The 144,179-nt window shown below is 43.0% G+C and overlaps 2 protein-coding genes across 3 annotated transcripts; one reads left to right on the top strand and one right to left on the bottom strand.

Annotated features, from left to right (window-relative positions):
* The first annotated feature begins 6,982 nt into the window (after positions 1–6,982).
* On the top strand, positions 6,983–24,919 carry LOC128052678 (nmrA-like family domain-containing protein 1). Its single transcript, XM_052645250.1, has 5 exons — positions 6,983–7,022; positions 11,326–11,564; positions 13,536–13,785; positions 20,021–20,211; positions 24,740–24,919. Exons 1-5 carry the CDS (start codon positions 6,983–6,985, stop codon positions 24,917–24,919), a joined length of 900 nt encoding a protein of 299 aa, XP_052501210.1.
* Positions 24,920–82,425: 57,506 nt separating this feature from the next.
* On the bottom strand, positions 82,426–141,244 carry ETV5 (ETS variant transcription factor 5). Of its 2 annotated transcripts, XM_052658289.1 has the most exons (13): positions 141,130–141,244; positions 137,906–138,023; positions 137,699–137,786; positions 137,518–137,565; positions 137,374–137,424; positions 113,426–113,555; positions 112,233–112,523; positions 100,116–100,375; positions 97,787–97,843; positions 92,902–92,970; positions 92,578–92,747; positions 87,877–87,978; positions 82,426–84,844 (listed from the first exon to the last, which is right to left on the bottom strand). In XM_052658289.1, exons 2-13 carry the CDS (start codon positions 137,948–137,950, stop codon positions 84,623–84,625), a joined length of 1,533 nt encoding a protein of 510 aa, XP_052514249.1. In that variant the 5' UTR covers positions 137,951–138,023; positions 141,130–141,244; the 3' UTR covers positions 82,426–84,622. The 2 variants fall into 2 exon arrangements, with proteins under 2 accessions (XP_052514249.1, XP_052514321.1); XM_052658361.1 differs by lacking the exon at positions 92,902–92,970.
* Between the last annotated feature and the right edge of the window lie 2,935 nt (positions 141,245–144,179).

Genomic DNA, 144,179 nt, shown 5'->3' with positions numbered 1-144,179 from the left:
TGTTACCACTGACAGAAGGTGTGGTTCTCCTTACCTGCAGTCTTCTCTCTGCCCTCATTATCCCTTTCACCTGGTTTGTGATTAGTGGCTCAGTCATGTCAAACTCTTTGTGACCCCATGTACTGTAGCCTGCCAGGCCCCTCCGTCCATATGATTTTTCAGCGAGAATACTGAAGTGGGTTGCCATTTCCTCTTCCAGGGGATCTTCGCAACCCAGGGCTCTGATCCCATCTACTCTGTCTCCTGCATTGCAGGCAGATTCTTTACCCACTGAGGCATTGGGGAAGTCCCAATGGTTTATTTGACCCAATGCTTCACCTTTCATCTCCAGTGACACTCCTTCCATCCTCACTGCACTCCTCCCTACTTCTCAGTTCAGTTCAGTCGCTCAGTCGTGTCCGACTCTTTGCGACCCCATGAATCGCAGCACGCAAGGCCTCCCTGTCCATCACCAACTCCCAGAGTTCACTCAGACTCACGTGCATCGAGTCTGTGATGCCACCCAGCCATCTCATCCTTGGTCGTCCCCTTCTCCTCCTGGCCCCAATCCCTCGCAGTATCAGAGTCTTTTCCAATGAGTCAACTCTTCGCATGAGGTGGCCAAAGTACTGGAGTTTCAGCTTTAGCATGATTCCTTCCAAAGAAATCCCAGGGCTGATCTCCTTCAGAATGGACTGGTTGGATCTCCTTGCAGTCCAAGGGACTCTCAAGAGTCTTCTCCAACACCACAGTTCAAAAGCATCAATTCTTCAGTGCTCAGCCGTCTTCACAGTCCAACTCTCACATCCATACATGACCACAGGAAAAACCATAGCCTTGACTAGACGGACCTTAGTCAGCAAAGTAATGTCTCTGCTTTTGAATATGCTATCTAGGTTGGTCATAACTTTTCTTCCAAGGAGTAAGCGTCTTTTAACTTCATGGCTGCAGTCACCATCTGCTATGATTTTGGAGCCCCAAAAAATAAAGTCTGACACTGTTTCCCCATCCATTTCCCATGAAGTGATGGGACCGGATGCCATGATCTTCGTTTTCTGAATGTTGAGCTTTAAGCCAACTTTTTCACTCTCCACTTTCACTTTCATCAAGAGGCTTTTTAGCTCCTCTTCACTTTCTGCCATATGGGTGGTGTCATCTGCATATCTGAGTTTATTGATATTTCTCCTGGCAATCTTGATTCCAGCTTGTGTTTCTTCCAGCCCAGCATTTCTCATGATGTACTCTGCATATAAGTTAAATAAGCAGGGTGACAATATACAGCCTTGATGTCCTCCTTTTCCTATTTGGAACCAGTCTGTTGTTCCATGTCCAGTTTTAACTGCTGCTTCCTGACCTGCATACAGATTTCTCAAGAGACAGGTCAGATGGTCTGGTATTCCCATCTCTTTCAGAATTTTCCACAGTTGATTGTGATCCACACAGTCAAAGGCTTTGGCATAGCCAAAAAAGCAGAAATAGATGTTTTTCTGGAACTCTCTTGCTTTTTCGATGATCCAGAGGATGTTGGCAATTCAGGAATCCCTCAGAAGAAATGGAGTAGCCATCATGGACAACAAAAGAGTCCGAAATGCAGTACTTGGATCCAATCTCAAAAATGACAGAATGATCTCTGTTCATTTCCAAGGCAAACCATTCAATATCACAGTAATCCAAGTCTATGCCCCAACCAGTAACACTGAAGAAGCTGAAGTTGAATGGTTCTATGAAGACCTACAAGACCTTTTAGAACTAACACCCAAAAAAAGATGTCCTTTTCATTATAAGGGACTGGAATGCAAAAGTAGGAAGTCAAGAAACACCTGGAGTAACAGGCAAATTTGGCCTTGGAATATGGAATGAAGCAGGGCAAAGACTAAGAGAGTTTTGCCAAGAACATGCACTGGTCATAGCAAACACTCTCTTCCAACAACACAGGAGAAGACTCTACACATGGACATCACCAGATGGTCAACACCAAAATCAGATTGATTATATTCTTTGCAGCCAAAGATGGAGAAGCTCTATACAGTCAACAAAAACAAGACCAGGAGCTGACTGTGGCTCAGATCATGAACTTCTTATTACCAAATTCAGACTTAAATTGAAGAAAGTAGGGAAAACTGCTAGACCATTCAGGTATGACCTAAATCAATCCCTTATGATTATACAGTGGAAGTGAGAAATAGATTTAAGGGCCTAGATCTGATAGATAGAGCGCCTGGTGAACTATGGAATGAGGTTCGTGACATTGTACAGGAGACAGGGATCAAGACCATCCCCATGGAAAAGCAAAAAAGCAAAATGGCTGTCTGGAGAGGCCTTACAAATTTCTGTCTATAATTATGTATTTATTAGCATAAGTGGTTGATTAATCCTTATTTCTCCCTAAATCCAAAGCTTCAAGAAAATACCAGAATATTTTGTTCATCATTGAATCCTCACTCCAGAAACAGTTATGGAATGAATTAATAGACGAAAAAATGAATAGGAAGTGGGAAGAGAGAGACACTATAATTGGCTAGCCTAGGTTACATGCCTCTGCTGGGAGGCAGGTCTATTACCGAGAAAAGAAGCAGTGGCACAGAAATGGTCAATGGGAAATTAGTATGAGCTGGGCAGCTATCCCAGTTTGTATCGACCACAAGACATTCTAAATTTTCATGTAGACAGAGCTGCAGATTTTCTTTGTTAGGAATTTCTTTATCACATATAGACTGAAAAAGTCCTCATCCTGAGTGAAATTAATGTATCTTTACATTTTCCTCTAGGTGTTTTCTTTTTATTGTTTCCTTTAAACATTTGCTAGTAGTTGGACAGGTGTCATTGTGAAAATGTAGAAGAAGACACAGAAAACAAAGTGTGGCATACAGGAAGACATCTTCTGAACTGGACAGATGTGAAAGAAAGGAAAACTTTGTCTTCTGATACACATCACATCAGACTTTCTTTGGGGGATGCTGTGTGTCTCAGGAGAAAGTTGGTTCCCTAAATAAGGGTTAGAACCAGAGCCCTCTGCTTGGAAGCACAGAGTCCTAACCACTGGACCACCAGAGAATTTTCTGATATGATTTTCTTTTGCTGGTTTGGTAGGGTAAAATGGAATATCTTAATGTTAATATTGTCCTCATCAGAATATTCATAGGGCCAGCATCATTAAAAGAAGACTCAAAGAGTCGGACACGACTAAGCAACTAACACACACACACACACACACACACACACACACAGAGTGGACTGAGTTTTCTGATATGGATCGAAAGACACCTGTAGATTACATTGGGTAGTATGGCCATTTTAACTTTATTAATTCTTCCAGTTTGAGAGCATGGACTATCTTTCCATTTGTTTGAGTCATCTTCAGTTTCCTCTATTAAATGTTTAGTAGTTCTCGGCATAAAAGTCTTTTACCTCCTTGATCAGGTTTATTCCTAAGTATTTTTTTATGCAATTTAAAAAGGGATTTTATTTTTGTTTTTACATTTCCTTTCTGATATTTCATTGTTAGTGTAAAGAAATGCAACGCATTTCTGTATGTTGATCTTGTATGCTGCTACCTTGCTGAATGACTGAGCTTTTTAAGTGTAACACAGATCTTCTCAGACCACATCAGCATGCCAAAGTGAGAAGCTGAATGCGCGATTACAAAACAGTATTTGATGCTCAACCAGCTAAATTTCCCGAATCCTCTCCCCATGCGCAGCCAGCCCCAATTCCTCCTGATAATCCAAGAATTTCTCTAAGGAGGTGTCCTCACTTGCTTCCTCTTTATGGTATTTGTCTACCACCCCCAGTCAGGACCAGGGCAGCTGGGGCCTCTGGCTTAGACGGCATGGCTTGGCTTTCAGTTTGTTTGGTTTTTTTGGCCCCGTGGCATGCAGGATCTTAGTTCCCCAGCAGTGGAAGTGTGGAGTCTTAACTACTGAACCACCTGGGAAGACTAAGTAGTTTAATTTCATGTAATCCTCACCACATCTATAAGAGGGAGATACTACAATCACTGCCCCCACCCCCCATTTTATAAATGAAGAAACTGAAGTTTAGGGAAATTTTACAAAGTGTCCAAGAGGGAGGATTGGGATGGTCATACTCTAAAGCTTTTGTCACGTGTTACACAGTTTTCTAGTTGTGGATTTACTGGGTTGAGTTAATTACACTTGGAATTAAGAAGCAAACATAGGCAAGGGAGTGCAGAGCTGAAAGTTGAGAGCAGAATCCTGCCCATTCTCTCATTCTCTTGGCTGGGCAGACCAAAAAAGCAAACTCTTCCTATCAAGGGGACCCTAAATAAATGTTGAGACATCAGCTTAGGATGCCTTCCAATTACAAAGAAAACAGCATCACTGACTTCTGTTTGAACATCTAGTCTCTTAATGGGTTGCTACTTGCCCTGGTAGGGATTAGCTTAGTTAAATAGCTAACTTTTTTTTTTTTTCCCCCACAGGATGAGATGGTTGGATGGCATCACTGACTCAATGGACTTGAGTCTGAGCAAGTTCTGGGAGATGGTGAAGGACACGGAAGCCTGGCGTGCTGCAGTCCATGGGGTCACAGAGAGTCCGACATGACTGAGCGACTGAAAAACAAAGAAGTGGGCATTTAGATAGTCTCCAGGTGTTTTTTTAAATACAAATAATGCCATGGATAAACTTCCTTGAATATAAATCTTTTTAATGGCATTGAGAACTCTCCATATGGCTAGGGTAAAACTATATGTAGTGTAGGATAGCAGAGGTGTCATATATCTTTTTTGTGACATGAAATGGAAAGATGTGAATTATCAACTCTTCCAGTCTGTAGCAATTCCAGAATTTACCTCTCTGTTTCCTTGTGGGTTATACTATACAGGAGGGTGGGTGGGAGAACTGCTTCCTCTCACAAGGATGAACAGGCAGGAGTAGGTGATAGGAGCAGAAGGGTGGAGGGAAAGGCAAGGGGCAGACAGGCTGCAGGCAAGGGGCAGGTTACTCCCTATTTTGGATCCATCTTCACAGCCTTTTGGCAGAGGGCTCCAGGTAATCCTGTGGTATCTGCTATTTTCAGCTCCTCTTCATTTGTGATGCAGAATTTGTGCCCTACAGCTTTCCCAGTGACCTATCGCTACCAATTATTCTTTCATTCATTCAACAAATATTTAACCTCCACCTGCCATGTGCCAGATATAGTTGTAGGCACTGGAGATATATGCAAGTGAATAGAACAAAAACAGCCTAGCTGTGGGGAGCAGGGAGCAGAAATAAACATATGAGCAAATAAACATGCCTGTAACACGTCAGGTCATAAATGTTATCAAGAAAAATAAAGCAGAGTATGGGGGGAAGGAGAGAGCCACCTTCAATCCACAAATGTGTTCAAGTCTTTCCTACTGAAATAAAACTTTATTGAGCCTTATAACCACAGTCCACTCTTACTTCCTTTATAGCAAGTTTCCTTAAAGGGGACACCTACATTTGCATTTGTCATTCCCTCAGCTCCCAGTTTCTCAACCAGCTGCAGCCCCAAACCCAAAGGTCCAGTTCTGAGCTGATTTCCCCCTGAGCCCCACTACTGTTCCTCCACTGCCAACCCCTCCAGTTGGCAGAGCCATTTTTAGTCCTTTCTCACTTTCCCTTCCCCCATCCAATCAATCATAAAGGCCTTCTTACTTTTACTTCCTGAATATCTTTCTCTTCACCTTCATTGTCACTGCCTCTGTTGGCTTGCTAGGGTCGCTGCATCAAAGTACCATAAAGTGGGTTGATCAAACTACAGAACTTTATCATCTCATGGTTCTGGAGGCTGGAAATCCAGCTTTTGGTAGGTCTGATTCCTTCTGCAGGCTGTGAGGGAAGGATCTACTCCAGATCTCTCTCAGGCCCGTGGATGGCCACCTTAACGTTCACATGGCGTTCTCCTTGTATTTTCACATTGTCTTCCTTCTGTGTTCAAATTTCCCACTTTCTCTTGATTGATTGATTGGCCATGTTGTACAGCATGTGGGATCTTAGTTCCCTGACCAGGGATGGAACCCATACCCTTTGCAATGGAAGCATACTCTTAACCACTGGACCACCAGAGAAATCTCCAAATGTCCCCTTTTTATAAGTAGATCAGTCATATTGGATTAGGTACATTCTAATGATCCACTTTACCTTGACTGGACCTCTGTATATACTCTCTCTCCAAATAAGATCACATCCTGAGGTGTTGAGAGGTAGGACTTCAACCCAGGAATCTTGGAGGGGCACAGTTTAATCCAAAACATCGCTTTCATTCAAGGTTTTGTCACTTCTCAACTGTATCATTTCTTATTTGTCTCCTTAGGGGAGTCCCTGCTCCCAGCATTATCTTCTTTCAATCCATCCTCCACTCTGCTGCCAGAGGATCACCTAAAACCTGCTATGGCTGCCAGGATAAATCCACAAACCGGCCCTTTGTCCTCTGCCTTCTGCCATCCTTCCCAATCTTACTTCCCACCATTCAAGTAGCATTTTTGCAGCCATCTTGAGCCCTTTGTCATGATTACCCTGCCTGTGAACTTGACTATGTGTGGCTCCTCCTGCCTAGGATGGTCTCTTCCTGCTCTCACTAACTGAACGGTTCATGGGGTCTTCAGGCCAGCTCCAGTGACATCTTCCCTCAAAAGCCTTCCCTAACACCCCCATTCTGGGTTTTGTGTTTTCCCTCCAGGACCTACATTCCCTCTGCCTTTCTCTCTGCTTTTCTTTTACTTACTAGTCTGTCTTCCTTACCAGAGCCTCTAGTTCAGTGCCTAATATACCAAAAGTACTCACTACACATTTGCTGAACACATGAGTAAGTGAATAAATGAAACCTCCTTTAGAAAATTGCAGTGTCAGAGTTAGTTAGGTGGTGATAACAAAAGTTTTTACAAGGCAGGGACAAAGTCAGCGGTGGGTGTGGTAATCAGAAAGGTTTTAAATTCTAAAAGGCAGACAGAAACTGCATTTCAGCTGCTGTCGCTGTTTGGAGGAAAGTACCGCTACTGCATTGACTGTTTAGCAACATGACCAGCAAGAAAATAATTGCAGTGTTTGGAGCAACAGGTAAAAAACTTCTTACTTTAAAAGTGTGTGCTGACTTGGCTTACTTTCTTGTTTTCCTGTTTTTAACTTCAGAGCCTGCAAGCATAGACTGAACAAAGAGCCCTTTGGAGAAATTTGAAAAAGTTTATCATTTGCTTGCATTTCTGATGTGGTAAAAGGGCAGGGTGATTTGACTTGATTTGTTCAGAAATGATCTCAGAGGCACAAGGACATCTGACATATTCTCTTGTTCTTGATCATGGGCTGATTTGTTGGTGTCTCATTTCAGCACAAGTTATCCGCTACAGACTTTTCTCCACTCACTTCCTGACAAACACAAGGAGCAAATGTGAGAAGGCCATGGGCATGTAGAAGACAGCTGCATCCTGACCAGAACAGGAAGGACTCTGAATTGACGGAGTGGGTGGGGATTAGGAGAACACACGCCCGGACTTCTCTCCTGCACAGCTGCCCGAGCCTTGAAACTGGCATTTCTGCTTCCACTCTGCCTCCCTCACAATCTGTTCTCCAACAGCTAGACCTATCTTTGCAAATCTTTCCAATCAGCTCACTCTCCGTCTGTCAGTTCTCATTTCTGCCTTTTGATGATCTATTTGAGACTGTTGGATCATGGCAGGTCTCGGCTGAAACCCCCCCTCAACAGCGCCCCCTACCTCACTCAAGTGAAACGAAAGCCCGACTATTGGCCTGCAAGACCCTTCTCGCACTTCCTCCTGTGCCATTCTCCCTCTCCCACTGTGCCTGTTCCTCAGACACACTCCCAACTTAAGGCCTTTGCACTGGCTGCTCCCTCAGCCTAGAATAATCTTCCTTCCTTCGTCACCCACGATGTTTTCTCTCTCTTTCCTTTTTTAAAATGGCAACTTCACTCCACCCTGCCACTGTTTGACTCCCCTTCCCGCTTGATTTCTTCCTTTACCATCTTCTCTCCACACTAGGATAGAAGCTCTATGAGGACAGGGGTTTTATCTGAAGGGAGGCAAGTGCTAAAGTGGGGAGAAAAGAGAACTAAATTCTCAAAAACCCAACAGCCATGGGCTTCCCAGGTGGCTCAGTGGTAAGGAATCTGCCTGCCAATTCAGGAGACACCAACCAGTTTGATCCCTGGTTTAGGAAGATCCCACATGCTGCAGAGCAACTAAGTCCGGCAGCTGCTGAAGCCTGTACCCTCTTCAGCCTGTCTTCCACAACAACAGAGGCCGCCAAAATAAGAAGCCCTCATACTGCAACTAGAAAGTAGCTCCCACTAGCCTGGACTAGAGAAAGCCCGTATAGCGGTTCCCCACATTGCCCCCAAAACAACTCCAAGAGCCAGGTATGACACTGACTTTAAAAGGAAGAAAAAGGCAATCAGATGAGGGGATGACTGTATATTGTATTAGGGCAATAGTGAAGCTGTTGGTTTTTCCTGAAAGAGATGAGAAGTCACTGAAGGGTTTTGAGCAGAGTTGTGACATGATAAGACTTGGTGCTAAAGCTTCATGTTGGTTTCTGTTTGGTGAAGAAGCTGTAGGGGGCAAAGGCTGAAGCAGGGAGACTTAGGAGGCTGTTGCCGTGAATCAGGCATGATTGACAATGGCTTAGGCTAGGGAGTGGTCAGATTCCCAATATGTTTTAAGGAGCATTGACGTGGTTCCCTGATGGGTCAGATATCAGAGGTAAAGAATGACTCCTAAGTGTTCTGGCTTGAGCAAATGAAAGAATAAAGTTGTGAAATGGGGAGGACCTGGAGGGAGCAGGTCAAGACAGGTCAGGAGCCCTGTTTCAGTCTCTTTAAACTTGAGTTGCTGCCTAGGCACTCAGAATAGAAGGATGGTAAGAGCCTTGGGAGTGGCTCCTAAAGGAATCAGGTTAGATGTGTTGAAGTTGAAGAAAGTTGGCTTGCAGTTGGCTGAGGAGGTGTGCTGATTGCTTTTCTGCCCAGTTTTAATCCTTTATTCAATAACCTTGGATTTCTGGGTGTGTGTTTGGGGATTTGGGAAAGGGTTACTAGATTTGGCAGATAAAAATACAAGATGCCTAATTAAACGTGATAGGGAAAGTGTTAACCCTTACTTGTGGATGCGTTTGCATGTCAAACACTTGAGCATCATCTCCAGTGTCTGCCATTAAAATGCTGCTCTCTTCATGGACTCACCTGCAAGGGAGCACAGCCAATATGGTTGAATTCGTCCCCTGGTTTGAGTCTTAATGAGACATTAAAGTGGGTGTGATTAGGAGAGCCAGTTCTGGTTTTGGTTCAACTCCTCTTATTTTTTCATATTTGTCCATATTGCTTGCTTCTCCATTTTATATAGGTCCAGGCAAAGACTGTCCATCTGAAAGCTGAGAATGCAGAGCACAGAGGTTTCATCATTTGTACTTCCTTCCTTCACTCATTCTTTCATTCAATAAACAGATATTGAAAGCTTGCAAGGTTCCAGGCACTAATCTCAAAACATGAATGGCAAACGGGGATAAAGAGTAAAGAGTTTGTCTTCAAGGTGAACTTTGTTACAGTACAGCCATAAGGAAATAATTACAACAGTTAGTGTTTTGAGTTGCACCGTGTCCCTCCCCAAATTCATATGTTGAAACCCTAATCCCTAGTACTTCTGAATGTGACAGTATTTGCACATATACAATGTGTTATTGTATTGTTAAAGAGGTCATTTAAAGAGGCAGTTCAGTTAAAGTGAGGCCACAAGAGTGGGCCACAGTCCAATCTGACTGCTGTTCTCTTGAGAGGAAGGAAGTTTGACACAGAGACACTAGGGGCTCGAGTGTACACAGGAAAGACCGCATGAACACACAGTGAGCTGTCTCTCTTTTTACAATCCAAGGAGAGAGGCTTCAGGAGAAATCGAGCCAGCCGAGGACACCTTGTTCATGGACTTCTGGCCTCCAGGGGTGTGAAAAATATGGGTCGTTTAAGCCACCATTCTGTAGAATCTGGTTATGGCAGCTCTAGCAAACTAATAAGGTCAACAGATTTTTTAAAATTGAATTTTAATTTTTATAGATGTAGCGTTTCAGAAATAGTCTTCTCAATGTAATATCTTCTCCAATCTCTGAGGATATTAATCCTTTAAAAATTTTCTTCTCTTCCCTGCTTTTTTATATCTTTTCATCAGTTTGTTTATTTTGGTTTTACCTTTCATGTTGGCGGCTTTCTTCGAACATTTGATGAACTTTGGCTATCCGTTCATATTCAGTACAAGAGTACAAAACTGGCTAAGGGTCCAAAGGCAAAGTCCCCAACGGCAGGATTATCAGTGGTCTATCATTTGGGGTACCCCCAAAAAGAAGTGCCACACTCTCTCAGAGAAGTTGAGAAAATTTAGTAAAGATGGGAAAGAACAGAAAGACTAAGTAAGCAACGCGAAAGGACCAAAGGACAAGAGAGATGACCAAACCCTGGGAAGAGCAGCAATGTGAAGGGGCCACCACTGCTCCAACCCCTGGGTCCCCTGTTGATGCCCTCCTCTGGCCAGACCCAGACTGAAGGCAAAAGAGCCCACTGATGGATTTCATACAGGGCAGCCTCTCAAGGAGCTAGGCAGGAGAGAGAACGGAAGGTGTATTTTGAACCACACACACACAAAATTCAGGACAGATATGGGACCAGTTTGATGGAGGATCCCAAATATCAGTGAATGTGTAGAGTATGTGGTATCCCCCATAGGACATTCAGTAAATATTTGTAAAGTGGGTAAATCAGGTGAGTGATGACCATATCATGAACAGTCTTGAACACCACAAAAAGAAACTTCTGCAAGTTTTCAACCTTTTTTAAACAAATAATAGAATAGGAACTTCTTTTGAAAGTAAAATTCTACGAAGAACCGAAAAAATGAAACCTCTGACCAGTTAAGGCTTCTCTTGTGGCTCAGATGGTAAATAATCTGCCTGCAATGTAGGAGACCCAGGTTTGATCCCCAGGTTGAAAAGATCCCCTGGAGAAGGGAATGGTAACCCATTCCAGTATTCTTGCCTGCAAAATTCCATGGACAGAGGAGCCTGACCAGTTAAAAGTAGAATTGCTTAGTGGACTCTGGGGTGGAGGCTCTGGTCCCCTGCTCTCCTGGCCTCCCTGTTGCCTCCAGGCTCCCCCATTCTTTCTCTCCTCCACGGCTTCTGCTAAGCTACCTCTGAGAATGCTGTGAGAAACCTAATTTGAAAACCGCTCTTGCAAGCCATGGGAATGCCTCCTGAAGTAGTTCCAGCAGCAGTTTTACTCTGAGTAACTGAATTCCTTGACCAGCTTCTTTTAGTGAACTTTCTTCCTGATCCTTTCTGTGTTTTTTCTTCCCCAATTCCGCAGGAGCTCAGGGCGGCTCTGTGGCCAGGGCCATGTTGGAGGGCAAAAAGTATGTGGTGAGAGCGCTGACCCGAGATGTGACCCGCCTGAAGGCGCAGGTGCTCCGGGACCTTGGGGCCGAGGTGGTTGAAGGGGACCTGAATGACAAAGCATCGGTGGAGGCTGCCTTGAAAGGAGCCTATGGGGCCTTCCTGGTAACCAACTTCTGGGACCATTTCAGCAAAGAGAAAGAAGTGTGTCAGGTGGGAAACAAGTTCAAGCCCTTTCTTTTTTCCTGCCTGGCCAAGCTGCCCTCCCTGGAAGGGGTTGGGCCTCACCCCATCACTTCTCTCTGGCATTTATGAAATCCATGTACTTCAGGTGGATTATTAGGTGACTGTAAAATCAGTGTCATGTGACATCTGTCCAGAGGTGACCTTGGAGATCTGAGAGTGGTCGTGTAGTGAAGCCAGTTATTAGAGCCTCTGATGTTTACCATTTGTAGTAGATGGCACGTGAGGGTTGGCAGCAAGGACATCCCATGAATTAAGGTTACTCTGAGAGTGAAATGGGAAGAACAAAATGGAAGGACTGTGTTTAGACTTCTGGCAGAGAATTTGGAAATGAATTAACAATGGGTACATAAGAAAGGAAGTAAGCAAACAAGCAAATGAGCCACAAGGATGAACTCCAGGGAGAATGAAAATTTGTCGAAAAAGTGAATGTGACCATAAAATATCGCGTGGCTCTGCTTCACCTGTGTTAGCACCGATGAATGATGTAGCCCCAAATACATATTCTGTATGTGATGGTTATGGTGGTGGTGGGCTGTATGTGTGAGAATACTGTTGTGCTGTTGTTAAGATGTGTCCAACGCTTTGCGACCCAGTGGACTGTAGCCCACCAGGCTCCTTTATCCAGAGGATTTCCCAGGCAAGGATACTGCTGTTTTCTTCTCCAGGGGTCTTCCCTGACCCAAAGATCAAACTCGCTTCTCCTGATGCATCTCCTGCTTTGCAGGCAGGTACTTTACCATTGAGCCACCAGGGAAGCCCATGCGAGAGAGAGAGGGAGAGAGAGAGAGAGAGAGGGGGGGGGGGGGAGGGGGGGAGAGAGGGGGGAGAGAGGGAGAGAGAGAGCACTGAAGATGGGGCTCTTCTGTTATAGTAGAGATTTAGTAGATGATTTCTTAAACTGAGAAAAACCAAGGATTAGCAGTATTAAACATTTTATTTAGAAATAAGCAGCTGAAAGAGATGAAAATGAGCATGTAGACTATCAGGAATGAGCCCATAGAATTTCTGGAAAGTAGTCATCACCATGAGGGGTACAGCGAACTTTTCTGTCGTTATAAGATCTACTTTCCCTTCCTCTATGCCAGTACTATTTGCAATTTATACATAAGTTTAAATAGAAAATATGAAGATTAGATTTTTAAAATGTAATGGATGGGGTCAGACTTTTTCAGAAATGGTAAAATTCAAAAAAAATGAAGAGCAGGATTGAACCATTTTAGGAACGTCTGTTAATTGCGTCACTTACAGCTTGTCTTTAAGTGATAAATTTAGGAAGGGCTTATTTTAGGAGCTCTGAGTTCTAATTCTGATATTCACTTACTATGGAATGTAGGGGTACAAATCATTTCTCTGTCTCACTTTCTAAACCTAAGCCAGATTAGTTATGTCCTCTCTGTCTGGTATGGGGTTTTGTGAGGAAAAGAAGGAAAAAGAGAGGGAGAGGAAGGATGCAGGAGCTTTGAAAAAATTGGAACTAAAACTACAAAAAAGAAAATATATGTACATCCATGCATGCTTGTACGTGTGTGTGTATTTACAAAAAACAATTATATATATATATGTCCCTCCATTTTGCCCTCAGTATCCAAATGGTGAACAGATATAATCTATTATCAGAAAACATTACACACTGCTTTCTCAGGTATCCCTGAGCTTCTTATATATATATATGTGGTAGTGGATCACAGAGTTGCTGACAGCCCAGAGGCAGGGGCCGGGTTCCTTACTGTTTGCACCAGAAGATGCGTTCAGCATTTTGACACAGTGGAGCCTCTGCTCCTGGATCCTGGTGGCCTCTCCTATGATCTGAGGCTGGGAAAACTCTCCTCCAAGGAGGACTATAAGAGAAAGAGGGGGTGGGTAGAGGACCCAGAACCAGCCCCCCAGTCTGCATGCAAATTCAACCTTCCCCATAAGGCGTCTACCTTTGTCCCTCAGGGAAAGGTGGTGGCTGATGTTGCCAAGAGCCAGGGTCTGAAGCACGTGGTGTACAGCGGCCTGGAGAACGTCAAGCGCCTGACAAACGGCAAGCTGGAGGTGCTGCACTTTGACGGGAAGGGAGAGGTGGAGGAGTATTTCTGGTCCATTGGCGTTCCCATGACCAGCGTCCGAGTGGCAGCTTACTTTGAAAACTTTCTTGGCCCACTGAAGCCAGTGAAGGCCTCTGATGGAGATTACTACACCCTGGGTACGTGGAGGGTTGTAGTGAAACTGCCCGGACACCAGCTTTCCCCCTGCCCAGCCCCCTATTCCCCTCCTTCCTCTCTCTGCATGCCATCCGAGTGCTCGCTGTGTGGTTGGCTCTGGGTGAAGTGCTGACAGGGGCCCAATGTTGTCCTAGATTTCCTGGGGAGCTGGATCTTGGGCTGGAAACACCAAGGATTACACTTCCTGTCTCATCCAGCTGACACTCCTCATATAAGCAGTGAGCCATGTGGCCTCAGGCCTCAGTTTCCTCATGTCTAAAAGGAAAGTTGGACAAGATGACTTTCCCTTCTAGCTCATCTCCCTGCCCTTCTGTGGCTACAGGGAACACATTCTCTTGACCTGGATCTCAGGGTCAGAATCCTGAGAGGGTCCATGGCCATACCACCCTGAATGCACCCGAGCTTGTCTGATCTCAGAAGCTAAGCAGGGTCGGGCTGGTTAGTACTTGGATGGGAGAATCCTGAGAGAGACAGTGACTCCCTGGGAACGGGTTTCCAGCCCTGCCTGCAGGGTCTGGTTCCATAAGTCTGGTCTGGGGCCTGCAAGACTATAGTTCTAACCAGGACTCCCGATAATTCCAGTGCTGCCAGTCCACTGGCCAGCACTCCCCTGCCCTTTGGGAACATTTTCTTTGCCCATAGTCCAGGGTGGCTCTGTTGAATGGAGGGAGTGTGAGAGAATCAGTGACTGCAAGTCAGTCATTCTTCCCTGGCACATAATTAAGACTTGTCAGGGACGTAACTAGTGGCAAAGCAGATCTGAGCTGGAGCCTGGAGCACCTGGCGCATGTCACAGATGACTCGGGTAATAGTTCAACAAGTGACCAGATAAGTGTGTAGGTGTGATACACCTCCTTACCGCCCTTCCCTTCTTCCTATGCCTCTACCAGATTTCAGAAGCCTGCACACATGACATTTCTCAGGTTCTAAGCTAGGATATTATAATCTATGAATTAGATTGGCCCTAGGTGAGAGGTTATGCTTTAAACTTCTGCTGGTACCCAGTCCCATTTGAGCTCCCCACGTTTGTAAAAGGAAATGGCACCCCACTCCAGTACTCTTGCCTGGAGAATCCCATGGATGGAGGAGCCTGGTGGGCTACAGTCCATGGAGTCGCAAAGAGTCAGACAGGACAGCGACTTCACTTTCACTTTCATTTTCTTTCGTGTTTGTAAAACCCAGCCTCAGGTATCCCTGAGCCTCATCCTCTCCCTTCTGTCAAGCGCCGCCCCCTCCATAGGGAATAGCTCCCTGCCACCACCCCCCGCACCCCCTGCGCCTGCCCACACACACACCATAGGGAATATCGAACATTTACTGAGGACTTACTGGGTGTTTGGTGTCTGTTTCATAGATGGGGAAACTGAGGCACAGATGGATTAGATTAACTTTGCCAAGATCAATAGTAAGGTAGAACCAGAACTTGAACTCTGGTAATCTGACTCCAGAACCATACTCTTTTAATGGAAAAAAAAAAAAAATTTTTTTTTTTGGTCACACCATGAGGCAAGTGTGATCTTAGTTCCCCAACCAGGGATTGAAATCATGCCCCCTGTGGTGGAATTGTAGAGTCTTAACCACTGTACCACCAGAGAATTCCAGAACCATATATATATATTTTTTTTTCAGTCAATAAGAAATTTACTTGTTTTAAAAAAATCCAAATGCCGGCATTGTCCAGAAAAATTTAACAGGTTTATTTATAATTGTTATAAAGTTGAACTGCTAAAACTTGTTCACTGAAACATTCTGACATTCATTAATACTTTATGTCCTGCATTTATATTAAAATATTCACACACAAATTAAAATGGAAAAACTGCCAGTACCTGATTTCTGTCCCCTATTTTTCCACTTGCAATCATATACTTAGGTAACTTTTGACCCCATGGGAAAAAAAAATCTAACGTTCAGAACTATCAATAGCAGGAAGAAGATAATTTTTTTTTTTTAAAGAATGAAATGTTTACCATCTTAGTGGATTCTTAAGCACGTTCTCCACATATGCGGCATGCTAGCTCATGTCTTATGGCATAACTGTTAAACGTTTGGCATAGATAGCACACAGGTTCAGTTCAGTTCAGTTGCTCAGTCATGTCCAACTCTTTGCGACCCCATGAATCGCAGCATGCCAGGCCTCCCTGTCCATCACCATCTCCTGGAGTTCACTCAGACTCACGTCCATCGAGTCTGTGATGCCATCCAGCCATCTCATCCTCTGTCGTCCCCTTCTCCTCCTGCCCCCAATCCCTGCCAGCATCAGAGTCTTTTCCAATGAGTCAACTCTTCGCATGAGGTGGCCAAAGTACTGGAGTTTCAGCTTTAGCATCATTCCTTCCAAAGAAATCCCAGGGTTGATCTTCAGAATGGACTGGTTGGATCTCCTTGCCGTCCAAGGGACCCTCAAGAGTCTTCTCTAACACCACAGTTCAAAAGCATCAATTCTTCGGTACTCAGCCTTCTTCACAGTCCAACTCTCACATCCATACATGACCACAGGAAAAACCATAGCCTTGACTAGATGGACCTTAGTTGGCAAAGTAATGTCTCTGCTTTTGAATATACTATCTAGGCTGGTCGCAACTTTTCTTCCAAGGAGTAAGCGTCTTTTAATTTCATGGCTGCAGTCACCATCTGCAGTGATCTTGGAGCCCAAAAAAATAAAGTCTGACACTGTTTCCACTGTTTCCCCATCTATTTGCCATGAAGTGATGGGACCGGATGCCATGATCTTCGTTTTCTGAATGTTGAGCTTTAAGCCAACTTTTTCACTCTCCTCTTTCACTTTCATCAAGAGGCTTTTTAGCTCCTCTTCACTTTCTGCCATACGGGTGGTGTCATTTGCAGTTCTGAGGTTATTGAGATTTCTCCCGGCAATCTTGATTCCAGCTTGTGTTTCTTCTAGTCCAGCATTTCTCATGATGTACTCTACATATAAGTTAAATAAGCAGGGTGACAATATACAGCCTTGACGTACTCCTTTTCCTATTTGGAACCAGTCTGTTGTTCCATGTCCAGTTCTAACTGTTGCTTCCTGACCTGCATACAGATTTCTCAAGAGACAGGTCAGGTGGTCTGGTATTCCCATCTCTTTCAGAATTTTCCACAGTTGATTGTGATCCACACAGTCAAAGGCTTTGGCATAGTCAATAAAGCAGAAATAGATGCTTTTCTGGAACTCTCTTGCTTTTTCGATGATCCAGCGGATGTTGGCAATTTGATTTCTGGTTCCTCTGCCTTTTCTAAAACTAGCTTGAACATCAGGAAGTTCACAGTTCATGTATTGCTGAAGCCTGGCTTGGAGAATTTTGAGCATTACTTTACCAGCATGTGAGGTGAGCACACAGGTTAGTGTCTTCAAAAAGGCCAACAAGATAGGCCTCAGTTGCCTTCTGCAAAGCACCAATAACTGCACTCTGGAAGCGCAGATCTGTTTTGAAGTCCTGAGCGATTTCCCACACCAGATGCTGGAAGGGGAGTTTGCGAAGTTCAGTGGACTTCTGATAACGTCTAATTTCACGGAGGCCTGTAAAGATGAGGTTTCTTCACCCCTCCAGTAGAGGGCGCATTGTTGGGAGCAGCTTTTGTAGTGAGTTGCTTCCTCGGTCAGAGAAGGCAATGGCACCCCACTCCAGTACTCTTGCCTGGAAAATCCATGGACGGAGGAGCCTGGTAGGCTGCAGTTCATGGGGTTGCTAAGAGTCGGACATGACTGAGTGACTTCACTTTCACTTTTCTCTTTCGTGCATTGGAGAAGGAAATGGCAACCCACTCCAGTGTTCTTGCCTGGAGAATCCCAGGGACAGCGGAGCCCGGTGGGCTGCCGTCTCTGGGGTCACACAGAGTCGGACACGACTGGAGTGACTTAGCAGCAGCAGCAGCTTCCTCGGTGCTTTACCGCTGGTTGATTTGCCTACATACGAGCCATGGTATAGAGACCTCCTTACTTAACCCTTTCTCCTTTGGCTGGAGCTAAGTGAGCTAGAGGTGACGCTGGCCGGCTGCGAACAGAATTCTTTTTGGTAAAGAACCATATTCTTTACCACTGTCCCTTAGCACCTTTTAAACTCAGCCCAAGAACTTCAATCTTCAAATAAAAGCAAACCTCAGAGTCAGAATAGACTTCATTCTGAATGCCTCGAAAACAGAGACTGCTTTTTTACAATTATAATGTATAATTTATTTAGAATATAATTTATTTATATTTATAAATTTATATATCTTATAATTATAATTTGTTTATAATTTACTTACATTCATAAATTTATATTTTATAATTATAATTTGTTTATAATTTATTCATATTTATAAATTTATATATATTATAATTGTAACTTATGCAGAGGAATGAGCAGACATTTTGCCTACCCAGATATCAGGTAGGAGGTTAATTTTGCTGCAAAAAGACAAACTGTGACGTTTAGTTCCTGGCTGGTAAACCTTAAGTCACTTTTACACTGGACTGGAATTCAGAGACCTTGACTCTTGTCCTGGCCTGTTGTTTCCTAACTGAAAGGCACTGGGTGAGTCAATAGACTTAGATTCTTCAGTTTAAAAAATGGCAGTGCTGGGGCTAGATTATGTCCACATTGGGTTCCAGTCTCAGGAGTGTGGGCTTCCGGGAATCTGTGAGAGGCTATGCCCACCTGTAGGAAGGGCACAGAATTCGGTGTGATGGATGAGGGCTTGAGTTCTCTTCTGCTGCTTGCTGGCTGAGTAACTCAGGCAACTCCCTGATTTTGCTATGTTTCAAGGCTGTTTTGAGGATGAAACCAGCCAATATGTTTGCTAACTGATTCATTCAATAAATATTTGAAGGCCTCCTACGTGCCAATGACTTAGTTCACTTTACTGGGGATTCAGTAATAAACCACTCAAAGCAGACAAAGGTCTGCCCTCATTAAGCTCATATTCTGGTCGAGGAGGTGGATGGCAGAGAAGCATAAGAGAGAAGTAAAACATATTATATGTTAGAAAGCGATAAGTGCTCTAAAAAATGAGGCTCAGTAAAGTGTATGTGGAGTGGTAGCAGTAAGCGTGGTATGTGAAATTTAAATTAGGTGATTGGTGGGCTTTGAGAAGGTGACATCTGAGCAACTTCTGATAGAAGTAACTAACTGGCTTTGTGAATATTCAGGGGAAGACATTTTCAGGCAGACAGAACAGACAGTGTGTTTGGATCGGGGCAGGTTGGGGGCTTAGGGAGAGGGGAGTAGGAGGTGAGGCTGGAGCTAGTAAAGGGTCTGGTCCTGTAAGTCATGGTTTTTCTCCTGAGAGACACAGAGAGCCATTGAAGGGGTCTGGGCAGATATGACATGAGCTAACTTTAGTTTTTACAGAATCACTCTGACTTTTGTGTTGAAAAGAGCCTGTGGAAAGGCAAGAGTGGAATTGGAAATAAGGGGCCCAACTTTGCAATAATCCAAGTCAGAGATGGTGGTGTCTTTGTTGTTCAGCCGCTGAGTTGTGTCTGATTCTGCGACCCCATAGACTACAGCACACCAAGCTTCCCTGTCCTTTGCTGTCTCCCAGAGTTTGCTCAGATTCATGTGCATTGAATTGGTGATGCCATCTAACCATCTCACCCTCTGCCGCCCTCTTCTTCTCCTGCCCTCAATCTTCCCCAACATCAGAGTCTTTTAGACTCTCATCAGAAGAGTTAGCTCTTCTCAGATGGTGGCTTAGGCTAGGGTAATGCCAGTGAGGATGGCGAGAAGTCTTCAAATTCTGGACACTATGAATACGACTACAAAAAAAAATGGATCTGGGGTGGGAGACAAATGTCAAGGTTGACTCTAAGATTTTTAACTTGAGAAACTGGAATCATAGAGTTGCCATTAACTGAGAAGGAAGTCTGTAGCAGAAGCAGGTTGTCCAGGAATTCATTTTGGGGCACAGTGAGTTTCTAATGTCTATTAAACATTCAAGTAAGGATATTGAGTAGGACATGGGGCAAATGCATCTGGAGCTGAACAGAGATATTGGGCTTTTTGCACAGAAGATGCTTAGTAAATGGTAGTTTTTTTTTTTTTTAATCAATACCCAGGTATTATGATATTTTCTCAAACAAACCTTATAACTGCGTAGATGGTAGCGACTCAGTGTTACATGGTGCTCCCATACCTTTTGTTTAACTGGTTGATTAATTCAGATTGATGGGACCTACCAAGGATGTGATGTAATTAGCTCTTTTTATCTTTTTATTTTTTAAACTAGCACTGCCTATGGGGGATGTACCAATGGATGGTATCTCGGTTGCGGATATTGGAGCCGCTGTCTGCAGCATCTTTAATTCTCCAGAGGAGTTTGTGGGCAAGGCCGTGGGTCTCAGTGCAGAAGCGCTGACTATACAGCAGTATGCTGACGTTCTGTCCAAGAGTTTGGGGAAAGAAGTCCGAGACGCAAAGGTGAGTTTCTAAGAAACATAAACATGATCACAAGAGGTCACATCCCACTAACTTACAAACTCTGGGAGACTTTTCACAGATTTGGGCAGGGTTGAGCTGAGGCTGTTGGAAGAAATTGGAGAGGATTCCTGTTCTATGAATCTGTCTTCATCTGTTGGTGCATCTGAATCCTACCCTTAAGACTTTATTGCTTTGGCTTCAGGTTAATCAGCTTATTAAAGTACAATTCCTTTTGGGTGGAAAGAACTTAAGACTCTGAAGACCAAGGTACAACATTCTCATATATACCAACCTCCCCTCCCCTCCCAGGGACTCATTGCTGATCAGGCCAGTGTGCCAGAGTTGGCCAGCATCAGGCAAGGCACTTAGCCTTTCTGAGCTGTGGCCTCCTCATTTACAAAGTGGATGAGAGCATCCACCTGGGGAGTTTTGTGAAAATTAGGGTATATTTAGAGAGCTTAGCTTAGTGTTTGGCATATAACAAGCATATCTCAAGGACCTGTTACATACCTGGTGCTACCTCTGAGGACGTCACAGCAGAGTTGGGGTGAAAATTCTCACTCACATGAAGTCACAGTGGTCAGACAAGAGCAGAGCACTGTGGTGCTTGACTGTGTTGCCCACACTCTCTGCTCTATGGGCGGTCAGAGAGGGTAGGAGAAGGCTTCACCGAAGAAGTAGCTTTGAGGTGGTCCTTGAGTCTGGGCAAGACTGCGAATGGGTGGAGGGAGCAATAGAGCTGGCCTAAGTTCTAGAATCAACAGGAATGAACCGGAGGCAGTCTGGGGAAGTGAGCAAGTCCTGGCTCTGCCCTTATCCCTCTGGGGACTCTTGGAAAGTTACTTAACTTCTCCATGGTTGTGTGTGCGTGTTCAGTCATGTCTGACTCTTTGCGACCCCCTGGACTGTAGCCCGCCAGGTTCCTCTGTCCGTGGGGATTCCCCAGGCAAGAATATTGGAGTGGGTTGCCTTTCCCTTCTCCAGGGGATTTTCCTGACCCAGGGATGGAACCCATGTCTCCTGAGTTTCCTGCATTGGCAGGTGGATTCTTTACCACTGAGCCACCTGGGAAGCAGACTTAACCTCTCCAGCCTCCCTTTGTTCATATGTTAAAGAAGATTATTACACTTGCCATAGGCTTGTTGCGAGGATGTGGTGAGTCCCATGTGGGAAAGGCTATCATTGGGTCTGGCATTTAGTAAGCCCTCGATAACTAACTGGGTTGGAATGGCCTGGGCTTGAGTGTGGCCACAATAGACCTTTTATAGAGAAGTGAGGGCAATGGTTCCTCCTGAGTGCTTCCAGACATTTCTCCAAGCAGCTCTTGTCAGAGGATGGAGAGAGAAGAGTGTTTGTGAGAAGGAAGTGTGCGTCTGTGTGTGCCTGGCCTGGACACTGTTGCAGCTGAAAGGAGGACCCTCCCTTCCCTCAAGCTGGCAGGCATCAACTAACGCGGCTCTTTGCCTCTCCTGGCTGCTGTTCTCCCCTCTGTGAAAGGAGAGTGTAGTCTGGATGGTTTCTCAGGCTCTGCCCAGCACTGACATTTCTCCAGAGTAGAGAGAGTCCCTTCCTCTTTACAGAGTTGAGTCTGCTTTTGCAAATTAGGATTGATTGGAACACACGCACACTTTTGTGTATTGCCTCTGGCTGGTTTCAGGATACATTGGTAGATCTGAGTAGCTGTGACAGAGACCATATGGCCCGAAAGCCTTAAATATTTATATCTGGCCCTTCAAGAGTAAGTTTGGTGAACCCTGCTCTAGAATGTTTCCTAGAGTTAGGGGCAGAGGGTTGATTCTCATTTTCATCGGCAGCTCTTGGGCCAGTGAATCTTGGGAGGCTATCTAGACTCCCAGTTCACCTCAGGTACTGGCCCTGTGTGGAGGCTGACAGATATTTTGAGGAGAAAACTATTGTAGGTATCAATCCAGCTATAAAACCACATTTGGGGATCTCACTGAAAACCACTCAAATTTCATGGAGAAAATGTTACTCCCAAGCCCAAGAAGTCACCACTCATTCAAAAGATGGACTTATGAGAACATCTGCAAAGTCATCTATCCCTGGGTCCAAATTTACTGTTTAGTGACTGACCCCTCTCCTAGTGCTTTGCGTTTGGGTCTTGTATTCGTTTTGTCTGTGGGGTCTGAACTCTGTAAAGAAGAAGGGGCTGCTGCTGCTAAGTCGCTTCAGTCGTGTCTGACTCTGTGCGACCCCATAGACGGCAGCCCATCAGGCTCCCCCGTCCCTGGGACTCTCCAGTCAAGAACACTGGAGTGGGTTGCCATTTCCTTCTCCAATGCATGAAAGTGAAACGTGAAAGTGAAGTCGCTCAGTCGTGTCTGACTCTTCTCGACCCCATGGTCTGCAGCCCACCAGGCTCCTCCGTCCATGGAATTTTCCAGGCAAGAGTACTGGAGTGGGTTGCCATTGTCTTCTCTGAAAGAAGAAGGGGAGGAAGGTGAACAATGTGGGCGTATGGTGTGTGTGCATTCATTTCAGAGTACTGGGTAGACATTGTTTGGGATGGCTCAGGATTGTCCAAGCATCTCTCAGTCACATAATAGGTTTCTGACGGCTCTGCTGCATGTTTCACAATGCAGCAGAAACTTCTCTGGCACACAGAATTTTATGGGATTAGAAACTGGAAGTTTTACAGAATGGTTAATGCTGTTCTTAGAAACTAACTTAAAGCCACTGGTGCTGGTCTGGAGTAGAAAAAGGCGTACAGGCTGCGGTACTCTGGGGAAGGATGCATGTGGCCACAAGGTGGCGCTCCAGCCCTGGCAGTCTGACTTTCCCTGTCTGTTCAGAAGGTCGCTGTTTGCTTAATTACTTCATGACTACCCCCTCACCCCCCACCCCACTCCTGAACTCCCCAGAATAAACTCCCATCGGAAACTCTGATCTGGCTGAAACTGCCTGTCTAACTCCAAAAGGGACACTGTTCTCTCAGAAAAGTGAGACACAACAGAGCAAATCTCTTTTCTTCAAAAACCTGCAGAAAAGAATCCCTTATTTTCCTGAGGAATATTAGTTACCAAAGTTACAGGATGAGACAGTAACCCAAGGAGACAGACATTTTAGAAGTCGTCTTCCATGCTTCTTTGATAGTGTTCAATTTTCAAACTCACTAAAATTTAAAAATGTTTTCTGATTTCAAAAATTATAAATGCTTACGGCAGAAAATACAGAAAATTATTTTAAAAAAGAATATAAAAGTCACATTGTTTAATCTATCAGAGATAGTAACTGTTAAGATTTGTACATTTTCTTCTAGTCTTTTTCCAATATATATGTAATAAAATTACAACAACATGCTAAGTACCATTTTGGATCTGGCTTTTTCACTTGACATTAAATTATGAGCATATATTTCTATTCAGCTTTTTAAAAAATATTGACTGCATGATATTTCTAGTGTAGATGTACCATAGTTACCATAGTTTATTTTACCATTCCTCTATTTTTTGGATATGCAGATTGTTCTTGATTTTTCATTATTATAAATGGCATGACAGTCGTTGTTTTATATGAGTTTGCACCTGTTTCATTATTCTAAGACCAGATAGAGGTTAGAGTTTTCTGAGAGAGGTTAGAGTTTATTGCTGGAGGCTAAAGACTGATTATATTGGATCCAATAGTTAGAAATGTTCTTAATGGGAATCCCATGGTGGTCCAGTGGTTAGGGCTCTGAGCTTCTCCTGAAGTGGGCAAGATTTTGATCCCTGGTCAGGGAACTAAGATTCTACATACCATGTGGCGTGGCCAAAAAAAAGAAGAAAGAAAGAAATGGTCTTAGTTGATGCAGATAGCGTCACTATAGATCCACTTAATGTCAGAAGGGTTTTGCAGAGGGTGACAGAGGGTGGCTCAGTGGGTATGTGATGAGCAGTGTTTGTTGGGCCTGGCTCTGGCAGAGGCTGCATGGCTGAAATTCAGATGTTTGTTTCCCATCAGGAGGGAAGGATGGAGAATCTAGTGCCTTGATGCTTCATGGAGGGCTTGATGGGTTGAAGATCTCAAAGGAATGCTGAGGAATCCCAGGAGGAAATGTATATAAAAACCAGTCAGATAAAGGGGCTATACACCCATGGTACCTTATCCCAAGTGCTTGTGGCCAGAAACAATTCAGCTTTCAGAATCTTTCAGCTTTTAGATGGGTTATGTCTACACACACTATGTAACATCACCATCAGGGGCTGGGGCAGGACCCTATAAGCAAACATAACAATATCTCTGCAGAGAAAGACAGGGAAATTTCCACTAAACAGGATGAAGACTATAAATAACTTCTCATAAGTTTAGATAAGGTTTTGCCCCTAAATTAGTTCAGAAAAGTCAGTATGTTGCCAAATTGCCCATGAAAAAAACTTCAATGTTTCTTGGGTCTTGGGATTAGGCGAAAGAACTGTGGATTTGTATCATTATGAAGGTGAACAAGTTCTTCTCCAACTGTTTTAAATGAGGGCTATAACATTTCCTGTTGTTTCTTTTCTTTCTTTCTTTTTTAACTTGTTCTTAAAAGATCACCCCAGAGGCTTACGAGAAGCTGGAATTTCCTGGAGCAAAGGAAATGGCCAACATGTGTCGTTTCTATCAAATGAAGCCAGACCGTGACATCAAGCTCACCCACCGACTGAATCCCAAAGTCAAAAGCTTCAGCCAGTTCATCTCAGAGAACCAGGCAGCCTTGAAGAGCTCCTAAACTGTTCACACAGGCCTCTGAGAACACAGTTCTTCCTCCCAGATCCTGGTCTTCCCTAGAGCACTAAATCTATGTTTATAGAACAGATAGCTTAGAATACAGTTGTTATACCCTGAAGGCTTCCCTGGGTTGGGATGGGGCGGGGGCGGGGGCGGGGGCGGGCGGTAGGACACGCAGAGCTGATTGACGCAGTAATTGACCCACATGTAATGTTCCAGCTGCTCATAAACATGGCACACCTGTCAGGTTAAGTGAGAAGCTCCCAGCCTGCCACCCTTTGTAGTTCTGTCTTCCCAACAGCCAGGCTGCCTTGGAAGTCTCTGGCCTGAGCAACTTGGAGCTCCTTCCCTCTCACAAATCAGTGGGGATGGGGAGACCCTCAGCTCTCTCCTTCATAAGTGACCTTAAGGCCTGTCTCTGGAACTCCCCTAGAAAACTCCAGTTTTTTCAAGCGCGTTGTCACTTCTCCGTGAGGTTTTAAGTGATTTTAATTTTCTTAAAAATCTTTGTAGAGGGTTTTCTGGGGAACTCGGTGTTCAGTGAACAAGTGTTGGAAATTCAGTTTTGCTTCAAGGTTGGAAGCTCATCTCTGATTCAGTCATTAAATCAGCTGTTGAATCATCACTCAGTTACTCGTCTTTTCATTCACCCACCCCTCATTTATCCATCCCACAGCTTTCTTTTCAGCGCCGGCACCAATGGTACGTCTTTAGGCCTTGCTCCCCTCCTGTTTTCTTATTGGCGTGGTCCACTCTCCAGAGGCTGCCATGGCCCCTTTTCAGTTTGTGCCTGGGTTTGTGTCATGCCAGGGCAAGAGCGGGGCTATGTCACTACTTAGCGACAGGTGAAGCCCAGAGCCTCTGCAGTGCGTAAAGTCCAGGAGCTTGAGACAATGTCTGGCAGAAGGTGGTAAAGTGGAAAAAGAGGTGATGGAAGTGCCCCCAGGGTGTCCTTTCCTGTTTCTGGCTTAGCATTTTTCTATCCCATATTGTAATTGTCTTACTTAATAGCCTTCCTCTTGGCTGTGAGAGACTTGGACCCCTTTTTACCCCAGCACCTGGCACATGGTAGGCGATCAATAAATGTTGATTGACTAAATGTGTGAATAAAGTTAACTGATCATACCGTTACAAGAAAAGGGAAATGAATAGGTGCATGGGTTCGAGAGTGGTGAGAACCAGCAACTGATACTTAAAGCACAAGAGGCTGTCCACGTCCGGGAGAGGGCCTGACCCCTACTACTCTGGGGCAAGTAGTGGATGGGGCCGAGCAAGGACAGGGTGGCGGTGCCTGTGTGAAAGAACACAGTGGCCTGGGACCTGGCTCAGAAGAGGACGCTCAGCAATGCCAAACGTCAGCCTATCTGTCTCTTAAGGCATTCAGTGGTATTTGTTGAAAATGATGGAGGTTATTACAGAAAAATTTTGATTCCTAAGGGGAAATCAGTCAGCTTGAGGACCATGCTCCTTTCAGAAGGGCACTCTTCTTATCCCCCAAGTGATCAACTCGATTTGGCCTAAGCTATCAACCCTGAGAAACGGGTCTGGATAAATTTCTGAAACAGGAAAAGAAAAACAAAGCCCTCAACTAAAAGTAGGTGGCTTATTACTCATCTGCTGGGCCAGGCAAGAAGAATGGCCACTGCTTCCTAAATAAACCTCAGCATCCCCTGAGTGGAAGTGTCTGTAGGCCAGCGGACCCCCTGGGCCCCCTGTGTGTTCACTGGGGTGGCAGGTTGGTTCTTTTAGCCCTTGGGACAAGGCTAGGGTAACTCTGGGTTAGCCCCACTCTTGATCCTGGAAAGCCCAAGAAACCCATTCTGGGTTTAAAATATTTATTTATTTATTTGGCTGTACAGTTGCAGTACGTAGGATCTTTGATCTTTTTTGCAGCATGTGGGATCTTTAGTTGCGACATGCAAGCTCTTAGTTGCAGCATGTGGGATTTAGTGCCATGACCAATGATAGAACCTGGGTCCCCTGCATTGGGAGTGTGGAGTTTTAGCCACTGGACCACCAGGGAAGTCCCCCTTTGTGGATTTAGAAGCAAACTTTACAGTGGCTGATCCGAAACGAGTCTGCCTTTTAGAGATCTTGTTTGCGTCTCCATCTCACACAATCAAATAAAGGGAAAGAACTGTTAACGTTGGTCTAAAACATTTTAACATTTGTGGATAGTAGATGAGGGACTCTACCACCACCCCTGCCCCTTTCCTGCTACCATCTCCAAGCCTACGGAGAGAAAAGCTTTCCTTCCAAGTTTCTCAGAGGAGAGACTTGGGGACCCACAAGAGGCACAGCAGGTGGAAATGAGCTATGCACCACAGGAAATGCAACCACCCTCTGTGGTCCAAGGAATGGGGTGGATAGGGGTAAGGGTGGAGGTGCAGGAACAGAAGGGGTGCAGGGGGCGGTATCTCTCTGTGATTCTATAAACGTTCTTAGAAACGTTGGCTATAAAGTCACACAATGCTGGGTTTGACTCCTGTCTGTGCCACTGACTAGTTGTGTGGATTTGGCTTCAGCTTCCCCATCCTCACAGGTGCTGCTGGGCTCTGGCTACAAGATTAAAAGTGGAAAAAGCACTTTGGATAGTCTTTGGCAGATAGTCAGTGCTCAATAATTATTATTGAGAAAAATTCCTGCCCTCATCCCCTTTGGGCTTCCCTGGTGGCTCAGATGGTAAAGAATCTGCCTGCAATGCGGGAGATCCAGGTTTGATCCTTGGGTCTGGAAGATCCCCTGGGGAAGGGAATGGCAACCTACTCCAGCATTCTTATCTGGAGAATTCCATGGACAAAGGAGGCTGGCGGGCTACAGTCCACAGGGTTGCAGAGTTGGACATGACTGAGTGACTAACACTCAACCTTCTTCATATAGCAGTCTGAGTTCTGAGGTATCTATGGGATACTCTGGGTCACGCCCTAACCTGCCAGGCACTCTTGGCCTCCTGGAGTGCAGATTCATCTCGCTCTCCCAGCCGGTCTGGTCCCTGCTGCCATCTCCCTTTATCCACCACTAGATGGCAGGATGAGTCTAGCATCTAGCATGGGAAAGGTTCCCTGCAATCTCATCCAAGCTGGCTTCTTCACCAGCATCCATTCTCCTGCCCAGGGAACACTTCCAACTCTGATGTCCCATCAAACTGCACAAGGGGCAGAGACGATTCCCCGAAAGGAATTCAGGACACTGTTAGGAAAAGGAAGTGTCTACTGGGCCAAACACTGTGCACTCTCCAAAGCAGCTGTTCCCTGGCAAGAGTCAGCTCCTGGAGTCCTTGCAGAAGTGAGCAGGAAGGCAAGAGCATAGACTTTAAAACACCCCAGAGTATAAGCTGTTAGAATATTTCTGAAGGGCTATTCAGCTAACGGTTGCAAGAGGACTAAAAATGTGCACACCCTTTGACTTGGCAATGCTTCTAGGAAACTATTTTAGGTAAATAAACACAAATACAGATAACAAATTTCCAGGATTTTATATGAAACTGTTGCTCATGAGTGAAAAAATGGAAATAAGCTAAATGTTCAGCATTAAAGGAATGGACAATTACTGAATAGTTTTAAAGTTCCCTTAAATTTTAAATTCCTAAAAGCTAGAATTTGTAAATAATTTTATGTTTCAAGTGAAAACTGTTGGACTTCCCTGGTGGCCCAGTGGTTAAGACTCTGCTTCTAATGCAGGGGGTCCCAGGTTTGATCCATTTTTGGCAAATTACGATCCCATATCTGCACAGTGTGGCAAAAAAAGGAAAATACTGTATGTAAAATAATGTTATACCTAGCTTAATTCCAGTTGTGTAAAGTATGCAAGTATATGGTAAAATATTGAGAGGAAAACCACCAGGACATTAAAAGTGGTTTTCATTGAACAGTGAGATTTTGGTTGGTTTCTACTTTCTCCTTTTAAGTTTTCCCTTTTTTCTGTAATTAAAATGTTAATTAGACATTAAAATTTTATGTAAAAAAGTTCCTTTTAAAGTTTAACAAATATCATAGATGATCTTAATTCTTCCTTATGTTATGACAACTATAATAATTGTTATTTACTATGTACTAGCCACTCGGAGAAGGCAATGGCACCCCACTCCAGTACTCTTGCCTGGAAAATCCCATGGATGGAGGAGCCTGGTAGGCTGCAGTCCATGGGGTCTCTAAGAGTCGGATACGACTCAGCGACTTCACTTTCACTTTTCACTTTCATGCATTGGAGAAGGAAATGGCAACCCACTCCAGTGTTCTTGCCTGGAGAATCCCAGGGATGGGGGAGCCTGGTGGACTGCTGTCTATGGGATCGCACAGAGTCGGACATGACTGAGGTGACTTAGCAGCAGCAGCAGCCACTGTGATAGGAGCTCTATGAACATTCTTGCACTAAATCTTTACACAAACACTATAAACAAGATTATCTTCTCATTTTAGAGATAAAGAAACATATTTTGAAGAGTTTAGGTAATTTGCCCAAAGTCACACATTACTAGGTGGCAGAGCCAGGATTTAAACTGAGGTTTGTATGTATGCAAAGTCTGTGAGCTGTCCTGCATATCAGGACTTTGATCAATGCAATTCTCAGCTTAAGAAAGAACTGGGTCATCAGATTCATTCAGAATTTAGTTGTTTGGAATTTGGGGCATATTTTTCTTAGAAATACTGTCAATGCTAACCCACAACACTGTATAAAGACCAACCTCCAAAACTGGTGAAACCACATTTACTCATTTACTGTTGAACTGTGGTGTTGGAGAAGACTCTTGAGAGTCCCTTGGACTGCAAGGAGATCCACCAGTCCATTCTGAAGGAGATCAGCCCTGGGATTTCTTCGAAAGGAATGATGCTAAAGCTGAAACTCCAGTACTTTGGCCACCTCATGCGAAGAGTTGACTCATTGGAAAAGACTCTGATGCTGGGAGCGATTGGGGGCAGGAGGAGAAGGGGACGACCCAGGATGAGATGGCTGGATGGCATCACAGACTCGATGGACGTGAGTCTGAGTGAACTCCAGGAGTTGGTGATGGACAGGGAGGCCTGGCGTGCTGCGATTCATGGGGTCGCAAAGAGTTGGACACGACTGAGCGACTGAACTGAACTGAACTGTGAAACCACAACTTTTGATAAGGTGTTTCTTGCTAACTTTCTCTCCCAGATGTACAAGCAAGTGAGTATTGAAACTAATATTGGGGTGAAGACGAGGCAGTACTTGGGGATGTCATGAAAAGGCTGTCTCAAACTGCATGTGTGAAATAAGAGAAAGCAGACTCAAGGTGTGACCTGGGGTACAGCAAAAGCCATGATGTCTGGATGGCTGACTGTGTGAAGGCATCCAGGAGAGGCGGGGTGGGCCTAAGGGCCAAAGCCCAGCCTAGAACCCTGGGAACCCTCAGGAGGGCTGGCTGTGTCAAATCCAAATGTTTCCTGGAGCCAAGCACATAAATTTATGAAGCAGCCAGATGTAACACAATAAAGGACACGAAACCACAGCAGTGAGAGCTTGGGTGACCCAACTACAGGGGTTAAGAATAGAATTTAGGAAAAACACAGTGCCACCAAGCATCATTGCTTCAACTGTTCCTAACATGATGGTTTTCTGACTTTAGGGCTTAATAGCTAAATCTTCCTGTTTTGTGGAAGGAGAGGTACCTGGTGAGGCTGTAAGGACAGACAGGAAGCAAGGAGCAGGAACAAGACTCTGGGGTCCCCGCTTTGTCAATGGGGAAAATGTCAAAGGCAAGGGCTGTGGGCGTCAGGGAGGAGCTTGTTGGCAGCAACTGCTCCTGTTTGTATGTCATTACAAATGAAGCTTTCTCTCATTGCTTCCAGCAAAATTTGGCTGTGGGGGAAGAGAAAGAAGAAAGGAATTAACATTTGTTGAGAGCCACACAGTTTCATAATCATCTCATTTAAGTCTTATTATCTCCCTGAAAAGTTGGTGTACGTGGCAAAGTCTAGCTAGATGTTTACCAAACCTGTTTCCTCATCTTCCTGGGCACGCAGCTGGACCTCATTTCTAAGGATGGATGCTAGCCTGCAAGTGGAAGGGATGCGGTGTGTTTCTAGGCCCGGCAGAAAGCCTTCCACTGCCATAGTCCTACATTGTCTCCCACCTACCTTTGGCTGCACATCTACAAGGCTGGTGACCTTGAAAGCCATGCTTAGAAAATGGTGAAGTCAGATAAAGAAAGGATGCAGGCACCTATCTCCTCTCTTGGAGAAGAGCAGCCCAGAGGCTAGGAAAACCTTTTGTGGACTTTATGAGCATCAGAAATCAGTTTCTATAATGTTAGAGCCAATGAACTCTAACTCTGTGTGTGTGTGTGTGTGTTTGTGTATCACAGCCATTAGCATTGCTTTAACCAATACAGCATTTTAAACACCCATTTTACAGAGAAGTAAAATGAAGGTCAGAGAAGTCAACTAATTTGCCTAAGGTCACACTGAAAATGAAAGAAGTTGAACCCAGGTTTATCCTGTTCCGGAGCCCAGACTCTTTCTATAAAAACATACTGCTTCCAAGAGAAATGATAAATGCCACAGTCATAATTTGTGATTTTGTATCTTATTTTAACCAGCACTCCCACCCCCCAAATCTGATGGGTGCCTCCAAAATGCAAGCGAGTGGGAAGAAATCATGTATGACTCACCAAGATCTCGCTCTCCCATCAAGTTGTAGAGGGGGCAAGGCACAGGCAGCTCCCGGGTCTTTCTCCTGAGAGCCAGGCCAGCAGCTGGCAGAGCAGCGTGGGGCCTGACAATCCCAGGGAGGTTTTTCCATTCCCAATAGTGCTCTCGCTTGGTCCTCTTGTTCATTAACATCTGTGTCCCCTCCAATCTGGGCTCTGGCTTGAACTCTGTGAACTGCTCAAAGAGGCTCTTGCTACCTCTTTGTTCAGACAGACAATGCTTGCAGTAACAAAGAGGAAAATCAGATGCAGGTGAAAGTTTATTTTTAACGTTTCCAAGGCCAAATGGGGATATCACATGAAAATCAGAACCCTCACTTCCGCCTGCTCTCTCTGAAAGTGGCTGGGGTGCTTTGGGCTGGCCAGGACTCCAACACGCTTGGATCTTTTCCAAGCAAGTGCACCATGGATGAGGTAGATGGTTCAGTCTTTCTGGGGCCTTCGTTTGGCTAGAAATAGACATTTTGTTTGAAGATGGTGTTCAGCTTTGGCTGACAGAATGTGATAAGCCTAGGAAAGCAGGCATGCTGCTCTGGCCACCCAAATACGTGAGGTTTCTTTACATTTTAGTCAAGTCAGACTGAAGGCTGAAAAAAATGTGTAAGAACGTGAAAATTCTTGGAAATCACTAGATGAAAATCTCCATTCGGAGTGGGCCCCTAACTCATCCCTCCTCTGTGGCTCCCCTAGAGGCCTGCAGGGAGCAGAGGCTGGGAGGTTCCTGGGAGAAACATGAAGGGCCATCAGAAGTAGCTCTTCAGGGCACACCCACATTGCCCAAAGAATGTGTTGCCTCCTCATGCCATCTCGGGAGGTAAGAGTCATCGTCAGCTGTGCTTGATCGATGAGGGGACTGGCTCTGAGCAGTGATGAGTCGGACCAGTAGTTGCAGAGCACACCTAGGATTATATGACTCCAAACTCTCACACCTTTGGGCAATTGTCTACAGCAAAGGAGGCAAGAATATAGAATGACTGCAAAAACAATCTCTTCAGCAAGTGACGTTGGGAAAGCTGGATAGCTGTGTGTTAATCAATGAAGTTAGAACACACCCTCACACCATCTACAAAAATAAACTCAAAATGGTTTAAAGGCCAAAATATAAGATGTGACAACATAGAAGAGAATGTAGGCAAAACATTCCCTGACGTAAATCTTAGCAATATTTTCTTAGATGGGTCTCCCAAGGCAAAAAAATAAAAGCAAAAATAAACAAATGGGACCTACTCAAAAGCTTTTGCACAGCAAAGAAATCATCAATAAGTTGAAAAGATGACCTACAGATTGGGAGAAAATCTTTGCAGACAATGCAGACAATAGGGGTTAATATTCAAAACATACGAGCAGCTCATACAACTCAATATAGAAAACAAACAAACACAAACACAAAAACAAATCCCAACAACCCAATCAAAAAATATGCCAAAGACTTAAATAGACTTTTTCCAAAGAAGACATACAAGTGGCCAATAGGCACATGAAAAGATGTTCAACATGGCTATTAGAGAAATATAAATTAAAACCACATTGAGGTGTCACCTCACACCAGTCAGAATGGCCATCATCAAAAAGTCTACAAATAATAAATGCTGGAAAGGGTGTGGAGAAAAGGGAACCCTTCTACATTATTGGTGGGAATGTAAATTGGTGCAGCCACTATGGAGAACATTATGCAGTTTCTTTAAAAAACTAAACATAGAGTTACCATATGATCCTGGGTATATATCAAAAAACCCCCCAAAACACTAATTCAAAAAGATACAGGCACACCCATGTTAACAGCAGCACTATTTACAATAGCCAAAACATGGAAGCAACCCAACTGCTTATCAACAGATGACTGGCTTAAGAAGTATGCTGTGTATACGTGTGTATATATGTGTATGTATGCATACTTGTGTGTGCATGCTCAGTTGTGTCCGACTCTTTGTGACCCTATGGACTGTAGCCTGCCACAGTCCTCTGTCCATGGGATTTTCCAGGCAAAAAAACTGGAGTGGGTTGCCATTTCCTTCTCCAGGGGATCTTCCCGACCACCCAGGGATTGAACCTGCTTCTCTTGTATCTCCTGCATTGGCAGGTGGATTCTTTACCAACTGCACCACCTATTGTGTGTGTGTGTGTGTGTGTGTATATGTATGTATACTGTGTATACACACATAATGGCATATTACTCAGTCGTTAAAAAAAGAATGAAATATTATCACTTGCAGCAACATGGGTGGACCTAGAGATTATCATACTAAGTGAAGTCAGAGAAAGACAAGTACCAAATGACATCACTCATACATGGAATCCAAAGAATAATACCAGTGAATCTATACACAAAACAGAAACAGACTCACAGACATAGAGAAGAAATTTATGATTACCGAAGGAAAAAGGGAGGGAGCGGAGGGATAAATTAGTAGCATGGGATTAATAGATACAAACGACTATACATACAATAGACAAGCAACGAGGATCTACTGTATAGCACAAGGAGCTATAACGTATACTTTATAATAGACTATAATGCAAAATAGTCTGAAAAAATATATAACTGAATCACTTTGCTATATACTTGAAACTAACACACTGCTGTAAATCAACTATACTTCAATAAAAAAAGATTATTTGGCTCCAAAGTAAATTTCCCCCATTGTCCCATAGTGAGGACAAGCATTAGCTTTTTTTTTTTCTTTAAAATTCTTTATTCAATTTGTTACAATATTGCTTCTGTTGTTTTTTATGTTTTTGTGTTTGGGCTGTGAGGCATGTGGGATTTTAGTTCCCCAACCAGAGATCAAACCCGAGTCCCGAGCACGCGAAGGCAAAGTCTTAACTGCTGGACTACCAGGGAAGTCCCACTTTATTTTCTTTACCCTGATTTTTCTACCTACCAGAAAAACATGCAGAAATGGCTCTGTGCTTGCACTCTCTGGAGCCCCAGCGGTTATAGTTTTCTTGCAGAAATGAGGTAACCAGAAGTTGTGAGTTCATAGTAACCATGACTGTAATAGAGTGTTTTAAGAAAACGAAACAAACGTGAAACGGCTTGGTCTTCTTTTTCAGTAAATTCACTTTACATTAAATTGGCTTTCTGGTACAAAGTGGCTTTCCTTTCGGATGTCATTCTTTCACTGGCTCGTCTTGGGTGGAGTGTGGATTGAGGCAGAAAGGAAGAGGAGAACAAGCAGCCCCAAGAGCTAAGAGTTGCCTTCTTTTAGGACACCTGATGAATGTGCCTTCTTCTTGCTTGTATTTTTTGTTTTTCTTTGTGAAGCAGGGGAAAGGTGGGGTGACCACCCAAGGAAAGGGAAGAGCGAGGATGGGCATCATGAGAAGGTAGGGTGAAAGTCCAAGTTTGGGAGGGCCAAGTGCATGTGTGTGTGCTAAGTATCTTCAGTCATACCCAACTCTATGTGACCGTATGATTTCCCTTTGGTAATCATAAGGACTGTAGCCCTCCAGGCTCCTCTGTCTGTAGGATTCTCCAGGCAAGAATATTGGAATGGGTTGCCATGTCCTCCTCCAGGGGATCTTCCTGACCCAGGGATTGAACCCATGTCTCCTGCAGATCCTGCATTGTAGGCAGATTCTTTGCCACTGAGCCACCAGGGAAGGCTGGGTAGGGGCAAGTGTTGCCTGTAAAGCCAGCTCCATGAAGTGGATGGGGCTGCCTGAGGCAAAGCTGACAGCTGGGGAACACTGTTACATCCAAGGGGGTTATTGCCATCTACCTGCTTCCTCTCTGGTCTAAGCACCCCTGCCTGTCAGTCCCACCTGCCTCCTGGTGCTTGCTCCTTTCCCAGGGAAGAAGCACTCACTGAAGGTCACCAAACTTGTTCTTCCCAAATCCCCAATTCCAGCCAGTACTTTTTACCCCATCAGTTCAGTTTAGTCGCTCAGTCGTGTCCAACTCTTTGTGACTCCATGAATCGCAGCACGCCAGGCCTCCCTGTCCATCACCAACTCCCGGAGTTCACTCAAATTCATGTCCATCAAGTCAGTGATGCCATCCAGCCATCTCATCCTCTGTCGTCCCCTTCTCCTCCTGCCCCCAATCCCTCCCAGCATCTGGGTCTTTTCCAATGAGTCAACTCTTCGCATGAGGTGGCCAAAGTATTGGAGTTTCAGCTATAGCATCATTCCTTCCAAAGAAATCCCAGGGCTGATATCCTTCAGAATGGATTAGTTGGATCTCCTTGCAGTCCAAGGGACTCTCAGGAGTCTTCTTCAACACCACAGTTCAAAAGCATCAGCCAGTTCAGTTCAGTCGCTCAGTCGTGTCCAACTCTTTGTGACCCCGTGAATCTCATAGTGCCCCCTATTACACCATTTTCCTCACCAGCAACTTTTGTGAAGCTCAGCAAGGGCAAAATCACTGCTAAATCTTCTCTTACAAGCTAATTTCTCCTTCTTTTTTCCCGTTTTTAAAAGGGCCATTGCCAGTGACCAGGAACCCTGGAATGGAGTCAACATTGACCCTTCCTTTCCCCGGAACTCCCATAGTCTCATTCACAAAATCCTATCAATCAGTCCTTTCTCCCCCATGCTTCTTGCATTTCTTACTTCTTTTTACTCTTTCTGCCTCCATCCCGAGTCAGCATCTTATTTCTGACTCTTGCATCTGCTCCTTGGCTGGTCTCTCTATAGACTCTTTCCTCTTCAGACTATCATCCCATATCCATTTATTATTCATTCATCGAAAGTATATTTATTGAGCACTCATGAAGTGCCAGGTAATGTATTGGACACAAGATATACCAGTGAGTAAGACAAATACGGTCCAGTTGCAATTGTCAGGCAATTATAGTGCCTGAGGGTGATTGTGTTGATGGAGGAGGTACAGGCTGCTAGGGAATGCCTCAGCGAGTCCAAGTCCAGGTGGGGAGAAGTGTTAGGAAGGTCTGCACACTCCTGCCAGACTAATTTTCATAAAATAACAATTTTATCCTGTTTTAATCACAATGGGCCTCCAATTACTTTTGCTCCTTCAGGTCTGCAAAGGGATGAATGTCTCCTACACCCTCAAATTCATATGTGGAAACTCTAGCCCCCAATGTGATATTATTAGGAGGTTAGGGCCTTTGGGAAGTGATTGGTCATGAGGGTGGAGCACTCAGGAAAGGGATTAGTGCCTTTATAAGAGAGACCCCCAAAAGCTCTTTTGCCCTATTTCTGTCGTGTGAAGACACAACGAGAAGTCAGCAGTCTGCAACCCAGAAGAGGGCTCTCAGCTGAAGCTGACCCCATGGGCATGCCAATCTCAGACTTCCAGCTTCCGGAATGGGGAGAAATAGGTTTCTGTTGTTTATAAGCCACTCAGTCTTTGGTACTTTATTGTAGCTGCATGAAAAAACAAGGTTCAAACTTTGCACACTGAGATCCTAAGCCCTCCATCTTCAGCCCAGCCTTATCCCCAGGACTCTGCTGGCAGAAGTAGTAGTAGTAGCAATCCTAGCCATAACAGAATGGCAAAACTTCCTTGTGGCCGCATACGCCTCAGGGCCGCTTCTAAGTGCTTCTCCCACGCTTGCTTTCACAGCATTCTCTTGGAGGGTGACACAGTTCCCATCACTAGCGTTGCCTCATTTACAGGTGAGGAGACAGAGACACAGACAGGGGGCTTAATGGCAGAATCTGGGTTCAAATCCTGGCCATGTGGCTCCAGGTCTGACACACGACTACAGTGCCCCTGCCTGTGTAACTCGGCGCCATGGATCTTAGAATTTCTATCAGTTCAGTTCACTCGCTCAGTTGTGTCCGACTCTCTGCGACCTCATGGACGGCAGCACGCCAGGCCTCCCTATCCATCACCAACTCCCGGAATTTGCTCAAACTCACATCCATCGAGTTGGTGATACCATCCAACCATCTCGTCCTCTGTCATCCCCTTCTCCTCCTGCCTTCAATCTTTCCCAGCATCAGGGTCTTTCCCAATGAATCAGTTCTTTGCATGAGATGCTAAAGTATTGGAGCCTCAACTTCAGCATCAGTCCTTCCAAAGAATATTCAGGACTAATTTCCTTTAGGATTTACTGGTCTGATCTCCTTATAGTCCAAGGGACTCTCAAGAGTCTTCAACACCACAGTTCAAAACCATCAATTCTTCAGTGCTCAGCTTTCTTTAAGGTCCAGCTCTCACATCCATACATGACTAATGGAAAAACCATAGCTTTGACTAGATGAACCTTTGTTGGCAAAGTAATATCTCTGCTTTTTAATACGCTGTCTAGGTTGGTCGTAGCTTCTCTTCCAAGGAGCAAGCATACTTTAATTTCATGGCTGCAGTCACCATCTGCAGTGATTTTGGAGCCCAAGAAAATAAAGTCTCTCACTGTTTCCATTGCTTTCCCATCTATTTGCCATGAAGTGATGGGACTGGATGCCATGATCTTAGTTTTTTGAATGTTGAGTTTCAAGCCAGCTTTTTCACTCTCCTCTTTCACTTTCATCAAGAGTCTTTTTAGTTCTTCACTTTCTGCCATAAGGGTGGTGTCGTCTGCATATCTGAGGTTATTGATATTTCTCCTGGCAATCTTGATTCCAGCTTGTGCTTCTATGATACACCCTAAATTCCCCTTGGGGGCTTTCCCCCTGGTCCTCTCTCTCCCAGGAAAGCCCTTCTCTCTCTTAGCAACCCCCCTGGCTTTTTCAGAACCACACTCTATAGAAAAAGAGCAAAGTCTGGATTCAGTTCTGTGTTCAAGTCCCAGTTTCCAGCCATCAAACCCCTTCTCCCTGACTCTCGGTTCCCCCTTCTCTACAAGGGGGATATTACTGTCCTCCACCTAGGGCCTTTCTGAGTGTGATGTAAGAATAACATACGTGAGTGTGCTTTGCAAACTCTCAGCCCTATGCAAATGTAAGGGAGTTGACAACATTTTTACCTCATGTTTCCCAAGGTAAGAATATTTCTGTACAGCCTTTACTTCATTATAATGACATTTGATTATATATTCCCTTGGGCACATGCCTTCATCTTTATGAACTTCAGATGCCTCATCTGTGAAATGGGCATAATATCTTCAGCCATATTGGATGATTGTGGGAATTAAATGCAACAGTGTTTTTAAAGGATTAGACACACAAGAATGTGCAATGTTTTTCTCCCAAACCTTGACTTTTCTCCAGCTGTTGGGGCTAAATTGTTGTCTCTAACTAGAAGAAGGCTGTCCAAAATCATCCCTTCTCTTTCTCTCCACAATTTTTTTTTTTTAAATAAAGGAGAGGCACCTGTCTCCTTGGAGCTTCTGATTTAATTCAGCATCAACACTGGAATATTTATTTACCAAAGAAAAATACTTTCCATGCTCCTTTTGACCACATCGCCCAGATGCACCACCATCGGCTGCCCAAAGCCCATTCTGAAGCAAGAGCATTTTGTGAGCACAGCAGCTCTCTGTGACCCTCCAAGTGCTTGTTCAGCTGAAATCACTCGTGTCTGGCACAGACCTTCTCTTTTCATCTTGGCAGAACTTCAGGGAGTGAAAAGCTGGGTTAGTGTTAGGGCTGGGATTAGAAATTGAGACTCAACAGATCATACTGTTAACACTTCTCCTCTTTGCTAACTTTATGAAGTTCGAGAAAAGCTTTCTGGGGAACGCGACACCAGCTTATTTGCCAAAAGCTGACATGGGCCAAGGAAGATGTAGTCAGCATTTGGAATCTCCTTGCCTTAGAATGTAACAGCCAAGGAGGGAAGAAGGATGCTGGGGAGCTGGGAGCCGGGGGCTGAGGGGGTAGGTGTGTGGAAAGGAACTGGAAGGATTCAGGATGCTGAGCGGGCTTGGCTCCTTGTGATTCCACCCCCACAACACAGCATCTCTTAAGCCATTCCTTCCTCTCCTTCTCTAGCTCAGCCTCTGTCCTGGTCCTCATCACCCTTACCAGCAACAGCGATACTTTCTAATCCACCTCCTTGTCCCTCTTGTTCATCCTAAACACGGCCGCCAGTTTTTATTCCTCTGCTTAAAAACATTCAAGGCTCCCCAGTGCTTATTAAACAAAAGCCTCACTTTTAGGTGAGTGCTCAAGCTCCCCCGTACCCCCACCTCCAAGCAGGCCCCAAACTATCCCCTGACCTCATCTCATCCTTCATCCTCCACAGAGCCTCAGACAACAGCTAGGTAGACATGTGGTTATCCACTGACTTGCCAGTACAGTACCTTCCCACCTTTGAGCTTTTCCCCAGGCTGGTCCTTCTGCCTGGATGGCTCAATCCTAGTTCCCACCTTCACCTGGATTCCTCTGCAGGCTCCAAGACTCACTTCAAGGATGGCTCCTTCTACAAAGCCTGTCTCAGCTTCTCCAAGCAGAGCAGACACCACCTCCTCTCTGCTCCATGGGACAGTGTACTGCACTTGTTCATGGGTGCCTCTGCGGGGCCTTGAAACTGGACCAGACCTTGTCTATGTCTCCCCCACCCCTCACCTAGTGCCTTGTTCGGCTTATACTCTGTTACTTGGATTTATGAAAGCTGATGAGACACATTCCCACGATGCCAAGGAGAAGCCAGAGAAGCACGCTGAGTTTTTGGCTGTGTCAGGCTCATGGGCTCTGCCTGTCCTAATCTCCAGAGCAGTGCAGTGTGCTGGGGAAATGCCTTCTCATTTACTCTGGGTTACTGCTCCCTGAGAACATGTCTCCAAGACAGTGTCCCAACTGGCAACTACTCCAGCCCAGTTAAGCTCCTGGAAGTGATCCCTAGTATGTGGCAGACCCTGTGTTTGACTCTGGGGACACAAAAGTGAGTGTGATTCTGTGTCTGCCATGGGGGTTCTCACAGATAAGACACATACATAATTTCAAGACAAGACAAAAGCTTGATGGTATGCTCAGCCCGGTCTGGGAGCATCAGGGTAGGCTCCTTAAAGGAGGTGATACTGGACTGATTGTTAAAGAATGTACAGGATTTCGACAGGCAAAGACAGTGAGTCTAAACAACACAGCCTCAAGCTACCAAGAGCATTCAGGACTGAAGGTTTATTGGTGGGGTGGGAAACAGGGTGAGAGGCAGAGAGAGATAGTGATAGAGAAGATGATGGCATTTGAGCTGAACTTGGAAAGATGAGAGTTTTGAATGTATAGAGATCTAAATAGGATAGAGGTTGAAGGACAATCTGGGCAGAGGAACAGCTTGAGCCAAAGCATGGAGCACTGATGTAACTTGCTTTAAATGGTCACTCCTAGAAAGTTATCACTGGAAAAGACAAAAGCTCTAATTTGAAAAGATACATGCACCCCAATGTTCACAGCAACATTATTTACAGTAGCCAAGACATAGAATGAACCTATGAGTCTATAAACAGTTGAATGGAAAAAGAAAATGTGGTGTGTGTGTATATATAATGGAATACTACTCAGCCATAAAAAGAAAGAAAGAAATAATGCCATTTGCAGCAACATGGATGGACATAGAGATTATTATACTAAGAGAAGTAAGTCAGAGAAAGACAGATGTTATATGATATCGTTTATGTGGAATCTAAAAAATAGCACAAATGAACTTACTGGGTGGAGAGCAGATAAGGGCTTCCCCGGTGACTCAGTGGTAAAGAATCCATCTGCAATGCCAGAGATGCAGGAGATGTAGCTTCGGTGCCTGAGTTGGGAAGATCCCCTGGAGGAAGGCATGGCAACGCACTCCAGTATTCTTGCCTGGAGAATTCCATGGACAGAGGAGCCTGGCAGGCTATAGTCCATAGGGTCACAAAGAGTCGGACATGACTGAAGTGACTTAGCACAATAGCAGATATATTATACATATATATACTTTTCATTATATTCATCTTCATTATGTATAAGAGGCCAGATAAATTTGTCATAACTTATCTAACCAATCTCCTATTATTAGACACTTGGGTTGTTTTCAATTTCTTCTATGATAAACATCTCTGGGTATGAAGTACTTTCGCCCACATTTTGAGTTATTTCCTTAGAATAAATTTCCAGAAGTGGAATTACAGGGTCACAGGATACAAACTCTTTTATGGTTCTTAATATTTTGCCAAATTTCTTTCAAAAGATTTGTACCAATTTACACTGCCACCAGCAATGTGTGAGGATGCCAGTTTTCCCACATCTTTGGCAGCTTTGGGCATTTTAATTAAAAAAAATTTTTTGCCAGTTTAATAGAGGAAGGACTTTACATTGCTTTAATTTGCATTTTTATTACTTTACCTAACATTACTTAATAAATGTTTCCCATGTTGCTTCAATGGTCTTAATAAGCTCTTTTATGATCACAAAACTTTTTGATGTTTGGGATTTGATGACTGAATATAAGAATAGGGCATTCCAGTTTAGTGACCACCATGAGCCAGAGCAGGTTAGAAGAACTCCCAGATAGGGAGTCCAGAGCTAAATTCAGTGTTTTCAACACTCTCTTCCTTCTGGGCTCTTTATCTTGGTGAATAGCACCACCAGCCATCATGTCATTCAAGCCAAAGCCTTAGTGTCTTGTTGACCTCTCCCTGCTACTGAACCACACTTGGGTCCACTCTCTTGTATGCAGTCACACCAATCTACTGACCCCACTATGTAGTGAAGTAAAATGCAGTGTTTATTGTAGGGCACCAAGAAAGAAGTCCAGGGCGGCTAGTGCTCAAAATGCTCAAAACTCTCCAACTGGTTTTAGCAAAGCAGTTTTAAAGGCAAGACAAGAGAGGGCTCTGTGATCCCTTGTGCGTAAGTATCTGATTGGCTGATGGTGAGGTAACAGGGTAGTGTCACAGGGGTTAACATTATCAATCCTCAGGTCCCTATAGGCTTGAGTGTTTGTGCTCATGGTCATCAAATAGTTACTGACTTTCTTTTGGTGGGGGTTTTTGAAGCTGTAAAACAACTCAGGAAATGGTGGAGGGATTTCCCCTCCCCAAGGCCCCATGGGGTACTGCTCAGTTTTACTTGCCCTTCATCACCTACATTTAATCAATAACCAAGTCCTCTAAATCACTCCTGAAGCACTACTGCTATAGATACTGAGTTCAGGTCATATCATCTCTATCCAAAACAATTGTGGAAGCCTCCTAATTGATCTTGTTTCCCTCTAAACCATGTTCCACATTGCAGGCAAAACTATCTTTCTTACACCCAAATATGACTCAAGTGTGTTAATAATTCCTGTTACTTTTGATGAAGTCTCCAAATTATATGCTACTTAAAACTATTTTGCAGGATTCCCAAGTGGTGCTAGTGGTAAAGAACTCGCCTGCCAATGCAGGAGACATAAGAGATGCGGGTTCGATCCCTGGGTCAAGGAGATCTCCTGAAGGAGGGCATGGCAACCCACTCTAGTATTCTTGCCTGGAGAATCCCACGGACAGAGGAGCCTGGTGGGCTACAGTCCATAGTGTCACAAAGAGTCGGACATGACTGAAGTGACTTAGCACAACACAACACAGTCCCTTTTGCAAGCCTGCCATGATCTGAACCCTGCCCTTTCTCAGGTGGTGCAAAGAAGCTTGTACTTGTCTTTCCCCTGGAGCTGTATGGAGACCATGATCCAGACCCTTGAGGACCACAATCGCATCCTCAAAATGGCTGGGGCTGGGGTTAAAAGATGGGAAGCAGGACCTGGTTCAGATGAGCAGTGTTACTGACATGCCCTATATCTGGACCAACCACCAGGGTGGTGCTTTACCCTGGATCTTCTTAAAGTAGCTCCAAAATTGGTCCATGAAGTATTTGTAACAGGTTCATGATGGAGTGAGTATAGGAAAGAAAGTATGCATCTAGAAATTGTTCTGGAAATTTGATACAGTAATTTTATGTTTGGTCTTCCCTTGGTTTGGCATCTAATCATAAAAAAATTGCGTTTTGTTAGTCTTTTAAAAATTTCACTTGTCTGTTAATTGAATTTATTGCATTTTAAAATTACTGGCCTACAATGTGGTGAATTGGAAATTTAAAAATAAAAGCCCTTTGACTACAGACTGTGAACTTGAATTCTCTTGGAAAAGTTCAGTCTGAAACAATCTTCGCATAAGTTTGTAAATGAACTTTTTGGAGTAAAGAGATATTTGCATGCCCAGCTGGGAGAGTATGTTTCAAAGATGGAAGAAAATTCACAAAGAGAAAGAAATCACAACTTTAACTTATATCTTAACTTCGTGATTTTCATAGAGAAACTGTTTAAAAATAGAAAGTTCTGGCTTTTACCAAGTCAAGTTGTAACAGTCCTGGACATATTGAACAGGATGGTAACTTGGAACGCTTAAGAACGAGAACTGGTTTCAAGCAACTCCTCATTTCCCTGGTCTATAAGATGAGGGGGTGGGATGAAAAAACACCTTTAGTGTTTCAGCTCTAAGACCTTGTGCTTTCATGATTCTATGCTTGACTATTTAGTTTAAAACTTTGCTAATAAAGGTAACCACTGGTGTGTAGCATGGAGTAACAAGAGGGCTTGATAAAAGAAGCAGATGGGTAGTAGTTATTTAATCTTCATTGACTGTCTACAAATTCACCACCTTTTTAATGGAAGAAACTGCCAAATACCGAGGCATTTAACAGAGACCTGGATTCTCAACCACTAACTGTGTGACTGAGGACCAGGTGGCTTCACTTCTATGTACCCTCTGCTTTGTAATGAGGAAACTGGACTGTAGCCAGCTTTCCTAAAGTGTGAAGAAGTCTCCCAGGGGTACAGAGGAGAAGGAGCCAAGCACGTTGGGTACTTCTTGGTGTTTTCCCCACTCTCGGCCAGAACAGCTCCTGTTTAGAGATCAGGTCTTTGTGTAAGACTTTGTTAGAAGCAATACTTCACTGCTCTAAAGAGTTTGGAAAAACAATTGGGTGATACAATTGCTACTGCCTGTTTCAGTTTTCTGTCTGCCGATAGGCATTGTACCATTTAGTGGCCAACGCTGACTTGCTGTCATGATGTCTAGATGGAGGGACGGGAAACAGAAATGCACAGCAGGCAAGCTATGGAAATGAAAGAAGAAGGCTTGATGGCAGCTCAGTAGGGAACCAGAGAGAGTATGGTGAGCTGGAAAGTGCACGCCTTGTCTAAATGAAACCTCAGAAATTCAGCTCCTTCCCACTGTTGCCTTCTGGGGATGTGGGCACCTCTCTAAGCATCCAATACATATTCTGGGAGCTAAATATGACTCATGTGCCTCCACATTGTGGCTAACCTGAATTTCCTAGAATTTTTAAAATACTTATTTTTATTTATTTATTTGGCTGTGCCAGGTCTTCGTTGCAGCATGCGGGAATCTTTCAGTTGCATCATGCAAACTCCTAATTGCAACACATGGGATCTTGTTCCCTGACCAGGTATTGAACCCATGCTCTGTGCACTGGGAGTGTGGAGTCTTAGTCACTGGACCACCAGGGGAGGTCCTCCTAGAATTTTTTTTATGCTAAATAGTGGCACATATGAACAATCGGTCTGGTAGGCCTAATTATCTTCCCAATTGTTTGGCACTGTATTTGGCACTTGGTCACCAGACTAAGGATGTTAGCTATCATTATTATCAACATCATCATTATTACCTAATAATGATGTAGCAGACTTGGATCTGTTAATAATTGCAATTGAATTTTAACATAATTATACAATTTTGTGCTATTCAAGTTTAATTCCTTTAAAAGCCGTATCATGAAACTGCAGTGTTTTGGAGAATTACTGACAAGAAGAAAAAGGAAATAAATGATGCTCCTCTGTGAACTTGAGTCCTGTCCAAGGTGGTTCTATGCTACCCTGCCAAGTGTGGGCCCTTCAACCTCACCAAGGCTCACAGTGAAGTGTGCGGGTGTCCCGCCCTACTGCACACTTAGACATATGTGCTCTGTGTGTGTCTGAAAGTCAGACCTATTCCAGTGAAGATACAACCAGTCACACTCAGAGAACCCGGATTGTTGACTTCTTTATCAGTTCCATAATTATTGTAGCTTTAAAGGAAGTTATCATCTCTACAGAAATAGGCCCAATTCCTTAATTTTTTTCCAAAAATGTCTTGGATTGTTTATCAATTTATTTTTCCAGATAAGCTTGCCTGCTTATGTGGGATAGAAATGTCTAGAGGCTGATTTCTGATAGCACAGTGAAACCTTGCCCAGGTAATTGGGATTCTATCTAAAAAAATAATAATTGTAAAACAAAACACAAAAGAAAGAAAAATTTAAATGCTCAGTTCTACCGGCCTAACAAAATGATTGTCATTTCTCTGCATTCTCCCTCATACATATTTGTACATTGTTAAGTAAATTAGATAATCATGACTTTATTGAATTTGTTGGCGGCTGGTGAAGGGGTAGGTGGTTACAAAAATATAGGATATATAGGATATAGTTTTTTCCCTCAAAGGGAGGGAGATGGAGAGGTAAAAAGAATCTTAAAATGGAATAAATCAAGCAGGGGATGACAAGAGTGGGAGGTGGCTAAGGAAGAAAGAAACATAAAAGAGAAGGGTGCATTAATTCTGACTATGAAATTATCTGTCTGAATGTTCCCTAAACCATTTTAAACCTGTTTTAGCTGAGGGTTTTTCCATTGTGACTTCTTTATTTTTTTAATTTTAAAAAATTTGTATTGAGGTGTAATTGTTTTACAACGTTGCATTAGTTCCTGCTGTACAATGAAGTGAGCCAGCTGTGTGTATTCATATATCCCTTCCCTCTTGGACCTCCCTCCCAGTTGAAGGTTTTTAATGCTGGAGTCCTAGCTGGGTCTGGAGGCTAGAGTTATATTTGTTATTATGTACAATGTTGTGTTTTTCTTTTATTAAATTTTATATTAAGAAGAAAACCATTTCTGTTATGACAGAGCCTTTATAATTATTGTTTGTACTCTACTAAAACATTCCTCTTGTATTAGGTATCTATGTTATATCCAGTTTATCCCTAATGTAAACAACAGTGACAGTAATATGTAATAACAATAGAAGTAACAGTGGCAAACATCTTTATACATACAGCTTTTTTCCTTCATTACAATTATTTTCTCAGGATAAATTCTGTGGAATTGAGAAGCTTGGTTTTAAAAATATGATATTTTGGGGGAGGGCACACCACACAGCCTGTGGAATCTTAGTTCCCTGATCAGGGAACCCCAAACCCCCTTTACTGGAAGCATAGAGTCTTAACCACTGGACCACCAGGAAAGTCCCTTAAAATATAATTATTATTTTGACTTGTGTCATATTGCCCACTGTTTTCCTAGAGGTTTGCATACATTTATGTTGCTACTGGATTAAGTGAAATTTCAAATTTTCTGTAGACTTCTGTGAATTGGATTTTATTCATTTTTCTTTTTATTGTTTTGATTTTTGTATCTTTGAAGACCATTAAAGTAAAGGATCTTTTAAAACTCCTGTTTATTTACTTTTGTTGTTATTGTGTTAATTACCCTACTTTGGTCTGGTCTCATTTGTCTAATGGGGTTGAGGTGATGTTCTTATATGTATTTTATCCATTTTTATATGGTGTAAATGATAGCTCTTGGAGAATTATTTTTACAAATGGTTACACTGGCCAGCTGTTTTCCTTTTTAAATCTTAGTTTAACTGAGCTTGTGCCAAATTTACCCCAGGCTTCCATGTACTTTATTTCCATTTCATTCTTGTGCCTACCGAGCTCTCCTGAAATTACTGGCTTATATGTCACTCTTCTGTTGATCCATCGGTTCCTTTCTATACCCCCAACACCTTACATAGGATTTATTGTATGATATTTGCTCAAAATTGCTTGTTGAGGTTTGGAAGAAAACGAATGCTTGAGTGAAGGAATTAAGTGAGGGAATGCTCTGGAGTGATACTGTCCTTTTGAATTTCTGGAACTAGAGGGAGTCCCAAGTCTTTCTCCTTCAATCAGGAAGCCAGCAGGAGACCTCTGGCTGACCCAGTGCGGAGGCCTATAAGTTGGAGTTCAGGTTTTCCTCTTTTCCTTGGGGCCTTACCCAAGACTCAAGTCCTACATGGTGAGTCCCTGGGGGTCTGGTTGGGGAGCTGCTTTCCTTTGGCATCACTTTCTGGGCAAAAAGTTCCAGTGTTTGGATTTTATTAGCCAATAAAATTAAGGGGAAAACGCTGGAAAAAAATCACAGCACACTGTTGTTACTCTTGTGAATGAATCACATAACTTGCAGCTAGACTATTAAGGTCTAAATGGATTTTCTGTGCTCTAAGCCAAAACATATTTCATAAAGTTACACAGAGGTGGACAGAATCCCAGTTAATAAAAACAGTCGTGGGTGAAAGATGCATGGTCTGATGGAAGGGGAGGTGATGGATGCTAGGTTGCTGGGATTGTTATGTTTAACTATGATTTTATTTATTTTTAAAGTAAAATTTTATTACTTTAAAAATTTATTTTTAAAGTAAAACATTTTATTAAATAGTTGAACTTCAACATTATTACCAAATCCTAATCAGTAAAGGGAATTTATTGAGTGTTTGGAGATACAAATATGATGATGGAATTTTATGAGGTGTTTTGAGTAATTTTCAATATTGTATTATTAACCAGTTTAATTCAATCCTAGTTTGTCTCTAGTCATAGTAGGAAAGTTTCTTTTCCATCCACATTTATTTGTTGATGTAATATCCCCCCCAGAATTGATGCAAAGTCCTAGAAGTTTGGTCAATACTTGAAAACAAAATAAATAAACCTATAGATTCTGACAGCTATGGATACCTTAGCTCAAAAAATTATTTCTGTGATCCTTTCCCTCCACAATATTTTGTGATGATGTATTTCAGAGCTTAATTTCTTCAGAGCCTCCCTCATAGCCAGAGGAGAAAAGAAAAAATGCAAGTCATTGTTCTGAAAGCTTAAAAAACCTAGGACTTTGATCTGAAAAAGGTAACTTTTCATTCCATTATTAGAAATCTTCCCCTGCTCCAACAAATCTCCTTATTGGTGATCCTTGGCTGGTGGCTGGTGGCTGGATTTCAGCTGAAATTACAACCACCTCTTCCAACAAGGCTATTTGTAACAATGGCTAGGAAATTTGCAGCATGGACACAGACTGCGTGGCCAAAGTAGTTACAGCCTATGTATAACATATATCATTTTCCTTTTCTCATATGTATAGTGCAGATATAATGTAGAAAAGGGAAAAATATGCAAAACAAGTTTGATGTATATGCAGAAATGTACCAGACGTGAACAGTGGGTTACTTCTGGGTTGCAGATTGTTTGTTTGCTTGTATTTTTCTCCTGCAATAAGCCTGCACTTTTTAATAGTAGGGAGAAAAGAAGCTATTTTTCCTTTTATATATTTTTTTAATTTTGGAAAATTTTAAACAAATATAAAAATAGCAAAACTAGATTAGTAAACCTAGACCATTACTTAGACTTGTGCATTGGGTTTCAGACTTGCTTGGGACCCATGAGCCGCTGTTTCCCCTTCCTCTTTCTCCTTTTTGGACTGGAACTATCCATACCAGGCCTGTCCTGTCCCACCATTGTGTTTTGGAAGGACATACTTGTTTTCTGGTTTCATGGGTTCACAGATTAGAGAGGAATTTTGCTCCAGGAGGTACAATAACCATAGTCGTAAATGATTTAGATGATGACATTTTTGAATTGATGATGTTTAGATGAGATTTTGGACTTAGAGTTGATACTGGAATGACTTTGGGGGGTGCTGGGATCAGGTGAATATATTTTGTACGTGTGACAGATATGAATTTTAGGGGGCCAGAGGGCAGATTATACTGGATTGGCTAGTGTCCCCCAAAATTCATGTCTTTCCTGGAATTTCAGAATTTGAACTTATTTGGAAATAAGGTTGTTGCATATACAGTTAAAATATAAGATAAGCTCGTGTTGGAGTTGGGTGGGCCCATAATCTAGTATAAGTGGCGTCCTTATAAGAAAAGGTGGACACAGAGACACACAGGGAAAAGACCATGTGACGAAGGAAGCAGAGACTGGAGAGATGTGTTTAGAAGCCAAAGAATGCCAAAGACCAGACACCAGAAGACACCAAAGTCACAAAACGGGTTCTCCCCTAGAGCCTTTAAAGGGCTTCCCTGGTGACTCAGAGGGTAAAGAACCTACCTGCAGTTTTTAATTATTTTTGGGTTACATTGCACTGCATTGCAGGAACTTGGTTCCCCAACCAGGACTCGACCTTATACCCCCTGCCATGGCAGCCCAGAGTCTTAACCACTGGACCACCAGGGAAGTCCCCAGTTTTTTGTTTTTTTTGGACCACACCATGTGCCATGAGGAATAGTTCCCCTACCAGGAATCAAACCCATGCCCACCACAGTAGAAGCTCAGAGACTTTGCCACTGGGCTGCAAGGGAAGATCCCCCTCTCCTCCAACTCCAATATTCTTGCTTGGAGAATCCCAGACAGAGGAGCATGGTAGATTACAGTCCACAGGGTTGCAAAGAGCTGGATGCAACTGAGGAACTAAGCACGCATGCATTAGAGACGTTAGAGAGAGTATGCCTCTGCCCACACCTTGACTTCACACCTCTAGCATTCAGAACAGACAATAAATTTCTGTTGTTTTAGGCTATGTAGTTTGTGGTGCTTTGTTACAGTAACTCCAATAAACTAATACAACTCAGATATGTGTTACTGTATTGGGATATTATGCATATTATAAAATATATAGAGAAATAGGTATTTAAAATGTGTAAAAATAAAAAAACTAATACTTAAAATATAATTTTATCTTGTTTATTGCATGCAAAGAGTTTGAGAGTAACAATATTGAGTATTTTCTGTTTGAAAATTAATTTATTTTGGAATGATTTTACAGAAAAATTGCAAAGATGGTGCACAGAGTTCTCTACAATCCTGCCTGGTGTGGGCCAGGTAGGAAGCGCAGTGCCTCCCAGATCAATAGGTAGCCTGACACCTCAGAGCACTGACCTGGGAGTAGACCAGTGTGAATGGTTAATGCTGCTGCCCACCAGCCTCCTGCCTCCGTTTCCTCATCTGAAAGCAGAGATGATAATACTTCCCTCATAAAGTTGTGAGATGAAGTAAATCCTAGCTTGTCCTTGCTAAATGACCCTGGAGAAGACATCTGACTCTTTAAGGCACAGCTTCCTCTTCTGTAAAGTGGGGCGAGTCACACCCTCCCTATAAGGTTACAACGGGGTGTGAAATCGGTCAACCCTAGGCCACCAGGTCTTTGTTCTTCCCTTTCTTTACCCCTCAGACATGTTTTTCTCGGCGTTTCCTTTAACAGAGTACTTGGTTACAGCTGCAAACGTGCCAAAAGGAAGATCAAATAACTACATGGTCTGTTAGGACCTGCAACGAAAACTCACTGTGAAACTTAATAGCCTGTGGCACTATCAGTATTGAGGTGCGTGCACGTCGGGGCGGGGTGGGGTGGGGGGGAGAAGAGCACCCCTTTAAGGACCTTCCAGTCTTGAGATTCTTTGTACCAACATAAGCCAAAAATCTAGGCTTGATGCTTTTATGCTGGGAGTAGTCCTCAGCTCTGTCTGGAAAATTCCAGGAGGAGGCTTCTTCAGTACATATGTCTGAGAAGAGCTGATTTGTTCTAAAAGGAGCAAGTGCGTGGGCTGCTACGCAGGGCTGCTTCTCGGCGCCTCCCCTCGCCCCCACTTCTGTCAGCGCCAGCCTTGCTTTCAGCTGAGGAACCTCTGCATCCCTGGCTCCTTTACCCCTGAGACTCCCTCAGGGGGAGGGCACGCTCCCCAGTGTCTGGACTCCAACCCTTTTCTCCTTTGCCATAATGACTAAGATCACAGGGTACTCATTTTAGAGCAGGTTGTTCTTAGATCATTTGGTAAACGTTTCTGCAGGTTGTTCTTAGATCATTTAGTAAACGTTTCTCCATCCTGATTATATTTTAGAATCTCTTGGGGAGCTTTTAAAGCATACATACTCCTGGGTCACACCATCAGAGAGGCTGGAGAGAGCCAAGGGATTGATATTAAAAAAAAAAAAGTCTCCCCAGGTGAGTCTAAAGTCCAGCCAGGATTGAGAACCAGGCAAGTGTTTCAGACCATTGCTTACTGAAGGCAGAGGTCTTGTTTCTCTTGTTTACCACTGTATCCCCTAGCAACACAAATATTTGTTGAAAGAATAATTAGACTTACTCTTACTTGGAGTCCTGGGCAGTCTGTTGGATGCCACTGATGGTTGGGGAGATGAGGGCCAATTTACTGGGCCTCATTTTTATCTGTTCATTTTTAAATATATACTTCCAGGTAGGATATGGAAGCTTGTCATATACTGGTCAAGTCTGGTTGTTTTAGACAAGTGTGCTGTGGTCAGTTGTGCCTACTCTTCGTGACCCCATGGACTGTAACCCCCCAGGTTCTTCTGTCCATGGAATTTTCCAGGCAAGAATATTGGAGCGGGTTGCCACACAAAAGAACAGGGAAAATTTCTCCTGATGCAGCAAGATGGCCTAAGAACAAGTATCCTCATGATAAAATTCCAACACATATTCATTAAGAGGAATAATTTAATTATACATTTATGGAGTTCAACACTAGAACTAAGGAGCAGAACACTAGAGCCATTTTTCCTACTAGACTTTACTTTTTAGAACAGTTTTGTATTTACAGAAAAGTTGTTAAGACAGTACAGAGTTTCCCACATACCCTGTACCCAATTTTCCCCTTCTATTAATTTCTTAAATATTTGCTATAATTAGTGAACCGATATTGCTACCTTATCATTAACTAAAGTTCATACTGTATTCAGATTTCCTTAGTTCTGACCTAACGCCTTTTTCTGTTTCAGGATCCCAACCAGGACACCACATTACATTAGTTGTCATGTATCCTTAACACTGTCTGTGGTTGTGACAATTTCTCGAATTTTCGTTCTTTTGGAGACTTTGACCAGTACCTTGAGGAGTACTGGCCAGCTCTTCTAGGAGGCCCCTCTATTGGAATTAGTTGTTTCTCTCATGGTTAGACTGGGGTTATGAGTTTGGGGGACAAAGGCCACAGAGGAAAAGTGCTGTTCTCCTCACGTCGTATGTAGGGTGTGTGCTGTCAACACTGCCCATCACCGCTGACGCTCACCTTAATCGTCTGGCCATAGCAGTCTGTCCTCTAAACACTTCCCTTTCCTACTGTACTCTTTGGAAGGGAATTACTATCAGGAGCCCACCCTTAAGGGATGGGGAGTTAGGTAACCTTGCTTGAGGGAGTGATAACTACATAAATTATTTGGAATTCTTCGACTTAGAAGATTTTTCTCCCCTTCCTGCCTTCCTTTCTCCCTCCCACCTCCTTTTTTTTCCTTCCCTCCCCCTTCCCTTCCTTACTACTTATTCAATCATTTATTTATATCAGTATGGACTCTGGATATTTATACTTTGGGTTATAACACAATATGTTTAGTTTAATTTTTTTTTTTTTTTAACTTTTTTGGCCATGCCACAAGACGTGTGGGATCTTACTTAGTTCCCCAACCAGAGATTGAACCCATGGCCCCTGCATTGGAAGCACAGAGTCTTAACCACTGTACTGCCAGGGAAGTCCCATATAATCCAATACTTCTTTATTTTTGTTGTTCAAATTGTTCCAGCTTTGGCCATTGGTAGCTTTTCTGGTTAGCTCCTGTGTCCCTCTGACAGATAAACATCCTTTTTTTTTTAGTATGTCTTTACTCTCTGGCATAACAACATGCTACAGGCTGATCATGCATATTTCCTGCTCCAGACTGTAGCCATTTAAAATGTATTTGAATTGTTCTTGTGTACTCAATTTCAGATTAATGTATGTTTTTCTCAAAATAACTTAAATTTTTTTAAAAAATTAGAGAAATGTGTCAGACAGGTATGGATTTTGTGATGTTGTTCGGCTCTTAAGATTTGTAACTTGTGATTTCATTCCATGGTCAAAATAAACATAATTTTTATAACTATTCCATATTCATGATTTTGTTCATTTTTCTTTTAAAAAGTTCCCCTAATTATAAAAGTTTTAGGCCCTGGTGAGCCCATGGTATTCCCTGACTGCCTAAGTGAGCCAAGACACTTAGGAGCATAGGGCTTCAATAGTCACGGTCAAGAGAAAGAATGACAAAGTATGCACGTGGGAAAAGCTGGCCGGTCCTGTGGGCCAGGACAGCTGAACCTTCCCTTAAACAGATTGCTGACCAAGGCTTTTCCTAAGATAAGAGGCCTGCTTTCCAATAATGTAACTTTAATTGTTTATTTGTTATTGTACTAAGCACATGGTACTAGTGATCCATTCAATAAACTTTCAGTGATGACACCTTCTCCATGTTAGGCATCTTGTGGGCTTAGCTGGAAATAATACAACGAAGTTTTAAACTCCAAGGAATCTACACTGCTGAGAAAGAGATAAGATAGAAAGGTATATGGATAATTACAAATGGAATGGGACAGATGCTCTGGGCCATAAAAAAGACTTATTCTTAAAAAAAAAAAAAAAAAGACTTATTCTTTCTTGAGGGGTTGGAGAAGTCTCCAGAGAGCAAGGGATATTTGGACTGGGTCTCGACCTATGAGTAGAAACCTATATATAGCATCATATTTAATAATACAAATCTCAAAAGAATCTAAATTTCCAACCATGGTGGATTGTTTAGACAAAGCGTGGTATATTCATTAGTACAATAGAACTTTATATAATGATTAATAACAATAACATTATATTTGTGAATATGAAACAGTACTCATAGTATATTACTGAATAGGGATAGGAGATTAGAAAAGCAAACTAAACAATATGAGCCCAGTTTTGTAAATTATGTTTGTGTTTGTGTGTGTACACATACATTCATGAATGTTTATATGAAAAATTTGGAAGACTTTTTATAAATTTTAGATTATTTCAATTTTCTCCTTTTTCTTCCTAATTTCTCTATATTGCATACACATTAAATATATAAAGAGAAAAATGTTTAGAAAGCTTACCTTTTGCAAAAAATTGTTTTTGAAAAACCATAAAATAGCAATGAAAAGAGTTCCCTATTAAAATGCTGATATTTATGCATGCATGGGTGTGTATGTGTGTGTGTGTGTGTGTGTATGGTGTCAATATTTTAACATTTTGTTGTCTTGTATTGAATGGTCTTTTCCTAACTATTGCCTCATTTAATCTTTAAAAGACGCTTACTCCTTGGAAGGAAAGTTATGACCAACCTAAACAGCATATTAAAAAGCAGGGACATTATTTTGCCAACAAAGGTCCGTCTAGTCAAGGCTATGGTTTTTCCAGTGGTCATGTATGGATGTGAGAGTTGGACTATAAAGAAAGCTGAGCACCAAAGAATTGATGCTTTTGAACTGTGGTGTTGGAGAAGACTCTTGAGAGTCCCTTGGACTGCAAGGAGATCCAACCAGTCCATCCTAAAGGAGATCAGTCCTGGGTGTTTATTGGAAGGAATGATGTTAAAGCTGAAACTCCAATACTTTGGCCACCTCATGCGAAGAGCTGACTCATTTGAAAAGACCCTGATGCTGCGAGGGATTGAGGGCAGGAGGAGAAGGGGATGACAGAGGATGAGATGGTTGGATGGCATCACTGACTCGATGGACATGGGTTTGGGTAGACTCCAGGAGTTGGTGGACAGGGAGGCCTGGCGTGCTGCGGTGCATGGGGTCACAAAGAGTTGGACACGACTGAGCGACTGAACTGAACTGAACAGTCCTGGGTTAGAGGCTAGACTGACAGTATTGTGGGTGAAAGGCATAAATATTCATTGATGCTCATACCCTCAGTGTTACCTGTGTGCACACAGCTGGTAACTGGTTGAGTCAGAACTCACCCATAAGCCTCTTGACTACAGGAGCCAGAGCATTCTTCCCTATTATTCCAGAGATTATCCTGTGCGTGCATGCTAAGTTGTTTCAGTTGTGTCTGACTCTTTGCAACCCCATGGACTGGAGCCCACCAGGCTCCTCCGTTCTCGGGATTCTCCAGGCAAGACTACTGGAATAGGTTGCCATGCCCTCGTCCAGGCGATCTTCCCAACCCAGGGATGGAACCTGGGTCTCTTTTGTTTCCTGCACTGGCAGGTGGGTTCCTTACCCCTAGCACCACCTGGGATGGGAGGCAAAAAACAGCCACATTAGTATCCAAGAGCTTTTTCCTGATGTCATAGCCCTTAAAAATCATGCTGTAGAATACATTTACGTAAAAAAAATTCCTAAATGAAAAAAGAAAGTTACAAAAGTATGATTCTATTTTAGTAAAAAACTAGAATGTTTGCATAAACACATGGAAAAAACCTGAACTAGGATATATTGTCAAGTGCAAAACACTAGATGCAGTACATGTAATATGCTGCTTTTTATAGGAAGGAAAGTGTAAGATAAGACTTTATGTTTGTACTTGTCTCTGCATTAAGAAACATGGGAAGGATACACAAATGATCAAAAAGAGTTCACCTAAGAGAGTGGGAGTCAGCTTCCTTGGTAGCTCAGGCAGTAAAGAGTCTGCCTGCAATCAGGAGATGCAGGTTCAATCCCTGGGTCAGGAAGATCCCCTACAGAAGGTAATGGCCACCCACTCCAGTATTCTTGCCTGGAAAATTCCATGGGCAGTGTGATCCTGGTGGGCTATAGTCCATAAGACTAATGACTAACACTTCAAAAGGGTGGGAGTGCACAAGAAACATGATAGATGGAGGTAGGTTGGGGACAACACTTCTTAAAGAATATCTTTTTAATACCACTTTGACTTTGACCTATTCAAAAAAACTAAAATTAAAAAAGATTCTAATAAGCCAAAATGCTTATTTTTTTGAGGGGTGGAGAAACAGGTATTTCCTTTTCTTGGTACATCTGTATTTTGTATGTGTAAGAAAAGGAGTTACTTTTTAAAGTTTTTTGTAAATTTATTAAAAGTCTTTGCACCCTTGGTTAAAAGAGGAATTGAATTTCTAAAGGATTTTGTGGAAAGGACATTCTGTAGGATACTGTAAATGAGAATCCTTTTATCACCTGAAATTGTTTATGACTCCAGGCCACCAAGATACATTCTGAGCCTGGTGTCCAGTATAAGAAAAGCAGTAGTCCCAGAACTCCTCTGGAAGTGTGTTCAAAACAAGGCTCCAACTGAAAGATGAAATGTGTATTTCCCACCAAAGGCCAGTCCTCCCCACTCTCCACCCCCGCATGTTGATTCAGGTAATGCTTTAAAAAGAAGCCCATACCACCTACTCTCAGGGAAATGGAAGACGTCTCATCCAAAGATACTCTTTGAGCTGTTAGCGTTTTTGATTGATTGTGAAGTTAATATATTTTTAACTCAATTTAAGTGCTTCTCTCTCAAGAGACTGCTCCTCTGTTTCTGGTCTGTGGTGCCTGAGTTGTAGGCAGTGAAGTTTGGCTGGGTGTTCGTGGACACGTTTTCTGGGCGAGGCAATTTGAGAAATACTGACATTTCCCCTAGCTTCCTCCTTAGGCATCAACCCAGTTTGTCTTCCCATCCCTGTTGGGTATCCTGTCTCTTTCTTGGAAGACCAGACTCTGCTTTCGTCTTCACAATCTCTCTGATTTTTTTCTTTCTCTTCTCCAGACTTGTCTCTATTCCACAGCTTGGTCCTCTGCCCAGCCAGCTTCTGAACAGTGCTGTCTTCCCAAGCATAGAGGCCTCTGCTTCAAATTCGGGAAGGACCTCAGAGATCTTTTTAGTTTGCGAATCAGGAATTTACCACATCTTTGCTAGATAGTTCTCCAATATCTTCTTAAACACCCTCAGTGACAGAGAGCTCACTACCTTTCAAATCAGTTGGCCGTCTATTGTTCATGTCAGAAAACTGTTTCGTAAGGAAGCTGAGAGCAGGCTTGAGGTCATTTTGTTTGTTCTTAAGTTGATTTCTGATTCAAGTGAAAGGAGTGGTCTGAGAGAAGGAGGATGGGAAAGAGAAGGTGTTACCCAGCCTGACCAAAGGGAGCAAGTTCGAGACTGGCACTTGTCCACAAGGCAATGGGGGGCAGTGTGAGGGGACCTGAAAAAAGCTGTGAATTTGATTTCAGGAGACAGGGCTTCAACTCAGCTCCATCTTTCAACTGTGGGTGTGTGTTAGTTGCTCAGTCGTGTCTGACTCTTTGCGACCCCAATGGACTGTAGCCCACCAGGCTCCTCTGTCCATGGGGATTCTCCAGGCCAGAGTATTGAAGTGGGTAGCCTATCCCTTTCTCCAGGGTATCTTTCAAACCCGGGGATCGAACACAGGTCTCCCATGCTGCAGGCAGATTCTTTACCATCTGAACCACCAGGGAAGCCCCATCTTTCAACTTTACTGGGGCAGGTCATTTGTACTCTGAACCTAGTCTCTCTCTCTTCAATTATAAAACTGGACTTGTCGGTAGTAATGATTTCACAAGGTTAATGGGAGGATTGAATGAAATAACACACATTAAAAGGTTTTGTAACTACAAAGAGTTTTACAAACAAGAGAACAGTTACCATCTAAGATGCTAGATGCCTAGCTTCGTGAATCTGTGAACCAGCCCATCCCAAGGAGGTTACAAAGTGGAGGATTTGGGGACTTAGTAATATTCTGCCTGCACCTGTGTGTCATTGGCAGAATCAGCTCCATCACCGCTGTTGGCCTTCTCTGAGGGGCCAACCCCATGTGAGGACAAATCAAAGACTGAAGGATGTGAGTTTCCTTCTGCTATAAAATGCTCATTGTGAAGATGGATGAGAAGGACTGGTGACTTGCCCAGTCACATAGCTCAATACTGGTGGCCTGAACCTTGACTCCAGAAGTCTGATTTCTAGGCACAGCTCCTGGAAGGTTTCCTGACAGAGGGGCGGTTGGTGTTTTGGACAGTGCTCTTTTCGTTGTGCACATCTTCCTGGCTGCTGTAGCAAGTTTAACACCAGTTCCCCATCCACTAAATGGCAGCAGCATCCCCTTGTCTTATGACAGTCAAAAAGGTTCCCACACACTCCATGGCATCAAGGGTACAGTACCTTCCCTGTTGACAAATTCCGTGATGTGCTACTGCTAAATCGCTTCAGTTGTGTCTGACTCCTTGTGACACTATGGACTATTGGGGGTTAGCAAATGATGTTTGCCATTAACTAGCTTTGGATCTAAAGAACGTAATTTCATGTCCCCAAGCCCTCATTTCCGAATCTAAGCAATGAGGGAGCAGGTCCAGAGGTCCTCTCCGGTCTCCTCCATTCCTCCGTGCTTCCAGCCTCCTGGCTTGCCTGCTCCTGAAACGCCTCCATCAGTGAGCCTTGGTGCTTAGCTCTTGACGTCATGGTTTGTATTCCTTCACAGAAGCCCTTTTGCAGTCTACATGTATTCCACACATATTGTTTTTCACGGTCACAGCCATTGCCTTATCGTTCATTTGGTCTTCCCCTTTCTTGCTCTCTCTTCCCCTGGCACCAGCATCTTCCTGTTGGTATTTGCCCCTGGCACCAGCATCTTCCTGTTGGTATTTGCCCCTGGCACCAGCATCTTCCTGTTGTTATTTAAGTGTGCTCAAGTTTCTCTCCTTCAGAAAACCGAAAAAAAAAAAAAAGAAACCAAACAAATTTCAAACTTTGATCAACTTATCTCTCCCCTTATCACAATCAGATCTGTTTAAAAATCACAAAAATAGTACAGAGAATTCCCACATAATCTTTACCCAGATTTCCCAAATGCTTGCATTTTATAATATTTGCTTTCTCTAATATAAATGCATAAACATATGTTTATATGTATATATTTTTCCCTTTATTTCCTTCATTATATCTTTGACTTCTTATTTCTACTATTCCCCCTGTGTTTTCTAACACATGGATTTATTCATATATATGTTTTACTGAGCTGTTGCATGTAGAGTGCTCCTTTACCCTTAAATATTAATACTTCATTTTTTATAAATGTGATTATAATTATCAAAATAAGAAAATATTAACATAATATTATTTAATCTGCAGACCTTATTCAGATTGACCCACTGTCCCAATAATGTCCTTTATAGCAAAGGAAAATTCTGGATCATGCATGCTTTGCATTCATTTGTCATGTTCCTTTAGAAATTATTTTGGTTTTTATTGTTTTTTTTAAAAATCTGGAACAGTCTTCAGTTTTTCCTTTGTGTTTCAAGACACTGACATTTTAAAAACTGTAGAGGGACTTCTCTGGTGGTCCAGTGGCTAAGACTCTGCACTGCCAGTACAGATGATTTGGGTTGGATCTCTGGTCAGGGAACTAGATGCAACTAAGAGTTTGCTAAAGATTCGGCATGCCTCAACGAAGATCGAAGATCCCTCAAGCTGTAACTAAGACCCAGTACAGCCAAATAAATAAATGCGTAAAGAAAAAAAAAAGTAGAGGCCAGGTTTTTGTTGTTGTTGTTGGGGGTTTTTTTTTTCCTTCTTTGTAGAAAACTCCTCAGTTTAAGTTTGTCTGATGTTTTTTTCATGATTAGATTAAGGTTATACTTCTTTGGCAGGAATACTACAGAAGTGGTATTGTGTTTTCTGCGTGCATCATACCAAGAGGCACATGATGTTGATTTGTCTTATTATCTGTGATATTAAAGTTCATTACTTCATGGTGTTAACCACGTCTTTCCATTGCAGTTATCTTTGGGGAAATACACTAAGGCTTTGCAAGTATCCTGTTAGTCCTCAAACATTTCATGTACTAATTTTAGCAGTCTTGATGATTCTCAGCTTGAATTAATTATATTACCCCAATGATTCCCAAATGATGATTTTTGAATTTCATTCCTTTTACATTTATTATGGTTTAATTGCATGCTCTTTTACTTTTGTCAAATACCTTTTCAGTGTCTATAGAAATGATATTATTTTTCCTTTTAGGTCTAATAATATAAATTATACTGATAGAATTAATATAAATTATACTGACAGAATGTGGTCCACTGGAGAAGGGAATGGCAAACGACTTCAGTATTCTTGCCTTGAGAACCCCATGAACAGTATGAAAAGGCAAAAGGATAGGATACCGAAAGAGGAACTCCCCAGGTCAGCAGGTGCCCAATATGCTACTGGAGATCACTGGAGAAATAACTCCAGAAAGAAAGAAGGGATGGAGCCAAAGCAAAAACAATACCCAGTTGTGGATGTGACTGGTGATAGAAGCAAGGTCCGATGCTGTAAAGAGCAATATTGCACAGGAACCTGGAATGTTAGGTCCATGAATCAAGGCAAATTGGAAGTGGTCAAACAGGAGATGGCAAGAGTGAAAGTCAACATTCTAGGAATCAGTGAACTAAAATGGACTGGAACAGGTGAATTTAATTCAGATGACCATTATATCTACTACTGTGGGCAGGAATCCCTCAGAAGAAATGGAGTAGCCATCATGGTCAAGAAAAGACTCTGAAATGCAGTACTTGGATGCAATCTCAAAAACGAAAGAATGATCTCTGTTCGTTTCCAAGGAAAACAATTCAATATCACAGTAATCCAAGTCTATGCCCCAACCAGTAATGCTGAAAAAGCTGAAGTTGAACGGTTCTATGAAGACCTTCAAGACCTTTTAGAACTAACACCCCAAAAGATGTCCTTTTCATTATAGGAGACTGGAATGCAAAAGTAGGAAGTCAAGAAACACCTGGAGTAACAGGCAAATTTGGCCTTGGAGTACAGAATGAAGCAGGGCAAAAGCTAATAGAGTTTTGCCAAGAGAACGCACTGGTCATAGCAAACACCCTCTTCCAACACAAGGGAAGACTCTACACATGGACATCACCAGATGGTCAACACCGAAATCAGATTGATTATATTCTATGCAGCCAAAGATGGAGAAGCTCTATACAGTCAGCAAAAACAAGACCGGGAGCTGACTATGGCTCAGACCATGAACTCCTTATTACCAAATTCAGACTTAAATTGAAGAAAGTAGGGAAAACCACTAGACCATTCAGATATGACCTAAATCAAATCCCTTACGATTACACAGTGGAAGTGAGAAATAGATTTAAGGGACTAGATCTGATAGATAGAGTGCCTGATGAACTATGGAATGAGGTTTGTGATATTGTACAGGAGACAGGGATCAAGACCATCCCCATGGAAAAGAAATGAAAAAAAGCAAAATGACTGTCTGGGGAGGCCTTACAAATAGCTGTGAAAAGAAGAGAAGCAAAAAGCAAACGAGAAAAGGAAAGATATAAGCATCTGAATGCAGAGTTCCAAAGAATAGCAAGAAGAGATAAGAAAGCCTTCTTCAACGATCAATGCAAAGAAATAGAGGAAAAGAACAGAATGGGAAAGACTAGAGATCTCTTCAAGAAAATTAGAGATACCAAGGGAACATGTCATGCAAAGATGGGCTTGATAAAGGACAGAAATGGTATGGACCTAACAGAAGCAGAAGATATTAAGAAGAGGTGGCAAGAATACACAGAAGAACGGTACAAAAGAGATCTTCATGATCAAGATAATCATGATGGTGTGATCTCTCATCTAGAGCCAGACATCCTGGAGTGTGAAGTCAAGTGGGCCTGGAAAGCATCACTACGAACAAAGCTAGTGGAGGTGACGGAATTCCAGTTGAGCTGTTTCAAATCCTGAAAGATGATGCTGTGAAAGTGCTGCACTCAATATGCCAGCAAATTTGGAAAACTCAGCAGTGGCCACAGGACTGGAAAAGGTCAGTTTTCATTCCAATCCCAAAGGCAATGCCAAAGAATGCTCAAACTACCACACAATTGCACTCATCTCACACACTCGTAAAGAAATGCTCAAAATTCTCCAAGCCAGGCTTCAGCAGTATGTGAACTGTGAACATCCAGATGTTTAAGCTGGTTTTAGAAAAGGCAGAGGAACCAGAGATCAAATTGCCAACATCCCCTGGATCATCGAAAAAGCAAGAGAGTTCCAGAAAAACATCTATTTCTGCTTTTTTGGCTATGCCAAAGCCTTTGACTGTGTGGATCACAATCAACTGTGGAAAATTCTGAAAGAGATGGGAATACCGGACCACTTGACCTGCCTCCTGAGAAATCTGTATGCAGGTCAGGAAGCAACAGTTAGAACTGGACATGGAACAACAGACAGGTTCCAAATAGGAAAAGGAGGACATCAAGGCTGTATATTGTCACCCTGCTTATTTAACTTATATGCAGAGTACATCATGAGAAACGCTGGGCTGGAAGAAGCACAAGATGGAATTAAGATTGCCAGGAGAAATCTCAATAACCTCAGATATGCAGATGACACCACCCTTATGGCAGAAAGTGAAGAGGAACTAAAAAGCCTCTTGATGAAAGTGAAAGAGGAGCGTGAAAAAGTTGGCTTAAAGCTCAACATTCAGAAAATGAAGATCATGGCATCCGGTCCCATCACTTCATGGCAAATAGATGGAGAAACAGTGGAAACTGTGACAGACTTCATTTTTTGGGGCTCCAAAATCACTGCAGATGGTGATTGCAGCCATGAAATTAAAAGACGCTTACTGCTTGGAAGAAAAGTTATGACCAACCTAGATAGCATATTCAAAAGCAGAGACATTAGTCTGTTAACAAAGGTCCGTCTAGTCAAGGCTATGGTTTTTCCCGTGGTCATGTGTGGATGTGAGAGTTGGACTGTGAAGAAAGCTGAGCCCCGAAGAATTGATGCTTTTGAACTGTGGTGTTGGAGAAGACTCTTGAGAGTCCCTTGGACTGCAGGGAGATCCAACCAGTCCATTCTAAAGGAAATCAGTCCTGGGTGTTCTTTGGAAGGATTGATGCTGAAGCCAAAACTCCAGTACTTTGACTACCTCATGTGAAGTGTTGTCTCATTGGAAAAGACTCTGATGCTGGAAGGGATCGGGGGCAGGAGGAGAAGGATGAGATGGCTGGATGATATCACCGACTCGATGGACGTGAGTTTGAGTGAACTCCAGGAGTTGGTGATGGACAGGGAGGCCTGGCATGCTGCGATTCATGGAGTCCCAAAGTCAGATATGACTGAGCGACTGAAGTGAAGTGAAGTGAAGTGATACTGATAGGTCTGCTAGTATTGAACCATCTATGTGTTCACAGATTAAAACTCACATAGGCTTTATTATTATTTTTTTTTAATGCTGCTGGGTCTATTTGTTAATATTTATGTATTTTGCATTCATATTTATTAGATTTCTCTCTCTTGTGCATTCTGTCTTGGTGTATTGTTATATTTTTATTATGAAAACGTTTACAAGTTTTCTTTTTTTCCCCCTAAGCTGTGGAATAGTTTAAATAACACTGGCAGTATCAACTGAATGGCTGGTAAAAAGTCCCTACGAAATTCTCTGCGTGTGCTGCTTTTTGAGCACGTAGCTCACTGATAAATTTCTCAGCTCTGTTTTGTGGAAACTGGTCTATTTTTATTTTCTACCTGTTCTGGAGTTGATTTTAGAAAATTGTATTCTCCTAGAAATGTATTCATTTCATTCACATTTTCAAAGTTATCTGCATAGGATTAACAAATCAGTTTCATGATTTTTAAATTTTCTCTAATGCCAGGTTAATTTCTCCCTTGTCATTTCTTATTTTGTGAAGTTTCACTTTCTCATTGAATTAGTTTTATTGTTGTTGCTGCTGCTTTTCTGCTGTAACAAAGTACCACACGCATAGTAGCTCATCGTCTTAAATTTCAGTAGGTCAGAAATCCAACTTGGTCATCACCAGCCTAAAAATCAGGATGTCCACAGGGCTGTGTCTCTTTCCGGAGGCTCTAGAAGAGAAGCCGATTGTTTGCCTTTTCCAGTTTCTAGCAACCACCTGTGTTCCTTGGCTTCTGGTCTCCTCTTTCCATCTTCAAAAACCAGTAATGGCAGGACAAAGTCTCACATGTCTCTGACCCATTACCTCTCTCTCTCTCTCTGGTCACAACCAGGAAAAGTCCTCTGATTTTAAGGACTCATAGATTAGGTTTAATCCACCTGGATAATCCAGAAAACTCTCTGCATCTCCAGGTCCTTCATCCTAATCACATCTGCAAAGTCCCTTTTGCCACGTAAGGTAACATAGTCACAGGTTTTAGGGGTTAGAGTGTGAGCATCTTTGGGAGGTCATTATTCTGTCTGCCATGATTGGTTAAATTTTAAGCATTTATTTTTTTCTTTTATTCATTTCATCTTGACTTATTCTTATTTTTACTATTTTCAATTTCCTAACACATTGATTTGGGCTTCCCAGCTGGTGCTAGTGGTAAAGAACCCACCTGGCCAATGCAGAAGACATAAGAGATGCAGGTTCGATCCCTGGGTTGTGAAGATCCCCTGGAGGAGGGCAGGCAACCCGCTCCAGTATTCTTGCCTGGAGAATTCTACGGACAGAGGAGTCTGGTGGGCTACAGTCCATAGGGTCGCAAAGAGCTGGATATGACTGAGGCCACTTAGCACGCAGGCAACACATTGATTTATTCTTTTTACTCTTCTGTTCTTTATCTTGTTCTTTTTATAATTTTGGGGTCATATACTTAAATTGGTTTCTCTTTTATCTTCTCTATCAGTACAAATAAAGATATTGAATTTCCTCTGCACCTTGCTTAATTCTAGGTTCTGATATGCTGTTTTCATTATTATTTTTTCTAGACAGAGTGCACTTTTAGTTGTTATTCTCCCGTAAGCCCAAGAAATGTTAAAGATAGAATTTTAACATTTTTTTTTTTGAAGGAAGGATTTTTAGTTTCTGATTTTCTTATTGTTGCTGTAGTGTTTTTTTTTTTTTTATTGTGTATTGATCTGAGTATGCTTTCTTATAGCCTAACACTTCATGGAATTTTGTGAATGTTTCATGGGCCCTTGGGGGAGGGAGAAAGTATTCTTTTTTTCAGGGTGCAGAGTTGAAATTTTGTCTATCAGACTTCCTTGCTAATACTTACATATATAAAGGATCTTATCCATCTTTGTTTAGCCTCTTGACCTGTCATGGACTGAGAGAGGTAAATTAAAATTTCCTACTAATATGTTTGTGTTTATTTCTTATATCTTTTATAATTTATGGTATATAATGGCTGTTGTTACATTACATTGTATATAGATTTTCATAACTATTATACCTTCATTGTGAATCTTATCTCATTCAGTATACTTATGATGTACAAAAGCTTTTAAGGTTTTTTGTGGTCAACTTTTATCAGTATCATCCTCTATAGTTTCTGTGTTTTGTGTCATGCTTTAATAGACTGTCTTTACTCTCAGCTTTTAAAATTACTTAAGTCATGTACTTCTGTGATTTTTCTTTTTACATAAAAATTTTAAAATCATCTGGAATTTATTTTGATGTAAAGAATAAGTAGGTGCCTCTCTTCACTCTGTGCTCCCCAACCTTGGTCTTTTCAGATGGCTTATCAGATGTCTAAACATCTTTATTGAATAATCAGTTTATGGGAAACATCTGTTGTTTTTGCCTCCTGCCCAGAATCCTTTGCCTCTTTTTTTAATAGCAGCCCCTTGAGTTTCCTTGGGGAACCTCCTCTTAGTCCATATGGCTTGTTTGGAACTGACACTAGCTCCTGCTCCAGGGTTGGGTATGTAAATCAACCTTAGTATCATCTCCCTGGCCCACGGATATTGGTTCAGGGCTGGGGCATGACCCAAGCTAAGACGATCAGAGTCAAGATGATTCATCATTAAGACTTTCATTGGTATTATTTCAGAAGAGATAGCTTTTTTCTGTTGGACTTGAAGCTGTAAAAGTGTAAGCCTGGGTTTTCAGGGACTTCCACCATGTATAGCCCAAGGATGAAACTAATAAAATGAAAAAGCAGAGTCTTTGTGGTGGAAAGAGACTAGATACTGATGAAAATATCCTAGCCTATGGATCCAACTGTCTTACCCCTGGACTTTTCAGTGACCTGAGCCAATTTATACATACACTGTTGCAGTTTTCGATTGCCAGCAAAAGACCCCTAACTGAAAAAATCCACTGACTTGAAATAATGTTTTTATCATATATAAAATTAGGATATGAGTGTATCTCTCTAATCTTTTTCATTGACCTATTTATCTGTTCCAAGTTTCATTAATTAGAGGAAATTTATTTTCAGGTAACTTTTGCTTAGTTGGCTCAATGTTTTAAACATTTTGAATTTGAATGTGCTGTGAGTGTTGGCTGGTAATAATTTTTAGCTGCCCTCTTCTTTGGAGAATTGCTCTTGGTCACACAGAAGAGCCCTCCTACCAGGGAGACTATGCCCCCTGGGCCCTCCAGACTCTGCTAGTGACTGACTGATGTGTAATTGAAAAAGGGCAATTTTCTTTTCTCAGAGTAAGACTATGTTCTAGAGCAGCAGTCTCCAACCTTTTTTACAGTAGGGATGGTTTCGTGGAAGATAATTTTTCTGTGGACCAGGACGAGGGGTGGAGGGGGCTGATGATTTTGGGATGATGCAAGCGCATCGTTGGCGGCTCAGCGGTAAAGAATCTGCCTGCAATGCAGGAGACGTGGGTTTGATCTTGGGTCGGGAATATCCCTTGGAGGAGGAAAAGGCAACCCATTCCGGATTCTTGCTGGGAGAATTCCATGGAGAGAGGAGCCTGGTGATTCCATAGGGTTGCAAAGAGTCCATAGCGTTGCAAAGAGTCAGACACAACTGAGCAACTGAGCAGGCACTCAGACACATTGCATTTATGGTGCACTTGATTTCTGTTATTATTACATCAGTTCCACCTGAGATCATCAAGCATTAGATCCCAGAGGTTGGGGACCGCTGTTCTAGAGCATTCTTGCCTAGCCTGCCCCCTTGCCCTTTTCGACTGCCTTTACTTCTCTCCTGAGAATACTTCCCAATAAATCCTTTGCACAGAATCCCAGTCTCAGGCTCTGCTTCTGAAGGACCTGACCTGAGAGGGAATTCTTTTCAGATGTCCTCAACTCTCATTCCTAGGATCAATCACTATTTGGAAAGAGTTGCCTCTCTAACAACTGAAACAATGTAGATTAAGGATATTAATTTTTAAAATGTATCTGCAAAGTTTTCTGGATATACTCACCTTTCAAGACACACAAGAAAAACATTAGGCAAAAACCAATGTGTATATTTATTTATTCAGCCAGGTTATCAGAGGATAATAAAATCATTAGGTGAAATTTAGTTGAGGAACAGGCTGCTTATTAATTATGAGTAGGGTACCAAGTACTTTTATAGTACCTTTTGTTTTGGCATCTGTACATTAACTAAGTGACAAAACTCAGCATCAGTTACATCAGGGTAAATTGGCGTCATGTGTCTGTTGAGGTGATGTAGTAGAAAACATAATAACACGTAAGCAGCAGTCCTGCCAAAAATGTTTAACGTGAATGCAACCATGAGAAAACATCAGATTCAGCTTGTGGGACAATCTGCTAGACAACAGGCTCAGAAAATGTCCATTCACTTAAGAGCTTGCACTTCATACACTTTTCACTGAAAAGTATGTAAGCAGGTAGAAGGATAGATGAATTTAAATGAAGTATGTTCTTATGTTCATTGTATTATTTTTACAACTTTTCATAGACTTGAAATAAGACAAATTTGCAAAGAAAATATCTCATATAAGCCCACAAAATACATTCTTATGAAAAATCTCACATGTTTGCAAATTTGGTGTGTATCATTCAATTTAATAGTTAAAACCTATTTTGTCAAATCATATTGTGAAATGTGCATTACGATTATAGTCAATACTCATCTTATTTCAGCTTATAATAAGATTTGCCAGCTGCTATTAACTAAAAATAAAATTATATGCTAGCTGCCAGGCCAATTAGTTTTAGCAATATATACCTTTCTTTTTAATTAAATACATGGGAAATTTAATCAGTGTCTAATGAAGTAAATGGAGCTATTTTGGCTTTTTAATGCATTATTTGATTGCATTATCCCCAAAAACTGTCCACTAGAGTTCAACATTCACAGGAACACACATTTACTGAAAGAGCACATTGCTGTCAGTAACACTCATCCCATTAATAATAACTGATAACTTTAGCCACATATTACACTAGATAATTAGAAGATAATGAATACTACCATTATCATCCTGCTTTGATAACTCTGATATGATTAATTATATTAGCTCTGCATCAATTTGATCTTGACCTTGATCTTTTAGTAATCTTTCTTACATTATGTGCTACAAAACATATTCCAAGCTTTTTATATTGTTTATTTATTGACACATTGATTTGAAAAATGACAGCTTACTGTTTCTACTAGAAAGTAGTACGTACTCATGTTTGGCTGACAGGTTTGATCATGAGCTCCAGCTCTGCCAAAGAGGTTCTATTAAACATTTTTCAGAATGTCTAGTATTGAATGATCTAAATCAAGAGTCTCCAACCTTCGAGATCTAACGCCTGATCATCAGAGGTGGAGCTAAGTAATAATAATAGAAACAAAGTGTACAATAGATGTAAGGCCCTTGAATCATCCCCCAAACCACCCATGGCCTGTGGAAAAAATTTTCAATTAAATTAGTCAATTAAATTAAAAGAAATAAAAGCTGCCAACAACCACATGAATTTAGTAGTTGATCCTGTCCCCAGTGTGCCCCAGAGGAGACTGCTGTCCCAGTTGACACCTTGATTGCAGCCGTGTGAGACCCTGAAGTACATGACCTGGTTCAGTCGTTCCGGGACACCTGATTCACAGGAATTAGGAGAAAATAAATGTGTGCTGTTTGAAGCAACTGTGTTTGTGGTAATACTGTTGTGTGCTAATGGATATCTGATACAAACGGTAAAGATACATTTGAGGTTCATATTTCAATATTTGAACCCTGTTGGAAACTGTCAGATTAAATACGAGTCCAGGTGAAAGAATCATAGACATAAGGGGCAGCTTGCATCAGAAACACCTAGAGGGCTTGTTGGTACAACACAAGATTGCTGGTCCTACCTCCAGAGTTTCTGATTCAGCAGGCCTGGGGTGGGGCCTGAAACTGCATTTCTAATAAACTGCATTTCTAATAAACTGCCAGATGATGCTAATGTAGCTCATCTGAAATCCACATTTTTGAGAACCACTGATGCGGAAGCATTTGGTAAAACCTTTTTGGTATACTTATAAAAAATTGAAAAAATGATTAGATTCTAATAACTGGTAACTTTTACTTTTGTCAAGTTAAATTGTTTTCAATCTTTTCAACAATTGAAGGAGAGCCTAATAGAGCTGTTAGTTGATAGGTAATTTCTGATGAAAGATCAGTGTGTGAATTTTGGCATAGAATTTGGAAAGACTTCCAAGAATGGCAACCCACTCCAGTACTCTTGCCTGGAAAATCCCATGGACGGAGGAGCCTGGTAGGCTACAATCTATGCGGTCGCAAAGAGTCGGACACGACTAAGTGACTTCACCTTCACCTCCCAGCAGCAACACATACACATAACCCCTTCCATTCCTCAGTACTTGTTTAAGTGACCAAGGTGTATTAATTAGGGTAAGTTAAACTGCTATTACAAATAGACTCAAACATGGTTCAAACATCATCACTGCTATTTTTTAGTAGGCAGGAGTTCTGCAGGTGGTGAATCAGAGACCCTGGCTTCTCCTACCTTGTGCCTCCCTCATCCTACAGTATCTTGTCATCATCTACATCCAACTGGAATAGTGCATGGAGAAAGCACACATGCTTTCTTAATAGCCCTAGTCCAGAAATTGTTGTTTAGTCACTAAATCATGTCTGACTCTTTGAGACCCCCATGGATTGTAGCCCGCCAGGCTCCTCTATCAGTGGGATTTCCCAGACAAGTATACTGAAGTGGGTTGCCATTTCCTCCTCTAGGGGTATCTTCCTGACCTAGGAGTCAAACCTGCATCTCCTGCATTGCAGATGGATTCTTTATTGCTAAGCCACTAGGGAAGCCCAGTCCAGAAATAGCACACATTATTCCCCCCGAGAGAGAACGAAGTAACATGACCACCGTATCTATCTGAGTCCACTCAAGAGAGAAGCCACAAAGTAATTTGAATAGGAAGAGTTTATTAACTGTGACAGGAGATTGAAATAACGAGATTGGTCATTCAGAAGTAAAGAAATAGCAGATAAAGAGCAGATACTACTCATAGAGCTGAGATGGAGTGCCCAAGGAAGGGACCCTCCTTTCTACCCTCTGGGCTGAGTCACACTCGTTGGAGAAGTGTATTTGAAAGCACACCCAGGTTCAATGATTTGTGAGAAGGACTCAAAGAACTCAGAAAGGCTACTGTACTCTGGGTTATGGTTTATGAGAATAAAAGAATATAGATTAAAATCAGCAAGGAAAAAGGCACTAGGCAGGGTCTAGGGGAGACCCTGTTGCAAGCTTCCACTTGTCCTGTTCCAGGGGAGTCATATGGACAGCATTTAATTCTCCCAGCAGTGATGTGTGAATATATTTATGAAGTACTGCCAATAACAGAAGATCACGTGAGCCTTGCTGTCTAAGGCTTACTGCCCACACGGGTGACCTTGGTTACTGAGTCTCCAGAGGCCGATGGATACTGTGTGGTCCAAGGCCTCCCCCTACCGCCCCACCATAAGTCACATTGTTAGCACAGACCACCAGTAAGGCCCAAGGTCCTAGGTAAACAGAGTCACCCTTCTCAAGCAGAATATTCTAAGGGCTTAGATGTTATCTTCCAGAAGCCAAGCAAAAGTGAAACTTTTTTTTGGAATGTGCAGGGTTCAGACAATGTAAAACTGCAATAGAGGTCATGGCTATGGCTCACCAAAAGCCAGAGAAATGCCTGACTGGTGGAACTTGTTGGAAATCTGCCTTTGCACTATGCTATCTAACTGCCTGGGAGGGAATGACGCCAAAGGAGCTGCTGGTTCCTGGGTACTGCTGGCTACTGTGTGTTGCAGGAACCATCACAGGCACTGGAGAAGCTCTGAGCATGGCAGGAGTCAGAGGCACTCTGCTGCAAAATCACCCAAGATAAGTGGTGCCATAGAAAGCTGCTGGAAGCTGGCTACTGTGCCCTGCAGCAGCTGGACAATGGGGAAGCTTGATCATGTCAAGAGACTGCACACAGGAACTAGGAATTAAACCCTCTTCCCCTTTAATGTCACACCAGTGCCCTCTGTCGACAGAGATTCAGTGCCAGCTAAGAAAGGAAAGATGTTTAAAGGGCCCAGATCTGTTTCACAGAGCAAACAAAAAGGATAAATTTGAGCTGAGAGGTAATACATTGATAACTGGCCTAGCCCACTACAAGGGATACTGGGAAATGTAGTCCAGCCACTTGTCTGCCTGCAATCTTCTTACCAAGGAAGAAGAAAACTTGTTTTGGTGGACAGCTAGCACTTTCTGTCACATATTTCTTAGCATTTACTTTAAATCGAAAATTAGGAACAGAACCTATGTTAAACCCTGTCTCATTCTTGAAGTGAAGAAATGGAAAAAACAATAACACTTCTATCCCAATAAGATCACTGAGAGTTTTTCTTTTCTGACAAATTTTTACTTTTTATGTTTCATAATTACATATCAGATTTGGCTATATATTTATGCTGTTTTGATCAGTTATGAACTAATAATTGTAGTAATCACTTTATGCAGCATAATTTTTTAACTTGTAAAGGCTTACCGCCAAAGGGAATTATTTAGTGTGTCGTATACAAGGTATGAAATGTGTGCTCAGTTGTTCAGTTTTGTCCAACTTTTTGTGACCCCCTGGACTGTAGGCTACCAGGCTCCTCTGCCCATAGGATTTCCCAGGCAAGAATACTAGAGTGGGTTGCCATTTCCTTCTCCAGGCGATCGGATCTTCCTGACCAAGGGATTGACCCTGTGCTCAGTTCCGTTGGTCAGTTGTGTCTGACTCTTTGCGACCCCATGACTGCAGCACACCAGGCCTCCCTGTCCATCAACAACTTCTGGAGTTCACTCAAACTCATGTCCATTGAGTCAGTGATGCCATCCAGCCATCTCATCCTCTGTCATCCCCTTCTCCTCCTGCCCCCAATCCCTCTCAGCATCAGGGTCTTTTCCAATGAGTCAACTCTTTGCATGAGGTGGCCAAAGTATTGGAGTTTCAGCTTCAGCATCAGTCCTTCCAGTGAACACCCAGGACTGATCTCCTTGCAGTCCAAGGGACTCTCAAGAGTCTTCTCCAACACCAAAGTTCAAAAGCATCAATTCTTCGGCGCTCAGCTTTCTTTATAGTCCAACTCTCACATCCATACATGACCACTGGAAAAACCACAGCCTTAAATAGATAGACCTTTGTTGGCAAAGTAATGTCACTGCTTTTTAATATGCTGTCTAGATTGGTCATAACTTTTCTTCCAAGGAGTAGGCGTCTTTTAATTTCATGGCTGCAGTCACCATCTGCAGTGATTTTTGGAGCCCAGAAAAATAAAGTTTGCCACTGTTTCCACTGTTTCTCCATCTATTTGCTATGAAGTGATGGGACTGGATGCCATGATCTTTGTTTCTGAATGCTGAGCTTTAAGTCAACCTTTTCACTCTCCACTTTCACTTTCATCAAGAGACTCTTTAGTTCTTCTTCACTTTCTGCCATAAGGGTGGTGTCATCTGCATATCTGAGGTTATTGATATTTCTCCCAGCAATCTTGATTCCAATTTGTGCTTCATCCAGCCCAGCATTTCTCATGATGTACTCTGCATATAAGTTAAATAAGCACAGTGACAATATGCACCCTTGACATACTCCTCTTCCTATTTGGAACCAATCCGTTGTTCCATGTCCAGTTCTAACTGTTGCTTCCTGACCTGCATCTTTCTCAAGAGGCAGGTCAAGTGGTCTGGTAGGCCCATCTCTTTCAGAATTTTCCATAGTTTATTGTGATCCACACAGTCAAAGGCTTTGGCATAGTCAATAAAGCAGAAATAGATGTTTTTCTGGAACTCTCTTGCTTTTTCCATGATCCAACGGATGTTGGCAATTTGATCTCTGATTCCTCTGCCTTTTCTAAAACCAGCTTGAACATCTGGAAGTTCATGGTTCACATACTGTTGAAGCCTGGCTTGGAGAATTTTGAGCGTTACTTTGCTAGCATGTGAGATGAGTACAGTTGTGCGGTAGTTTGAGCATTCTTTAGCATTGCCTTTCTTTGGGATTGGAATGAAAACTGACCTTTTCCAGTCCTGTGGCCACTGCTGAGTTTTCCAAATTTGTTGGCATATTGAGTGCAGCACTTTCACAGCATCATCTTTCAGGAATTGAAATAGCTCAACTGAATTCCATCACCTCCACTAGCTTTGTTTGTAGTGATGCTTCCCAAGGCCCACTTGACTTCACATTTCAGGATGTCTGGCTCTAGGTGAGTGATTGCACCATCGTGCGTGATTAGCTGGGTTGTGAAGGTCTTATTTGTACAGTTCTTCTGTGTATTCTTTCCACCTTTTCTTAACATCTTCTGCTTCTGTTAGGTCCATACCATTTCTGTCCTTTATTGTGCTCATCTTTGCATAAAATGTTCCCTTAGTGTCTCTAATGTTCTTGAAGAGATCTCTAGTCTTTCCCATTTTATTGTTTTCCTCTATTTCTTTGCATTGATGGCTGAGGAAGGCTTTCTCATCTCTCCTTGCTATTCTTTGGAACTCTGCATTCAGATGCTTATATCTTTCCTTTTCTCCTTTGCTTTTGGCTTCTCTTCTACTCACAGCTATTTGTAAGGCCTCCCCAGACAGCTATTTTGCTGTTTTGCATTTCTTTTTCTTGGAGATGGTCTTTCTCCCTGTCTCCCGTACAATGTCACGAACCTCTGTCCATAGTTCATCAGGCACCCTGTCTATCAGATCTAGTCCCTTAAATCTGTTTATCACTTCCACTGTATAATTTTTAGGGATTTGTTAGGTCATACCTGAATGGTCTATTGGTTTTCCCTACTTTCTTCAATTTCAGTCTGGATTTGGCAATAAGGAGTTCATGATCTGAGCCACAGTCAGCTCCTGGTCTTGTTTTAGCTGACTGTATAGAGCTTCTCCATCTTTGGCTGCAAAGCGATGTCCATGTGTAGAGTCTTCCCTTGTGTTGTTGGAAGAGGGTGTTTGCTATGACCAGTGCGTTCTCTTGGCAGAACTCTATTAGCCTTTGCCTTTCTTCATTCTGTACTCCAAGGCCAAATTTGTCTGTTGCTCCAGGTATTTTTTGACTTCCTTCATTTGTATTCCAATCCCCTATAATGAAAAAGATATCTTTTTTGGGTGTTAATTCTAGAAGGTCTTGTAGGTCTTCCTAGAACCGTTCAACTTCAGCTTCTTCAGCATTGCTGGTCGGGGCATAGACTTGGATTACTGTGATATTGAATGGTTTGCCTTAGAAATGAATGGAGATCATTCTGTCGTTTTTGAGACTGCATCCAAGTACTGCATTTCAGAATCTTTTCTTGACTATGATGGCTACTCCATTTCTTCTAAGAGATTCTTGCCCACAGTAGTAGATATAATGGTCATCTGAATTAAATTCACCTGTTCCAGTCCATTTTAGTTCGCTGATTCCTAGAATGTCAACGTTCACTCTTGCCATCTCCTGTTTGATCACTTCCAGTTTGCCTTGATTCATGGACCTGACATTCCAGGTTCCTGTGCAATATTGCTCTTTACAGCATCGGACCTTGCTTTCATCACCAGTCACATCCACAACTGGGTGTTGTTTTTGTTTTGGCTCCATTCCTTCATTCTTTCTGGAGTTATTTCTCCACTGATCTCCAGTAGCATATTGGGCACCTACTGACCTGGGGAGCTCCTCTTTCAGTGTCGTATCTTCTTGCCTTTTCATACTGTTGATGGTTTTCTCAAGGCAGGAATACTGAAGTGGTTTGCCATTCCCTTCTCCAGTGGACCACATTCTGTCAGACCTCTCCACCATGACCTGACTTGGGTGGCCCTACACAGCATGGCTCATAGTTTCATTGAGTTAGGCAAGGCTGTGGTTAAATGCAAATAATTACACTTCAAAATGTCAGAACTTACAATATACTGAAAATTATGTATTTTCAACTTTTAATAATATGATGGAAATTTTAAATGTTAACTTAAAATAATGCTAAAGGCTACCTTGCTTTTCAAAATTCTTTTATAGGATGTATAAACAAAAAATATAAAAACTACTGATCTAATTCACTCAGCTTGGTACCTGATATGTAATAGGTACTCAATAAATAACATTTGAATAAATAATGAACAGATAGGAATGGCAAATAGACGTGTAAATGTAAATAATGCCCGGTGTGGACAAAGGTTGTGAGAACCAAGTAGTCTCCTACTGATACAGATACAAATTAATAAATTTTTTTTGGTGAGCCTTTTGCAGTACATATGAAAATCCTTAAACTGTCTCTACACTTTGTGCAAACAATCCATCTAAGAAATTATCCTGAAAGTCATAAATGAATAAATATACACCTTACAGTGCTTACTTGTTTAACAGATGTTTTAAAATCAGCTATGTTGGAGAGAAAGCAGCAAAACTGTATGGTCCTGCCTTCATGAAATTTACAGGCTATTGGGGAAGATTAACTAATTTTTCAAATAAGTGAATAATTAAGAATTGTGAGATGTGCTGTGAAAAGAAGATAATGAGTGCTGGAACCCATGTAATGGGAGAAAAGAACACATCTAGGAAGGCAAGGAAATTAAACTTATTTACTTGTTTGCAGGATTAGCTGATTGTCTGCCTCTGGGGAGACCTCAGAAGTGAGATTAAAGTATGTGTGTGGAGATTGAGCTAGGTGGAGGTTAGGGATGGATGCAGAGGCAGTGTGGCTTCCCAGGTGTCTCAGTGGTAAAGAATCTGCCTGCTAATGCAGGAAACGTGGGCTTGATCCCCAGGTCAGGAAAATACCCTTGAGGAGGAAATGTAGCTTGGCAGGCTACAGTCCATGGGGTCGCAAAGGACTGAGCATGCAGAGATAGTGTAACATTTCAGGTCCGGGGAACAGTTTGTATCAAGGCTGGAGCAAGAAGGAGCAAGGTACAGAAGAAGGCCGGGGCACGGAGCATAGAGCATAAGGGAGTGAATGGTGTAGGGTGGAGCTGAAGAGATAGGCAAGGACTTGTCTTGTAAGGCCAAGTTAAGGATTTTGGTTTTATCCCAAGAAATGACTACAGATTTTTTTTTGGGGGGGAATTAGCATGAAATAAAATGCCCACCCATTCCTTGCTACCACTTTTCCCTTACTACCACTAAGAATATCATGGTTCATTCTAATTGTTGAGTAGTATTTTGTGGTATGGATATGGATACCACTCCTGTTGGTGGACATTTGGGTTATTTTGATAGCTATTGGGAATAAAGCTTACACAGATGTTCTTGCAAAGGTCTTTTTGTGAACACATATTTCTCTCTCTCTTGCATAAATACTTTAGGTTGAAATTGCCGGATCATAGAGTAGATGCATGTTTATTTTGATAAGAAATTGCCAAACATTGAAGTGCTGCCACATCACGCCATGCCACGCGGCTTTCGAGGAGGAACGAAATCTTTCTGTACCTCGACTTCCCCTTCTGTAGAATGGGGTCAATACTACTTACCGCACAGAGGTGTGTTGTGAAGACGTAGAAGAACAATCTCAAATGTTTTTAATACTTAGGTAAGAGAGGTGGTATAGAGGAAACCAATGCTGCAGGAGTTGCACAAAAATGGATATTTGGTTCTCTGTCCCAGATACCAGAAATGTGTGTTCAAAAAAGCATTTTACCAACTCAAAATATTACTTGTTTCTAGAAAAAAAGGAATTATCAAACATATTCAGAGTGCCTGTACCATTTTACAGTCCTACCAGCATTGCATACTTGCCAACATTTTATATGGTTAGTCTTTAAATTTTAGGTATTCCAGTGGGTGTCATTAAAGTCTCAAGAAAGGGAATGAGTTGGGCTAAAAAATCACTCTGACTATAATATGGAGAAGAGTGGGAATGGGATAGGAGTAGATGTGGTAAGACCTGTTAAGCGGTGCCAGCAAAAGCGCAGGTGAGAGGTGATGGTGGATTGATTATGACAGTGACGATGGAGATGGACTTGAGAAATACTTATTAATAGAAGATAAAATTAATAGGAGTTGGCTGCTAATTGGGAACACTAGGAAAAGCTCAAATTATTATTTTTTGTTAATTTGATTTTGAGGGATGGACATCATTTGGCTTGCTTTTGCATATATATTTGTGGTGCCTTAATCTCCAGTGAAGGGGATTGCTTACATATGTCGTAAGACTTGTGAACTTAGGGATAGGATGTGGTCAGGAATTATAAGAGAATATTTCATGATATGGAAGGATGTTTAAAATATATGGTTAAAAATAAATTTCAAAACTATGTATAATATATGGTATAGCCACATTTTCCATTTGAATAACATTACAGAGAAAAGCCTTCTGAAAAGATGTAAAGTGTTAGCTATGGTCTCCATGTTGAGTTTTCAGAGTAGTTTTAAATTTGGGCTATGGTTTTTTTCTGTTTTTCTACAAGGAACATATGCTAATTGTGTAATATGAAAAGTTATTTAAAAAAACACTTAACATTTCAGAAAAAGAAATTTAAGAGCACAAAACAAGAATAGAGTCCCATTGGGATGGAAAAGGTGTTGATAACAGCATCTTCATCTCTTCTCTTTTATCCTCAAATGGCTCACCCTATACCTTCTGGGCAGGATACTGGCCAGGATTCCTAAGCCTCTCAGATTTTGAGAGTTTGAGAATGGAAGGGCTTAGTGAGAGAGACTGGAGAAGGAAATGGCAACCCACTCCAGTGTTCTTGCCTGGAGAATCCCAGGGATGGGGTCGCACAGAGTCAGACACAACTGAAGCGACTTAGCAGCAGCAGCAGAGAGAGAGACTGGGCTGAACTCAAACCCAGGATTTTGGAATCAACGGAGCTTTTATAGATCTCTGCCCCCAACTGAGACTAAATGCAAGCCTTCTGTGGCTCTCTAGTAGCATCAATCAACTCTCTCTATTAGCTCTTACTCCATAGATAAGGCCTGTGCAAGTGACCCATGACCTCCGTGTTATCAACTCAGTCCCCATCCTCACCGTGCCTGACACATCAGAAGCACCTGCTGTAGCTGATCTCCTGCCTCCTGGAAATACCCTCCTGGTTATCCCTACTTCACCAGCCACTCTTTCGCAGTCTCTTCTGATGGTTCTTCATTTCCCCAACCTCTTAATCTTGGAGTGCCTCCGGGCTTTCTTTTTTCTATCTAGACTTATTGCCTTAGTGATCTCATCCAGTCTCAGTTTTAAATACTCTCTCCACAATGACGGCACTTAATTTCTCTTTCCAGTCTGGATCTCTCCCCTGGACTCCAGACTTGTATATCCAAGTCCACATTCCCATTTGGATTTCTAAGAGGCATCTCAAAAGTTATGTCCCAAACAGAGTGCCTCTCCTTCCCCTATCCCACCCTGCGTTGGTCCTCCTCAGGCTTTCCTATCTCAGTGAACGGCGCCTCACACTTCCTTGTGCTCAGGCCCAGAGCTTTGGAGTCGTACCTGACCCCATTCTTCTCACTCTACATTCAAAACCTACTGGCTCTATCGTAAATCTAGATTATGACCTCCATGTGCTGTGATCCAGAGCATCATCTCTCCCCACCTGGATTATTGCAACAGCCTATTCCTTGGTCTTGCTTGTTTCTTCACTCTCCTGCAATTGATTTCAACTCAGCAGCCAGTGATCCTTTTAGATATAAGTCAGATCATGTCACTTCTCTGCTTAACATTTCTAACAGCTAAATATTAACAGAGTAAATGCCAGAGTCCTTAAAATAACCTGCAGGACCCCAGATGATACCCACCACCCCCAGTTACTTTTTCAGCTTTCTTACTGTGCCCTGTCTCACCCCTTCTGACCCTGTTTCACAGGCCTTGCTATTCCATAAATAGTCCAAGCATGTTTAAAGTTTCGGGGTTTTGCTCTTCCCTCTGTCTACATGCTTTTCCTTCAGATAACCATCTGGCTCTTTATCTATTGTCAAGTCTTTGCTCAACTGTGAGGTCTTCCATGATCTTCCTATTTAAAATTGCAACCCCCCCCCCCCATCCCCACCACTCATCACATCCCCTCTCTGCTTAATTTCTCTCCATAAGTTACTCAACATTATCTAAAAAATGCTATTATTTGTTTCATTTTTTGCTCCCTTCCCCAGATGTAAGATCCTTGAGAGCACAGATTTCTATTTTTCCCCCTCCAGTAATCCTAGAGCAGTACCTGGCATAGAATAGGCACTATGTATCTAATGGTGGTGGTTTGGTCGCCAAGTTGTGTCTGACTCTTGTGACCCCATGGACTGTAGGGCTCCTCTGTCCCTGGGATTCTCCAGGCAAGAACACTGGAGTGGGTTGCCATTTCCTTCTCCAATGCATGAAAGTGAAAACTGAAAGTGAAGTTACTGAGTCGTGTCCAACTCTCAGTGACCCCATGGACTGCAGCCCACGAGGCTCTCCTTCGTCCATGGGATTTTCCAGGCAAGAGTACTGGAGTGGGGTGCCATTGCCTTAGGGAATGAACAAATATATGCCTTTAATGGTGGGGCTGAGCAACTTTCAGGGTTTGTTCAAAGATGAGATATCTGTTAAATCTGCCAACACACACACACCCATCCCCCCAACCCCCAACCCCCGCTTTGAGTTCCCAAGGAACTCCTATTCTCTTTTACCTCCTAAGGGATCTGGGAAATAACAATTCACCAGTGGCCTCATTGATGTAGGAGGTTAGGCCAGGATGGCCCTCTGAGATCATCTTGTCAGATCCAATCAATCTCTGAGCTGGAACCAGAACCCCTATGTTCCGCCTCCCAGTGTCTAGCTCTCTTTCCATAGTAGCCACTGAGAACATTCCAAGATCATAATTTTGGAGGCTAACAGCCATGGATATTTTCAGATTTAATTTCAGCAAAGTGTTACCATTTAAGAAAGCCTGCCAGAAAGATAATGCAGATGAAAACGTACTGTGTAAACTGTGAAGTGCTATCCAAAGGTTAGTTATCTGAGGTCCACTGCCAAGGTCAACAAGACCTGGGTGTAGGGCCAGTTCTTAAATCAGAGGAGCAAAACAAAAGTTGGTCATTCAAGGGCCCCTTCCAAACGGGACACTGCTGTCTTGGACCAGAAGGACACAGGGGCTTGTCTCTCAGCCCCACTCCAAGTATAATATACTCTTGCTGAGTAAGATAGATGGATGCTTACATTATGTATGTGTTAAAACAGATGATTTTAACACATGATGATGACTTTCTGATTTTTTCCCCTTTTTCTTGTGTTTTAGAAGCCATACACTAAGCTCTAGCCACCTGTACCACTGGGCATGGACCGGCTCGCCAAGATTTCCGACTGTCTGTGTGCGTGAGTGTTTTTCTGCCACGTTAGTTTACATCGGTCCCAGCTGCACTAGAATTTAGATTCTGTGCAAACCCTGGCTCTCAAAACCACATTCTTTTGCCCTCACACTACTTCTCTGTCATCTAACCACTGAAAAAGCATTGTTTTACTAGCCTGGCTCAAGAAAGGGGATCTCGGTGAAGAGCAAACTTCCTGTTTTCCAGGCTTTCTTATCCTAGTACGCTACAGAAGGGCGGCCCAGTGTTTGGTGACCTTCTGCATTAGGTTAACAATCGGGATCTGGGCCCAGGGGGATCATGATCCCGTGAAGAATGGGGAGCTGATTGTTAACGTCTAATCGTAGTGAAGCTGAATGGCAGGGCTTACTTTGTCCTGGCTCCCCAGCCTTCTCCCCAAGTATCTCTTAAGCTGTTGAAGCCAATGCGTTTATGTGGCAGGCATTCATTCCTCATGAGCTCCGATTCAAGCGGCTGTGCACTGATTCAGGCTCAGATGTTTCTACACTTAGGGCTTGTAAAACAGTGAAAGAAAGATACAGATAACTCACAGAAAGCCTTCTGTTATAGACTAGAAAAAAGGACCTACTTGTTTCTCTACTGTAATAGGAGCCTTGAAAAGCCCAAATTAAGGTGCAGAAAAAGGGTGAAATAAGAGCACTGAAAGCTTAATACTGCACGGAGTCCTGCAAACTTTCTCCAAGTGATATATATGCACCTAAAATTGTGGGTTAAATTCATTTCACCTGCCTTCCCTAATCAAGGTTGTTTAAAGACCTCAATGTCCCCAAGCAGCATGTGGCTTAAACATGTTTGCTCTCCCACTGGGCATGCGCAAGTGGGTGACCTTTTGACTTCAGAAGGCTGCAAACTCCACCCTCACAATGTGCCTATATCCTGGTTACACCTGTGCAGAATTTCCATCCCGCATCTCTCCCCAATCACCTTTCCCCAGGTGCCCCACATCTCACTCCACCCTGATGTTTTATTCCTAAGCCTTCCAGGAGGCAGTTTTCAGGCTTGTTTTCCTATCTGCTCTTTTTGCTGCATTTCAGCATTTTAGCTTGCTGAGCGTCAGGCAAAATGAACCTAGTTCGGTAACAGCGTTCAAACTCAGAAGAAAGGTTTTTGCTTCTCTATGGCTGGAAAAAACAAAAGAGCCACGACCTTCCTAAGCTGTCATTTTTGAGGGAACTACTAGTAAAATTCTACTTAAGGTCAAAATCTGGGGAGAAACTAGGAAAAGAGGTAGTTGTCTTTTGTCTGGTTTTCCAAGAATTCATCTAAGGGGCTGAGCCAGATATCCTGGAACTCAATAGTCCTAGCCTAGTTAGTGATCTTCTCACAATGAACCCAGGGCCTACGGAAAGCGAGTTATGCTTTAAAAAAAAAAAAATTGAGTTGGTGAGTAGGTGGGTTCGACAGGAGGGATAGGATGGTGTCAGCTCCCCACTGGCTGGGAAAACCTGTTTTCTACTTTCCTTCTACTCTTTTGGATCAAATGTTTAGCCAGAGTTTGAGAGATGAGATTAGAAGAGAGAAGCTGTGTGCAAGTTGACTCTCAACTCTAAAGTCATAAGGCTAGATAGCTAAGAGGGGGAGAGACAGAGAGGGAGAGGAAGGTACCAGGTGACTTCTGCTTACTTTAAGATGGGGGCAAGAAAGATGCGGGTTTCAGGCACTTGGTAAACTGAAAGCAAACTTCTTTATTGTACACAGTACAGAATATAACGCAGCTTGGCAGGATGCAAACAGCCCTGCGCAGGGGAAAAGTATTTCAAATCAACTGGCAGGTTAAAGCCTTTCTGCACTGTAGATTTTCCACACTCTGGAAAAGAAGCAAAAACAAAAAACCGAAAAACCCCAAATCATCAGGGAGGTGCATGAGTCCGATGGGAATGCAACGGTGACGCCGCCATCCTGTGTCCCGAGACCGCCCCGGCCACATGGCCGTAGCGGGGGAGGGGAACTCAGGCTACAGACGATTCTTTTCATACTTGCTAAGACAGCATAAATCCATCAAAAAAAAAAAAATCCCAACAAAACCCAAACCCAGATAAGAAAGGAAAAAAAAAATCCTATACAGCATTTACAACAAATTAACCTCTAGCCAGCTTGGGGTAAAATATGCATCTATGTATAGACTATGTGTAGGTTAGAAAGCTATAAATACCATTTGGAAAGAGTCCTTTGATTAGAATACAATGCTAATTAAGGCCCAAGCTACAGGTGCAATACCTTTGTGGGCTAATTAGCTTCCAAGAGGGAATCCTTGTATTTCCACAGCTATGAAATGCACCCCTTATCTGTGACCCTCTTCACAAATGTGTTCCTGGTCACCTGGGGGACTGTTTGAGACTGCAGAGCGTTCCATCAATAGAAAAACAAAGCACTGTCCTCTGTGTATGAAGAGTAGCATCATCATTGTTTCTGTGCTCAGTGTCGGGGAAGCACAGAACTCTCTCAACAACAGGCACCAAGGTGCTACCACTTTCTAATGCCTTTTCCTCTACTTTGAGCTTTCATGTAGCTTTAGCTGGGTTGTTGAAAACTTTTCCAATAAAATTCAGCGATCAGAGAACTCTTTTGAAAAGTGGCAGGAAACTAAGGCGCTAGCACACTTTTACCTGTTGGTGTCGCGCATACGTCTCAAACCCTATTGAATCATATGCAGGGTTTAAAGTCCGAGGATTTAAAGAAAAAGGAAAAACAAAAATGGATGAAATGGAAATTGTCATCAGTCATGCCCAGGGAAGACTCCCTAGGGTTTCCATCGGGTGACCAGGTTTCAAATGGACATGACATGTATTATGTACATATGCTTTCCAGAGAGGGCATGGGAGGGAACATTGGGGACTATACACATAGAATCTAAACGGTGTGTCCAGGCTGCCCTGCACACCTCAAAAATGTACAACTCAGGTGCAAATGTTCCGTCAGGCTGTCTGGTGCAGAAAGCACAAAGCAGGCAATAAAGAGGGCTTGCACTCAGCCAAGGGGACGCCCCCAACAAAGCCCCTTTCAAGCTGCAGCGTCTTCAGAAGTCGGCACTGTCCTGTTTATAGGGCACAGTGCTCAGTTACCAAAAGGTTTGTTTTTTTTTTTGCTTTAAATACCAAAACTACAAAAATCAGTTTATAAACTGGTTTTCCAAAACAAAACAATCCCCCGAATCAAAGCAAAACAAAATACTGTCAAAAGTGTTAATCACCTTCTCCTAAAATTAAAGCCATCCACACACAGCCATGTGACTGGGAAGAGAGAGGGGGCTTGCTCTACTTGGTGACCACATGGCCAGAAGGTTCCCAAGAGTAGCAATGGTTTATTTGAGAACCGTGGAGTGGGTAACAGCTATTCATCCTTTTCCCCTTCTTTGTAGACCAAGGGGAAACATTTCAGCGAGCTGCAAGAGCTGTCCAAGTTTTAAGGTAATACTTGGCAACCCTTCGTGGTTTGAGCCTCCCCAACTTAGCCTACCTCCTGTTCTATGGGTTTTGTGACTCACTTTTTCAACAAATTGTGCAAATCAGAGCCCTTCTATGTAAAGGCATTTAGTAGTCCTTGATCAATGCAGATTGTCACATACTCTGTCCTGGTTTGCGGGTACCAACCTGAACAAGGTATTGCTTTGCATATATATTGTCCATGGGAAGGAGGCTCCATTTCAATCGCTTCCCAGAAAACTTGTCAGGATCAAGAGCTGAGGCACCAGCTTTTGGGTGGTTTTTCTACCCCTCCCTGTTCCCACTCCCCCGCCAAAGTTTCTGTCCTTAAGGGTGCCAATCCAGAGACAGATTGGATTCTCTATCTCCGGAGACAGATAATACTCAAAGGGCAAGCTTTAGGAACAGCCAGAAACACAAACAAAACCACTGTTCTCGTTTGCCTGAATGGGAACTGCTAGCTCTAAGGTTTGGCCGCTCAACTGCTCAGAAACTTAGTAAGCAAAGCCTTCGGCATAGGGGAGGCTGCCGCAGCGGTCCACATCCAGAAGATAAGCAGGGTTGTCCTCAAAGTGGGTCAGTGGCAGGGTGTCCTCCTCGCTGAGGTGGCACTCAGACTCCGCTTTCAGGAACGGACGCTGGTTGTCGGGGAAGGCCATGGAGAAAAGGGCATCAGGGTCGCAAACGAACTTGTAGACATATCGTTCCCCGGCCACCTAGAGAGAAAATGCACCTTATGAGGCCCAGCTGGACCAGGGCATGGGGTGTGGGCACCAAGGGAAGAAAGAGATATCTGTTAAGCCACCACGCTCTTGGGCAGCCTGGGACCAAGAGGCTCAATGGTAGTTGATTATCCATATCCTTCGATTTATTTTGATAAACCATGGGGACCTGTTACCTACTGAATGTTCTGACACCACAGCTTAACAGCTGAAAAGAATATATGAATATCAAACTCAGGTTCTTAAAAGAACATCCTCACTGTTAAAATCAGTCTAGAAACAACGGTTATGCTGAGGCTGGTGTTATAAGGATTGAAAGATGCAGGAGTCAGCCCATGTGTTCTGTTTCCTCAAGTTTACAGTCTTCACAGGACAGCTTTGTTGTCCCACAGGGCTAGGAATTCAGAAGCTATGTGGGATTTTATAAGCTTGTTCCAAAACCAAAAAGAACTGCTTTTTGGCTTACCTGCAGTTGAAAATGACTAATGTCATGGTTTTGCTACACTGAACGAACTGCAAACTACCTTTATATGAATTTTATGCATTATAATATTACTTGAACCAACCAGTCTTGATTAAGGGTGGCAGGTGTATACAATCACTCATTCCTATTTGGGTTTCTTAAAAGCCAGTTTACTGTTAAATCTCTGGTTCCCCAGCCAGAGTCAGCTCACATGTGGAAGAGCTAGGCAGGAGTATACAGTGATGATAATACTAGCTCCGAAAGTTGAGCGAATGGTTTCCGGCCCTGGCTTGGTCACTAGCAAGTCTCAATCTCTATGAATCTCAGTTTTCCCTTTCGTAAACCTGAGGGTATGGAACTAATGCTTTTCTGAGTCCCTGCCCGGATCAGTTATGCTACCACTCCTCTTTCATTTAATTTTCATTTACTCATAGGTCACATAATAAAGCAAGGATCTCTTATACTGGAAAACATGTTACTATTTCTAGGACATTTTCACATATATATTACCCCTTTGAGATTAGATCAAGAATTATTAGCTACACTTTCATTGGAAACAGGCTTTGAAAGGTTGACTTTCCTTAAAGCATAAATAAATGGCAGTGTTAGGATCTGAGCCCACCCAAGTCTCATTCCTATGCCTTCTTCTGTACTATTTTATGCTTAATTCTCAGAGTTCTCTTCTTTCTTAGAAAACCTAGGAAGAACATGGGTGAAATCCCTGATCAGGGGATCTTCCCAGAAGAGGGAAATGGCAACCCACTCCAGTATTCTTGCCTGGAAAACCATATGGACAGAGGAGCCTGGTGGGCTACATACAGTCCATGGGGTGGCAGAGTCAGACACGACTTAGCAACTGAACAACAAAATGTTCTAAAACTGGTTTTGAGTGACAGTTGGACTACTCTGCATACATATTAAAACCCCACTGAATTGTACCTTTAAAAAAGGGGGGGAGGGAATAGCTAGGGTGGAGTGATAACCCGTTTTAGAGTATCTATTAACTATGCCAAGCACTGAAGTCAAGTTCTCATTTTGCCCCAAACAAGCTGATATTCCTGTGGCAGATACTGACAAGCCAGGGAGTGATTTACAATATCGAGAGTAGGGAGACAGAGTGATGGAGATGAACGCAGGTGCTCTCAGAAGCAGATGAGACCACGTAACTCAGCTTGAGAACTTCAGATTCTTGGAGTAAACAGGTGATTGAGAAACAAGTAGGAGCTGGCCAGGTAATGAAGCTGTTAGGAATGTTCTTAAGTAGGATGGTAGTTTAATAGGTGTTTTTTCATTTTATAATATGCTCGATAACTTACATGACTGATAGTGTTTGTTTACAAACAATACATATTAAGAGACAGATGGCTGTGGTAGTGGAAGCAGACAAGTGCAAGTGAGGAAATGAGGATTAGATGGTGCCTTAGAGCCTGTATGAAGAGTTAAAGTCTGAGTTTTATCCAGAAGACCATCCATGAAAAGTTTTAATAATTTAAGGAGATGAGAGGAATATGGGGTCATATTACCACCTGCCTATGAGAAGATAAGCCTGGTTTTAGCACAAGACAAGTTCTCAGCAACAATGACCATATAATTCTGAGTGCATCTACCATGTAAAGACTGCCTAAATGTATAAATGCTAGAATCTGGGTAACAGTACAGTATAAAATCTGGTTAAGAAAAACCAAAGATTAGCCATCTTCATCTTCTGCTTATACACGGCTTTTAAGATTTTGGTCTTTCACCACCTATCACAATAAGGATTTTGTTCTGGCTTCCTCAAAATATGCTTCATCCTTTATTCTGCAACTTGCTATCAGGCTATTCTGCTCCCATTTTGCAAATCTTGGCTTTTTAACTTGTAGTTTCCAGTTTTTGAAAAAGATTTTCTTAGTCCTAACACTTAAGAGTATTAGACGAACATATTTGGAGGTCTTGGTGTCTTAACAACTAAAGACTTCAACTAAGCTCTTGTGGGAGCAGAGACCTTTAAGTTGATTCTCTCCCTGGCTCCTTTATGGATATAATAGTTGGCCTAAGTATCTGGACAATTTAAAAAATTTTTTCTTTGGCTGCATTGGGTCTCTGTTGCTGTGTGCAGGTTTTTTCTAGTCGTGGCAGGGTCGGTGGGAGGGGCTACTCATTGCAGTGGCTTCTCATTGCTGAAGAGCACGGGCTATAGGCGGAAGGGCTTAGTTGCCCCACAGCATGTGGAATCTTCCTGAATCGGGGATCGAGCCCTTGTCCCCTGCATTGGCAGGTGGATTCTTAACCACTGGACCATCAGGGAAGTCCTATCTGGACATTTCTGTAAGTAGAGACAGTTTCTTTATTTCTCTAAAGCAGAGGAGGCTAATTTTCCTACAGAATCTTCCACAACCTCTGGTTTTGAGGTACCTGAGAGTATTAAAGGTGCTCTTTGTATCTCATTTTAACTCATTTTTCCAAGATTTTTTCCTACCACAGAATCACGAAGCTAACATTTCCTCGAAGCCATTAGTCTTAGTACAGAAGCCCTGGACAGTTTCTCTGAGAGTGATCTTAATTGTTTCTCATAAATGTTCACCTTCTGCATGATGCCCTTTTCATAGTAATAGCGTAGAGATCGGCTGAGCTTGTCATAGTTCATGGCTGGCCGGTTCTTCTGAATGCCCCAACGCCGAGCGACCTGAAGAGACAGGAAAGCAATGGAAACTCATTCCTTGGGTCTAGTGGGTTTCTTCCCAATCCCAGGAGAGCATTCTAGAACCCAACTGCTCTGGTCAGTGATCCATTTCTCTGACCTGAATGGAAAAGCACTTAATTCCCTTAAGACCAACATTCAACAAAGGTGATGATTTAGTCATAGATGCTAAGAGGTGAGACCTGGAGGTGGAAGAATCCTAGCATTTTAAGATTGCAGAGGGCTTGGCTAGCATCCCAGAGGAAGCAGGCTCTCTACTGTTTCTCCACATATGAATTATTGACCAATACCCATAGACCATTAACATGTTGCCATTAAGTGCTATGGTTTCTGTAGCAGTCAATAAGGAATAATTAGAATGGTCATTCCTGAAACATTAGAAACACACTAGTGAGTTGCTAATGGGCCAGCAGAGCAAAAGTTCAATTCTAATAAGATTGGAGAGGGGCTGGGAGATGTTTATGTATTGCAGCTCATGGAGTAAAAGGGAATCGGATCATTTCAGCCTGCTGCCATCCAATCCCCTGTTCCCAGTGGACTTGCAGAATGGACATTAAAACATGTAGCACCATTAGCCATTTAATGAAAAATTAACATGGCTTCCCAAACAGTTGTGAAGTGCATTATATCTAAACCCGATCCCACCTGAGGTGCAGTGATGGGGGGATGTAATTGGAACTCTGGGCAAAGAAGCCTTAAAGCAAGAACACTTACTAGTGGAGTTCAGCAAGACAGTCCAGCAATTCTGCTCAAGTATCTCAATATCCCAAACCCTATGTATAAGGATGACTGTCAAGGTAGATTAACCTTGGAAATATGAGGCCTTTAAATGCATGCAAACCAGCGATCATGTTTGGAACATTCTGGGTCAGTTTTGGAAACTTAACCAAAACAACTACATTCGTTTAAAAAAAAAAGGTAAACATGGAATGAGAAGTAGGGAGACTGCAAGTGGAAAAGTGGATCATAAAGCCACGTTTCACTTAAAGTATTATTCAAAAGTATTTGGGGCAGAATGAAAGCAACATCTCAACTCAGGATTCAAGATGACCTTTAATAAATATCAGAAATGATCTGATAAGGAAGAAATGCATCTGTCCTAATCATATTGCAAAAATTCAACAGTCATGATTCCATTTTCCCTTGTAAGAAACCATGTGAACGTTAAATTTCCATTCATTTGCTTTGTGCCTGAGAGCACACGATACCCTGGTTCTCTGCCTTTCTTCATATTGCACACATTCAACTCTTTGCAATGACCAAAAAGGCAAAATTAAGCAAAAACACATCCCCTGTTTAGAGAAAAACAGTTTAAGCCAATAGAAATAGTGGTAAGAAAGAAAAGCTGGTAAATCAATACGTGTCCTTTTTTTTTTTTTTTTCCTAAAGAAATAACACCGTGAAGGTATTATTGAACTGCTGCTGGCCACAAGTAATGCAAGAACCCTTAAAAGAGGCCCAGCTTCATCCTTTGACTGCACTGCACTGGTGGAAAACAATCCTTGCCTACTTAACTTCAGCCATGACCTTTCTTTGCTGTCACTGCATATGCAGCAGCTGTACTGGAGAGAGGTTTTATATATGCGTAGACTTCAAAGCAGCTCTGGTAGTCATAGTTACTGACTCATCCTCTTGGGCCAGGGCCCTGTGATTCAGTAGCCCTCACTGGGGCTGCTCTTAATGCAGTAATCACGATGCGCCACAACTGCAAAGCAGCTGGGAATAACGGCTGCCCCATTTTTTGGGGGGGGGGGGGGGTGGAGGGTGCAGGCAATAGCTTGCTGCCAGCTCCTTCTTTCCTTCATCTTTCACATTTGTTACTCTGATATAGCATCTGAGGATGGAGGCCGAAGGAGTTAAAAACAAAAACCAAAACTCCCATCTCTCTTCCTCTCTTTGTAAGAGCGCAGCCACAGCACAGGGAGCGGCTCTTTCTCAGCAGCACGTCCTTTTAAACCTCCCCATGGCATCAGTTATCTGCCACATGTTCAACAAACAACCCTACCCCCCAAAATATTCATTAATGCAGATTCACAGTTAAAATGGCTCCAGATTAAAGCCGAGTCAGTCATAATTGAGAGGGTGCTAAGCTGGATGACTATCAAAAGACATTTGATTAGGGGGCCTGCCAAAACGCAGTTCTAAAACCACAATTTCCATGCACAGTGTAATGGATATTATGGATAATTACCCAGAGTGCACTACTCAGCCACACAGCTGCCTACAATTACGTCCCAAACAGCTTCCTCCTCCGCTTCACCCTTCAAGCTCCCCCATGACAACTTCTTACAGCATTTTTCAAGGAGTTGGTATCTTCCTGACACTACCAAGAAGAGGGCCTGCCAAGTTTTACAAGGATTAGAGAGTGGGGAAAAAAGTGTTGCATGTCCTGGGGCCAAAGTGCACACTGGAGCAGAGCTGATCCTGGGGTTAAGGGAATGGAACATTTCAGAGTTCATGGAATGCTCAGGGGATTTCAAGCTGCGGTGGCAAGAAGCACTTTCTGAAGAAACAGAGCTGTTTAATCAGCTGAGAGAGGTGCAAGGCCACTAGGAGACTCCCCTGTGACTGGGCAGCTTGGCATTTATGTGAGCATTCTGGATTAGCATTAGTTTCTTTAAGAAAGCCGGGGTCCTTTGCCATCTGTTCATTTTCTTTACCATTGGTTGGAGAGCAACAGATTCAATAACGGCTTTACAAAGGGTCATAACCAGGTTTACCTGCAGCTGTACGGCCTCTGCTTAGGCCCGAGGCAGTGGCAAAAAAGTCGTAAAAGCTCCTTTTTGTGAAATGAGATAAATCAAAAAGGGCTGCTCACATGACAGACTTCACTTTCAAAAAGCCTCAGTGAGTCTGGGCGACATGCTTTCCTCAAGCCTCATACAAACCAGGCCACATTGTGAGGAAAAGAATGTGGGGTAGATGCTTTTCAGTGTGGCTGGAAACATGGCTCCATTTCTACATGACTTAGCCAAAAGACACAGTCAGGAGAACACAGCAGTACCAAACTTTGGCTTTGAAGGTAGAACAAGTCTTAACAGAAATTGTATATGTATGGTGATGGACAGGGAGGCCTGGCGTGCTGCGATTCATGGGGTCGCAAAGAGTCGGACATGACTGAGCGACTGAACTGACTGATAACTGTATCTTCTCTAACGGCCTTTAAGGAAACCTGCCTTCCTCTACCAGTCAGGATTCTCCTTAAGCCTCCAATTCACACATTTTCCTTAGCTCATCTTAACTTTCAGGCCATTTTCTTCCTCCAATTTCCTGCCGTCAACCCCCGTGCCCACCTGTCCCCTTGGGTGCACTAAAGTGAGCCCTCCAACTGATTGAACAACGTCTACAACTGCAGCTCCTATTCAGAGGCCTTTGAGAGCATTCTTCTCATTCTAATCACACCAACCCAAAGATACCTTTTTGTTCTGCTGGCTTAATGTGTAACGCTCAAGTATACGCTACCCAAAGAAGCATATGTCAGACTTTCAGGGAAGTTATTTCTTTTCCGTTTCTAACCTCTAGATTCTAAATCAAACAAAAATCAACCCCTCTGAAATCATGGCAAGCCCAGAGCCTGACTTAATATGCTTTGTGATACTTAGGAAAGGGGAGATTCTGTGATGTGTCCTCTCCTCTGAAGAAATGGCATTGGTTCTGTCCACTGGCCTTTCTGTCAATTTGGCCAAAAAGATGGTAACAATGGTTTTCTATCTCATTGTGGTACTTTAAAAAAAGAGATAGTAAGAACTTGATTACATTAACTTTTTTGTTTTTGCTGTGCGGGGTCTTCATTGCTATGCCAGTTTTGCTCTAGTTGAGGTGAGCAGGGGCTACTCTAGTTACAGTGCTTGGGCCTCTCACTGTGGGTGCTTCTCTTTTGCGGAGTACAGGCTCTAGACTGTTCGGGCATCAGTAGTTTTGGCCTGTGGGCTCAGCAGTTATGGCTGACTCTCGAGTACAGGCTCAGTACTTGTGGTGCACAGAGATTAGTTGCTCTGTGGCATGTGGGGATTTCCCAGACCAGGTATTGAACCTGTGTCTCCTGCATTGGCAGGTAGATTCTTTAGCACCGAGCCAGGGAAGCTCCTGTGATATTACATTAAAACAACACAAAACACTAGTTTCTGAGATTGAGGTTGACTCATCTCTGATAATGTTATTTCTCTAGAGCCATTTTAAATACACCATAGGACAGTTGCAACCTATATTACTAAAAATGTCTTACAATCTGTTCACATACTCTCTGATACAGGCTATGACATATGAGGGCTTACACCAAAAAAGAATTGGTATCACTGAAAGAACACTTGAAAGACTTTCTAAGAGAGAAAGCAGACCCTTTTAGAATGTAAGTCTTCATGGTCTTCCTCCCCAGAATTTGAAGAAGGGTTACTAATACTTTTTACATATTTTGCAGTGGAGAACTTTGCCTCTCCCATTAATAGGAAAAGCACTGTCAAGCCCATCGGCCAGGCCAGAATCTGAATAAGAAGAGCATATCTGACACAGTAAAAAGGCCTTTTTACTGGATGGAGAACTAAATAGGAACAAACATCAAATCAAAAATCAGCACCCAGTGCTTACCTCTTCGGGTTCTATCAGCTTGAATTCCATGCCTCGGCCTGTCCAGGCAATGAAGTGGGCGTTGGCTGGGTCGTCAAGAAGGGTAACCAGGAACTGCCACAGCTGAAGGGAACCTCGCCTCTGGTAAGGGGGCCCCTCCCGATACATGGTGGGCTCTTGTTTCACTTTGCCTGTTCCGGATAAAGATACATATGCGGTACTTTAGTCTCAATTTTCTCACCTGATTTGGGCAAATGTCGCCAATCTGGCATCAAGACGACTGACGAAGGTGCTCTGACAAGGTAAGAATTCCAGCTTTGCATCAAACCAGATGGGGCTACTTACCTTCCAGTCTCTCAGGAACGACACAAGTGTCGTCAAAGTACAACCGGGGATCCTTCTCATATGAAAAACCTGAAGGAGAATTTAGAAAGAACATGTTGCTTAACATGGATCTCTTCTAAGAAAACTCTGAAGGACTAAAACAGAATTTTCTACCATTTCAGGTCCTCAGTCCAATGAACTGCTGTATCTATGCCAGACTGAATTTGGGAGAGAACTTCACAAGAACCTGGGTGTTTGTGTTCTGATGCAACTGCCCGCTCTGCAGTCAGAATGGCATCAATTCCTGCCATTAGAGCCGAGACTGCGGGGAGGCACTGAATCACAACGTTCCTGCACATCTTACTCCTGAGGTCTGCATAGATCAGTGACTAAGCCTTTATATCTGAAATGACATCTCATCTATTTCAGCTGGCCTCACTGGGGGGGATCTAATTGATCTATACATGGTCTTGCCATTTCCCTTTTAGCAAATATTAATTTCAATCTTTCATACAGCTTGTCCATGCTGCCCACACACTTCATTCAATTATGAAAGAGCTTGGAAGGTAGAAAACGATGCCAAATGAATAAAGACTATGACAAACAATAATCTGAAAGGTAAGTTGGAGGTATCATCATCTCCAGACACTGTGGAAGGAATATGAAGAGATATTCCAGCAGTAACACTTATTGCAGTGTTAAGAAAACAGGGGAACTGACTGGGCCAACAACATATGTAAGTGGAAATGAAAGGAAGGCAGGGCAAAAAGTAGAAGGTGTCCAGGAGAGGGAAGGATGATGGCTTGGCATTCTAAACCCACTAATCTAGGACTTTCCTGGTGGTCCTGTGGTTAGGACTCCAGGCTCCCAATGCAGGGGGCACCGGTTCAATCTCATTGGGAAACTATGCCACATGATAGGGCCAAAAAAGTAAACCCACTAACCCCTAATAAAGGTTCAGTGCTGACTACCAGGTCAGCAGGCACCCTGATGAGGCCCGCAGCTCAAAGCAAAGCCAGTTAATTAATAGACGGGCATGGTGGGACCACACCCTTGCTTGGGGTCCAGCCTATTTCAGGGGTGAGCATCCCTGTGTATTCTTCTAACCACATGCTTCTCCAGAGGAAGCACCAGAAGCTCCTGTTTGCATAGCGGTACTCCCCACGCTCAGTTCTCCGGTCAACTCGTCTGGCATGTGGACCAGGCTTATGAGTGTCAAGTATGTGGTCCCGGCAGGCAGGGGAGGTCATTTGCAGTGAAGAATGAGCACTAGATTTTTGAGAGGGATTTTCTATGACTTAAACTCCCTGGGTAAAGGCTCCAAGAAATAATCTGTTCATTACAATCAGCTTGGATCAAGTTCTTCTTGGCAGGATCAGCACAATTTTAAAAGAGGCCTGGGGTTGGGAAAACACTGCCCAACTTGGAAACAGATTGTTTTCAGGTTTCGTATTATTCATTTTGTTTTCTCAGCCCCAAGCATTTTTTTCTCTGCTTAACTACAAAGAAGTATATTTTTATGTAATCCAATAGTTATTTATGCTGGGCATATGTTTGTGCTAGAGAAGAGGTTAGACTCGGTGCTTGCTCTAATGGAGCTTGCATCCCAACTGGTGGAGACAGATGACAAAGTAGGCAAAAAAAACAAAAACAAAAAACCCCAAAAAACATGGTGTAATGTGAAGAGCATGGGCCCTGAAGCCAGACTGATTGGACCTAGGTTAACTGTGTGGCATAGAACAAATTAATCTCTCAGTGCTCCATTTTTCTCATCGAAGGATTGTGGAAGATAATTCCTACCTTACAGGCTTGTTAGTGAGAATTTAATGAGTTGATATATATTCTGTTCATTGACTGATTTATCCTTACAACAGAGAGCTTAAGAACAGCTCCCAGTACATAGGAGCGCAATGCAGGATAGTTAAAAGAAATCAAGACAGTAAGGACTTGCACATTATGATAAATCTCTCTAGTTAATCTCTTAACAGCACTTACCTTATTCTGTCATGGAAGTTTCTAGAGGGTAAGGACCATATTCTGAATACCTTAGCATTCTTATTGCACCTACTACATAAGTTGCTCTATAACTATTGAAATAAATATGAAGGAATCTACAGTTTTCCATTAAAAGATTTAAGAATGCAATGCTAACTTCTCAGGGACTCCTATAATTTTCCAGTTTGGTACTAGGAAACTGACAACAAACTGTCATAATTTATATTAAGAATTGCATAATCCATCATGCTTCATATTTTCTGCCTTGGCTGTTGGGAAGCTATGTATTTCCCAACTTTCTACATGAATTTTGCTACTCTGATGTTTTAACAGCCTTAACATAAAGTCAAAAGTTAACTACAAAGTTTACACACCTGCCAAAATTGCTATCTTATATTTAGAGCTTTTTTTTTGAGCATAATACACTCACAGTATATAGGGGAAAAAATGTAAACCTAGATTAAATTCTAGGTTTGGTTTTCAAACTAATCAGATGAAGCCCTGCCCATGAGTATCGTTCTGGTATATTTTGTGGTTTCTAGTCATTGCCACATGTGGTTCTCTAAAACATCTGGAAGATGCTGTTGGTTTAAGTGAATTTGTCAGTTGAATTTGCACAGCAGTTGCATCAGTTGTGGTCACAACCATCTAATCACTCAAAGGTGGCAGGAAGGAAGAACCTGTTTGAGGGGCAAAGTGGAAATCAAAGATTCAAAATAGTATGTAAAGATTCCAGGTGAATGCTAAGGCAGGATGGCTATCTTAGTAATCACAGATGCCAATCAGAAACACTTGTCTTACTAACTTTCACGGGCATCTGTGGTCAAGCCTGTATAAGGAGAGAAAACTGTGTCAGGGTAATTTAGAGCAATTAAGAATGCCGATATCTTTGAAACTACGTCGATGTGTGTGGGGTCAGGGAAGAAGTGGGGGAAAACACAAGCTCGCCAGATACTGTGTGTAGTAAGCAGCCCCAACGCCTTACTAAAAGTATTTCCTTTAAGAGCATGCGGCTCTTTAAATGTTGTAATTATGCAAAGTGTTTTCCTCTTTCCTAGTTCACCTGCTGCAGACATCAACTGCTGCAGAAACATTTGGGAACCTGGAAGAGAGCCCTACTACACATGTGTACCCATCACAGAGGTCCAGCAGACAGCCCTTCCTTCCCAGGGCTGGACACCCACTCAGAATATCCCTGGGTGCCCATGGCAGCCACACTTGGTCTCCCTTCCAACCAAGTCACTGGGAGGCAGCCACCCATAGAGATCACTCTTGTGAACCAAATCACTCATAATAACCAGCCAGTGCTGATTTACCAGCTCTTTCAAACTAGCTCTTTCAAAACTCTAGAACAGTGGTTGTCATCCCTGGACACAACAGAATCGCCCAGGGAGCTTCACAAATTACTAATGCCCAAGCTCCATCCTAGAATTTCTGATTTAGTTGCTCTGGGTGAAGCCTGGACACCAGAAGTTTTAACAGCTCCCCAGGTGATTCTAGGGATTCTCAGGTAGTGCAGCGGTAAAGAACCCGCCTATCAAAGTAGAAGATGTAAGACACGTGGGTTTGATCCCTGGCTCAGGAAGATCCCCTAAAGGAGGAAATAGCAACGCACTCCAGTATTCTTGCCTGGAGAATTCGTTGGACAGAGGAGTCTGGCGGGCTAGAGTCCATGGGGTTGCAGAGTCGGACATAACTGAGGGACCGAGCGCACATGCACGCAGGTGATCCTAACGTGCAGCCAAACCTAAGCCTCACAGCTCTAGTAGCTCTCTCATGAAACTAAAAGGCGCTTACTCCTGGAAGGAAAGTTATGACCAACCTAGACAGTATGTTAAAAAGCAGAGACATTACTTTGCCAACAAAGGTCTGTCTAGTCAAGGCTATGGTTTTTCCAGTAGTCATGTATGGATGTGAGAGTTGGGCTGTGAAGAAGGCTGAGCGCCGAAGAATTGATGGCTTTTGAACTGTGGTGTTGGAGAAGACTCTTGAGAGTCCCTTGGACTGCAAGGAGATCCAACCAGTCCATCCCAAAGGAAATCAGTCCTGGGTGTTCTTTGGAAGGAATGATGCTGAAGCTGAAGCTCCAGTACTTTGGCCACCTCATGCGAAGAGCTGACTCATTTGAAAAGACCCAGATGCTGGGAGGGATTGGAGGCAGGAGGAGAAAGGGACGACAGAGGATGAGATGGCTGGATGGCATCACCAACTCGATGGACATGAGTTTGCGTAAACTCCGGAGTTGGTGATGGACAGGGAGGCCTGGCGTGCTGCGATTCATGGGGTCGCAAAAGAGTCAGACATGACTGAGTGACTGAACTGAACTGAATGTGAGGGTGCATCATGCTTGCCTGGAGGGCCTGTTGGAATACAGAGCTGGGCCCTACCCCTGGAGACTGATTCAGCAGGTCTGGAGTGGGGCCTGAAAATCTGTATGTCTAGCAAGTCTCAGGTGAAGCTGATGCTGCAGGTTTGGAGAATCACACTGCTCTAGACACTTAGAGATGTGCATGACAGAAAATAGGACATACTTCTGAGGAACCGTTCTAAGAAAGAAATCCTTCCCTGTTTCAATGTTTAAAAGAAGTCCTGAAGATCATGACGTGGTTCCTAAGTTCCAGTTTAGATAGTGTTATCCACAGCTGTATGGCCTCCTTGCATGGAAAAGTAGAAACCAGGCAGTTCACTTTCTTTCTCAAAAGTTAGGGTCATTACTACTGAAAAGGATGGCAGCCCTCACAGGTCAGGAGTGTGCCTCAAACTCTGTGTGCAAGATGACTGGGGATCACAATCAGTGAGCGCTCATGTTCACGAGCTAAGGAAGGTTTGAACTATGATCTCAAATCTTAGCTTGGAAACTGAGCCACTTTGAGCTTCCTTGAATATTATAATCTCTTAAAGAGCTACTTACCTTCATGGCTACCAGAGAAGTAACCTCCTCTCATGTAGGACTGGCAGTTAGGCACTTCTGAAAGAGAAACACACTCCTGTCAATGGTCTCTGCAGCTGAAAGTGGCAGAGGGAAAGCCCTTAAACCTCCAGCTCCAAGATCATGTCTTTCTGGCCTTGTCTTGGGAAAGGGGTACCATCCCTGTTTTGTGCCCCCAACTAAAAAAAATCTAAAATAAGAGGAAATAAAGAAAACGAAGCAGAGACATTACTTTGCCAACAAAGGTCCGTCTAGTCAAGGCTATGGTTTTTCCAGTGGGCATGTATGGATGTGAAAGTTGGACTGTGAAGAAAGCTGAGCACCGAAGAATTGATGCTTTTGAACTGTGGTGTTGGAGAAGACTCTTGAGAGTCCCTTGGACTACAAGGAGATCCAACCAGTTCATTCTAAAGATCAGTCCTGGGTGTTCTTTGGAAGGAATGATGCTAAAGCTGAAACTTCAATACTTTGGCCACCTCATGTGAAGAGTTGACTGCTGGGAGGGGTTGGGGGCAGGAGGAGAAGGGGATGACAGAGAATGAGATGGCTGGATGGCATCACCAACTCGATGGACATGAGTTTGAGTGAACTCTGGGAGTTGGTGATGGACAGGGAGGCCTGGCGTGCTGCAATTCATGGGGTCAGAAAGAGTCGGACACGACTGAGCGACTGAACTGAAAGAAGAGGGAAGAGTTTCTAAACGTGCAAGCTGCAAAATTCCCACTCTTTCCATTAATGATCTCATTTGATAAGCTTGGCCTACAAGATGGGTAATCAGTGAATGTGTGAGTGGGGGTAAAAAGGACCCCCAAAGACAACTGGAACTTTGTGTTTAACTTTCTAGACAAGAAGCCCAAAAGCAAACGATAGGTGTTTCAAGATGTTACATCTCTCCCTATGTACACTGGCAGCTGAAGGACACAGGAATTTTCCCAGATGAGAGTACTGCAACAGAGTAGTGACTCCTATGAAGCAACCAACAGGACAAACTTTTCCATGGCATACCCAGATCCCACACAGCCGTGACAAACCAGACACTTTCTCAGAACACTACTCAACAATAGAGTCCCGTCCTACGTGTGGACTCTTCTATACTTACATTGGGAGTTCAATGGGTCATTGTATTCAAAAAAGGTCACAAAACTAGAGGCAAGACTAACATGCAGAAATATCCTTTGTCCAGTGACTTTAAGATAACAGGCCTTAAAGGGCATCGTGAGAAACGCTGGGCTGGAGGAAGCACAAGCTGGAATCAAGATTGCTGGGAGAAATATCAATAGCCTATGCAGATGACACCACCCTTATGGCAGAAAGTGAAGAGGAGCTAAAAAGCCTCTGATGAAAGTGAAAGAGGAGACTGAAAAAGTTGGCTTAAAGCTCAACATTCAGAAAACGAAGATCATGGCATCCGGTCCCATCACTTCATAGCAAATAGATGGGGAAACAGTGGCTGACTTTATTTTTCTGGGCTCCAAAATCACTGGAGGTGGTGATTGCAGCCATGATATTAAAAGACGCTTACTCCTTGGAAGGAAAGTTATGACCAACCTAGATAGCATATTAAAAAGCAGAGACATTACTTTGCCAACAAAGGTCCGTCTAGTCAAGGCTATGGTTTTTCCAGTGGTCATGTACGGATGTGAGAGTTGGACTATAAAGAAAGCTGAGCACAGAAGAATCGATGCTTTTGAACTTTGGTGTTGGAGAAGACTCTTGAGAGTCCCTTGGGCTGAAAAGAGATCCAACTAGTTCATCCTAAAGGAGATCAGTCCTGGGTGTTCACTGGAAGGACTGATGTTGAAGCTGAAACTCCAATATTTTGGCCACCTGATGCGAAGAGCTGACTCATTGGAAAAGACCCTGAAGCTGGGAAAGATTGAGGGCAGGAGGAGAAGGGGACGACAGAGGATGAGATGGTCGGATGGCATCACCAATTCAATGAACATGGGTTTGGGTGGACTCCGGGAGTTGATGATGGATAAGGAGGCCTGGCGTGCTGCAGTTCATGGTTGCAAAGAGTCATACACGACTGAGTGACTGAACTGAAGGCTGGGTGCCAGCAATCTTTAGGTATGGACTCAGGTATACTCTGCATGACATCTGAATATCTACTGTGCTTCCTACCATTTGCATGACTTTTCTGTTTTGTATTAAGTTATGCATAAACATATTTGCTGTAGTAGCTCCTAACTTCTTTGAGGGCAAATTTTAGAAAACTAGTCCCCAAAGTCCTGCACGCAGAAGGCACTCAGTAACAACCAGACAAATGAATGAAATGATGAAGAAAGGAATCGTATGATGTTATGCTCACCTGAATCAACGCAGTAATCCCGGGGCTCCTGCTTGATTCCCATTGGTGACTGGAACCCATGTGCTGGGGGACCAGGCATGCCTGGGACCCCATGTTCATAGAGTGGGTCATGGTATTCTTGTTTGAATCCCTGAGGGGGTGGGGGAGCTGCAGGAACAATAGGTTCTGACATTTGCCGGTGGTAATTAGGGCGATTATCTCCAGGAACTCCTGACTGAGGGGGGAAGGGGTGGCAGGGTTCAGACAGCTGTCTCTGAAATCTGCAAGAAGAAAGAAGTTGCACTGTTTAAGTAAGAATAGGATGAATACCTACTATGATTTTAGCATTGAGGATTACAAATTCAAAGTACTCATTAATGCTTATTTCTGGATATTTCATCCTTTTCCCCAAAATTATATCACACATTTTAAACCTCGTGAGTCAGGGACCAGCAAAAAAAAAAAAAAAAATACTACATCATGGTTTATTTTCTGTGCGTTTTTACTTCATGCATAGTCTATGTGTATAGTTGAGCCAAATTATGTATCTGAATATATAAAACAACTATTTGCAAATATCACTAACATTAGATTATGTTTGTTCATTGATTCATTCACTCATCTGTAGACAATTAATTTTTAAAGACCAAAGAACATTTAACCAGAAATATCCAGTTAGAAAACATAGTTCTAAAAAAAAAAAGCCATATGTAATAGCAATCAAAAACAAAATCCCTAAGAAAAAATCACAAAATGTGTAGGCTATTCAATAAAACTTTTCTGAGCAAGAGATCTAATTAAAGATAAAATGTTTAGGACTTGGAAAGTTTTCACTCATTGAAAATTATTCTATAAAAGCAATGCCTTCCCAACCAATTCAACAAAATGATTCTAATTTTATTTAAATGATTGTGAAATAATGCTCTACTAGATATGGACAAATATTAAGCCACAACAATTGGAATACAAAGAATGAAATGTATGTCAAAGGATCGACTAAGTCACAAACTTAGAATAAATCAAGAATATTCCAAAATTTTCTACTTGTCAAGGTTAGCATTTCAAATAAGTTTGGGGAAAGATCCCTGTTTTATACCATATGCCAAAATAAATTTTATATAAAGATTTCAATGTGAAACCATGATAGTAAACATATATGAAGAAAAAATAATCTTGGGGCAGAGGAAAAACCTTTCTAGATATCATACCAATAGCAGAAATCAAGATAAACATGGGTATGTATCCTTGCATAAATTTCTGCAAGTCAAACACCAGAAACAAAACCTAAAGAAAAACAAACTGTGGGAATAATTCTGTAATAGAAAATACAAGAAATAAGACCCCAAATTAAACAGAAAATCTCTAGCAGCTATAGCAATGTTCATACGGTTTGATACAAGGGCCATGCTTTGTATTCTTAGTAGCCTATAGAAAGAAAACCTACCCCCAATTCAAGAATGTTGCAAAGCGAGAGAATAAAAGAATACAGATTGCGGTGGGGGAAATTAATAAAAGATGGACATGCCAACAGAAAAAAATGGATAAAGAACACAAATAGGGAAATCACTAAAGAAATGCAAATGGCATAAACAAAGTTCAACTTCATCAGTAATCAAAATAAGTCTAAAAATCAACAATGTAAGCCTATAAGGTCTTACTCTCTACTTTTAGTTTGAATCCTATCAATAGCTTGAAGCAAATAACTTGATCTGAATCAATTTGTGACATCTAAGGGCCTCTGACTGTGTGGATCACAATAAACTGTGGAAAATTCTGAAAGAGATGGGAATAGCAGACCACCTGACCTGCCTCTTGAGAAACCTGTATGCAGGTCAGGAAGCAACAGGTAGAACTGGACATGGAACAACAGACTGGTTCCAAATATGAAAAGGAGTGCATCAAGGCTGTATATTGTCACCCTGCTTATTTAACTTCTATGCAGAGAACATCATGAGAAACGCTGGGCTGGAAGAAGCACAAGCTGGAATCAAGATTGCCGGCAGAAATATCGATAACCTCAGATATGCAGATGACACCACCCTATGGCAGAAAGTGAAGAGGAACTAAAAAGCCTCTTGATGAAAGTGAAAGAGGAGAGTGAAAAAGTTGGCTTAAAGCTCAACATTCAGAAAACGAAGATCATGGCATCTGGTCCTATCACTTCATGGGAAATAGATGGGGAAACAGTGGAAACAGTGTCAGACTTTATTTTTTGGGCTCCAAAAAATGGTGACTGCAGCCATGAAATTAAAAGACGCCTACTCCTTGGAAGAAAAGTTATGAGCAACCTAGAGAGCATATTAAAAAGCAGAGACATTACTTTGCCAAGGCTTTTTCCAGTGGTCATGTATGGATGCGAGAGTTGAACTGTGAAGAAAGCCGAGAGCCGAATAATTGATGCTTTTGAACTGTGGTGTTGGAGAAGACTCTTGAGAGTCCCTTGGACTGCAAGGAGATCAGCTCTGGGATTTCTTTGGAAGGACTGATGCTAAAGCTGAAACTCCACTACTTTGGCCACCTCATGTGAAGAACTGACTCATTGGAAAAGACTCTGATGCTGGGAGGGATTGGGGGCAGGAGGAAAAGGGGATGACAGAGGATGAGATGGCTAGATGGCATCACAGACTCGATGGACGTGAGTCTGAGTGAACTCCGGGAGATGGTGATGGACAGGGAGACCTGGCGTGCTGTAATTCATGGGGTCGCAAAGAGTCAGACACGACTGAGCGACTGAACTGAACTGAAGGGCCAACAGATTTTTAGAACATCAAGATTTAAAATTTTAGTGAAGAGATTCGTGTGCAGAATAAAACATTTTAAATCAGGGCTCGCTCTCTGAGTCTTTACTATCTTACCAGTAGCAGTACCACAAGATCCTTTATAACAGGAAGATCCCCAAACTATTTTACATACATTTATCCTTTTATACCAAAAGCATCAGGGTCTGCCTGATGAAATTACTGAAACAAGTTTTATGAACTCTAAGGATCAGGGGGTACTGAATGCTGTGACAGTGGACTGTCAATCAGGAATGCTGAGTTTCAAGGTTACTATTCCTTGCACATGGTCTTTGAAGTATAAATCTGAAACTTGTGTTTAGGCTTGATATTTAGAATACAGGCACCAGCAACAGGCTACAAACCTGATTTTGTAAAGAAAATCCTGAAGTGGGCAGGAAAGTAAAGATACTCTTTTAGGCTTATTTTCATTGAAGTACGCAGAGCTTATGCCAGTAAGAACAATAACAAGGGCACCCACTGTCCATGTTTCCTCCCCTCCTGCCTCTGCAGCCTTCCTAGCACCTTCCAAGGTGACCTCCCCAAATCGCTTCCTTGATGGCTCTGAGATGGCACGGAACCAACTCCGCTCTGTAACCAGAGCCAGTGCAGCTGGCGGCCCATCACTTCACTTCCGCTCAGCGCTCATCTTCTCAGTTTCCAGAATGAAACTCTAGAGTTGGCCTAGTCTGATGCCCTCAGGAAAAGGTGCTTCCATGGGTACCAGCCAGCAACCTTCATCCCCTCCCTGCAGCATAACTTTAAGGATGTATGAAGCTTACAGGCCTGGGATCTGTGGAACACATTCTACAACTGGGATTGGCTTGTCCTGGTTTATTTTGAGAGAGCAGGAGTGGCAAAGGGCAGCTTAAGGGTAGGTCATAAAACCAGCATATTTGGAAGAAAGATTTCTCTCCGAGCTTGCTGCCGATAACAGCTTTTATTTGCAGAAATTAGTAAAGTAATTCAGTTCTTGTCCTCAAAATACATTCTGTGCACTTCAACCACTGACCTTCATTTGAACCCCCTTCCCGCAATCCTTTTGAAGTAGCTGAGAATGTGTTGTATACATAGTACAGCTACGACAGAGATGCCTGTTGTTTACTGAGGCAGGCAATCATTTTCCAAGGAGGGAAGGCTTGGTTCCTAACAGACCTCTTCCTCCCCTGACTAGCCACCCCACCCTCCACCCCCATCCGTTATCCCAACAGAGCTCAGGCCATCATGAACTCACAGTTGGTGAGCAAAAGGACACTTCTGACTACTGAGCAAGCCTATATTCAATAGGTTACAGATTAAGGCTTTCTCAGTGCCAGTTTATTTAAAGAACCAGTTATTTATTTATTTGTCAGACTTATATAGCGCCTTTCCTCCCAGAGCTCACCCACGCTACCAACATTTGGTTTACATTATGAAAACCGTTAGATGCTTTTTCTGCATTTCCTTTTTGGTTTCTGCTGCCAACACAGAGTAAACACAATACTTAGAGAAAAAAAGGAGAAAAGTGTGGATTCAACGAAGGCTACACAGTGGCTCTGGGTGCCCGGTGAAGGAGTGAGCGGTTCAGAGGCCAGCTGAAATGATATGGAAAACTGGCCAAGAAACAACCACCACGTACTTAATATTCCCACTAGAGCAAAGCAAAAATCGAAAATAGCGAAGCAGCACAGCTCGGTAAAAGAGGCTCTGGCTGCAAAGTTGGCGCATCCTGGGCTGAAATCCAATCTTTATCACTTACTGACCCAAGGTCACAGAGCTAGTTATATAACTGCTCTGAGCCTCAGTTTCCTCATCAGGAAAGTAAGAACAATCAGGTTACTTGTCCCAAAGATCTGTTGTAAAGGTTACATAAGACAACCCATGTAAAAGGTCCCGGCACACTGCTAGGTTCTTAGATACCATTACCCTCAAACATCAACTATCCAACCTCCTCTCCACAGCCTGCCACAAGCTATTTTCAGAAATTATGCAAAATGGTACAGAAGATCTTAAGGAACTGGGAGACCTTCAAACACACAAGCGTTCCCTTGCTACCTAGACAGCCTCTAGTCTACTTTCTCAGAAAGAGAATGCTGATTTTTATTCCGGGTGGCATCGTGCCACCCAATTTCAATTAATATTTATTTTCCTGCCATATACCAAGAGCCAGGCACTGTTGCAAAAGAAAACCCAAACGCTGTCCCTGAAAGCCCACCAAAGAGCTCTGAAACAGCTCTCAGAACTTTGTGTGAGGCCTGTCGGCAATTAAACTCGAATTGGCCCATCCAAACTGTGACAGAACACAGAGATGAGGAAGCAAGTATGCCTTTTAAAGGCCTAGATATTTGATTTTTCAAGGTCAAATATGGAAGGTGATGTAAACACAAGATCTTTCCAGGAGATTAGATAGTAAAAGTATTAGTTTTTATGTATACAACATTAATGAGTCTAAAGATGAAAAGATTAGGGGTAGAGAACTTTACATTTTTAAAACTTTTAACAAAGAGCTAAAAGTAAGTTTCTAGGTAATAGTATCTATATCATTTTAGGAAGATTCCTTTAGTAGTTTTCTTTATGGAACATAAAAGTGATTTTTCAAACAAGATTGTCATGGAAGCTAACATTTGAGTACTTTCCCTATGCCAATGTGATTAAGTCACCCAATGATTCTATGTGGTAAGTATCCAGTAGTCTCCCATTTTCAGATAAAGAAACCAAAGCTTGGGAAAGTTAAATGCCTCCCTGAGGTCATACAGATAGGAAGCAGCAGAGTTGGGATTCAATTCCAGATCTGTTAATCCGTTCAACTCCAGAGCCTATATTATTCATACAATTGTTTCTATAATTGCTTTTAAATACCTTCTTGATGACATTTAAATATTATACAGTCCAAGCAGCTAGAAAACTTAAGTTTGGAAATTCAGAAATATACATTTGAAGAACTCTAGGACTGAAGAAATAATAAATACTTGAAACTGAATTTTTAAAATACCAGATGCCAGAACTTGTGGGGTATAGCTAAAGCAGGACTTGTGTAGGGAGATCAAATAATCGATCACTTGTAACCAGGGTATTTTGGGGATTAAAAAGAAAAGCTATCAGGAATTACTTTCACAAGCTATGTGAGCCAGGAAAAACTGAAGGTATGGTCACCCCAGCCTTAGGAGAAATCTTATTTGGTCATGTATTTAGAATATAAAGAAGCTACAAGTTAGCCAACCAAAGAAGCTAAAACAGAATAAATAAAAAATATAGAAAATTTCAGTAGGAGCAGAAACCAATGAAATAGAAAATATCCAATAGAACAAGCAAATGTAGAGTTGATTTACTGAAAAGACAAGTGATATAACCTGCTAAGACTAACAGTCTAGATAAATAGAATAAAAAATGAAAAACGGATAAAGAGACGATGCTATAGAGGTTGTTAAAAGGGCACTTTTGTTCAGTTGCTCAGTCACATCTGATTCTTTGTGACCTAATGGCAGCATGCTGACATTAGGAACAGCTTTACGCCGATTTTTACTTCTTTATTTTTAATGCACATGGTCTTAGTTGCTCTGTGGCATGTGGGATCTTCCCAGATCAGGGATCAAACCCACGTCTCCTACACTGGCAGGCGGATTCTTTACCAGTGAGCCACCAGGAACACCATATACCAATTTCTAAAACTTGTGAAACAAATTCCTAGAAAAATTTGTTAAATTCACTCAACTAAACAGAAATCCAGAGTAAGACCATAAAAGGTGAGGATACTGAACCAGTCATTAAAAATCTTCCCACAAAGAAAATATCAGGCCCCAGTGGCTGTACTGGTAAATTCTTCCAAAATTTCAAGTAGTAAAAAACCCCAATTTCACACAAGCTATTTTGGAATATATAGACAGGAAAATATCACGACTCATCTGGTGAGAATAACCTCAATGCTAAAACCCAACAGGGATAATATAAGAAAGGGAAATTATATATCATTCTCAATCATAAATACAGATGCAGGAGTCCTAAATACATGTTGGAAAACCTAGCCCAGCAATGTATAAATAATTATACATAACAAAGTTTAGTTTATCACACGAATATAAGATTGGTTTCATATAAAATCAGTATAATTCACCACATAGAAAAATTAAAGGAGAGCTATTCATCTGATCTCAATAGAGGCAGAAGAAGCATTTGATAAGATTCAACATGTATTCATATTAAAAAAGAAAAACAACAAAACCCAGCATACTATGGATAGAAGGAAATTTTCTTCAGCTTGACAAAAGGTAGAACAAAAACAACCCTATTTTAAACATAAGGAAATGCAGAAAATGAGCCCTCTTAAGATGCAGAACCCAAAAAACCTCTCATAGTTGAACCGTTGCTAAGTCATGTCTGACTAGAAGTACACAGCTCAGTCTGATGAAGGTTCCATTAAGCGTCTATGAAACTCGGTTTCGGACAGTGAAGTGGGTCTGTGCTGTCACACAGAACACGCTGTTAACAGGAGTGCATGGAAAGGCATGTGTCTGACAGGCTGCAAGTGTGACTCACTGTCAGGCTCTGCCCTGTCTAAAAACTACAAACTGTGAAGGACAAAAATGAACAATTAGGGGTAGACTTGAGAGGAAGGAGAAGACAAAAACCTACATTATGTCTCTTTAGCATCTTTAGTGAATAAGTCGTCTTCTATTAAATCACAGTTCTAGAAAATGTAAGCTCATCCTCTAAGCTCTAAAGTTTTGATAACAATCACAGAGAGAACCTTCTCAAATAGGCCATTCACACAACAGACCCTTTCTTGATGACTCTGGGGACTGGGTTCTGACTATCAATTTCAGTGTGATAGCCTATTGCAACACTATTGCCCGTAGGGAGCATCAAGAAGGGAGTTAAAAAAAAATATATTATTGTGCGAGAACCTTCTCCAGTTGTAAGTGAGCAGGGGCTACTCTCTTGCAGCGCATGGGCTTCTTGTTTCAGTGGTTTTTCTCACTGCAGAGCACAGGCTTCTAGGCACGTGGGCTTCGGTAGTTGTGCTGCACGGGGCTGAGCTGCTCCGAGCCATGTGGGACCTCCCCAGGACCAGGGATCGAATCCATGTCCCCTGCACTGGCAGGTGAATTCTTCACCATTGAGCCACCGTGGAAGTCCAAAGCAGACGATTTCCCCATCAGGGGTATCTTCTTAAATTTTGCGTTTTGATTTTTTGCTTCTTGCTGTCACGTGAGTGTGCAGTGGATTTCAAAATTCCTGTTAAATCGCTAAGTCGTGTCTAACTTTTTGCAATCCCATGGACTACAGTACACCAGGCTTCCCTGTTCTTCACTCTCTCCCGAAGTTTGCTCAGACCCATGTCCATTGAGTTGGTGATGCTATCCAACCATCTTATCCTCTGTTTCCCCGTCCTCCTCCTGCCTTCAATCTTTCCCAAAATTTCTAGATGCTGTATTTCTTAGTGGAGTCTCTTCAGTTGAACTGTGGGGAACTCGACATGAGATGGAATAACAGTTTTTCTTTATTGCATATCTGGCCAGTACTATGGGCATAACATAGGAAGATTTTTGTACACATTATAAACAGCACAATAAACTCCTATGAGAGTGGGAAGGTTGAATGAGAAGCAGTGCTCCTTTTCAAGGAGCAGCTGGTCTTTCAGGGTAAATGAAACATGTCTGAACATGCCAAATTACATGGTATTTTTTTCCTCTTTGGGGGGAGGAAATCACGAATATAAATCATGGCTTTTTAGTATTTATCTCCTAAAACAAATTTTGAGTTGTAAAGAATTATATACTGATCATATAAAACATTAAGAATGCAACTGACTATATAGTCTTAGCAAACAATCACTGTCAATAAACACGCTGAAGACAAGATATCGAGCGAAATATGGTCTAAAGAAAGGGGTATACATCATGGTTTTTAAACCTCAAAAGAGCTTGTTCTACTCAACTGAAGGAATAAGGTACTCAGCAAAACAAAAAATAAAGGTGTGACAACATGGGTTTAGATAAATGATGTAGGAATTAAGTAGGATTTTGTAGTTTTAAGAGAAAGTCCCGCTAGTTTAAAGAAACGGGTAAAATTCAAGGTTGAAATGGATTTTTCAAGGTCTCTTACTTAGCTTTTAGTACATTGTCAGCAACCCCTCTCCTGTAAGCATGACCAGAGTGGGGTACTTATGTTTTTGGTTTCTAAAGGTAGGACCTGGTATTTGGCTAGGTGACTTTTAGGAAGTCCTTTAGATGCTCTGAGGTCTGATTTTTTTTTTTTTAACATGTAAGATAGGGGTTTTTGTTTGTTTGTTTGTTTGTTTTTATCTTGCCTTTGTTACAGAGGTATTTAGAAAATCTCAGATAAGACTGATTTCCTTCTATCCTGCAAAATACCACATTTTTGTTATGAGGCTAATTTTGAAGTCCCTCTAACTTAAAAGCACAAGAAAAACTCCAGTTTCTAACTAGTCTACTCCACTTTCAAGCAGGCATAAGTTATTAAATGTGTAGTTACTAAGTTTATCATACCTGACTGCAATTTCTATTGTGTTGTTAGTGGCTCAGTTGTGCCCGACTCTTTGTGACCCTATGGATTATAGACTGCCAGGCTCCTCTGTCCATGGAATTCCCTAGGCCAGAATACTGGAGTAGGTAGCCATGCCCTCCTCCAGGCGGTCTTCCCAGCCCAGGGACTGAACCTGCGTCTCCCACACCGCAGGCAGATTCTTTACAGTATGAGCCAGAATCGGACTAGGGATTTTAGTTTGTCTCATTTTCTGTGCAATCCTATATCTATAAGCATAATCGCTTGTCATGTTTTTGGTGTATTTTGCATCACACAGATATCATTATCTCAATAATAGACAAGCACAGTAAGAACAAAATTGAGTACTGGGCACTTGATTCTTAGGGGAAAAAAAAAGTTGAATAGGTGTGGGCGTAGAGGACGGGGTGCACCATGATTTCTCAAAGTACAACAGTAATATTTCCAGGTCCTGCCCCAGACCCACAGCTCCATCTCTGGAGTAGAGCAAGAAGCCTATACTACTAATAATCCCCCACTGAGGACTCCTGTAGTACACCTTCAGACTTGATAATACAGTGCTCTGGTACAGAAGCCCAAGAGCCCATGTTTGTTTGTGTTTTATCTATGCAGGCACCTGCCCTTCACCTCAGTTCTCTCAAGGATCTCAGTTATCACTCTGTGTGTGGGTGAGGTCTTGATTTCAGACCCACCACTCCTAAGGGCGGAGGGTAAGGGGAGGTGAGTGCAAGATGGAAGGCAGATTTCAGGGAAGAATCGCCTCCTAAAAGAAATATCTACTTTCTGGCTCCTGCCTTTAGATACCTGAGGACAGACACTCAAATCACAGGGATCAAATGTCCTCTTTTTGGGAGGAGGCCGGGTAGCCTGGAGACAAACCTACTTCATCACTGAGACTAAGGCATCCTATCTTCCAGGGCTGTAGGAAGATGAATAACTACCAGCAGCATTAGTAATAGGAGATTCTCCCCCAGTTCAGTGAGCCATTGACACAACCTGTTTACACAGGCTCCCTAGACATGAAACGGATTAAGGGAAAATATGAATAAGAGATTTAACACAAAGTGATTTTCCTTTACATATGGTATAACAAATTAAAGTTGGCTAATTATTTCAAATACAAAATATATACCCCACCCCAACCCACCTCTTCAATTACTAATCTCTGCATACAATCAGAAAAGACAGTTTAAAAACACAAAACCAAAATTATTGAAATAAAAATGGTATCCAGGCCTGAGTTTACAAACTGGCAGGCCTCGGGGGTGATTCTGCCCACAGATTTTGTTTAGTCTGCAAAGTATTACTGCTGTTTTAAACTTGAATTAGTTGCCAGCTTTAAAAAACAAAACCCCTGGAATTTCTACACTAAAATTCCAAATTTCCAAATTCTCTTAAAGAAGTACAACTGTTATTACAAGCTAGTGACTAGCAAACACTTTGAGGTACCTGCCTCCTTCAGATGAAGTGACTTCCTGTGGCAACTGAGGCCCACCACCGAGCCAGCCCACAGTTAACACTCTCTCCCCTCAGGCCCCATATACCATTGGTGTTCATGGCCCCTGGATCAGTAGGGGGATAAACACTAACCAGACAAATTACGTGGTTCTTTACGGTGACTTTCACCGCAAAGGGGGAAGGGAACTGGAACCAGACAAGAGTACTTGCTTTTTTCTGCATTTCATCTAGAAATAGTGACCTCCAATTAAATACCAGCAGGCATCTGGGTTGGACCAGGCCAGAGGAAGATAACTTACATATTCTTCCTCTCCCCCAAGCAGAGCAATAAAGGACAAACAACGGTTACCACCTTGCAGCCATTGGTAACCACAGATAACTACCTGCCTATGTTATCACTTCATTCCAGAGGGACCGAAATAAAAAAGGCCCCCAGAATATCTTGTATTAAGGGAAGGCCACAAGCACGCAAGGTTCTAGAATACCACAGATAATGAACTTCAAAGGCTGGGACCTAAGAGGTCAAGTTTGGTGCTTGCAGAGTAGATTCCTTTTACATCTTAGTTTTTCTGAGAATGAATCACTTTGGACAAGTTATTCTGATGCCTCTATTTCCTTATTAAGAATGCAGAAATACCTGGAGTGAAATCAAGATCTCTATCTCAAAAGTAGAAAATTAAAAATACAGTCCTAAAAAAAAAAAAATACAGTCCTCAGGTAATCCCCTACTGTGAAAATGTATTAAAATCAAATGAGTAATAACACCTCTGATAACTCAGCAATCTTCCCTAATACGTAAGTAAAATGGTAGTAAAGTATTAATGGGTAGCATAAACCAAGGTATGATTCTAGCAGGCTGTATCCAATGAGGAGCCAGCGAAGCTGCCCTCAGCCAAGACCGACAGACAGGGTCAACATCCCGAGCAGGTCCGTCTTCCTCTGCTTCTACAGTGGGGAAAGAGTACCAGCCACCTCTCCCTTTCCTAGGGTGTTGCAAGGCCTATATCCCCTCTGCAGTACCTTAGGAGCAGGGTGATACGTTGTTTAGTTGCTCAGTCATGTCTGACTCTGTGCGACCCCATCAGGCTCCTCTGTCTATGGACTTATCCAGGCAAGAATACTGGAGTGAGTTGCCATCCCCTCCTCCGGGGGATCTTCCTGACCCAGGGATCGAACCTAGTCTCCTGCACTGAAGGGGGATTCTTTACCACTGAGCCACCAGAGAAGCCCCAGGGTGATAATATAAACAGGTCATATTCATATTATTAGTAGTCCTACCTCAAAAGATGCCTCAGTGGAATGAGAACTTTATAGGTACCTGGTAAGTGACTACCACTTCCCTTCTCCCTGGGAGTTAGAGAGGTGGGAGGAGGTGGTAAAGGAAGCCCAGATCAGCACCCACCTCTGTTCTGATGGATACTGGTTTTCAGGCATCATCTTTGGCATCTGCAAGGGCTGATGTGGCGGCCGGGGGACCGCAAAGGTTTGCTGCTGTGGTCCAGGTTCCGGAAGCGAATGAGGGGTGGGGGTGGGGCCCACACCTGGGACTGGGCCAGCTGCAGGGGCATGTGCCGCCGAGGTGGGCAGAGTTGCCTGAGGTGGAGGAAATAGGGAATTCTGATGGGTGGGAGACAGAGGGGTGGTAGGAGGGGTTAATGGCTTGAACCCAGAGGGAGGCTTCCTATCATAGGCACTGTAAACAGAAAAAGAGAAGGAACCATTTAGCCGCAATGAAGCCATTAGCGTGGTCACCAGGTCCAACAGAACTCGAGGTTGCATCCCACGGTTGCCAGGAAATGACAGCATTAACATAGTTAAATTGCTGGCAGCCTCGAGGGAATATTTGTACCTCTGAAAAGTGACAAACACACTGCGTCACAGGGACTTGTTTAACACTTCTAGTGATTCTTCTCAAAGATAATTTTAGCCTCAGCTTCCGGTTTCCTTTTTCCCCTTTTCTAAAAGAATTCTCCATGTATGCGTGTGCAGGGGTGGATGGATGAGGGGAGACATTAGGTCCTGGGGGAGTTTTCTGCCCCCCCTCTCCCAAGAATGCCAGGGTTCCCAGGAACAAGAACCTTTGAAAGACAAATTTCTGCTGTAACATCACTTAACAAAGCTTCTCCTCCCCTTTTCAGGCAGATCTATGTTTATCTTCTAGAGCAAAGAATGATTTAAAATTAAAGCTTCATTCCTGGGGCGTGGATATTCTTAAGTAAAGGGCACTGGCATGGGGATTTTCTTCATATATTCTGATGTGAAGATTACTTCTTTGGTGCTTAAAGTTCACATTAACATATGATAGACACAAAGGAGCATACAGTCCCTCCCTTGAAGCCACAGATCAAATAGCCCAGCATTCAGGGTTCTTTCCCTTGGGAGGGCTCAGGGCCCCATGAAATCAGTCCCCTGAAGGGCTGATTGAACAGTTCTGCACGTTACATGCAGACAAAGCCCATTTGGACTGGCTACAGCTAGAGGATCATTATACTGCCACCAGAGACGGGTGCGCTACACTGAGCGTCTGCTGAATAATACTGGAAACAATCAACGTGCTGGCCACTTCCTGGCCAGCCTTGCTCTGGCTCCACTTACCAATAGTTGTAGAGGCACTTTTCTCCATAATTAGCACCGAGAGCCTGCTCGTGGCTACAGGATGACAGCTCAGAGGAGGGGCTGTGCAGCTCCCGTTTGATCTTGGTTGGAGGTGGGGCATGAAGCACCACTGAAATCAGAAGAGGGATGAGGGGAGGGACAGAGAGGACAGTGATTAACAGGGAGCACAATGCTTCCTTCTGCAAACCCTATACTAGCTGATTGTTCTTGGAACTCATGTCCAGTCACACGCCAGAGGAAGCCAAACACTTAACACAGAGCCTTCCATCTAAAACCAATGAAAAGTTCTTTACAGTCAGAAATCATCATCTGATGCTTTAAATTAGCCAAGGTTCCCCCCTACCCCCACCCCCACAAGCTTTTTCTGTGTTGGGTCCACTGCCTGGAGGCTCTGAAGCCCTTAAAGATCCTGTAGGTGATGGTGCTTCAAGAAAAACACAGGTGTGATAAGAATACTAAGGATTGCAGACAAGAACAATTCTGTTTCTGAAAAGGACAAAACACCCAAAAATATACTGGTAGACATTACATTACATGTTAGCTTATCTAAGGCTTAAAATTGCCATGGCAAAAAAAAAAAAAAAAAAGAGGGGTATATACAAATTAAATATGACTTAAAAACTATGATTTTAAAGTCCTTCCTCAAGCAACTCTAAATATTAGCTCTGAGTAAGAAATACCCAATCTTTACGGGCACTCCAAAAACTTTTAAACTTTATATTGGAGTACAGCAGATTCACAATGTTGTGATCATTTCAAGTGTACAGCAAAGGGACTCAGCCATACATATACATTCATCCATTCTCCCCCAAACTTCCCTCCCATCCAGACTGCCATGTAACATTGAGCAGACTTCCCTGTGCTACATAGTAGGTCCTTATCGGTTATCCACTTTAAATACAGCAGTGTGTACATGTCAGTTTCAAATTTTCAAAAGCAAAGGAATACAACAATGGACCCCAAACCACAAATGAGAGGCTAGCTGCATACGGGAGGCCTGGAAAACCTCCATGCTTGTGTCTGCTTCATGCCTTTCCAGTGTCCTACCAGGAAGGGCAGGCGTTCATAACCAATCCTTCCAATGGTGCCAATTACTTTTCCTAAATTGACAGTACACAGAGCTGCTGCTTTGTCTGGAAGTCGATCGAACATTCCATATGTGATGCTGAGATGGCAGAGGAGTTAAGAGTTTTTCAAATGTATCTAGGGGCTAACTCATTTTAAAGAGGGTGCTTTACCCAAAGTAGAAGAGCAAACTCTTAAAAGACGCTGTACTGTAAGGACTGTCTTCTGGCTATGGGCTAGAATTGCTACTTTCTGCTGGGAGTCTGGGAGGGAGAGGGAAAGGAACCAGTTAACTTCTCTACCAGCTGTCACCCACTGGATCGAAGTTCTCATTAAATGGCTAACAGTGCTTAGTGCTCTGGTGACCCACCGAGTTTTTCTGTTGCACTCAATGTTTACTCCTGAGCCATCTTCCAGAAGCTTGGTTTTCTTAGTGATTTATATTAGGCAGAATTAGTGAAATGACAATTCTTTTCTATGACTGAACAATCTTCCTGCCAACTGGTTTCTCAGGTGCTTCCTCCAACCCTGAATTCTGGACTCAGAAGTGAACAAATGAGCCTGGAGACTTGATCACAGATGACAAGTTTATAAAGCAAAGTCCTGCCAGTGACTGACTGGCAAGGGCAGGTTTTCATAATTCCTTTCCTATAAAACGCCAACTGCTTTTCCCAAACACACAAAATAAGTTCGGAACTGGCAGATTATATTTAGAAGTCATTAGAGTCTCTCTCGTGATTTTTTTGATGGTGACATCATGGCAGCCAACCCTCAATTGCTATCAAATGTTTTCAGACATTCAGACACAGAAAATGGCTAAGCTTGCTCTTGTTAGAATGTTGCTGGTAAACGAGAAGGGAGAGTCGGGTATGCAGGGGATGTTCTGGTTCTCGGCACTGCTCCTGGGTCATTGCTTCTCCTCTTACCCGTTTTCTGCCATAAAAGTTTTGGACTGGTGATGATGCCCCAACGTAAGCAGCAGTTACATGTCCTAGAAAGTACTTTCCTGACTTTATTTAAAGAAAATCATTTATAATCACTGTTTCTCCTAAGTTTGGAGAGTAAACAGTAATGGCATTGTTCAGTTTTCTCATTTCAGGCTTCAGAAACGTTTTGACATTTTCACGGTATTATAAAAGTTTTCAGTTCTACTGATAAGATTAATACCAGAGGGTAAGCCAAAGTTTTCCAGAAGGCAAACTTTTATAATGTATTCAGAAATACCATATACCGATTTTGAAAGTTTTAAGTTTTGGCTAATTCTGATATCTGTGGGCGCTCAGTTGTGTCTGACTCTTTGAGGCCCCATGGACTATATAAGCCCATGAGGTGCCTCAGCCCATGGAATTCTCCAGGCAAGAATATTGGAGTGGGTTGTCACTCTCTTCTCCAGAGGATCTTCCCAACACAGGGAAGAAACCCATGTTTCTTACATCTCCTGCACTGGCAGGTGGATTCTTTACCACTAGTGCCACCTGGGAAGCCCAATTCTGATGTCTTAATTTCCTTAAATCTACATGGCATTCCTAGTGTGTACCACACCATTTTGGCTCCACATTATCTGGTACCTTCTATCATACCATAACTGTCCTATACCTGGAATCTTATGTTCTCTATCCAAAGGAGGAGTTCAAGAAGTAACTGAGTGCTGTGGTTTGAACTGTTGTAACCTCCCAAATTCATATGTTGAAATTCTGATGTCCTATGTGATATTAGGGGGAGGGGCCTTTGGAAGATGATTAGATCACGAGGGCAGAGGTATCTGAGGATACAAGTCTATGAAGGGGAGCCCTCAGTACCATGATCTCAAACTTCTAGCTTCCAGAACAGTGAGAAACAAATTTATGTTGTCTATTAGCTCCCCAGTTTGTAGCATCATTGTTTAGTCACTAAGTTGCATCTGATTCTGCAACCCCATGGACTGTAGCACACCAGGTTTCCCTGACCTTCATTACCTCCTGGAATTTGCGCAAACTCATGTCTGTTGAGTCAGTGATACTATCCAACCATCTCATCCTCTGCTGTCTTCTCCTTTTGCCTTCAATTTTCCCCTTCAAGCTCTACTAAGATTCAGGGGTTATATTTCCAATTAATTTCTAAAATTTGATGCCAGGGTCCACATTTACCTTTCAAGGCTAAACACGATGTTAGTCATATTCCCCCCCACCCCTTGGGAGTCAACCATTCGAAGGAAGGAGAAGAGAGTGGAATTTGGCAGGAATGAGATTTGGAAGTTTCACAGATAATGGACAGGAAAGCCAGGAGGGGGCCGTGTGAGGGGTAAGGACGGAGGCTCAGTCTCCACAGAGAGGTTGCTGGGTCAGAGGATGTATGAAAGAGGCTGACAGTCATATGCGTGTGTTTTAAGCAGGAAAGTAGAAGCCAAGGAATGCTCGTAACTTTTAACCTGTCCCCCTTTGTAAAATGAGATATATCATGCTGCCTTGAGAAATAAGATGGCACAGCACCTTGCAGATGGTGCTATGATGTTGTATAATCATACACTATGGTTTCAAAAATAGAGTACTTACCTTCACACAGGTGACTTACTAAACCATGACAGAGACTGAGGACTATAAACCATGGCAATGAATCGCAATTAAAAGAGGAGCATGAACTCCTGAAGAAGTTTAAGAAAAAAAAAAGCTGTTTGACTATTTGAATTGATAAACATTTTCTACAACAGAAAACTTGAGTTTAATTAAGCTCAGTTACAGAAGACGGACCCATAAAGCCAACGATGTCCTATGAACAATTTCTGGCAAATATGGGCCACCTTCCTTATTGTAAAGATTTCTTTCATTCAATCATCCATTGATTCATTTGTTGAGCATCTTCCATGGGTCAGGTTCCTGAAGGTGCTAGGGATACGCTGGTAAACAAAATAGACACGGTGGTCCTTTTCCTCATGGCATGCATAATTTAGTGAGGGATCTGACTTTTAGCATCTTCCGATAAACGTAATTAGAGTTGGACTAGAGTCTGTCTGATAGTCCACTTAATTTAGGCCTTTACAGTTATGGATAAGAACCCTGAGGCCCAGAGGAGTTAAAGGAATGGCTTAAGGTCTTGAAGCTGCTGATACTGGGGAGGAAAGGAAGGAAGAGCACCCCCACCTGTCATCTACCCCATCTCAGTCATCTACCACACTGACAGAAATGGGTGATAATCCACTCACCCACTATGTTCATCAAAAAGAGGACATAAACCCTGTTTTCAGTGAAAACAACAAAAATAACACATTACACCTGATTAAGAGAGAGTGTTCTAGAACAAAAGAACAATGGATAACTAATACCTCTGGAAAAGAACCAGGTAGACCAAGAAAGAGGCAACCAGACGATCCCTTATTGGCCGTGGCTAGTTTACTTAAAATTATTTTATCCAATATTCCGAACCCAGTGAGAAAGCTGCTTTCATTGTCTCCATTTTAGAGATGAGAAAAATCAAGGCTCAAAAGGTAATCTGGCAAAGTCTCCTAGCTCTAAGTGGTCAGTATACCAACCAGTTGTCAGTCATTCCATTATATTGCCGCCCAAATGGAATCTGAGCAAAAAGGACTAAATCAAAAAGGGATTAAAACAAATAGGGAAAGAGATGGAGAAAGAAGACAACCGCAGAGAAGCAGAGGAATGCTACTTGCCAGTTCTCGGGGTCTGTATCCTCGAGCACTCTGTACTCTCTAGCTGCTGGCGTGCCTGGCACATCTGAAGCCACTCAAGGACTTACACTTTCTCCTGTTTCTAGGTCCCCCAAATGCTCAGGTTCCCTCCCTCCCTCCTACTGGCAACAAACATCTCTTGATTCTAGTGGTTTCTACTTCTTAGTTCTTGCCTCCCATCCTAGTATTCCATCTAATAAGATCTCATTCCCCCTTCTATTGTCCAGCTAATCAAAATCTTTTCAGCTGGCTGAAGGCACTGTGGAAGAGCTGATCTACAGCCAGTCACTGACCAGTTAGATGCCACACTGTTGCTGTGGATACCCTCGTGCACCCCCAAATGCCCCGCCCCTCCTGAAGCTGCTGCTTGACAATTCCCTCCTAAATGCTACCTCTGAGACAAGAACACTGTGAGTGAGCTCTCTGGACCTCTACTTGACTATCAGAACTCTGTTAAGGATCCATATACAAATGAGAGTCTCCACTTGTCAGGGGCAGGAAAGACGGGCTGGCTGGCTGATAAGATATGTCTATATCCGTGGGCATGCACTACAAGGTACAATGTGTTGCTCTGTAGACCACCATAACACCTTTAAAAATTTAGATAGGATGTTCACAAATCAACCAACTTAATTTCATAGTTTCTTTTCTTACTAGGAAACTCCTTGGAAGATTTTTCTATCTGACACCATGATCAAAAAATCAAGCCTGATCCTAGCCAGTGCAGTAAGTTAAGAAAAATGAATAAAAGGAAAAACGAGAAGGAAAAACAACTCAATCACTTATTGCCAAGGTGGGTACATAGAAAATATGAAAGTATCCACCAAGTATGAGAATCAATAAGCTAACTTACCAAGATCACTGGCTACAAGGCAAGTACATAAAAAGAATGACTTACATACACAGTAACCTAAACAACGTGAAATTAAAATAGCAACAGATAGCATCAAATACCCAGGAACACATCCAATAAAAGACATGCAAGGTAGCTAAACTGAACTATAAAACCCGGAGGAAAATCAAAGAATTCTAAATAAATAGAAGAATACATCAGTTCACAGGCTGGAAGGCTTGATACTACAAAGATATTAATTCTTCTCAAATTTATCTATAGGCTCAATATAATCCCAAACAAAATCTCAGTACTCAGAAATGAGAAGAAGAAATTACAATCAAGCTTTAACAGGGAGTCTCACAAAAATAAAAAAAGCCAGATACTACATGACCCCATTTACAATAACATTCAAAAGGAAACAGAATTATTCTATGGTGTTTCAAGTCAGGATGGTGGTTACTCCTGTCTCTAGGGGTGGTGCCTCTTTAGGAGGCACGTAGAGTCTCCTCGGAGAAGGCAACGGCAACCCACTCCAGTACTCTTGTCTGGAAAATCCCATGGATGGAGGAGCCTGGTAGGCTGCAGTCCATGGGGTTGTGAAGTCGGACACGACTGAGCGACTTCCCTTTCACTTTTCACTTTCATGCATTGGAGAAGGAAATGGCAACCCACTCCAGTGTTCTTGCCTGGAGAATCCCAGGGATGGGGGAGCCTGGTGGGCTGCCGTCTATGGGGTCGCACAGAGTCAGACACGACTGAAGCGACTTAGCAGTAGCAGTAGCAGAGTCTCCTCACTCTCATAAATTCTAGGTCTTGATCTAAATGCCTGTACCATTTGTGAAAATTTATCAAGCTGCTCTTGTTATATATTATTTCAGTTGTTTCTATTTAAACAAACAGCCCTGGGACTTCCCTGTGGCCCAGTGGTCAGGACTCCACGCTACATTTGATCCCTAGTTGCGGACCTAGGATCCTACATGCCTTGGGGCCCGGCCCTCAAAAAAGGCAGCTCCTGTCCTGGTCAAACAGCACCACTGAGTTAACACTAAGATTTCTTCAAGCTTTAGAAAATCTTTCTTCTGTGATGGTGCAGAAGCAGCCTTTCAAGAAATAACCCAATTGTTTCACAATAGAAAAAAGTAGACAAACTAACCCATTCAAGAGAAATAATAATTCCGTCTGACAAAATCTGTTTCCTGCCCACAAGTACAGGCCTGTGGATTCTGTCCAAGGCAGCTACGATGCCAGTGCTGGCAGTGAACTTCACTATTTCAGCGCAGAGGAGCAAAACAAAGGAAAACACTTTTGTTGAATGTTATGATAAATGACAGTTGGAGTCAAAAGGAATCTTTTCAGAAAGACAAAACCCACCTTGTCTAATAAGCCTTTCCTTTGGTGCCTCATGATCGTCAAAGTTTCAATTCGCCACAGCCTTTGTGGCGAATACATACATTTATGTAATACAGCATTTATGTAATAGACACCGAGTGTTAAAGAAACTGCCAATCAGTTACAGTGCGGTCTGACCGGGGAGAGACGAAGCCAGTCCTGTGTCTTTGGCTTCACACAGAGGCTCTGCGTGCTTCTCTTAGGTGTGGCGTTAAGGTTTTGTTTTGGGGTTTTCCTCTCCACTTTCTTCAGTTTCATTTTCATTACCTTCCTCTAGAGCAGACTCATCTGTCCCAAATCAGCGAGCAGGCCTGACCTCAGGGCAGACCTTATTTGGTTAGGCCTGACAGCCATGATCTTACTGTACATGGAAGGTTGTGTCTCATGATGCAAGTTGACCAGAACACTAACATCTGCCTCCACGTGGCACATCCTTGCGGCTATGTCCCAGTGCCAGCCCATGTCTCTAGAGCCTCTCCTAGCACTTGTAAACAAATGTGGTGCAGATGTACACGGCCATGATTGAGAAACTTTTCAGGATTCCCAGAGCCATAATCCTACAAAGAAGCGTCATCCCTCAGCTTACTGCTCTCTCTGCCACCAACATTGGGTCACTGTTCCTTTCTCAGACCACTACCACCTCACCTTCTTTTCCTCCGGAGGAAGGGATACATACTGTGTAGTTCCAAGAATGGTGGCAGGGGGAGCCCGAGACACCTGCCTGTTCTGCTCTTTGGTTGTGGCGGAGAGTAGAATACCAGGAAAGAAGACAGAGGGACATGTCAATTTAAAAATGATGTTGGCAAAATAGAGCACGTGTGGTCTCTACTCCCCTGATTACTCCTAACTTGTCAGGGTGCCCACTGGCAAAGACCAGAGGGGGCTTTAAGTCACTAGATGTGGTGTCCCTTGAGTTCTGCACACAAAGAAACCCCAAAAGACCTACTTTCCAACATACTGCTGACTTTCCTTAGTACTGGCCTTCCTTGGACAAACTCTGAGACAAAGCATAGTCAGCCAGTTAGTAAGAAAAGGATAGACAGGCTGAGGTTTATTTAAGTTCTACCATATTACTGGAAGTTGGAAATAAGTCTTTATTTTAGTTTACTACTACTCTGAGCAGATTAGAAACCATTTCAAACATAAAACATATTCCTAATCTTGGTATTTCTTGTAATTGCTATAGCAAATGACAAGGACAGGCTATAATTCCCTGTTCTGGGAACCAAAAGAGGTTCAAGGGAGATTGAGTGGACAGGTTCTGGCATTTAAAGAATATCTGGAAAAATATCTGGATGCCTTTTGGATTTCTAAACCAAACAAGAGACGTGCTCAAACCCGTTTGAATGGATGGTTAGCACTGTTTCTGCCTGGCAACAGTTTCTAAAAATAAAAATTTGAAATGTTATCAAATTTAGGGGCACAAGTTCTAAAAGTAGAATTGGTGGAGATACAGGGGACTGCCATTTTCTCTAATATCTGACAGTGCTAACCTTTGTTAAGCATAAATTTAAAAATTGAATGTAGCAAAAATCATCCATAAATAGTAAAAAATCAACTATTTAGTAAGCTGTGCTAAAAACTGTAAGTCCCTCAAAACCCTTCTCTTCAAACATGCACAAACCTCTCCATTTGACTCACTCTGTTCTTTCACCAGTGTTTTAAGGTCAACAAAATAACATGGATATGAGGTGAGAAAACCCACAACATAGGGAATTTCCACGCCTAAGGTCAGCATTTCTGTATGTTTGTGTTTCTACATATCCTTTAAATATGTACCCTAAAAAGTCAACTACAAAACACCTGGCCAGGACTCTTCAAAAAAAAAAAAAAAGTAAGTGTTACTGGGGGGAGGAGGGCAAGGTGGGCAGATTCTTGTCTGAGATAAGAGATGTAACAATAAGCTTGATGTACGATTCTTAAATCCTAGATCAAAAACAATACTGATATCAGTTATAAAAGACAGCTGGGGAATTCTGAGTATTACTGAATAAAAGTTAATTTTCTTAGACTATGTAGAAGAATGTCCTCAGTCTTTTGAGATGCACACTGAAGTATCTGGGGGCGAAATGTGATAAAGCTTGCAACTTTCCAATAACTTGGAAAGAATATATAGAGAAATGAAGTAAATGTAGCAATATGTCTTGAAAAAAAAAATCAATAAAATGGCTATTATATCATCTCCTCTGAGATACTTGGAGAAAAAAAATCTATCTTATGGTTGACTAAACAGGTCAGCAGACGTGCTAACAACTTCAAAACCATGCCCTTACACATGAAGGAAGTCACCCCTGGCCTATTACCAAACCTGAAGAAGACTGTCCTGTTTATCTGTACCTTTTACCATGTTTGGATAATACAGCCCCAGGAATCTAAAATTACACAAGGACAAATGTTGTCACACTCTAACATCTAAGCCAGTGGTTCTCAAATATTTTTTTGGCTCTGGCCCACTTAGAAAGGAGAAGGGAACACCCGAGAGGGAAAAATAAACTGCCACTGTTATCACCATGACGACAGTCCATGCCACCTCTACAGCTGCTGGGTAAAAAGGCCGCAATTACACAAGTACAAAACAGTAACAAAAGTAAAATCGACCAGTAGTTCCGTATACACATTAATAACACATTCAACAGGAACTAAAACAGCTCAACTCAAGATCACAAAGCATTTTTGGAAAAAATAAAACGGAGAATGTCCACTCCTTATGAATGTATGTGCATAACACGTTTAGAACACAACCAGAAGACAGGACAACTCAGATTTCATCCCCCGAGTCCTCAGGAGGGCACCCTGCAGCCATCACCAACCTGTGCTGGTGACAGAAGGAATGAAAGTTCTCTTCCCCAATGCTCTCCTTCATGCTTCCTTCTGAGCAGCTGGTTTGGCTCCTTCTGCCCAAAGAGGTTAAGCACGGCCAGGGCCCAGAGAGGAGGCTGGAAACGGGTGACCTGTTCTTTTGGGGCCCTGAGTACTTGGGGGTGGGGAGAAAGGCACGAGAGTTTATGGGGGCTCCAACTGGCCCAACCTAGCTTACTTTAGGATAAGGGATCAGAAAAGAGTGGAGCTTAAGACCTAAATTGTGTTAAGTCTGTTGGCTTGGAGAATCCTCTGTGCATTTGTCTTGGGAATCAAGAATGGCAGTAGGACTCTGGGCTGGAAACAAGGCTCTCCATATAACTCATGGGAAATATGACAAACGTCTGGTGCAGCCAACATCTGGGTGAGCAGACCACATCTAGGGGCTGAGGTTTCCGGGTAGGTTCATTCTGAATCTCAAACAGCAAGAACAGCTCTATTTGTCCTGGGCAAAGTCCTACATGGAGAAAGCAAGGTTTCTGTTCTGGGATAGAATTTAGTATCAGTAGGTATAGGAAAAGATCTCTTCATGACTGTCACAGCAATGGTATTCAAGATTTTAAGTAATCTGTTTTCCATCATACTAATAAATTTACATAGTTTAAGAAATCAAATAGAACTACAAGGTTTATGGTAAGTAGCAATAATAGTCAGGGTTTTAGACTAGAGATTAATCATGGTGGTAGGAATTATGGTGTTGATTATTCCAGTTTATTACTTCCTTGTTTCTCAGTGAGGACCAAAAGACTGGATATTAATTACCCTGGTGGTATATCTCGGGACCCTAGGGTAAAGAATCAATCCCAAAGTAGCAGAATTCATAAATTAACAACTATGGAAGTTCTCCCTATATGGCCAATACCATCTTCTGTACAATAAATAACACAGCCAAATTAGAAACTGATAAAGCTAGTTCCTAGAACATCTGGTGCCAGGAATCAGATTTCTTCCATGCTTCAGGAAAAACCTACAGTCAGCATAAGACCGGCTTCGGGAATAGGGGTGTGGACAAAAAAAAAACAACCCACTCTACTTTTCATGATTTAGAGCTAGAAATTTGGGGTAATATGGTCAGCTTGAGAAAAACGTCTTTGAACTTATCATCGTGGTATGAACATCGGGAAAAGGCTATCAGATCCCAACAAATAGTGTTAGAATTACACAGTATTGGAACAGGAACAACCCAAGAGTAAGATTTGAATCTTGACAACTCTGCATGAAGATGGCTAGGGAATACCAGAGCGAAATAATAACCTGCAGAAGAAGAGCTAGGTTTTGCTACAGTGGAAAAAGAGGTGAGGGAAGTAGACAATTCTCTTACTCATAAGAGTAAAATGAGGTTATACCAAGTATCAATACTTGGAAATTCTAGGGCAGGAATCTTTGGGGGAATGTAAGTTCAGGAATACTTTGTTGGTGAGTTTATATAAAAAATGATAGGCACTTACTTGAAAGATGGTATGCATTGGGAGTTTGGGATTAATGCATGTATGTGTGCATGCATGAGTAGTCGCTCAGTCGTGTCCGACTCTTTGCGACCCCATGGGACTGTAGCTGCCTGGCTCCTCTGTCCATGGGTTTCTCCAGGCAAGAATACTGAAGTGGCTTGCCATTTCCACCTCCAGGGAAATCTTCCCAACCCAGGGAACAAACCTGAGTCTCCTGTGTCTCCTGCATTGCGGGCAGATTCTTTACCTGCTAAGCCACTGGGGAACCCAAGGATTGGATGTGTATATACTGCTATATTTAATACAGATAACCAACAAGAACCTACCATATAGCACAGGGAACTCTGCTCAGTATTCTGTAATAAACTAAATGGGAAAGTAATTTTAAAAAGAATAGATACATGTATATGTATAACAGAATCCCTCTGCTGTACACCTGAAACTAACATTACATTGTTAGTCAATTATGGTCCAATATAAAATAAAAAGTTTTTAACAAAGGTATGGAGACTGTCTCCAGAGAGACCCCTATCAGTTCACAAATGGGATGGGCAGAAAAACAGGGCTAGCAGGGACATGAGATTACTTCAGAATTCTGAAAATGGAAACCTAGAGGTCTTGAATACAAGTTTAGAAATGAAAGGGAGGAAAAGGAGCTCAAAAAGAAAAAAATGGCCCAACTTTGAAAAGGTATAAATAGCATCAGTAGAGAGCGGTATCTGAAACTCCTGAGAGGTCACCTGCAAAGGCGGTGGAATTTCTCCTGGGAGACAGGAATTAAGGGTTATTGATAGAATGTCTCCCACCTGGGTTTTAAATTAGACAACAGAATTGATATCATGAAGAAGTTAAAACCATGCTCTGTAAGCCCCTCTTCCATTTTGTTTACCAGGGATGACCCTAAATCTCTGCTATGGATTCAAGCTGACAAGAGTGATATGGGTCTAGGTTGTGTCCTAGACAAGTACTGGGCTTGCCAAACGCTGCTGTCTCTCAGGAAAAGGCTTCACATGGGGTTGGTGCTTCAGTGACAAGAAGCTGCGATGCTCATACTGGCTCTGGAGAGTACTGCTACTGCTAAGTCACTTCAGTCGTGTCCGACTCTGTGCGACCCCATAGACAGCAGCCCACCAGGCTCCCCCATCCCTGGGATTCTCCAGGCAAGAACACTGGAGTGAGTTGCCATTTCCTTCTCCAATGCATGAAAGTGAAAAGTGAAAGGGAAGTCGCTCAGTCGTGTCCGACTCTTAGAGACCCCATGGACTGCAGCGCACCAGGCTCCTCTGTCCATGGGATTCTCCAGGCAAGAGTACTGGAGTGGGGTGCCATTGCCTTCTCTGGAGAGTAACGTGGTGCTAAATTGTGTTTGGGCAGGACTGGTGTTATGGTATTTTACGCTCTTACTGTTCCCTGGAATGTGAAATATATGACACAAGATATTAATATCTTGGAGATATTAGATATTAATATATTGGAGTTCTCAATGGAGAATTCCAGCTCTGAAGATACCAAAGCTCCAGCTTCAGGGGCCCCCAGGTTGCAGCTTCTGTTAGACCTCCAAACAAAGCCCTGAGGCTAGGGTAAAAGTAGGAAAAGATAAGTGGCAGTTTTACTTATAAAGGGATTTTAATTTCTCTGTGGAAAAGAGGAACTGACTGAACAAGGGGGTTATACTTTATATTGGGGGCATTTTTATTAGGTTGGGATCTTATTTGAACTAGAATGTTTATATTTTTTAGAGGCTTCCCAGGTGGCGCTAGTGGTAAAGAACTCGCCTGCCAATGCAGGAGACATAAGAGACATGGGTTGGGTCTGGAAGATTCCCCAGAGGAGGGCATGGCAACCCACTCCAGTATTCTTGCCTGGAGAATCCCATGGACACAGGAGTCTGGTGGGCTACAGTTCAAGGAGTTGCAAAGAGTCAGACATGACTGAAGCGACTTAGCATGCATGCACGTTTATGTTTTCTAGTAAATTCATATAATGGGGAGGAGAGGCGGGTGATTTGGAGGTTTGCTTCTGTTAGGCCCAGCTCGATGACTAATTACATCATCCCACCAAGTTTCCTTCCTCTTCCACTGCCTCTTCCAGCAACAGCAGCCGCTGGCTGAAATACCATTGGGCAAAGATGAAAAACTAAATGTCGCCCATGGAAGTCAGTTTGGCAGGTATTAATGTATACTTGCAACCCAAAAGGTAGCATTGCACCACCCAGGCTGACCACTCAAAATGTGTGTGGGGTCCTCTAGTCTCCAGGGGGTGCTCCAGGTTCCCCCTACCTCTTTATTACCCCCTCCAGAGAGGAAAAATCATGACCTAAGTCAAGGAAGATGCCCAAGTCCTTAAGGGTGGGCAGGGGGCATAGCTTTGGCTAGGAAGAGAAGGGGGCCTCAAGGCCGTCCATTTACCTCTTCTTCTGCAAAGGGGCTGAAAACGCTGGGAGAGGCTGGGAAGAGGTCAAAGTGGTGGGCTAAGCACAGGGAAGCCTGAATGGCCAAGGAGTCCTCAAGGGGGACCTGTGGGCCAGGGGTGAGTCTGCCAGAGTAAAGAGGTTACTGCTCATGTCCTTGGTTATTGACTAGGAGGACCAGTTTCTAACTGGAATTTAGGATATTGGCCTTATCCTTTCTTCACCTCTACTAGTACTAACAGTAATGACAGGTGATTTTTTTTTTTAAGGGTTTCTATTCTAAGTCTGGCTAAAATAGATGGAAAAAGACTCTAATACTTTTTTCTCCTCCCCAAAGAAGTGGTCATGTTAGTAAGAGGAACCCACCTTGGATGAATGTACTAAGTCAGGAATGTCCTGACTCACAGAAGGGAACTGCAGGTCAGAAAGAGGACCTATTACTGAACAGTTACATGTCCTCAGCACAAAACTGCATCTTTCAAATCGTCATTTCCAAACAGAAAACGGGTGTTCTCAAATAGGGAAGATAATCTAATGCCAATGGTAGTAGACAGGTTGATTTTTTTGACCCAGATAAACTAGTTTCAGATAGACTTCCTTCAAGTTCACACTCTTGCCACACTTTAGCATTATTCTTGAAACAGCTTGGATTTGTGTAGTTTCTTTTCTTCCAGCGACTCATTTATCCTAACAATTTAGTGCTGTTATTTTAGAATTCTGAAAATGGAAACCCAGAGGCCTTGAAGAGTTCGAAATGAAAGGGAGAAAAAGGAGCTTAGAAAAGAGGCCCAACTCTGACTGAAGTAGGGCTTGCCTGTTAGTAGATTCGGGGCTCTGCCATCAGAGAAGGTTGCACTGTGTGTGTATTCTGATTGCCTCAGTGTCACACCCCTACACTCTGGGCTGTGGAGAAACCAATATGATAGACAACTTCTTTATCTTTCACCATCAAGAGAGAGGCCGAGAGAGAGCCCTGTTCTCCCAGCTCTGTTGGAGGCACAAGGCTGGCCTCCCCCACTGTAGGCTTTCCGTCAGCCACAGCAGACTCTACCATGAGGGGCTGCTCACGATGGAACACACCGTCAGGAAAGGGGGGAAACAGGGCAATCCTCCTGAATAGAGAAAAAATGCAAAACAAGCCTTCTTTAACAGCCCTTCTATAATTTATTCCCAATTCATTTGATTCTCATCCAAACTGGCATTAAAGCAGCAACAATACTTGAAGCGGGATTTAATCACTGTGGAAAATTTTACCTTCAAGTTTAAAATTCATCTTAAAAATGTAACAGGAGGAAACTCAAACCCTAAGGAAAGTGGCTTCCCCTCCGAGAGAATCATTCCCCTCTATCTACAGCTTTGCTGCTCCTAAAGGCAGAAACGCGTCAAGTGTGTGAAGAGTGCCTACACTGTGACTTGACCCCTTGCACAGAGTCTTACTGGGGTACAGCGTTAGCTGCACAAAATCTAGAGGCACCCTGGGAAGACTTGGGTAGAGTTTGCATTTTAAAAGAAGAATCAGAAAATGAAAAATGGCCCTAGCTCATTTTTTTTCTATTCACTCCTAAGGTCACCCCAAGGACTCTTGGAACTAGTATTACAGACTTACCTCCCTGCAGGCTGGAGGCTGGTGTTGGGGGCTGCTGAACAACAGGGTAGGGAGGGAACAGAACGGATTGGTGGTGTGCAAAGAGAAGGATGCTGTGGCTCAGGCAGAGGTGAAGAAACAAAAGACGGGGGTTCTCTGCTTTTGGACACTGACAGCCTAAGAGAAACTGGTTGCTTCTTGCTTCAACAGGAATGGAAATTGAGAAGCAAGGACTATGTTTAATTTGTCAAAATACAGACTACATTAAAGCCCTATGCTGCTATCTCCTTATTCCCCAAGAAATAAAGATTTCAAGGCTGGTGGGGAAGGAAAGAAAAGGAAGCTGGGGAGGAGCAGAAATGTTCTGACTCTGAAGTACCCCCAGCACAGTGACATGATCACCACTGAGTTATTCTCTACTAAAACTCAGATTAGGAAACGTGGGGTAGGCCTTCCAGGATCTGGTCTTTACTGTGGGCAGCTGAGTAGAGGAGACATCCCTCCTCTCCTTCTATTCTACCTTTTCTATGGGAAAAGTATAAAAGACCCTCATTAAGTGCCCTTTCAGGCAATTACAAAGCATTTCCAGGCACTCGGCTGAAAAGTGTTTATGTAAGCTAAGTCCTCCTCAGCCCCTCTGGAGAAGCAGCACAAACATCAGCATCCTCTTACACAGCAGATATCTAGGGTTACCTCCTGAGAGGTTTCAAACTCTCACAAAAGGACAATCTGCCCAGGCCTGTTCTTTTTTTTAATAGGGAAAGGAAGACATCCTTGGAAAACCAATTTATAGCAAGGGAAATATTTCAGAAAAAAAAACCCACAGCAAAACACAAATGCAAATAGCCTCGTTAGGTTGTGAGGATGAAGAGCAGGAACTAAGAGATCTTAGTTGAAAACCCTGAGAAAATGGCACTGGATCATTACTATCAAGTTTTGTTTGGGTTTTTAATGGACTGTCCTTTATGCTTATCAAGACAGCCATGGTCTAGCCCACACAGACCTTTTGGGGTTGGGGGTTGTCTGTGAGCTGTTAGCCATGAGCCCAGGAGATGTTTAGGGTGGGCAATACTGAGGCAAGTGTACCCCCAGAAGCTGGCCTAGTTTTGGAGTGAGGAGGCCACTCTGATTTGGGGGTTCATCAGAGGCTGGGTTCATTCTAGCACTTCCTGAGATGTTCATTTGATGAGGTAAGGCATTTGAGTGCCCAGTGGGAGTGTTTACCTGAGGAGCAGTCTGGGAAGGGTCACTTTAAAATGATATGTTTCTGGCCACAGTGGGAAACTAAACGGGAGAGAGACTGCCAAGGAGTAGAGAAGTTGTAGCTGGGTCCTCCCATGTTAAAAGGTATATGTGAGTGCTGTGGCAGGCAAACACCCCACCAGTTCTTCAGGACTGGAATAAAGACTGGAGAAGAGGAGGCAGGAATCTTCAGTGGAGAGATAAAGCCACAGCCCCAAGGGAACCAAGAGATAAAAGGGTAATATCCTCAGATCAAGTCTCAACACCTCTCTCTCCAGGGAAGCTAAACCACCCTCTCCTATTATCACTCCCCCTAGACAGCTTCAGTCTAAAATCAGAGACAAAGGGGTGGGGGCAGATCGGAGGGTCGGTAGCAGCCCTTCGGCCTAAGCCCAGGCCACCAGCCTGGTAGTTGGAGGGTTAAAAATCAGCACTTAAAAGAAAACTCAAACCCTATTAAGCCCAGGCTTGGAGAACAGGGAGCAGCAGGGAAGCCAAAGGAAACTAATTTTGGAGGTTCTCCAAACTGCCAATCACAAGCATATTTCTAACAGTCCCAGTGTTGTTTGAGTTGGTTGTTTTTCCACAGGCTGCACAATGGGGTCTGGTTATTCATTGAAAAAGTCTGCAAGGGAGCCCCGCCCTCCATTCACAACCAATTTGGAATGCTCCATTCAGGCAAGGGGGGTGGGGAACTCAGCAGCTCAGCTCGCTGGGGCAGACGGAGCAGAGCCCAGCTGTCGCTGCAGGGACGCTTGCTCGCCCAGCGCGCAGTGTTTATGTAAGAAATTCAGACACTGCAGGCGCCTGCCTGCTCCACACTCTCCCTAAGACTCAGATGGCCGAGACCCTGGCTGAAATCTGCAAGGGTGTGCAAGTCAGCTCTAAGTGAGGTCGGCAAGTGCCCTCTGGCAAAAGGAATCTATCTTGCGTTGCCCACTTCAGAAACTGATTGTAGCTACCAGCTGAAACAGACTTCAGTGGTATTTCTCCTGCCCCCAGGGGTGAGCTGGTTTGCATTAGAGGACAGCTCTCCATGGAAGCTCAGCCTTTCCAAACTCCTAGCTTTTCCATTCCAATAACAGTATTGGGAGCCACCTGGTTTCCTTCCCAAGGGAGTGGGTCTCCGGAGACACTACAGGAGTCTGGCTGCAAAGGGGGGAGGGGTCAAGCTACCTATTATGAACAGTTTCACAGTTCCTTTTCCTGGATTTGCATCCGGCCTGAAAGGTTTATAATACTCCCCCTGAATGCTCATGAGACATCAAAAGAGAAGAGATCTATAGTCTGTGAGTGAAACCTACTCCAAGGGCAACACAAAGTACAAGGCTAAAAACTGGTTGGGTTTCTATTTTCAAACCTTCAATAATCACCCTAAGGAAGATGTTACGAAGCCAGTCTAGTGTAGACTTCGTTTCAAGGGAAGAATATGCTGCTTCAGGAAAACCAGATCCAGGGGATAAATGTTAGCACGTGAGTTTTCCCTCTTTTTCAAAACATATTTAACTATTTTCAAATGTCTTATGTGGACCACTTCTCACTGCCTGCCCCCACTGCCACAAGCCAGTGAACTCAGATGGTTGACCGCTGGAAGCATTTCTCTGAATCTAACTAACCAGACTCTCCATTCAGTGCCTTGGCTGCTCTGCAGAACAGCCTGAAACTCCTGGCTAGATCTTATCCTGCTCCCTGGAATCTTCACCCTCATCTGCAGCTTTCATCTAGATGCTCCTCCTGTTAGGCAGGGGTGCCTCTTTGCTAGGCAGGGCCCCTTTATGAAGGGACTCTTCTCAACTGTAACATCCGAGTTTCTGAGTTGCTAGTCCACTGTCATTTACCTGCCAAACTCAAGGGTGGACTTAACCTTTTGGTTACACACCCGCACACTCATGTGCGCACCCACCCAGACACACTAGGGGCCTAGTGTCTTTGTGTCTCCTTTATTTTAAGCTGAGTCTTTTACAGGAATGGGACAATGATAAAAACTGACGACCAAAGCCTCTGTCAAATGAGCTTGATGAGTTCACAAAATGAATTTTTAAAAAAGAAACCTAATCCGGTACTGGCATCAGCATGCCTGGCACTTGTCCAAGAGCTGGGAGCTGCAACATGACAAGACTCCGAGCTCCTTGGACTGCAAGTGGAGAAGCGCTATGTGCCAGGGCACAGATGGGGCCCAGGCTGCCTCAGGGGCAGCCATGTGCCCGAGGGGGGGCTGTCAGCCTCTGAGCCCAGATGAGCTTTATCACAATTAAGACCCCAGAAACATGCGGAGGAACAGTCTCTGGGTAGAGGATTACACATCAGACCCTACCCCACCCCATCAGTGGTAATGTTTTTTCTAGGACTGAAGTTAAAACAGTGATACTAGATGGGTGAAATGGCAGATAATAGAAATTCTCAGCTTTATCAGACTACCCACATCTTAATCTTAAGGCAGAAGAATGCTGAAAAACAGGGGACAGACTGTAATTTCGTGATGCTGGGATTTTGTTACCTCTGGGATCTACAAAAGTGATCTGCCCAGCAGACACAGGTGTAATTTTCTATCCCAAGTCTTTTGCACCAAACATGGAAGACTGGAAGGGTTACTGGGTTTTATTAGAGGATTGACAGCAGAGAGACATAGAAGAGGAAGAGAAAAAGTCTGTTGTTTTTAATAAGCCTAACTGAATTAAAGTTAGATGAAAACAGATTTTGTGTAAACACATGGCTCTTTCAATAAATGGGAATGCTAGGGCTTTGGTTCTTAGGAGTCCTGCATTATAAGGATTTTGGATGCTATCAAGGATAGGATTTCAAATCATGTAGCCCTTTCTCAGTGGTAAGGTAGGGAGTGGGCTAGCTAACAAAGACAGGTTGAAAGGTTTGTAAAAATTGGAGTCAAATAACCTCTAGCTTTCCTGCTCTTGCTTTAGCTCTCTTGTTTCTTCTCTCTACCTTCAGAGCTATAGGCTCTGGAAAAGGATTAAATAAGAGCCTCAACTCCCTCAAGCCTCTTATTTTTAAAGTGCCTACTGTTGTCTTTTTCACCTTGTGTTAAGAAAGACTTTAGGATGCTCCTTTCATATAGAAATGGCCCAAGAACAGAAAGCAAGTAAACGGAGAGTTTGCTACAGTATTTCTGGGGCCAAAATAACTACCCTCTCCCAGAGGAAGTCACTCCTCCCCCCACCATATCAACCTCCTGAGCAGTTAAAAAAAAATCCAGATGAATAATCTCATATTGAAATGGGATTAAGATCAATATACTTTAGGTTCAAGGGCTGCCATAACAGTTAATCCTATTTCCCAGCCATCTATTGCAAATGTCTTTATGAAAAGTTGATTTTATCAGTTAATTAGCCAGTCTTAGGAAATTACCCTTACTTCCTCCAGTCAGTCCATTCTTTTTGAAGCACAGATCTAAGAAGAACACTTCAAGGGGAAAACACGGCCATTTGGATTTTAAAACCATTCTTTATATTTGTTTAGAGATCATGTTTTAAAATAAGATTTTACCGTGTCTTTTCCTCAATGTAAAATATTTTATTTCTTCAAAATGCTGCCAGGTGTAACAGTCACAATATCACAGTGAAATGAGTGAAATTTTAAAAAATCAAAACTTAAATCTGCATTTAAAAACGCTATGTATATATGCTAAAACCTAGTAATACCTTAGGTTTCCCTGAGGGCTCAGCGGTAAAGAATCCACCTGCAATGCAGGAGACACAGGTTCAATCCCTGGGTCAGGAGACTCCCTGGAGGAGGAAATGGCCACCCACTTCAGTATTTTTGCCTGGGAAATCCTAGGGACAGAGGAGACTGGTGGGCTACAGTCCATGGTTCCCAAAGAATCAGACTGAGAAAAGAGAGTAATACCCTAAGATGCCCAAACAATCAGTTCAGAAAACTGAATATTAAGGTGTCCAAACAGTTCAGAAAACTGAATTATCAACTCCCACCCCTAACCCAACACTAAGCACTTTGATTGTTAGCCTCAGTTTTGATTTGCAGCTGATTCTGTAAAATGTAGTACACGCTTATTTACTGGCCCAGATTCTGTGGCTTGGTAGCTTTGTGTGTTACTGCACACGTAGCTAAACACATTGATAACACACAGGATACACAGTGTGTACACGCACAAACGTCTTTTGGAAAACATGCCAGTTTTCTGATTTTTCTGTTTTATCATTTCTCTTTCTTCCAAATCCTATGCACAAAACTCAAAGCACCAAGGTACTGAATAAGTTTCTTGGGACTGTAGAATGAAGAGAACTATGGGTTAGACTGGGCAGCCCACTCTCAACCAGGCTTTCCTAAGGGCCAGCTCCAGGCATCTGAAATCATGAGGGAGCCTCTGAGTGTGACAGTGCCCTTGGCTCTGCAGCTTTGTGAGAGCTTCTTTAAGGATAGGATTTTATATACTTTTCCTCCCTCATTTCACTTAACCCCTCCCATTTGCCCCTAATCACCGGTGTGTCTCCAGCTGTCTGGACCTTATATTATCCCCTTAATAAAATGAAAGGGTTACGCAAGACCATCTCTAAAAGGGACTTGTAGCTCAAACAATCTGGGATCTTCAGGTTTATTTATCAGGGTCAAGGGACAACGGGTGGCAAAGGCAGAACCCCTATGTCTATAGGCGGCACTTTTTATTCCCTTGAACATGACCTGTAAGAGATTCTAGGAGGGATACTTAACTAACTTCTGTATTTGTGAAGTAAGGGGAAATCTATACAACTAGAAGTAGGCTGGGCATTTCTGTAAGACTTAAGAAATGTCTCACCTCTCTTTTAACTCTTAAGAACAGCGGTTTCATTTATTTAAAAAAAATTTATGAATGGATGCCTATGGGTAGGAACCCAAATCTGGAAAATATAAAAAACCTCTTTAGAAGCTGAGCTGACAGCGTTTACCAAAAAAAGTAAGCCATCATCTTCAAACCTGACCTTCTAAAATAAGTTACCCACATTACTTGGTATTTCTTTTTCTCTACATACATACCAAAACTCTCACATACAACATGGAAAACTAGTCAAGTCAACAGTAACAGGAAAGGTAGACTACTGCTCATGGCAGCTCACGTAAGAGTATTTGTTACAAATGTTTCAGCCACCTTCGGGGAGGGATTTGCCTTACCGGGCAAGTGCAAGTTTGGTTTCCAGTTCATTGATCCAGTGATTTAAACTCATTCGAAAGATTTTATTAAAGTTGCATGAGCTTCTCCTACTTCCCTGGAAGTCAGGGCTCTTCCAGAAGGGGGCTGGAGTGGAAGCTGATCCTCAATAGGAGATTGTGAAATGTACTCACAGAGAAAGGGTCTGCCCAGCCCTGGGCTCTGCCAGCTCCCGTGAGTCTATACTGCCTGTCTCAACTGCAGTGAAAAGTCACACATATAACAGCAAGGAGACATAGTTCAAGAATACACCTCCCCACATCTGTGTTCCTGCCTAACCTCTGTCTGAATCTATCCTTCTTTTGGCTTCATCTCTAGAAAGAAAAGTCAGAGAAGAGGGGAAAATTCTCAAAGACTCTCTGAGGCTACTCAAACATCTGCTTTATTCTTAAAGACAGAAAACCCCAACCTTAAGAAGTTAAAGCAAAAAGCAAACAAAGAAACACATCACACTTGGTAAGCAGAAACATCTCCCAAAGCAGCTCTATTTTAGGTATGGCACTTTAAAGAACTTCGCACATTCTATTTGCCGAGCAGGAATTATTTCTAAGGAGCCAGAACACATTTATTGATTCCTTTACTGAAGCCTCTTCCTGCAGATAAATATCTATCCAAATATCCTGTCTGCTGACATCTTTCTCTAAGGAACCTACCTCTGCTTCAGCACATGAAATCTATCTGAATGCAGTCATCTCACCTCCCTTCTAACTCTTTTGGGTTATAGAGAAACAAACAAAAGTGTCATAAAAGCATTTCAAAGAACCTCTGCCAAGAAAGCCTCCCAAACAGACTGCAGTTTATGCTGCTCTGAGCAAGAACTGGAAAGGCTGGGCCAGACTGTCAACTCAGAACAAAGTCGAATTATAATCCTGTCTTTTATCTTGCGCACGCACGCGCGCGCGCGCACACACACTCTCTCTCTCTCTCTCTCTCTCTTTAGGTTATCTTTCTTTAGCCCTTCAGTGGCAAGTTTCCCAATCATTTGAAAGCAATCAGAGGGCAATAATTAACATGCATTTACTTTCCTATAGAAAACATCCACACCAAGCTGTGACAAAGCTAAGGTAACCCTGCATCTGTGAGTTACAGTTTGTTCCCTTTTCACATTTCCTAGCATCTCCCCAGGAATATGAGGCCTATCATTGAAGAATGTTTAGCTAGTACCTCTGGCCTTTCATGAATTGATTTCGAATATGCAGCTTTTACTTAGATCCAAAGATATCCTCTCTCCCAGTGGCATTTTTACACACACACACACACACACACACACACACACACACAAGATAAGACAAAGCTGGGAAAAATGTGTTGGTGCAAAATTAGAAATCAAATCCTTGCCTGGCTCAGGTGCTTGCTATTATAAACTATGACTAAGACACAAATTTTTCTATGATGCAACTCTCAAGAGGCAGCATTTTCTCCAGGCCTATCTTCTAAACCTGCTCATTCGCCAGTGACTAATGCTCTCTAGAGCTGCCCTGTGCTGCTCAAATTTCATCAGCCAGCTTTGTCCTTGATAGCTCTGCCTGGACCATGAAAGCTCCCAGACCTGTTGAGGACAGCCCCCAAAAGACCAGTGCAAAGCTAACTGTGCCCTTGCCAGCACCCTAGAGCCGTCTTCTGAGCTTCCATGGCATTTGTTATCTCAGTGATATGAGCACTTAAAGACCATTTTAAGTAAAGGTTTTTACTCTTCTCTGAATGATGGTCTTGACAACTACATGAAAAATAAGTGTAAATCAGGTCACTCTGTGACCATTTTTTGATCAACTTTGAGCTATAAAAGAAATTGACAACATGTTGGGTGAAGCCACAATTAACTGAAATCTTTCATTAACTATTTTCTGCACCTTTAAAAGAAAAAAAAAATGTCAGGCTCATGATTTCTATCAAGGACTTAATTTATAAAAACCCCAAAAAACCACTGGAAGAGAATGTCTGATTAATGGATGCTTGGTCCAGTAACTTATATATAACTTTAGTTAACTTAAGAATTAGGATTTTTTGAGCTTGAAGTTTTGCAAAATTCTTTAGGCAAAAATTTTAAGATAATCATATTTGGTAAACCTTACCTGTGATAAAATTACTTTAGAAATAACTTCAGTAAGGAACGAAATGAGAGTTTGGGGAGGGGGTTAATTTTGAATTATTAAAAGAAACCAAACACATACCACTGTCCAAAGAGGCTGGCTACAGCTTAAAAGTATTCTAGACACGGATGATCGAGGACCAAACACTCCCAGAACACATGTGCCACCACCAGAAAGGTACTTACAGTTATCAGACTGAAAATCTGGGACAAACTGTTCGTCATCAGGAACTTGTGCTAGAAAAGAAATTTTTATTTTAGATCTTTAAGTTTTATTAAAAAGCACAGTAAAATGTTTTATGTGGAAAACAGAACAGCCAAGAAACTTGCCTTCAGCTAACCAAGCCTCTTGAAGTTGACTGAGATCCTGAAACAACTCTGGAATTGAAAACAGAAGACACCAGAATGAGGAGAACTCTCCTAGGGGGAAGAGGGAAGAAGCTGGCTGTGTGCGGCAGTTTTCACAGGGAGCCATATGAACAAGCCACAACAGAGGGGAGAGCTGCACTACCTTCAGAATCATGAGCCAGATCTGTGTCCAAAAACTTCCTCTTTCTGTCAATCACAGGCCGCCCTCTACTCTCCTCTGACCGAGATTTCTGAAAGAGGCAACTTACAGTTAACACGTAAGTGTAGTAAAGGGGTCCAAAGGGGGCTGTGCCATAAGACGCACATTCGAAGAAGGAAGACAAAACAAACCAAAAGCCACATAACTTACCCCTGGGACCATAAAAGGGACTTGTTGATCATAAAACCCATCCATGGTGCTTCCAACGTCTCTAATATCACTTTGGAAGGTTTCAGCATTGAGCAATTTCTGGGGGGAAGGGGTCCTCCTGTAACAGGAATTTGGGACATTTTAGCCCAGGTGAGGGGAAAGAAATGAAGTGATTTTATATTGCTAGTTCTTTTAGCAATGTTCCTTTCTGTGGGAAATCACTCACTCACTCTGAGGTACTTAAAGACCACCATTCAAGGTGTAAGCTTTATAGACTAACCTGGGCTTGATTAAGGGCATCAAAGATTCATGGTACACTTAGTGCCAAATCCATTCACCTAGTCATTCTTTTAATCTTTTTTATTTAATCATTAAGATTATAGGTTTACTACCATCTGTCTCCTACCAAAAAATGAATAAATAAATAAATAAAAGGACCTTATTTTCATCTAAAAAGATGATTTCAAAATTCTTTCTGTAAGAAGATTCCCCAGGGTGTTTGTAGTGTTAGGGTTTTTTTTTTTTTTTTTTTAAGACAATTTAATTTTTGATAGTACAGTGATGGGAAGTAGAGAAACTGGGTTTAAGCATTCCAAATTATTTGCAATTAAGAATCTGACATACATAGTGCTTCTAAAAGTATTTTGTAGGTCAGTGGTAAAAAACTATATATAGTTCCAAGAATATAAGGATCCAGAGATATACTTATCTTCAGACACAACTCTTCATTAAAACTTAAATCTTTTGTCCAAACAGGTATAGTGTTGGTAATGTCACAGATATCTCCATGGCAACTCACAAAGAACGCTATAACATTTCCAACTTTTAAAAGAATAAAATAGCTAAGAAAACTAATGCATAAAGTTAACTAAATTCCATTACACATATTTTAAATGCATCTCTACCACAGATCTTTAAAAATCATTAAAAGTTTCACGGAAAGAAAAAATCTGTTTATTATAGTGAAATCAATTTTTCTTACATGATTTAGAAAATTAAACTGTTTCAGCACTGTCAAGTATTGGGTTTTGGAAAGAGAGGCTGGGGATCCAAATGGACAGGAGGGAACTGTTTCTAATTTGGGAGGTATAAAGTAACAATGTCAGGAAGGTACCATTCTTCAAATAAAAATTCAGTTAGGTCAATAAAATGGGAGAAATATTAATTTCACTCACCCCAGCTCTAAGCAATTCAAAATAATTAAGGATAAATCTTTTTAAGTAGTATACAAATTTTAAATAGGGAACCTTTTCTCAGTGGGCAATGGCATCCAATTTGTTTTTCATACTGTGTGAAGCATATCAAATTTTTGTATGTTAGTATACAAGGAAACCCTTCACCGCCAGCCTCCCCTCCGCACCTTAGTCCAAGTAATAAAATATTTTCAAAGTCAGAGGGAGAGGAGCAAAACTACACACTTCGTAACTTCCTAGAAAAACACTCCAGGTAGCTTGCCTGCATGCCTTCTAAACAAGCGCTAAAAAGTTCAACATAAAGTTTTCTTCCCAAATGTCACCAACCCGTAAACAAAATCAGACAGGGCATCAGCAGCGAGTTGAAGGGCAAGAAAACGAGTTCTCTGTAGCCTTCAAAAATTTGTCAGTTTAAATAAGTCATGGCCTTAGAAAGTCTGTAAACGTCTATAGAAGTGGACAACGGGTAGGAGATCGGAGGGGTAGATATTTTCAGAGATTCACAATGAAATACGACGCAAAAATACTTCATGAAAAGCAAAAATAGTTTTTAAAAAATTAAAGAAGCTGTTATAAGCAAACCCAAAAGAAGAGGTAACAAAGTTCTTTAAAGCAGCTCTCAAAGTTCAAGGGCTAGAAAAATCGCGTTCAAAGTACACATGTTTTTTTAAGCTTGAAGGGAAAGCTCGAATTCATCCAGGAGTTTAGACCACTTCCTTTGTGCCCCCCCCAACCCCCACCTCCCGGTACCCCCAGGAAAAACTTGAACACAGCTTAGCGGCGCGATCGAGGCCCCTCCCCCGCGGCGCGCAGCGGGCCCGGTTTTATGAATGAGAGAGCGAGCCGCAGCCGCCACATCAGGTAAAGGCTGTAACTGGATCCCTCGCACTGGGCCCCATTCACAAAACAAGACACACTTCCACCCAATTCCCAGCCTTCTCCATTCATGAAAACTCCTTCAGATGAGCCCCCGCCCCCACTCCCAACGCAAGCCCTGCCTCCGACGCAGGCCCCTCACCCCAGCGTTTTAGGAAGAAAGCTCAATGCTTCATTCACAAAAAAAGGAAAGGAAAAAAAAAAGCCGCAGGGAGCAGCGAGCCAACGAAAGAAACCCGCTTCATTCATAAAGTCACCCACATTCATAAAAACGAGCTGCGGCGCCGGGAGCTACCAACCGCCTCCAATCCTTCCCCCACCCCAAAACCCTTCCAAACATCTCTCTTTGGCACCCCTCCTCAATCAGGAGTTCGGCTCCCCCCTAGAGGTCCCCTCCCCTCTGAAAATTCGGTCAGATCCCAAATCCAGCTCGAAGCTCCAACGTCTCTCCATCCCCCTCCGCACCCATCTTTTTCTTTTCCACCATCCCCAGGCCGCGGTTCTTATGTTCCCCGATTTCTCCAGAATCGCCGGCAACCTGACGCCCTCAGTCTGCTGGGGGTGGGATGGGGGGGATTGGGTGTCCGCTTTCCACAACCTGAAACTTGCAAGGCCTGCATAAGTTCCTGGCCGACCCCCAACGCCACACGCTGCACATGCCTATGTCACTTTACCCCTCCTGGTACTGGGGTGGGGGCGCATCACCTCTGAAACATTCTCCCTAAGCTGCTTTCTGCCGCCTCCTCCCCACTGCAAAGATCGGCGGAGTGCCTCTTCTCGCGAGCCTCCAAGTCCCCTCGAGGTTCTCAGATCTCCAGAGACTGTAAAGACCGCAACTCCGCACCCTTCCATCCCCACCCGGGAGCCCCCGCACCTCGCGTTCCCGCCGGCCTCCCCCGCGACGTGCAGAAACCCGTTCTCCTCGCGCTCCGGAACCGTTAGCCGCCCCCGTCCGACGCCTCCCAGGAACAGAACCGGACCGGGCCCCGGGAGGAGAGGAGGGCGGTGAGCTCCGCGAGGGAGGGGGCCCAACCTCGATTTAAAAAGTGCACCCTGACTTTGAGGATTCTGAATCAGCCAGTGAACTCTAGCCAGCTGGGCCCTTCCTGGACACCCCACTCAGAAGCCCCCGCTGTCCACTTGACGCCCCCTCACCTGAGGCGGTGGCTCTCCTCCCCTTGCAGCGGCCCCGGGGCGCAGGCGCGCTCACGCACGCGCGCACCGGGCCTGGGAGCCTAGGCTAATGGCTGGGCCGAACCGCTCCGAGAACACTGAACCGCTCCGCGCACCAGCGGCTGGACTCTGCGCCGCAGCTGCCAACCAGGCTGGAGCGCTGGCCCGGCCCCCAGCGGCCTGCCGCTCCGCCCTCTGCTATTGGCCCGCGGCTGTAGCCCAGCCGCGTTACCATTGGCCCGAGGCCGCTCCAGCGGCTGTCCATCGCTTCTTGTTTACCCTGTCTGCGGGCAAATCCAACCAAGCCGCCCCATCAACTCAGATTCCCATTGGTCAACAGCGCGTCCCTCCCTACCTCTCAGGGGTCTGTTTTGCATAATTTATGCAGTGGGGGACCATTGACCAATCAGCTCAGGCTTGTTTATATAATGAATATAAGGACGTTTTTCATTCATAAAAAACGCGACCTGAGGGGGAAGCTTAGCTGAGTCAGTGAAGCACTTAAAGGGGCAGAGAGCCTCGAGGAGCTGCCGTTCCTTCCTCGCAGCTCTCTCAACTTTTTACCGAGGTTTGGCTCTCTCCCCTTTCCCATTCACTCCTGCTTCTCTCCCCCTAAAACCCCCGACTCCCAGCAACACCCCCGCCAGGATACGGCTACTGGGCGCCAGTCGTTCGCAGCTGCAGAACCAAAAGAAGCTATCATTTTAGGATTCAGACGAGAGGAATCCGTCATTCCACCCAGAAAGAAACTCGCTGACCGACCTGGGCGTTCGGCCCACAGAAACACAGAAAACGGAAACCGAGCTCTCTAATCTTAGTTACCTTTAAGAGAGGCCTTAATTTCCTTTAACTAGGTTTCCAGTGAGGGAAGAATAAGCAGTATCTTCCTTTTAAAATCTGAGCTCTCAAACAGATTTTAGTTACTATTTTATACTGGCAGGCCAAGGCCCAACCAAATCTCTATTTCTCCCCACGTTTAATTGCAGTTTATAACCGCCAGAGTGGGTTTTAGGACCCGAGATGAGAGAGGGTCGGCGCTCAAAGAAATCCTCTCCAGAGACGACGCCAGTCAGTCAGCCGACCTAGAAACATAAATCCCTCCGAAAGGGCCTTACAGAGGTAGGATCACCTGCCTCCCTCCTGGGACTGCTGTTTTCCATTTAAGTGTTGAATGCAAGATGGTGTATTTGCGAATTAGATCCCGTGCAGCTGGGAACGATGAGAAGCTACTCTGCTTGCCAAACGACCGGGCACTAACTGCAATTGCTGAGATTCTTAACACAGTGTTCCAGGAAACAAATAAGCAGCCCTCTCCCCTCTCCGCCCCCTCTGTCTCCTCCTGTGAAGGCCGTGGGGCGGCTCTCTACTCTCCCAGGATCCTGGGGCTTGTGAGGGAGTTCTTCTGTTCTCGTTTGTGTGCCCTGCCATTCACCCCATGTGCCAGGGGTGGAGAGGGAAGAAACCAAATATCAAGAGAGAGCCCCTAATAAAAGGGGGCCCTAGCCAACTCTGGGGCTGCCTCCTACCACCATGGGCCTGGAGTGTGGATTTTAGAGAAAAAAAATTTTTTTTAAGTCAAAATTTTCCCACTTTCTTTTCTGCTTCCACTTAAGGTTCTTGTTAGTCACTCAGTCATGTCCCATTCTTTGAGGTCCTGGGGACTGTAGCAGGCCAGGCTCTGCTGTCCATGGGATTCTCCACATAAGAACACTGGAGTGGGTTGCCATGCTTTCCTCCAGGGGATCTTCCTGACCCAGGGACCGAACCCGGGTCTCCTGTGTTGCAGGCAGATTCTTTACCATCCGAACCACCAGGGAAGACTTGGTCTGTCATTTACAGCCAAGAAAGATCGGAATTCACCAAAGGAAACCTGTAATTCCTAGGCCCAGTGCTGACAAGCATGAACCTTTGCAAAAGAATGGGATGGACATGGGTGGGTGGGAGGGAAAGTGCTCTGAACTTTTAGCAAGCAGTTCCATGATATCTAGGGATTCCCTGATAGCTTGGTTTGTAAAGAATCCACCTGCAATGCAGGAGACCCTGGTTTGATTCCTGGGTCGGGAAGATCTGCTGGAAGATTCCTGGGTTGGGAAGAAGAGATAGGCTACCCACTCTAGTGTTCTTGGGCTTTCCTTGTGGCTCAGCTGGTAAAGAATCTGCCTGCAATGCGGAAGACCTGAGTTCAACCCCTAGGTTGGAAAGATCCCCTGGAGAAGGGAAAGGCTACCCACTCTAGTATTCTGGCCTGGAGAATTCCATGGACTGTATAGTCCATGGGGTTGCAAAGAGCTGGACACCACTGAGCGACTTTCACTTCACTTCACTTCACTTCACTTCACTTCCGTGATATCTAGTGTCCTAGGAGAGCAATCTGAGAAGGCAATGGCACCGCACTCCAGTACTCTTGTCGAGAAAATCCTATGAACGAAGGAGCCTGGTAGGCTGCAGTCCATGGGGTCGCTAAGAGTCGGACACGACTGAGCGACTTCCCTTTCACTTTTCACTTTCATGCATTGGAGAAGGAAATGGCAACCCACTCCAGTGTTCTTGCCTGGAGAGTCCCAGAGACGGGGGAGCCTGGTGGGCTGCCGTCTATGGGGTCGCACCGAGTTGGACACGACTGAAGTGACTTAGCAGTAGCAGGACAGCAATATGCTCCCCACCCCAGCTGCAGTGAAGTTTTCCCCTAGAGAGCACAGCCCTAGAGCAATTGTGCTCGCTATGTTTTGCCGAGGGCTGTCTCCCTCCCTAGACTCAAGGCCCAGATAGTTCCAGGTTCCAGTCCTCCTCCTCCCCAGCTTGTCTGCCCTCCTCCTGCCCCATTTCATCCCATCTTGTACTGCCCTTTGATCTAGTTTCTCCAGAAGAGCTTCAGAACTCCTCGTCAATCTGTCTTCAGGCCCCAACCTTTGGGTAGGCCTGCAGCCCATGGGGCCACATGTCTTTTACCATATAAGCCTTGGCACATCAATCACACTGGCTACAGGGAAACTATACAGGACACTTCAGTGAATTCCTCCGTGGGGTTGGAC

The sequence above is a fragment of the Budorcas taxicolor genome, chromosome 1 (genome assembly GCF_023091745.1).
Source record: "Budorcas taxicolor isolate Tak-1 chromosome 1, Takin1.1, whole genome shotgun sequence".
Lineage (NCBI taxonomy): Eukaryota > Metazoa > Chordata > Mammalia > Artiodactyla > Bovidae > Budorcas > Budorcas taxicolor.
This window is presented reverse-complemented; position numbering and strand designations above follow the sequence as displayed.

Coding starts and splice junctions, on each gene's coding strand:
- LOC128052678 (XM_052645250.1), top strand. CDS start 6,983: ATGACCAGCAAGAAAATAATTGCAGTGTTTGGAGCAACAG. Junction 7,023..11,325: donor TGCAGTGTTTGGAGCAACAG/GTAAAAAACTTC, acceptor CCAATTCCGCAG/GAGCTCAGGGCGGCTCTGTG. Junction 13,786..20,020: donor TGGAGATTACTACACCCTGG/GTACGTGGAGGG, acceptor TTTTTAAACTAG/CACTGCCTATGGGGGATGTA.
- ETV5 (XM_052658289.1), bottom strand. CDS start 137,950: ATGGATGGGTTTTATGATCAACAAGTCCCTTTTATGGTCCCAGGG. Junction 137,425..137,517: donor AGAGGCTTGGTTAGCTGAAG/GCAAGTTTCTTG, acceptor TTTCTTTTCTAG/CACAAGTTCCTGATGACGAA. Junction 92,748..92,901: donor CGTTCCTGAGAGACTGGAAG/GTAAGTAGCCCC, acceptor TATCCGGAACAG/GCAAAGTGAAACAAGAGCCC.